This window comes from Vigna angularis, chromosome 1, assembly GCF_016808095.1.
Source record: "Vigna angularis cultivar LongXiaoDou No.4 chromosome 1, ASM1680809v1, whole genome shotgun sequence".
Taxonomy (NCBI): Eukaryota; Viridiplantae; Streptophyta; class Magnoliopsida; order Fabales; family Fabaceae; genus Vigna; species Vigna angularis.
The window spans coordinates 61,395,698-61,539,876 of record NC_068970.1 but is presented as its reverse complement, the minus strand read 5'-3'; the positions used below and the strand labels follow the sequence as shown (position 1 = coordinate 61,539,876).

The window sequence follows — 144,179 nt, the reverse complement described above, 5'->3', positions numbered from 1 at the left end:
TAAAATCTGATAAGATGACCGTAAATTTATATAAAAAAGGGGTAAGAGGTGATATAATAGGAAAATACTTTTTTTTTTTTACATTAAAGGCACCACTTACAATCTATTTTTAGATATATTGTTGCCATGAAAACATTAGTTTTTATATTTATAATAAAAAGCAACTAAAAGATAAAATAATAGATATAAAAATATGTAAAATTTTGTTGAGTGTAATAATAATCCTAATCCTAATAATAAAAATAAAGTAAAAAAAAAAATGTACTCTCTCCCTACTATAAATATATGGATGCACTGCTATGAAACTCCAATATGTGGTTGTCGTGTTGTTCAGTGCCTTCAATTTCCTCTTTCAAAGCTACAAGTGCACACTCAAAAAAAATACATAGACAAAACAGCACAAGAGAAAGAGAAGAAGAAGAAACTAAATTCGTTATTACTATTGTTTAAGTTGTTTCGCTAAGCATTTTCTGTGTTTCTGGAGTTGATTCATAGGTTCAATTCTTCCACAAATTTCGCTCCTATGTCTTCTGATCTCTACTCTTACGACACCACTTTCCACACACATTCAAACTCAGACTTTCTCTCCTCTGATGGAGTTGGAGACCTTCCTTTTCTCTCTGACTCTTTTCCTTTCTTCCCCAATTCTCCCTCTAACGTAGCTCAGGACAATTCCAATTCCAATTCCAATTCTCTCCCTTCTCTAGACCCTTTTTCCCCATCTTTTTTCTCTTTCTCCCCTCCAAGTTCCCACTTGGAAAGTCTCAGCCTTTACCATGCCAACCGCGTCCAGCCGCTGTCAAATGGCCAAAACTTGGCGAACGAGTTTGCAACTTTCTCAGCTTTTGATGCCTCTGAAGTGAAGACTGAGGAAGCCCAATTGGGTGTTGACTGTGTCTACGCTCAACAACTCCTTCCTCACAGTTACAGTGGTGCTGAAAATTTTTCCAGGTACATGCACAGAAGCTTCAGCAGCAACTCCTTTGAAGCAAAACCAGGTTTTCTGTCACAACCTTACACTGATACTCTTGTGGACTCTCCCAAATTTCAAAGGCATGATTTGAGCTCCCCTGAAGACACTCTCTTCACCGGACAAATGAGAAGGGTTTGTAGCACCGGAGATTTGCAGGTAAAAACAACAACGCCAAGATTTTGTTCTCTTTGACAAATTCTATTCTTAACAAAACCATGACATAGCTGCCTTTACTTTCTTCTTATCAAATTTATTTCGTTTTTTCCATTAAAGTTGGTTTGATTCGAGTTTATTTATTTATTTGCAGAACATGAAGGAAAATCGCATGTCTCCAACGGAGGCACCGTTGTTGGAGGAATCCAACTTCAAAGTAGGGCGTTACAGTGCGGAAGAGAGGAAAGAAAGAATCTCGAAATACAGAGCCAAGAGAACCCAGAGGAATTTCAACAAGACAATTAAGGTGGGGAAACAGTAACAGACACCATTTTGTTTTTTAACGATGTGTTTGTTATTTTACACAAATAATGTCAACTTGCTTTATACAAACCATTGTTCTTTAGTGAAAAGTTTGTGAAATGAAATTGCAGAGAGAATAAGGCATATTGTTGATACCACTGTAGTTCATAAAATGTTTAACATAATACAGAAACAAATTTTGATTTCTGCAAACGACAAAAGTAAGTTTGTAACTGTTTCGACAATGCTACAACGCATGAAATGACTGCGTAATACTGCTTTGTTGCCATTAGACATGCTTGATTAAGATAGTAGTAGAAGGAGAAAAGGAAAGGTCTGAATTAATGCATCAGTTTTTTGTTTTTATTTTGTGGTGACAGTATGCATGCCGAAAGACTCTAGCAGATAATCGACCACGCATACGTGGCAGATTCGCCCGCAACGACGAAGCCATCGACAATCCCAAGGCTTCATGTTCAACACGAGACGAAGATGATGTTGGTTTCTGGGTAAATATATTGTAGTATTTTTTGTTGTTTTCTCCACTTTTAACTTTAAATGGTGACATTTTCCTTATTATCATGTAACTTCTCCAAAAATTTACGTATATATAAGTTAAATTTCAATTTATATGAGAAAATAAACTCATTCTACCTCTTAATTTTCTTTTCTTTTGTAGAAACTGGATCTAGTTAATTAAGATATTAGTATTAATTACAATGACATTACGAAACACTATTGATTGTACTTTAAATGAAGCTGATAATTCATGTTTTTATGGAGTAGATTGAAGAATTACGATTGCATGAAGAACAAGACGATGTAACAGTGGGAGCAGAACAATATTTGGGAAGGTATGGAGCAACTCAGTTTCAGTATGGTGGCTTTTGAGATATAGAAGAGTGAAGAGACATTTTTATGGAAGAGCCTTTAGGAAAGTTCAGGCTTGTTGTAATATTATTAATTGCAGATGACTTTTTTTTTTGGTCTTTTTTATATTTAATTAAATAAAATTTATGAATAAGTCAGTGTTCATGGAATCTAAGATGTTCCATAGGACAAACATGAAATTGGGTTGTTGGACAAGGGTGCTGGTTAGTTTAGTTGTAGTTGCACACTTGCACTACTATATATATTTTTTTATTCCAAGTTATGATTTACCAATTGATTAGAGTAAATGTGTACATATAAAACAAATCTTATTCCATAGTCATGCATGAACTATTTTAAATAAAAATGATAATGCTTTTATTCATTAAGCCAATAAATAGTCTAATATTATGATTATTGAAATATAGAATTTGATTTACTTATAATTAAGTTATTTTTATTATCTAAATAGTTTGTATGGATAAAATAATTAAAATATATTATTTTGATTTTCTTTTTATAACAATTTACATTTTAAGTTAAATTTAGAACTTAAGTTGAGTTAGTTCACTTTTTATTCGAAAAGATTCGTGTCAACTTTTTGCTAGACTGATTCTACTGAATCTTCGATCAAGTCGATTTTGTTTGACCTTCAGTGGGGTCAGTTTGACTCGATATTCATCTGGAAAAAGGTCGGCTCAATCTTCAATAAGGATTGTCTCGGCTTAACTTTCGATCGAGACCAATTCAACTCAACTTTTGGTCTAGACTAACTTGACTCAATCTTCGATCCAAACTGTCTCGATTCAACCTTCGATCCAAGCCAACTCAACTCGACCTTCGATTCAAACTTATGCTAAATCGACTTAACCTTTAGTTTATGTCGAATTTACTCAAGCTTCAATTTATGCCATATCAACAAAAACTCACAAGACTCAACATTCAACTTAGGTTGAATTTCGACTCAAATCCATTCTACTTGACTATTGGTCTAAGCTCAACCTTTGACTTTGATCGAAGATTAAGTCAAGTCAGTTTGAGTTCATAGTTGAGCCAATCAACTTAAGTTAATTGTCGAGATGACTTGATCTAAATGAGTTTCAATTCTCTTCTTTTTTTTAATAAATTTCAAATTTTTATTATTTTAGTTATTTGGAGTAATTTTTTAAAATTCTGCAATTTTTTTAATTTAGTCATTTTACTTAAAAAAAATTTAAATCTCCAAATAAATGAATTATTATTTTAAATTGCTTCGTCCAAACACAGTATAAAAGTAACAGTAATTTTTTAAAAAGACGACATTATAATATTTTAATAATAAAAAAATTAACTATAAATAATTTTTTATTAATTTATATTCATTTTATATAATTCATCACTACTATTACACATTTTTTTTAAGTTCTCGCACAACCTCTTTTAAACATTAAAGTGGAAAAATCTATATATATATACACTTAAGCATCTCACTCATCTCTTGCTCTTAATTTATTATTTGGAAATCAAAATTTATTAATTACTTTGTACATACGTTTGCACCAACTTCTCTCCAAATATTCAAAAAGAAAAAAATATGAAAAAATGATTTTTTTTATAAATTAAAATTATAGTTTATACCGAATTTGATTTAGATAATCTCTCTTGTAGAATTAATTTCTGTAGATCCTTTCTTTAAATTTATATATTACATTAATTTTAATTTCTTAAAATTATATAAATTTGTCCAGTATTATGGCTCCATCAATGTACACTCTAAACCCCAAATACCTCCCCTGTTAGAAGTGACTTTCTACCAAAGATGACTTTTTAGCAAAATTATTATGGTTTGCAATTTTCTCTCTCAAAAGGCACCATTATCACAAAAAGTTAGTAGTACAACTTCATTCATTAATTGACTCAGTATCCACCCTTTATTTATTCTTCTATATCAATACTTATAGATATTAAATTTTATTAATTTAACCATTATTTTGAGAGCTCATTTTAAATGGATTAAATATACAAAATTGGATATAACTTAAAAATAATTGATATTTATCAATTAATTCATTTCATTGTATAATTAATTTACAAGATTTAAATATTTTTTGTTATAAGATAACAGAATAAAAACTTTTTAATTTATCCAAGAGTTTTAAATATGATCAATAACGGTTCAATTTTTAAAATTCCTAATTTAAAGTAAGTATATCTCCATCTTATTTATATCTTATAATCATTTCTCACCTTATGTAGAAATATTATCTATAATTATATAAAGAGAGAATAAATTATTTTAAAATTACATTTTGTAGCTTATTTTACCCGTGTAACTATTATTATTACTTTTCTTGTACATTCTTATTTACACTTTTTAAAACACTTATATCCTCCAACCTTATCACAGATATCATAGTTTATTATTTATTATGTAAATACCATGTTTTTATTTCTTTTTAAATATAGAAGCGACTCTTCTTCACCAGTAGATAACGAAAATGTTTTTTTTACACAAAATACACCAGTTGACAACTCACTTGTTGTAGGAGTTATTTTACCGTGAATATATTTATATAAAATTTGTGGATGTTAAAATAATAATACCTAGTAGATAAATAAAAAAATATGTGTGTCACTTATCAGTTATTTTATCGTGAATATCTTTATATAAAAAGGCTATTTAATTTATCGAGTATTATATATATATATATATATATATATATAATAGTAAAATGTTGTGATATATATATATATATATATATATATATATATATATTAATTGATTTTTTTAAATATATAATTTATATAAAATGATTATATATATATATATATATATTAATTGATTTTTTAAAATATATAATTTATATAAAATGATTATATATATATATATATATATATAATAGTAAAATGTTGTGATATATATATATATATATATATATATATATATATATATATATATGAGAGATGTTTTTTAATAAAATAAAAAGTTAAAATTATAAATTGTGTAGAATATATAATTTAGAATCTTAATTATTTAATTATTTATTTTTAAATATTATTATCTCTTTTAAAAAATTCTTTTAAATTATCTATTTTGTGTATAAGAGGATATCAGTGATGATGACGAGTTAAGAATAAATTGTGACCAATCAAATTAAAAAAATTTCTTTCTTTTGATCTTAATTCTCCTTTTTCTTATTTTACTTGGATGTGTGATTGTTACGAGTGAGAATATAGCCAAATAGACATTTTGGAACTCTATCTTATGTAATATTATATCATGATTGAAATTACAGTTTACTGATTAGTTTAATAAACCTTATCTTACATAATATTGTATAATTTTTTTATATTATAGTCATTGAGGATATTACAAATATTCTTATGATATAAATAGTTAATATATTGAGACATTACATTACCATCTATGGGACAAATTTATAAAATTGGGAATTAAATTCTTAGTCGGACGGAAACATAAACTATAAATTTTGGCCATACATAGATAACTAAAATTTTAAATTACTTAATCGTCCCTTTGATCATTCAAATTTTATTATCATTATATATATAGTTGTTTCACTAATTCAATTTACCAATTTTGTAAAGTGGAATTCAATCTTCCAATTAAACATCAGTCAAACAAATTCCAAATATAAAAGGTTACTAATTAAGATTATTTTATGTTTTGGCACTTTAGTGCTGTCAAATCTTGCTCTAAATGATCATTTAGCACACAACAAACTCAAGTGTGGAGTGGAAGACAAATGTCATTTAGGTTCTGCTTAAGTTCATAAGCAATCTCTCTTTAAGAAAGCGCGATTCCGACATTAAAATTTTCTTCATGGGAGGTCAGAATAAAAATAGCCCTAGCTACAAGGACTGGGTTGCTTATGATTAATATTTTTTTTTATGCTTAATTAAGTAGTGAAATTGTTTTATCAATAATAACACAGTATTATCAATTAAGTCCATCAACTAATGATTTTTTTTTTAGTTTAGTTAATTGTTTTCGATTTGAATTATATCCAACCATGTAAAATATTAATTTATAAAAGGGTCACTGATGAAATACCTATGTTATTATATGATATAAAAATATAAAAGATGATGATAATAGTAGTATACTAGTAGTGTAATAGTAAGGCAAATATAACTCCCTCTTGCTTCTTTTTGTATATATATATTATATTTAGTAAAAGGTAGATTCAGTTATAGTTTTTGCAAGAAGCAGATATTTGTTAATTAATTGAATTGAAAGATATAATAAAGGGATCTCTTTGTCCCTTTTCTTGTGTTTTGAATTTAAAAGAAGCATAAAGAGTTGCATACTTTTGTTGATGAGAGCATAAAGGCAAAAATTGATTGCCAACTAAAAAATGGCTGAATTATTGTGCCAATATTAATGCATTAATTATATTATACAATCAAAGGCTGGCATAAAGTAGGTAACATGTGTTGAGCTGCCATTTTAGCAGCAATACTCAAAAACATGGACAACATAGACATGTATGTGAAGAATAGAAGATAACTCTTACATGTACAGATGCCGACACAGTACCACTTTATATTGAAAATTAGAAAAGAGGAACAACACAGTGAGAAGATGCATGCTCTGCTTTCATATATATATATTCTCTTCCTAAAAGAATGGCATTTCATTGTAACAGTGCCAGAGCAAAAGAGATGCTTCTCATTGTAAAGGGTGCCATGATATTGATTACATGGAAACCCTAATATTGCATATCGTTCAAAATTAAAAAGGTTAAAAACAGGAACCAAAGGAAACAAAAAGCATCTAATGTATAAGACATCGTTAAAAAGAACAAAGACTGAAGAAAGACCGCATCTGCACAATCTGAGAGAGTTAAATAATGATAAACTATGTAGCTTCCTATTATGATAAGAAAGTGATGGGAGATAGAGGGAGACAATGCCCTTAATGGGCAGAGCAGGAAGAGAAAATGGTAATAAAAATTTATAATGTTAAGCACCGAAATGATGCTGAACAGCCACTTTTGACCAGCACCACTTGAACAGCCTATCATTGCAATGCTATAGATTATAAGAAGATGATTAGGGTGTGTTGTTGGTTCGCTTAGGCTAACCCTATTGGAATTTTATTCCTAGGGATGCTTGGAAAAGTTGTCCAGTGGCTCTTTGTTTAGTCCAAGAAAAGTGTCGTGATTGGTACATGGAAGGTTCCAGTGATCGATCCATGTCCTTTGGAATATTTTGATTAGCAATGAAACGAAAAACGCAGTGGGAGTGCAAGAACATAGTGGAGATGAAAAGTTTTATAGTAATATATATATGTGATCTGGCAGACAAGAAAAAAGGCACTGTTATTGACGATGGAACTTTTGTCTGGGGTAAGACTGGAAAAACTGAAAAGTTAAGCTGAGAACAGAACAGAACCCTCTGAATTGGCTTCAGTGGAGAATCCAGCGCTGGTCAATTTGATCATCATCATCAAAGTCTGCGTTAATACTATACTATCTCAAAAGGACATTGCTCACTTCATCTATTCTACCAACAAAACTTTAAATCATTTTTTTACCCTTTTTATTCTCACTTTATTACAATTTCACTTTTATATTAATTTCATGAATTTTTTTGACCCTCACATGACAAACAATTCTAAATTACCCATTCTTATATAAGGACAAATAACTTTGATGTGTGTTATTAACGAATTCGACCGAGTGAGCCAGTAGTTTTTTTCAGGTATTGTTGATCCGGTTGGTACCTTGTGATCGAGTTTCCAATTATAATAAAAGAAAAGTTCATTTTTAAAGATTCTTCGATTTTTAAGTTATTAAAAAAAAATAGTGAGTAATAATTATAAGATAATTATATTTTTTTGTGTGGTGTTTATAGTTTTTTTAAACCTATGAATAACAAATAATATTATTAATAAGTTCTATTATTGTAAATGGATTTTTTAATCAAGTATAAAATTATATATCTCTTATATATTATCTTTTTCTTAGTTAAGGATAATTAATATATTGGTTTAAATTCTCCTTGATTGTCTGTTGGGACAAATGTACGTGAAAAATCTCAATTTAATATCTTTAGTTATATTTTATTTTAGTTCAAATAATGTTTAAACTGAAGCAATTTAATTTCTTCTCAAATTAAAATCAAATTTAATTTTTATATAAATGTTATAATGATATTTTACATCACACTTATGCTAACCGTAACACATCACAGTGTCACGTTATACTGTCTTTGTCATGTGACAGAATCCTCATTTGATATGTGATAATTTTTTTAAAATATAATATAAAAATATAAAAAAAATAATTAAAAAAACACAAACTAATACCTAATACATGAAATATTGTCATTAGTATTGTTTTAAATTTTATCACATTTTAAAAAATAAAAATCCAATTCAAACCAATTAAAATCTATGGCAAAATTTTGAACAAAGTAACAATTAAGAATTTAAACCTTAATATATATCATATAAATCTTTGAGTTAAATATGTTTTTAGTCTCTCAACTATCAAGCGAATTTGTTTTTAGTCTCTCTTTAAGGTAAGGTACATTTTAGTCCTCAACCTTAATTTTTGGTCCTCCAAAACTAATATCGTTAAAAACCAGCTGATGTGGCTAACGTTTGTGCACGTGTGTTCACAGCTCTGCTTCCTATCTCTTGCCACATTGGTATTTTTTAATGCAAAGTGAGAATATTGGTTTATTAGGTTGATTGGTAAAGTTTGCTTGAAAGTGTATTGGATGGGAAAGGGCGAAAATGTATTGCTCGCAAGTGTATTGCATTTTCGAACTTAGCTTTCCAATGGGTGTACCCAATGCGAATGGGTTGTAACTCTCTTCCGGTTCTTCTGCAATGGGAAAGGGCGAAGAAGAACGGCAGCCTCTGCCTCCGTCCGAGGATCCTCCGAGGAATGCGGAGTGTCGGTGCCGCTGTTCTCGGATTCAGACGTTTTTCGGCGCCAGATGCATCATCATATTGGTCCTATCGGTCGCGTTGTTCCTATCTACAACGTTTTGGTTGACCCCTTTTATGAGCCTCGCAGATCGGAGGAGCCTGCATGGAGGTTCCAGATTCAAAGGTGGGGTCTTGTGGCTGGCGGCATTGTTTCATGGGGTTAGATCTGTTTCTACTTTTGGCTTAGGGGGAAATGAGGTTTTAGGTTTTTTGATTTGGGAGCATGTTGGAGAAATGTGGATGAAAGGAGTTTAATTTTTAGCTTTGGGTTAGATTTTATCAGTGAAGGTGTGGAAAAATGACAAGGGGTTTGTACAGTTTAACTAGTTTTATGGTCTTATAGGTTTCAACAAGATGATCTACCATGGAAGAACGAAAAAATGATGATCTCGTCTTCGCTCTTTACCCTTCACAATACACTTAACTTTACCAATCAACCTAATAAACCAATATTCTCACTTTGCATTAAAAATACCAACGTGGCAAGAGATAGGAAGCACAACTGTGAACACACGTGCACATACGTTAGTCACATCAGCTGATTTTTAACGGTGTTAGTTTTGGAGGACCAAAAATTAAGGTTTCCTTAAAGAAGAGAACTAAAATGTAACTTACTTTGAAAGAGGGACTAAAAACAAATTCGCTTGATAGTTGAGGGACTAAAAACATATTTAACCCCAAATCTTTTATTTGGATACTAGCTTTTGAGCCTTTTAAGTAAGTTAAAAATATGAATATAATAATATTGTGAATGTTATATTGAAAATGAAATACTGTAACATATAAATAATTTAAATTATAGAAATAAAAAAGAAAAAACACAAAAAATTAACTATAAAAATATAATTCTTTATTTTACTATTTATTATATTTATATATTGTTTGAATTAAAATATAATTAATAATTCAATACTTATTTTATTTAAGTTATATATGTAAGTTAAATTTGTAATAAATGTGTGATAGATGGATATACTATGCTTGTAGTTAACATGAACTTTTGATAAATAAATAAAGTGGATAGTTGGAATTGGATTCCTCTCCCACTTGCAAAACCACAACCCACATCCTACTCAAATTTTAAAATTTTGAGTTTCTGTGAATTGTAAGTCGTTTAATTTATAGTTCATTTAATTATCAAGTTAAATATGTTCTATTTGCAGGCTTTTTCTAAATATGTTTTACAATTTAGTATAAAAACACAACACTTTAAGTTGTGTAAATTAAAAGATGAAAACTCAAAGTTATATATGAATCTCAGGTACTTTTGATGTTGTTGAATGATGATGATACAATAACTTATAGTTTTAACTAAATGTATTATTTTTTAAGATTTTATGAAGTGTCTTAAAAATATTAGAGAATTTGATAATTAATTATTATAAATATTTTGATATTACATACTATTTTGGATAGAATTTTTTAGGTGGATTTTTTTATTTTTCATTGAAATTAAAAAAATATAAAAATTCAACTCTGGAAAATCTCATACTTCACGTCAAAAACACTCCAAATATGTTAAGAACAGTAAATATAATAGTACATATAATGTAGACAAATATTTTTCATATAGCTTAACGTACATCATATTATCATTTTGGATAAATAGCATTTTAGTATACAAATTATAGATAAAATTTAAAAATGGATAAATTTTACATTTTCAAAATAATATTTTCATTCGCAGTTACTAAAATGAATTTAAATTCAAAAAAGGTCAAAATTCTTTTAAAAAAAGTATCTAATTATTAATATGTTGTCGATTTAAATGAAGCACTGTTTAATTTGTTACAAAGATGAACTTATATATTTTAAATTTTCTAGTTTTATTTATTACGAACGAAAAAAAAAACAATATTTGAAAGAGAAATTCAACAAAAGCAGTAAATATTAATATCAGAAGTGAATACAAAAATTGAATTTAAAGTTTGTCTGTGTGCTGAACTCTGGAAAGTGATAGTTTAGAAGCCAATTGGTGTACATGTGTTACAAAACATATATTCTCCCTCTTACTTATGATTGGAAAACTGGTATTTTTGTACATCAATCATCTTACGTACAGTACCAATTTTTTAATGTTATCCAATGTTCTCTTTCTCTCTTTTGTCCTAATCAAGTTGTTTCAACTTTGAAAGGTAAAAATAGTTTAGGTATAATAATAAACGTGTAAAATGAATGAATTAAATGTATTTTGTATTTATAATAACTTTTTTAATGAACCTTTGATTAAATGACTGTAATTAGTGTTCAACTTATTTATAACATTATTATTTTTTAAAAAAATTATTACATAAAAAATTTGACATTGGTCACTTTACCCTTTTGAATTGGAAAAATGATAATGAAGGAAGGTTGAGCACTAATTGTTGGTGTTGAACATGCTTGGGTTGTAATGAGTGGTTTTTATTGTTATGGAATGAGATTCAATTACAAATTAATTTTGCATTAAGGCAAAGGTTAAAGCATAGAGAATGTCCCAAAAAAAAAGTAGTCAAATGCTAAATCTCCCTAACCCTAGCTCTTCACAAGATTCCTTTACCAACGTCTAAAGTATTCACAAAACGCAACCTTCAACTATACTTTCCTTTCAAAACCTATAACCTACGTGTTCCAGACCTCTCATTAAATATTTTTTTACACTTAATTTCACTTTTAATTTTCTTTTTTATTTCTGTACCATTTTATCATTCAACACTCTTACATAAGATGGTTTAAATACACTTTACTCCTTTCACTCTCTAAAACGTCTTTTAAAAACAATCCTAACTTAACACAAATTTAAAAAAAGACAATTTCTTATATAAATAATGATTCATATAAATTTCACGGACTTGAAATATAAATACTATTTACTTTTTCAATTATATGTATAACTTTTAATTTACTAAAACTAACTCATTTTGATCTATCATTAATTATCTTATTAAAAAAGTATTAAGACGTCTGTTAAAGTTTGTTATGACGTGAATCTTAACAATTAACATAACCGATAAAAGAAGAGCTGACCGGTTAAGATTTTTTTGTTGCATTTCGTGCGCTCACTAGTACAAAAACAGCTTATAACGTCGAATATTTTAGGCCTTTCACGTCGAATTCGAGACCGACGTCATATTGGGAGATATTAAATTGACGTTGAATTTAATCAATATTAGACGTTAATCATTTTTTTTGTTTTTTTAATTAATTGTGATCTTTTTTTACAATTTTACGAGACCTGAAATGCAAAAAAACAACAAATTTCAGTTTTTGGTATTTTATAAAGCATGAACTATGAACGTGTAGTATCAACAACAAATAACAATAACCAACAACAAACAAGTTCAATCAAACAACAACAAACAAGTTCAATCAAACAACAATAAACAAGTTCAACGAAAAAAACAACAAACAAATTCAACAATAGATGGATTCGTCGGAATAAAGTGTCGTCACCAGTGAGAGAGAAAGCAGAATGTGCCTATGAAGGAAAACACGAAAATAATCAGTCAAAACAAACGAAAATCATACATAAAGTAGTTAATTAACATGCAATGTATCAAATGAAAGAAAAATTACATGTGATGGTCGTCAAAGTTCGTTCGAGAAAAGTTTGAGAAGAGAAGAGGGTGTCGCACACTAAGATAAAATGAATGAATTTTCAATCTCCCACTCAAATCTTTATTGAATTCACCAACCATTTGACATTTGGGACATCCTACGTTTTATATCCTTTTACGTCGAATTACAATTATAAACGACGTCTAATAATTGCATTTAATGTTGACTATTCACTAGTTAGACATTAGACGCATGACGTTATAGGCTATTTTTGCACCAGTGATTGTCTATTTAAAATATACTCATTTTAGTATATTAATTTCTTTTAATATATTTTAAAATATTAAAATCACTATTTTAAAGTCACATTAACGAAATAACACAAAAACACTTAATAAAATATTCAAATTTATAATTGACACTATTATCACTTTCATAGACACCATTTATTATTTTGTTATCAATTAAATTGAATGGAATGAATATTATTAACGGATTGGAATTGTTTAATTTTGCATTCATTGGAAAACTATATCTGCAATTAATACAATCAAAATTACTCATTCACAAAACTACAAGGATGTAAGATGCTATCAATTTGATTCTTACTAAAAAAGAGGGAAATGGGCAAAAACATGCTAATTGATCCCTGAATATTGTAATTTGGTGGCATTGAAATTACACCTTAATAACAACTAGCTATACAAAATAGCTATACTCATACATTTTACAATTCATATATGGAATAAGATGTTTATTTATTTAATAATAAATTGAAAGTCACACAATGACCTGATTAATCTTATATTTATTTATTAAAAAAAGTGTTTCTCAAGGTATAAAAATTAAAGCAATTTTCACAATATATGCAAAAGTTAATTTTTCTTAACAGATATTTTTTTTATGCACAGTCTCTGACCACTAGTTTAAAAAATAAAATTATTTATCCACCGTCTATATTGATTGAACAAATAGGTGACAGTGACACATTAGTGATGTTTAACTGCGGCTGTGGACCAACTTTTCTCACTACAACTTCATCAATTTGAATGCAACACAAAAATAAAAGTAAATCCTTAATTTTTATATATTTTCATGTGCCACTGATACAGAATTTTGTGCAGTTGTACTAGTTGGTAATCGGGGAATATATTATAGTACGATATTGTCATTATTCTATTGCACTTATGATCCTTCAAGATAACTTAGATAATAAAATATATATACATACTTTTAAGTGATGAAAAAGGTAATAAATGTTACTTAAGTGCATATTTTAACAATCCAATAAATTAGCATTATATATTTAATAAAAAAACGTATATAAACATAAGTATATAAGATCTATAATTTCATTATAAAATATAAGTTAAATTTTTAAAATATAAACTAATCTTTTTTATCAATTAAGAAAGATTCCTCTTACAAAGTCTATTTTTAAAGTAATGTTCTAATTATATAAAGAAAATCCTATCAAAGATCATAATACATTTTCATAAATTACAAATGTTTCGGTTGAATTGGTCCGAGGGTCGGTCGTCCTTCCTTGCTCTACTCTCTTTTGATCTTCAATCCTCTCCGAGAACGCGATCCACTACAATGAGTTGTTGACATGCAGAAGATACTCTGATACTCAAGTCAGATATGTTTCATAAAGATGTCTATATTTTATTAGGATAGAAAAATGTCACTGTACCTGGACATCAGTTGTCTACTTATAAGGCTTGTCATAGCCACGTTCATTGATTAACCTTTAGTGCAATATATTTTAGGTAATCAAACCCAATAATTAATCATTAATGCCGTATATTTGTAGAGCGTAAGGCAATATGACCTATTAGTACTTGGTTAATGACAATCAATTCCGATCGATATACTTCATATAGTACATAAGCCCCCCAAGTCCGAGCAAGCTCTTTATTAAGAGAGGTGCGTAGAGATTATTATGAGCTTTAAAAGAGGTCGCTCACGTTGTATTTAGGGAGTTTATATTCGATACTTTAAGTCTTCATTGCTCTATGTACCGAGCGGCGAACTCTAGGAGTTCTCTTTGGATTTGTTCCTTAGACTGAACATAATGCTAAGAGTCTCTTTGAATCTTTTGCCTCTGATTTTCACTCCAAAAAATATGCTTTTAAATAAAGTAAACGCTTCAATATTTATTTTTATAATGAAAAGGAATTGGAACCTGACAAAGTTGAACCTGTTGAGTAGTTGACTGATAAGAGTTCTTTTTCGAACTTCCTGCGTTGAGCGGGGATTTCTGAAGCCATTTTTCTGACTTCCCCCGAGCGGCTTGAGGCAGAAGTCATTTTTCTGACTTCCTGCGTTGAGCGGGGATTTCTAAAGCCATTTTTCTGACTTCCCCCGAACGGCTTGAGGCATGAGTCATTTTTCTGACTTCCTGCGTTGAGCGGGGATTTCTGAAGCCATTCTTCTGACTTCCCCCGAGTGGTCATGAGGCAGGAGTCATTTTTCTGACTTCCTGCGTTGAGCGAGGATTTCTAAAGCTATTTTTCCGACTTCCCCCGAGCGATCCCGAGGCAAGAGTCATTTTTCTGACTTCTTGCGTTGAGTGGGGATTTCTGAAGCCATTTTTCTAACTCCCCCCGAGCGGTCCTGAGGCAGGAGTCATTTTCTGACTTCCTGCGTTGAGCGGGGATTTCTAAAGCCATTTTTCTGACTTTCCCTGAGCGGTCCTGAGGCAGGAGTTATTTTTCTGACTTCCTGCGTTGAGCGGAGATTTCTGAAGTCATTTTTCTGACTTCCCCCGAGCGGCCATTATAACCTGACCAAGTTGAGGTCTGAACCTTCCTGCACATAATATTTTATAATTTAAAATTAAGAGTCGTTAGAACCTGACAAGGTTGAACGCAACTCTAAACCATCATGTGCATAATATTTTATAATTTAAAATTAAGAATCGGTAGAACCTAACAAGGTTGAACGCAACTCTAAATCATCCTGTGCATAATATCTTATAATCTAAAATTAAGAAACAAGGTTGAACACAGTTCTGAACCATCCTGTGCGAAATATTTTATAATTTTTATAATTTAAAATTAAGAGTGGTTAGAACCTGACAAGGTTGAACGCAACTCTGAACCATCATGTGCATAATATTTTATAATTTAAAATTAAGAGTCGTTAGAATCTGACAAGGTTGAACGCAGTTTTGAACCATCCTGTGCATAATATTTTATAATTTAAAATTAAGAGTTGGTAGAAACTGATAAGGTTGAACGCAGCTCGTAACCATTTGTGCATAATATTTTATAGGGTTAAATATGTTTTTGGTCCCTAAACTTTTAGTGAAAATTGGAATTAGTCCCTCTTCAAAACTTTGGCCTAATTTAGTCCCAAACTTTAGAAATGTGTGAATTTAGTCCTTTTAACTAAATTTTGTTAGGTTTATTTGATGTTTCAAGTGCGTTTCATGATAGTATTTGAGTTGTTTATACCGTTTGACACATTTTTGCTTCAATGTTAACTGAGAAATGCATTCGAAACATCAAATAAAGTTAATAAAATTTGGTTAAAAGGACTAAATTCACACATTTTTAAAGTTTGGGGACTAAATTAGTCCAAAGTTTTGAAGAGGGACTAATTCCAATTTTCACTGAAAAAGTTAAGGGATCAAAAACATATTTAACCCTGTTTTATAATTTAAAATTAAGAGTGGGTAGAACTTGACAAGGTTGAACGCAACTCTGAACCATCCTGTGCATAATATTTTATAATTTTTATAATTTAAAATTAAGAGTGGTTAGAACCTGACAAGGTTAAATGCAATTCTGAACTATCTTGTGCATAATATTTTATAATTTAAAATTAAAAGTTGGTAGAACCTGATAAGGTTGAACGCAGCTCTGAACCATCCTGTGCATAATATTTTATAATTTAAGATTAAGAGTTGGTAGAACCTAACAAGGTTGAAAGCAACTGTGAACCATCTGTGCGTAATATTTCATAATTTAAAATTAAGAGTTCGGTAGAACCTGAACAAGTTAAACGCATTTTTGAACCTTCTTGGAGGATATTTTTACTCACAAAAATATGAGTTAAATAAAATAAAAATTATAATTTATAAATTATAATAAAAAGTATTGGAATCTCACAAGGTTGTATGTAGGGTTGAACGTTCCTGAAATTTCTCAAAACAAAAGACATGCCTTTAAAAATTATTATGAAATTTTTTACTCTTGTTGCAAAACCTGGTGTTGATCCGAAGTAGCGATGTCGAGACCGAGCGCGCGTCTGGTTATTCCTTGCTTCATGGGGATGCCGCTCGGCCCCACGGTGGACACCAAAATGTTTCGGTTGAATTGGTCCAAGGGTCGGTCGTTCTTCCTTGCTCTGCTCTCTTTTGATCTTCAATCCTCTGCGAGAACGCGATCCACTACAATAAGTTGTTGACCTGCAGAAGACACTCCGACGCTCAAGTCAAATATGTTTCATAAATAGATCTATATTTTATTAGGATAGAAAAAGGTCATTGTAGGTGGACATCAGTTGTCTACTTATCAGGGCTTGTGACAGCCACGTCCATTGATTGATTAACCATTAGTGCAATATATTTTAGGTAATCAAACCCATAATTAATCATTAATGTCCTATATTTGTAGAACAATCTGACCTATTAGTACATGCACAATCAATTCTGATCAGTATACTTGATATAGTACAACAAACAAATAAAAACTCATCTTAAGCTACTTTGAGTTACATGATAAGAGAATTACATATAGTTCAAACCAGTATACTAACTCAAAAATGAAGAAAAAAAATTAATTTATTATATTTTGAATTTTAATCGATCGGATGTGTAGAACTCTATGTAAAGATCTATACAATTTCTGATATTTTAACATAGAATAAGGTTAAAGATCTAAAGAAAATGTAAATAAAAATTTTTAGTAAAAAGTTTTAGAGATACAATATTTTTTATAAAATAAAATCCAGTTAATAAAATTTATATTTATAATATAAGGATTTTAAATAATAAAATAATGACATTTTAAAAGTCGCCACTATTATTTACTATTCTCTTTTTATTTGAATAATTTTTTTCATTTAAATTAGTTAATCTAATGTGTTTTAATCAAATATAATTTTTTATTTATTTTCTAAAATTATTATTTTTAGTTATTAATTTAAATTACTGTTTCAATAAATTTCTTTTTTATGATTTTTATTATGTGAAGTTTTCATATCGTTAGTTACTTTAATTTGCAATGTTGACTTTATTTTTTAATTTGAACTGCATAAAAAAATTAACATGTAATTTAATAAATATTAAATATAACATAATAATTAATTTTTTTTTATAAAACTAAGAGTACATAATAATACAAAATAATAAAAAAGTATATTAAAATATAAAGAAATAGTAATAAAATAAAAGTAAATAACTTACAAACTATAAATTAGTTAAAATAATTCGTAACATAAATTTTAAAATAATCTACTTCGAGTACTTAATTATATATTTTTGTGTTGGTTAAAGTAATTTATAAACTGGGTAAATAAATTAGTAATTAGTTTGTTAGTTTCACTAAACACATTTTTAAAATATTTTAAAATTTAACAATAGAATAAATCCAACTCTCAATACTAGAGGGTATTTATACCACTTTGAGTTGAAAACAAAGATGCTTATATTTATGGTCTATTATAAATTTCCATGTTCACTTCTGAAAAAGCATATGAAAAGTAAATATTGAATATTTAATGTAATCTTAAACAAATACGTCTATTTTTCCTTAGTTTTCCTTTCTTTATAGATATACCTGTGGGGGTTTTTTAAATAGGTCCAAAACAGTTAAGTATATAAATAGATTTTCTATAAACAAAGTTCTATTATCATAGCTTAAAAAAAGATGAAATTTATTATTTACTTTTAAAGGTGGCTAAATAAGTAGATTCTCAATAAACAAAGTTCTATGGTCATAGCTTAAACAATGAAATGTAAAATGATCCACTTTTAAAAGTAAGAAAATGAGTTATTGTGATTTGATTTTGGCCAATACTATAACACACGCGCAAGAAATAAACAACTAAAAATTATTTACGGATTTTTCTATATGTGTAAGTATTTAATAGATATCTTGAATATATATTTTTTTATATTTTACATTTTAATTTTAAATAAAATAATTTAAAAATAAATTTTTAAAATATAAATTAGTTTAAAAATAATAATTTTAAAATATAATTCAAATAAAATTAAACTTTAAAATATTAATATAAATAAATTTAATTTTTCAAAAAAAATTCTTGTATCAAAATATAGTTTTTTTAAAAAAAAAATTCAATGTCATGTATTTAAATAAAAAAACAAATATATAAAATTAAATTCTAAGTCATCGAGTGATATTAAAAAAAATAGGACAACGCAAATTTATTCATCAATTGAGCTATAGCTTTGGAGCTTATGTGACTCAAACAATTGTTTCAGGAACTAAAATTTAGGAAAGTAATGATAATTAGGTTGTTATACATATTGCTTCAAACTTAATATTTCGTAAAAGGACGAAACATACTAGAGTTATTTTACACTTTATCAAACAAAACATCACAGAAAAAAATATACGAGCTTTACTAATTCTCATGATAAACTAGTACATATAGAAGTCCTGAGGGTAACAGAGTATTATGGATATGTGAGAATCTTAAAAATATAGTAAATGATTAATTATATTGATTTTATTTTTACATTGAGTTAATATATGAATATTTATAATTACTTTTTTCTTAATGAAATACTTCTATTATGGTCTAAACAAACGTCATCTCAATTTCTCTCTTGTTAACATAGATAAGAGCTTTACGGTGAACAGTGGAATATATGCACTATGACTTCTTCAAAGCATCAAATGATTTCTATGCATATATTTTTGACGAAAAAGGCAATCAATATTACATATAGCAAGGCTGAAAATCCTGCGTATTTGATTATATTGATATAGTACTTTAAAAGACGACACATTGTTAGTCGTTTATATAGAGCAGGTGCAGCATTTAGGGTCCGCCATATCTTCTTTTAAATAAGAAGTGTCTCTTGGCTGGATCTTTTGGCTTGCTCTTGATCTGTCCTTGGCCTTTGTTACGCCCAGTACTGCACGGCGAATAAAGTTAACATATCAAGGTTCTTAAGATCTTAAAAAGACTTCCTAGAGCTCCAGATAAATTTACACACAGCAGCATACTATATTGTTTCAGGCAAACAAAGGGTAACCTACCTGTATTCCATATAAACCATCCCTTTTGCGCCTGACATTGCACTCATGGATCCATGAGAACGGCGAGCATTGTGAAGAGCTATTTCATCTGAATCTTCTTCCAGTTGTTCTAATCCAACTGCATCATCACCAGCACTCAAAACCTGATAATAGATGCAGATTAGTTATTTTCCAATCAACAACTTAATTCTAAGTAAAAAGGGAATCAAGACAAAAACCTTTCCAAGAAGCGCCAATTGATCCTCAATATGATAATAGCTCAAACTAGGTCCTTCATCAGCAGGAGGCAAGCTTGTAATTACCTGTCAAGTATCATCGAATAAGCATATATAGATTGAAATATTGACAATGAAGTTATGGAGGCTGACAAATTACAAATTATCAAGATTGGCATCGGGACAGATGTGGCAATAAGTTCACTAAATGATTCAGTTCAAGGCAATTATGAGAGATTTGGAAAGAGAAGATAGGGAGATGACAATGTATTTAGACTGAGATCGAGTCTAAATATGAGTCAGTTTTTTCTATATTATGTGTTTCTAGAGTACTTCATGTGCACAAAAACCAAGGCAATATAGGAAGGACAATATACACCACATGAAAGCTTAGAATCATACACAAGTGCTTTAATGCTTGACAACTGCTTTATAGTAAATTTTAAGGACACGAGATTTTTGTAGCGAAAGAACATCACAGCAAAGGAGCAACCGGTTGAAATTGTATTAATAAATCGTTCTAACTTTTTCCAATACAGCAAACCACCCATCCCATCGAACACAAAATTTAAATACAGAAGAACAAACGGTGTCTCAAGGAAAAATAACTATAAATGCAGCATGGAGTTAACCTAAAATACCTTAAAACTGTAACCCTGATCAATTAAAAATTGTTGCCTCTTAGTTGAGTAATACATCTCCTGCAAACACAAGCACACCAAAGCACATTACACCATAAATATCCAGTATAATAGTTCAAGTCTTACTTTTCAATGAATGCAGGACTCGATGAATGAATAATGACTTGGCATAGGAAATATGAATACCTGGGTATCAGTTGAGACAAGGGAATAAAAAAAGGCATTATACTCCTCCTTACCCCCAGCCATCCTATCCTGGAGCTTTCCCTGGCATTTAATTCATTATTTTGAATGTCAGACAACCCCATAAGCACAAGCACCATGACAGACACTAAAAAATCATGCAGTAGAGAATTTGCAATTTCCACAACCACTCAGTCATCATTTGAACTTTAAAGTTCAATATGTAGGGCTGGTAAACAGACATCAATGAGATATCATACTTAAAGACGCAGCTCAGAAACAATAATATATGTTGAAACATTTGGAAACTGACCTTTGCCCTAAGAATACGACCAAGACGCTGGGCTTCTTGTCTCCTTGAACCAGCATGTGAAGAGATCTGAATTATCACATTTGCTTCAGGAATATCGATTGAGTTATCACCCACCTGAGAACATAAGAAAGCATGCGAGGATTAGAATACCAACTATCCCATTCTTTAAGACGTTAATTGGGAATATCATACAATTTTAATAATATCAACAGGAACTAGGGGAAGCAGCATAGCAGACAGCAATATAACGTACTAGCTCTGCGTATTGCAAAATGCTATGTAACCCAACAAAAAGCATACACCCATTCAAATGTTTATATTCATGGATCAAGATGCCAAACCAATATATTATTTGACATATTGAATAATAGTAAAACAAATAAGCCACAAAATAAAAGTAAGGAACACGTACCTTCGAAAGAAATATGGTATTTACATCTTTGCTAGTTTTGAATGCTTGTAAAATTTTTGTCCTCTCTACATGGCTATACACAAGGCATATCAAATATAAGGTTCAAAAACAGCCGAACCCTAATTACAGCTTCCAATAAAAATAAATAAATGTATGTCCTTAGCACCTTGTAGCACCATAGATCATTGGTTTGCGGAGCTTCATGGCATACTCGGTGAGAGCAAACAGATTATCAGCAAAGACTATAATTTTATCACCACGTGCCCTTTCATGGTAATTTATGAGAAACTCACACGCTCGGAACTTATTAGGATTCATCACATAAAGTGCCTGTAGATGTAAAGATCATCAATCAAGATAGTGCATTCAAGCAAGTAAACTAAGAATAAATTGAGTAAAATTTGTCATGAAAATATCTTTCAGCTCAAATAATAAAAATTCAAAACCACTTTCATAGAACATGCACTCTAGTGAAGAAATAATCCAAAATTTCTGCATAACCTTTATTACATAATCACCCATAAATTTAATATTGCAAAGATCTACAGTGTTTCAAGTGGACTTGCCTGCCTCTTCTTGGAGTTCTCTTTCTTCAAATACTCGGCAAAAAACTCTTTTGTCATTGGACACCATACTTCAGCACACTGTACATTTGCAATGAATCCACCTTTTACTAGATCTAACCAATTTGCCTCATACAGCTTGGGACCAATCAGGAAGTTCAGATCTGTAATCCTTTCGTCCTCTCTGACAAGTGTAGCTGCAATTTCAACAGTCATGACCTCTCTTTTAGTAGAAAAAGTTATGTTCATGATCAAAGCAATCACAAAACAATGCAAAACAGCATACCTGTGAGCCCAAGTTTACAGTGAGATTTAGTGATACTAATGACTTTTCGAAACATATGGGCAGGAACCACATGCACCTGTTAATCATGTCAAGATATAATGCATAAGGGACAATCCCCATCAGGCAAGGAGTATATAACCTTGAAGTTGCGTAACTACCTCATCCATGAGCAGCAATCCCCATTCTCTGTTTCGTATTTCTTCAATGATCTTTTCAGATTCTTCAGACCGTTTACCACCAAAAGCAACCATATTATATGTTGTCACGACAACTCCAGCATTACCACGGAATCTCTCTTTGCTATCAGATGTGAATCGACATATGTTTTCTTCTCGGATAGTTGACCAAAGTTTAAATTGAAAAGCCCATTGATCTACGGAAACAGCATTTGTTGCCAAACAAAGGCAGCTCTTTTTTATACGGCAAGCTGCAGAAACACCAACTAAGGACTTTCCAGCTCCACAAGGTAGAACTATTATACCAGACCTTGCTCTGCCTGGAGTGGTACACGATAAATTGCACTCAGAAATAATTTATGTTTCAATGTACAATTACTCATACCATACATTAATGTTCTGAAGTCACTAAGAAAGGTTGACAATTAACTATGCAAGAGATAAGTTACTCTAATTCTTATCTTTAACATGATCTTTTAAATGTAATTTATGCTACCAGCACATCAAGTACCCTAGTCATTAAAAGAGAAAAAACAGTAGCCATCCCGTTTCTAATGGCTTCCAAGTGAAAAAGAATCATTGACCAAATGTTGCAGTCTTCTAAAACATGATCTGAAGTCTACATATTTTCTTCGACTAAAACTTCAACTTTCCTTAACACCACACTGGTTTTAAAATGAAGTTGAAAATTATAGTCTAGAAAATATGAAAACCTAGAATGGTATTTTTAGATGTCCATACAAATAATCCAAGTAAATTTGACTAAATTAAAAATAATAGCTGATGGCCATTCTTAAATTTAGCATGGGAAAAGTGAACAGTTCGTGACATGTGTCCTTGCAAATGTTGTCAACCTTCTTACCATTTCCAAACATTTTACTGAGACTCTTCTCTTGATAAGGCCGTGGTTGTGCTTGAGGCTTTAGTTCCATGTCAAGGTCTGGGTTCACCTGCAACAATGAAAGAGTTATATCCCATGAGTCACACACAAAGTTTAAACTCCATGACGAAAATTTTAAAAGATTTTAACACGTCAGTAAATATATTCATTATAATCCTCAATGGTTTTTAGCCAAACTGCTACCACAGGTATATAAAGCATTACTCACCGTATCGTTTCTGAAGTCATACTCCTCCAACATGGGATAATTTAATGCATTTGGCAAGCAACGTTGCTTTACATTTTCAACCTGTATATAAATCAGAGAAAATTTTAATAGAACAGTTTGATACAAAACAAATCCAGTTACACTATTTTTCTGACTTATAATAGCAATCTAGTCTTATTCCTGGAAGTAGCTGTCATATCTTTCCACAAATTTAAATTTTCTTAGAGGCTTCTTGTAGTGAAACTAATGGAATGTTTTGGCACTTCTGTTAAAGTATTGGACACTTCTACAATACAAACCATGCACTACTAACTGCAATAAGAATTAACAGTTATCACTGGCAACAAAAAGCACTCCAAACAGTGCCAGAGCTAAATCTAAAGTAATAAGGTAGCACTAAAAAGTACGTATATCTAGTTCTAATTGTAATATATGTATTTATTCATTTTATATTTTCTTAAACATCCATTTTCTTTCTCTGAAATGTGTACGACCTCAGCTGGCATCAATCTTCCAAAAATAACGAATCATTGATACACTTTTGAGGTCTGCCTCGGGAATATAATGTTAAATCTAAATAGCATGGATATGTAAAAAAGACACATTTTGTTTAATTTTTGAAACACAAGACACAGATGTGATACAGGATGAACAAGGAAATATGAAAATTTTCAAAAATCACAGAACATAGCATAGCTATAATACATGAAAAATTAATCTAAACTAAACATAAAATAAAATTCATAATCTCAAGATATTGATTCGTTAAACATATAAAAATGCTTAAGTTTATCTAAATGTTATGGTATTCCAATTCGTATCGATACAGAAGTTTAAAAATGAAAGTAAAAACTATAAAATGCAGCTAGACAAAGTTTCGTTGCAGTGTCTGAAATAAAAATATAATTGACATCAGTCCAACAAAAAAGGTACTATTAAGAGGTTTTGTACTTCTGAACATAAAAGAAAAAACAAACAGATCCAGAGCAACAGTGTTAAGAAAAATCCTGCAATCTTGTCCAAAAGCTCAAAGCTATACTACCTGAGAAGGATCAATTTCAAATGAATGTGTTTCTTTCTCTTCTGCAGCCGCTGCCACTTCTGCTTCGTTTAGCAATTCATCATGAGTACCTTCAATTTCACCTGCTGCTTTGCTTATTGTAAATCCATCTCCATTTACATTCTGGTAAAAAAAAACAGAAATTTGGGAAAGGTTAGCAATTGGAATGGACAAAGCAAGAACACAATAATACTGGTAATGTCAGAAAAAGCAATTCACGGACAAAATTATAATTTTCACAAAAATCTACAAAAAGAAGAAAAGACGTATGAGCAACCAATTCAATGTGACAACCAGTATCAAAATTAGAACCAGACAGTAAAAAGAAGGTCAATCCAATTGTGCCTCACTAATACATGGAAATATTGAATGTAGTAACAGGCAGAGTAAAAAATCAGCCAAGAATATGGGAATATATAAGGATCATGCACCGGGAACACACATATTTATGTACCCATCACCAAGGTTAATAATGTAAGGAACAATCCAATTATATTTATCATGATATTAAACAACAAGGTCAACCAAAGCCACCCCAAACAAGCTCTAGCCCCCACACACAAAGAAAAAAAGAATGTACCACAAACCTCTGAAATAATCCTTGCTCGAGATATAGTGTCATCCTTGAGCAATGTCTTCAATACCTGCCAAATATGGTACGATGGACCACATGAGATCTTACCACTTACAAGAGGAACTCAAAAATATGGCAGAAAAAAATGAAAGCATCATGCTTATACCTCTGGAAATGGAGATTCAATAAAGTAGCGATTCTTCTTGAGCACAAGTTTCACCTTGCCATAATTTGCAGTAGAATCATGTATAAATTTAATCATCTCTTTGGGAAGCTTGGTCTTGGATAACTTGTTCAAAACACTTATAACTGTTTCAGTTTCCAGACCAACAGAAACAGCCGCATACAGCGAGTGTGGAGTAAGGTTATACTCGTGCATAGACTCCGGCCTATTATCGATCAAAAACCCACATATCAAACACGTAAGTGCTGCTGTTCCGTCAACTGAATATGACATTAAACTTGAATTTCTCCTTCTCATACTAACAATTTTTACCTGCAAACAGGCTCAGCGATGGCGATGAGAAAATCATAAGCTTGCTTGTACAAAGGCGAGAAAGTCTCGAGGAATATGCGGCCATTGCCGCAAGCCCACAGAGGGCGATTGGTGTGATCCTGTTTCAGCTCTAATTTGCTAAAATCCTTGGTTTTCCCTTCTGTTTCAGACGCAGACCTCGATTTAATATCACATAACAATCCCAAAAAAACGCTCAGGCACTAACCCTACGGATAAGTAACTCTTTTAAACATAAATTAACATTACCGTCGTCGTCGTATGCATCATCGCCGCCATATACATCGTCATCTTCAACAAATCCTTTTCGAGGATCATCCTGCTGCAAAGAGCGTTAGGAACGCGAAATTTAACACAAACAGAAAAAAAAAATCGAAGATGAACTAACGAATTTAGAAGAGCCCTTGAACTTTTTGAACGGAGGTTTTCCTCCTTTTTCACCTGTGAATTTCAAACTAGAAGAGATTATTATTATTACATATATTTGATCTCATATGGATTATAAAATTTGTATGAATGGTGAAGTACCGTATCCCATTATTCCGATGGATTGTGTTAGGGTATGCAATTATTGTTTGGTTGTTCTTTGTTAAAAGGTTTTCTTTCTGTGAAACACTGCAATGATCGAGAACGAGAATGAAAGAGAACCGAATCTGCTTATTTCACATCAATTGCTTCGTTACCGCTAATAAAAACAGCGATGGAGAAGACGGTGCAGGTCTCGTGCTCCCCAACAGTTTTGGGCCGGCCCAAAACTTCAGTTAGTTACTTGTCTCACTTCTAAACAGTTCTGTGTAACCAACCAATTTCACTCGTTCGAATAGTTTGATTCACTTTATATACTACTAGCTTAAACATAGACTATATATAGACTATAGCCTGTTCAAATCTTTTAAATATTTATAAATTATTTAAATTTTAAAAATAGTAATTAAAAAATTAAATTTGGAAAAATAAAATGTATACATAATTATAAATATAACTATAGATAAAACAAATTTTAGTTATTAAAATAAAAAATATTATAAATAATGTTATGTAAATAATTTTTTATTATGATTAATTATTTAAATTTAAAAAATTAGTTAATAAAATGAAAAAAAAAACTTTTATTGAGTAATTATTTCAATTTTAAAAAATTATTATTAAAATGATAAAAATGAAAAAAGTTTTTTATTATGAATAATTATTTAAATTTAAAAAATAGTAATTAAAAGGGTAAAATTGAAAAAACAAAAAAGAAAAAAAAAAGTGTATCTTCTATATATAATTATAGATAATATAGTATTTCTATAAATATGTTTATTCACCATTTAAAAATTAAAATTTACTCAATTTAAAAAAAACTACAAATATAATTGAAGTAAGCAGTTATCGTGGACAATAACTTATATTCTCATGGGAATATATCATATCCTCGTCCTCTTTTTGAGATTAAAAAAAGGACTAAAATGTAATTCTCAACTTATTACATTTTAGATAATTTATATATGATTTAGAGTAAGAATATTACAAATTTTGCTTACCAGGCCATAATTTTCATGGATGTTCCTTCTATATTTTCTATTTTTTGTTAGTACATATTGAGCTTGGATATACTTGCAATGCATTTTTTTTTCAAAAAGAAAAGGCTTAATTCATTGAAAAAACCAATCTTGAAAAGAAAGCTCAAATCTTAAAAGACACTAAAAAGATGCGAGAAAAGAGAAGAAAAAAAAGTGGAAGAAAATCAAATAACGCCACGAGGATTCAAAATGACGTGGTTGCAAGAGGATTGCTTTCCATCATGAAGAAAGGTGTGCTCATAACTCAAAAGAGCATACATCTGACTCACCATAATTTCTAGCAATAACCATATGATGTCAGATCATAACATTCAAAATATATGCTCGTGGGTTCTTTCCAAATCTTCTTATTTTACGTTTTAATTATAATTTGGACAAAAAAATCTTTTGACCGTTGTCCTTAGCGAGTGTTTCTTTTTCTTATTTAAATTTAAGATTCTATTGCCTTTAACAATTTCAAGATATTTTAAATTTTCCTATTCAAATTTAACACTCATATGAATAAGTTATTAAAAATAATATCAAGCATAGGTTAAAAAATAAACAATTAGTAATTTAATTTTTATATTTAAGCATAAATCTAGATTGAAGTTTGGTCTAGACAACTCTGATCAAAAGTCAACCTAAGAAAGACTCTGACTGAAGGTTGGGCAACATTAACCGAAAGTTAATCAAAGTTACTATTATTGAAGTTTGGCTACATCGGACATTGTTGAAGGTAGTTCATGTCAGCCTTAGCCGAAGATTGACTGCATCGGCTCCAACTAAAGGTTGATCCTAATCTTTCCTATACAAAGGTTAATTGTAATTAGGTTTGGACAAAGGTTAAGCCTGAGTCGGTCCATTGAAAGTTGACCTAAGTCGGTCCATTGAAAGTTGACCTGAGTCTATCCTAAATAAAGGTCACTCGAGTCTATCCCAAATAAAGGTTACTCGAGTCTACTCCAAACAAGGTTGGTCCAAGATGGTCCTAAACAAGTTCAAGTCGAGTTCGTCTTAATAGAAAGTTAGCACGAGTCGATTCCGAATGGAGGTCAACCTGAGACGACCTCGAATGAAGGAAGAGTCAAGTCAATCTCGATTGAAGGTCGACTCGAGTCATCAACGAACACAAATCAAGCCTAGTCGACCTTAGACGAATGTCAAGTCAAGTAAATTTCAATTAAAAGTGGGTTTGAGTCACGTCTAACCTAAAGTTGAGTTGAGTTCAAGCTATAACATGTCCAAAGTTAAATCCAGTCAACGCAATTCTAAGTTGAGCCAAGTTAACCTAAACCCAAAGGAAATTAAGTTTCAAGTTAAGTCAAACACTCCCAACCCATATTAACTTAAGTCAATTTTAAATTAACACAAATCAACTTAAATGCAAAATGAGACAAACATATATCTAATGGACATAATTGTTAAATATATTAGATATTTTAAAAAACTTGATTTAAATAATAAAGTATACTCAGTATAGATTTAATTAAATTTAAATTAAATTGAAAAAAAAATCAAATATATATTATCTAATTAAAATGAATATATATTTTTGATCCAACCTATTTTATTGGATTTAAATTAAATCTAAACAGAACCCAACTCATATTAAGCGTTCTTACATCACTTATATCACAGTTGAGAATGTAATATTCCAATATCAAAATTATGGATGATACTTTTTTATTCTTAGACTAATTATGTGTTCGTATTGAATGATTTATTTACGGTTAAAAGACAAATATAAGAGTGACCATTATGTTCGATAATTGCAACAACTTGGAGGTGAGTAAGAGCAATGAGGCAGTGACTCTCTTAACTGGTCTCTCCTTGCATGAAATAAAATAATGGCTTCTGGAATAGGTTCCCACTGCAACCAGTTTCCCTACAACCAGAACCAATTTTTCTAATTTCCCTTCCAGAATTAGCTCCTCCTAAAACCAGAACCGGTTTCCAGTTCTTTGGGTGACTACATTGTCGGTGGCAAGTGGATTTTCGGCTTAGTCGCCGTCGCAACAGTAGCCGTCGTCACCGGTGACAATGGGTGAGGTGCAGCACAGTCCGGTGGTAGGTCCAAGGCTGGCGCCAACTTACTCAGTGGTGAATGCCATTTTAGAGAAGAAGTAGGATGGGTCGGGACCGCGGTGCGACCACACGTTGGCGGCGGCCGGAGAGGAGGGGACGTAGGGGTACATTGGATCGAGGTGGAGTTTGTTCCGCGGTGCCACTGAGCTTGAAGGGAATTCTGCGGCCTCAGGGACTCCTTCATCCGCTGGTCATGGAGGCCATGGTTCTAATTAACCTTGTTCTGGATACTTCATTCATCTTGGACACAATATAATGCAATAAATGAGTTGAAATCTATGAAATTTTTGTAGCCACATTGATGTTTTATTAATTGTTTCCTTTATTTTTTTCAGTTAAATTGGAAGTTTATAGTTAATTTTAAAACGTTTTTTTTTTAAATTGGAAGTTATTTCATCAACATACTTTTTTTAAATTAATTTAAACTAATCCACAAAATCATTTTTATTAATAATATTATATATATATATATATATATATATATATATATATATATATATATATATATATATATAAACCTCTTAAAACGTACTAAATTAGAATAATATATGAAATTATTTTTATCAACTGAAATTTAGTATATTTTAAAATGTTACCTAAACAACTCTATAATAATAATAATATTAAATATTTTAATTTTAACTAAGGGCAAAATATATCTTAAAAAATAGAAAAAAAAAACGCCCCCTGAAGATATTTTATCCACGTTTTTTGTTCGTTGTTTTAATAGTGATTTAACTTGTTTTTTAGTTTCTGAATTTTTTGAGCATTGTTTTATTTTAATTTAAGTAAATGAGCATTAAAATAGTTTACATAAAAGAAGAAAACTGTGTGAATCAGTACCCAAAAAAAAATGCAGAAAAGGATATAACATCAAGGTATTTATACATACGAAAAATTAATTTTATGACTTTTTTTAATTAAATATGAAACCTTTTTTTTTCTTTTACGTTCTTTTTTTCTTTTTAGACAGAGAAAGAAAAGATAATTTGTCTTTTTGTGTTATACGTCATATTTAACCCATTTTAATACACTTTTTACAGTTAAATATATTCTAATATATTTACTAATTAGGTTAGATACATTATTTTCATTTAAATGTAAGTAATTAATATTAGCATTAATGTAATGCACTATTCACATTAATCAATTATTAAAGGATTAAATATATTTTTGGTGTGTTAACTTTCAGCGAAAATTAGAATTAGTTCCTTTTCAAAATTTTGAACTAATTTAGTCTACAAACTTTAGAAATGTGTGAATTTAGTCCTTTTAACCAAATTTTGTTAACTTTATTTGATGTTTCAAACACATTTCTTAGTGAACATTGAAGCAAAAAATGTGTCAAACGGTGTAAACAACTCAAATGCTATCATGAAACGCACTTGAAACATCAAATAAACCTAACAAAATTTAGTTAAAAAGACTAAATTCATACGTTTTGAAAGTTTAGGACTAAATTAGGCCAAAGTTTTATATTTAAGCCATTATTAAAGTTGCAAAATTCTACAATCCTGAAAGTTCAAAATAGGCTAAATTACGTTTTGACCAACGTATGATGAATTACCGTGACAACTTTTTTGTGTGTTATTATACGTAAGATCAAATTATGTTACAATTTTATAAAAACTATTATTAAAATAAAATTTAAAGAATCCATTAACAGTATAAAAAGTTTTTATATATAATTTTTTATTGCAGGTTCAGTCTAATCCAACCCATAATTTTTCTTAGAAATATTTTATACTACCAATGCCTAATCATTAAATTCAAATATAAATGTTAAATATGAGAGATAAAAAAAAGTGCAGGATGAAAGAATTTGATTTAAGAAAATATAAATAAATTTTGATTATTTTCTTTTGTTTAATGATATTATTTTATTTTATATTAAGTTCTAAGAAAAGGTTACTTTTAAGAAGAATATTATTTTTAAATGGAGTTTGTTTTAGATGGAATTACTAAAATTAAATTACATTAGTTAACTTCTTTAATTAACATACACGTTATTTTAGTTTTTGAATAGTTGAACTCGGACAAGTCTCATACTAACACACGGAAATTAAAATGATTGGACAACTTTCTGTACTATTATTAATTATAAATTAAATTAAAAACATAAAAATCAAATGTAAACTAATTCTATCAGCGCAGAGTGTCTCTTGAATAATTTGTATAATATCATCGTCAAAAGATGCAAATTAATTAATAGAAGAATAGTCATCCTTTATTTGACTATTGTTTATCCAATAATTATACGCGTTGATTTAGATATTTAGTTAACTAAGTTTATAAATATTAATTGTTTAAAAGGGAGCTTACTATTAGTCACTTCCAAAATACAGTTAAGTTGTATTGTTTTTTAATAATCTCTTAACACATCCAATAATTATACGTAGAAAGAGGTTTGATGGATTCATAATCGCTGTGAAGATTAAAGTAATCATATTTATTAAGTTTGTATTATCAGGAATAGAAACATACAATATCGGGTGGATGATCCTCATTTTCCATGATGGAGCCACATATTCTTTATTTATCTCATCTTTATCGATAAAGAACCACGGGTCATAAAACGAAAGAAAATCAAATCTGGGCGTTTGATTAGTTGAAAGAAGAGGAAGTGAACGGTTGAGATGCGAGGAGGAATGACGAAAGCTAACAAAGGGGTAAGTGGGGGGAATTTTCAATTTTTCCGTGCAATTCTTTTCTCGTACACGTAAACCTGCTCGGCACTTGCGCACACACACCAACACATCATCGTGTCAAATACCAACGAAAGCAATCACTCGCGCAGTTTCTTCTTCTTCTTCTTCTTCTTTTTTCTTTCTCGTCTTCTGTTGCTGAATTTCGATTTCTCAATTCTCAATCTCAAGGTTCCATTCTCGCTCGCCACTCCTATCTTTCTGCTGATTTCGGACTCATTACTTGCTCATATCCCCTCCTTTTCCATGCTTATCAGCTCAGCTATTGGATACTATGTCGTTTTTAATTTTTGTTTGCTGTAACTGATTTATCGTGTTTTCCCCTTTTCTTTATATTCTGTTGATACTTGATGACTGCTTCAAAATGAATTCGTTGAACTTTCTCCTGAGATTTATCTGTTTATCTGTTTCGCTTTTCTATCAATCTCTGTTTTCAAGTTTCAAATCAATCGCGGCCAGTTCTGATCGTTTTCCTCAGTATTTACTTTCTATTTAAAATTCGGTAATAGGTCTTGATGAATTTGATTGCGTTTCGGAGAGTTAGGTATAATTAGTCTCTTTCGCTGAGGTAGAGTGATTTCCACGCACGATCGTGAATTTGCGATAACTGAATGGGTTGCTGACTCTCGTGATTGCTTGCGTGTGTGGATTAGTGAGAAGTCCTGTTCTTATGATAATTAACTATGTGGAGGGATTGTACATGCATATGGTGATGAAGTTGAATTATCCACCCTGTGTGTATGTGTGTGGTTTTAAATGTAGAATCATGGTCTTTGTATTAATTAATCATCTGAAGGGGTTTTGCATGTATAAGGTGAAATGATGCACTCAGTAGCTATAATTACTTTTGGATGCTGGAGATAAGGCGTGATGGGCGGTTGCTGCTGCTGTTGTTCTTCTAAGGAGACTGTGTTGAGCGCTCCACCTGCCTACTATTATGTCAGTGTGCTTTTCATAATTGAATTTTGTGCTTTTACTTTATTTTATTTTTAGCTTTTGCCTAACTTTGCTTTTCTGAGGAGGGTTTGATTTATTGTTGCGGGACATGCATCGATTTCACTGTTTTGTGGTTGGAAAATTTTCCACTTATATTCAGTGCTTTATTTCTCTTTAACAAAACCGAAAAGGAGGGAAAGACATAGATTGTGTGATAGACAGATTTGGCACGGAAGATGCTTGTAACTTGGTTTGCCACCTACTGAGGGAAGGCTTAAGAATGTTCTCAATGAAGTCTATTCGTGTAAGAAAGGAAACTGATAATAAGTGAAGTTGATCAACATACAGTCTTCCGTTTATTATAAAGAAACATATAATTGATCCCCCAGTGATAGCTGAATGCCATCAGTTTCGTCTTTTGGGGAACTAACTGATATGATGTCACTTTGAGGACCCAATTTAGTGTCATAATAACCTTTATAGACTACTATGATGCGATCATAAAGGAAGGATGAATCATTCAACTTATTAACGCAACGCCTAATTCTTAGAGGACCAAAATGAACATTTTTGCTCATGATAAAAAATGTCAATCATATAAGGTGCAGCTTTTTAATGCTTTGTCAATGAGATTTTGAAGGCTGTTTCAAGTAACTGAGTTTATGATTGCTTTCCGTTGTTTACTATCTATGATTGTGATCTCAAAATGTTATAAAATTGCTTCATTTTCTGCATTTTCTTCTCAGCAGTATCCAAGAGCACCAGAGGAGCATGTTCCTCTATCATCTCACCAGGGTGCCGCTTCTTCTTTCTCTGGGCGACTCTTGGTTGATACTAATCTAGATACGTCATCTCCTGATACTTATAGACCTCCTCCTGCTCCTATCCCTTTCAATGTTACGTTTGGTACCACTCAAACTCCACCTGCAGCTCAAGAAATTCGTAGTGACAAGCATAATGCACCCTTGCTTTCTACAGATTCTAGTGCAATTCAAGAACCAGTATCTGGAGACAATCATGGGACCCCAGTTAAGATGGAAGAGCTGAAGGAATCAGAATGCAAAGTTCAGGCTGATCTAGAGATAGATTCTGCTAAGGGTTCTGAAATTGAACTTGCAAAGCCTGGAAAACCTGTAATTTTAGTAGAAGAGGAGGATACATGCCCAATTTGTTTAGAAGGTGATGTTCTCTTAGCTCCTTTTTTAAAAATATTTCTAGCTGATGGTATTAATCAGGTAATTTATTATGTGACAGTTATTATGTTTACTGATGACGGATGTATATCCTGTTATCCTAGCAGAATATGATGCAGAGAATCCAAAACTCGCAACAAATTGTGACCATCATTTTCACCTTGCATGCATTCTGGAATGGATGGAAAGAAGTGAAACTTGCCCTGTGTGCGATCAGGTTTCTCCCAATAATTCTCAATCTCTCTTCTATCTTCACATCATTTCGAATATGTCCTAATGAATATGATACTTTGTACAATTCTGTCTTTTTCTAATGCAGGATTTGGTTTTCAACCCTCCCATTGAATAATACATGTCAACTTAGGAGTTCAAATATAGTGTGTGTGAGAAGCGAGATTACAAAGTCATGACTTTAATATGGTAGCAACCTGAATTGATGGCTGTATTTGGATTGTTTCGTTTTCTTTGTTTTCTGGATTATTCCATTTTTTACTCACTGTCCCCTGCGTTGCAGCATACAGGAAATTGAAGGAAATATTCTCTCTTTCATAGTTTTATGAATTAGCATGTTTCAAAGTGATATCTGGATGTTACATCCGAAAACAGCAGCCAATATGATTTCTCTTGTTGATTGTAAAACTTTTGTTACATTGTCAAAGAATGGTAGGATGTTCTCTCTCTTTGATCTTTTATAAAGGTGGGAATACTAGTTCTTCGTTTGAGGTGTTACTTCACATTGTATATTTTAGGCTTAAATAAGTTCCTGGTCTTTTTGGATTGTTTTTAATACTCAATCTTTTGTTCAAGTGTTATATATTGCTTGAGTCATTTCTACTCTCAACGTCTATGTTAGTTATTCCATGTATTAGTGTTGAATAACTCTATTACCCCCATTAACATGATACGTGATCCGTGATCATATGATGCAAAATATACTCTCTTTTTTATGATAAAAATACTGAAGGATACAATTTTTTTTTTAAGAATAATTGAAAGTAGTTTTAGTGTGTTGACTTGGTTATAAATGTGCTGTCATGATATTACAGGTGTTGCCAACATTTTGGTCTTACGCAATGACCAGTTATTACATTGACACGGAAAGAAAAAATTATAAGAGCTCTGACCAACAATGAAAAAAATATTGAATACTCAAAAATATAAAATGTTGTAGGGTATTTAATTGAAAAAGAAAATTAAATTTATTTAAGCCTAAATATAAATAAATATTTAATTTAAGGATTTAAATAAAAAGCTTATAGGATATTCAACAAAAATCAATTATATATTAGGCGTATGAAACTTCTTTTAAATCTATATTTAATATTGAGATCTATTATTACGAGAACGTATTCATAGGATTATGCATATATAATAGATTGAAAGGACAAAAGAAATCATACTCTTATGATTGAGTTCATTATTTAAGAGAATAATGAGAGGAAAACTAGTTTTCTCATTGAACCGAATAATTGAAAGTAGTATACTCAATATAATTAAATTTTTTGTACGCATTATAAGTTTGGTATAAGAATGTATTAAGATATATCCAAGGTGACACATTTAATGACTAGTTTTGGTAGTTTTTGAATATATAAAATTCAAGTGGTTAAGTCTTGTTAAATTATTATAATGGCTTAATTGCTTGGTTTCCAAATTCAGTGGATAGTGTTTAGTTGATATCCGCTTTTAAAAATGTCTTTGTGTTCTCATGTAATATAATTGCTCATGTAATATAATTGCATCAGTCAAGTCTCTTTCGTTAAGTTAACAGAAACAGAGTTAACTTGATGGTGATTTAGTAAAAAAAGTTTGCCACTTTTTTTTCTCTCCTTTGATCGTTTCACACCATAATGATAAATCTTGAGAGTCAAAATTTGTCTGCCAAGTGGTGACAACAACCTAATAACTACGTGTTTATAAAATTTTCAATTTCAATTTTAATTTGTGGCCAATTTGAATTTACTTTATTATTATTTTGAGGAAAAAAAAGAAAGCACAAAGAATAAAAAATTCTAACATTCTCATAAATAACATTACAAAATGAAAATTAAACACGAAATTTAATTTATATAAAGTATATGGTAAAATTATATCATTAGAAGAGACAAATTTAGTATAAAAAAATATACATTGGATGTAGAAGTCATTGTCTTCTATATATGCTTATTTTAATTTAAAAACAATATATTTAAAGCATAAAATTAAAAATTAATGACGATAAAATAAATTCACTTTATATATTTATATATATATATATATATATAGGTATAGATTTATAATATATATCTAATTAAAATAATATAACATTGAGATATTTTAAATTTGAATCTCTATTATTATTTACTTATGAAAACACATTTATTACTGTTCAAGTTTTTTATAATAATTAAAAATAATAAAATTATTATTATTATTAATATCAAATTAAATATACATAATTTCTATAATTTTATTGTAAATAGTTGTTATAACACATATATGAATTTATATGTTTTTTTAATAGATTAACTAAAACAATGGAATACTTTAGTCGTATAATGACTAATAAAAAATCATAAAATATTAAAGAATAAGAAGAAATTATATATATATATATATATGGGGTTTGCTAACGCGCGTACGCCTGTTTTTCAGTTGGTACGTTTTAGCAATGTGTACCGGGTTTTAGTAGACAAAAATATCCTTATATATCATGGATTCTAAGTTTTAAGGTTAAGGGTATTTTAATAATTTTCATTCTCAAAACTAAAAAAAAAAAAAGAAACTCCCAATCCCTTACTCACCTCTCTCTTTCCTCTCAACCTTTCTCTTTCATCTTTTTCACTCCAATCTTTTCTCTGTCATCCCTACTGTAGTTCCAATTGAAAAAATAAGAAACATTTGCCTTTAAACAATTTATCTTTGTAAAGAGTTGAGTCATTGACATATTCACCTTCAGGCAAAGGTTCATTCAAGATCTCTTCAATTTCACCATCTTCACTAACCTCTCTAATTTCATCATATGCTGAATCATCATCTCTAAAAAACTCCTCCAGGCCAATTACCAATTCTTTTGGATGTCATTATGCTTGTGAAAATTAGATAAAATTATATACGACAAAAATTATAAAATGAAAACTCATTATAAAGTCATTTTTTGTAAGAAATTGTTTAACAATGAGTGTTTCTGATTTTTTCAAGGCCAATTACCAATTCCTTTGATGTCATTATGCTTGTGAAAATTAGATAAAATTAGATAAGACAAAAATCATAAAATAAAAACTCATTATAAAATCATTTTTTGTAAGAAATTGTTTAACAACGAGTATTTCTATTTTTTTTCAGGTCAATTACCAATTCCTTTATGCTTGTGAAAATTGGATAAAATTAGATAAGACAAAAATTATAAGATGAAAACTCATTATAAAATCATTTTTTTGTAAGATTGTTTAACGGCAAGTGTTTTTGATTTTTTCAATTGGGGCTACAGTAGGGATGACAGAGAAAAGATTGGAGTGAGAAAGATGAAAGAGAAAAGGTTGAGAGAAATTTTTGATTTTTTCAATTGGGGCTACAGTAGCGATGACAGAGAAAAGGTTGGAGTGAAAAAGATAAAAAAGAAAGGGTTGAGAGGAATGAGAAAGGTCACTAAGGGTTTGAGGGTTTTTTTTTTTTTTTTTAGTTTTGAGAATGAAAATTATTAAAATATCCTTAACCTTAAAACTTAGAATCCATGATATATAAGGATATTTTTGTCTACTAAAACCCGGTACACATTGCTAAAACGTACCAACTGAAAAACAGGCGTACGCGCGTTAGCAAACCCCTATATATATATATATATATATATATATATATATATATATATATATATATATATATATATATATATATATATATATATATATATATATATACTATGATACAAAGAAATATATATTATTAATTATTTATTTTTAGTGAAAACCTTTGTGGTGTATTTGTATTATTAAATTTTTTTAAAAACTCAATATTTTAATACAAGTTTATTAAAATAAAAATATTTCTTTAAAAGTTAAATGAAGTGATTACAAAATTATAGTCTAAAATATTAAAAAATAAAAAACAAATGAAAAAGTTTCAAGAAAATTAATAGGTGTCTGTATTTTCAGTAAAAAGAAATAGTTATTCTAAAAAGTTACTTTGTAAAAAAAAAACAAAGTAGGAAGTCCTATTATATATTTGTATAAGTATTTATTATTATTATTTTTTCACTTTGTACGAAAATAAAGGTAGACAAAGTGCAAGGATTTGTCATGACATAAAAGATCATTTTTTTTTTGTTACATTTTCACGTGCATAGTCAAACGAGCATAGGAGAGAAAAAAAAAATGCAGTCTTCTTTACCACGTCATAACGGAATTAATTCTATTTTTGCCAATTATACCATATGAGGACGTAATTAAGACATTTTTAAAAGCGAGTACCAACTAGACACTAACCCTAAATTTGGAGACCAATTAAGCAATTAAGTCTATTATAATCTTTTTCTTCATTTCTACCTCTGATGAGGTAAAACATTTGTTCATATGAATTTTAAAGTTCTTATTTATAGTTATTGGATCAAATGCAAACTAATAAAGGAGATAATAGTTTATTCTCGATTTTGTGTTTTGTTTGAATGGTGAAATTTTAAGTTATAATTACTCAAAATAAGAATAATTGTCGAATAAATTGTTGCTTCTAGTGTATCAAAATAATGTTGTTTGGATAAAGAAATTCATTTTTTAGGTTTTTGCGATTTTCTAACACGGGATTCAATTGACCCATGTCGACAACAATGGAGAAATTGCACATACTAAGGAATTAAGATCTTATTACTGATCCAAACATATATTTAGACACTTCCATCCAATTTAAGGATTATTGATAAAGGATACTTGAAGATATAACTCCAACACTTGATATTGTTATAAACTCATTTATGAAATCTCTTATCCAACTTAAACACCATGATCAAAATAGGTGTATGGGATTAGACATATGTCTAATTAACTTTAACAATAATGAAAAATTGATGGTGTAATCTCCTAATAAGGCAACCCTTTATGGTTTGCCTTTATATCTTGCTTTCTATTCATTTTATTAATGAAACGTTTCAATTATTATGTGGGTTGATAAAGTTTCTAAAATACTTTATTTAATGTTTTTCTTAAACTATCATTTATTGTGTATTATTCTTAACTTCGAAAAACTAGTTCGTGAGTGAACTAATAATAATGTATTAAGACTAATATGTGAGTAGACTAATGATAAAACATTAAGATTAGAATATGAGTGACTATTGACTTGATAATTTTTAGTATTGGTAATGAATAGTCCCATTTGAGTGTCTAATTTCTTAGTATATACTAAGACTAGTATCATATATAAAAATCACTTAAGTGAGGATTTATTTAAGAGTGAATTTAGCCAAATTTCATTATAAAAGATAAACTTGAAATTGTAAAGTTTTGTCACGAACATATATTCAAATTTCAAATAACTAATTAAATTTGATGTACCATATTCAATTCAAACTACAATCACAAATTTAATTCTAAGAAAAAAAACTACTTAATCTTTCATTCAATTCATGATGTACCATATTCAATTCAAACTACAATCACAAATTTAATTCTAAGAAAAAAAACTACTTAATCTTTCATTCAATTCATGATGTGATTAAAAGAGTTACACTAAATAAATAACATATTAAAAACACTTAAATATGAACATTCAAAAGCATAGAGAACTAAATTTCAACCAATTGAGTCAAGAATCACACCAGAAAAATAACCTAAAAAATTAAAAAGCCAAATAAGATAAAAAAAAGTAGAAAATTAAATTGCATAATTCGAAAGTAAGAAAAGAAAGAAGAAGAATGAATGATTGAATGTAGAAAAAATAAACTAAGATTAATCTATTTAAGATTATGAAAAAGTTGCATAAATTTAAAGTGCTATATCAAATTTTATAAAGAACTAGAGAATATAGAAAAAAGTGAAAATCTTAAGAACAAAAGAACGATTATATATATATATATATATATATATATATATATATATATATATATATATATATATATATTCAAACAATTTCAAAATCCTATAAGACAATTTTAGAAATAAAAATAAAATATATCAAATTAAATCTTAATAAATGCATAATTATAATTAATAAGAATAATATCATAAATTTTCCAAAACATCTTAACACCCCTCAAGCTAGTGAATAAGTGATCATCATTTCCATATTGGATATAATTGTTTCAAAATTACTTTTGTTCATTCCTTTTGTAAGTATATTACTAGTTATCTTTAAAAATAAACATAGCGTGCAAATCAAGTCATTGTCAAGCTTCTCTTTAGTAAAATATTTATCATTTTCAATATGTATAGTTTAATCATGATGTACTAAATTATGAGCTATGCTGATTACAAATTTGTTATCACAATATAGATTCATAGTTCCATCCCATTTTATCTTCAAGTTTTTCAGTATAATTTTTAGCCATAATAACTCACATATCCCTTGATTCATTGTTTTTGAAATTCTGCTTCAGCATTAAACTTGACTACCATACTTTGCTTTTACTCTTCCAAGTTACCGAGTTTTCCATAAGCAAAGTGAAATAACCAGTAGTTGATCTTCTATCAACAATTGATTTTGCATAATCAACATCGGTATATGGTTCAAGACTGACAATCTTGTTTCTTCTAAACAAATTTCTCTTTCTCAGTGTTTCTTTCAAATATCGGGTAATTCTAAGAGCAACTTGTATGAGTTTTCTTTGCTTGATGCATAAACTAACTTACAATAAAAATAATATCAGGTCTAGTATAAGATAAATAAATAAGTTTTCACTTTTTACACTTGGATCAACTGGTATTCTTACTAGTTTGGAGGTCATTTTATCTATTTCTTTCACCAAACTAGTAATATACTTTTGTTGGATATAAAAATTCCTTTATTGGATTGAAAAACTTCAACTCCTAAAAATTACGATAATATATATATATATATATATATATATATATACGAAAGTAATATTTTACTTTTAATAAAATAAGAGACAATTTTATATATTTATTTTGAAATACAACATCATATATGAAAAATGAAAGCAAAATAATGAATTTGTATTTTTTTAAAACTCAATAGGCAAGGGACAGTGGCTCCCATGATGCTACATCCTATTAAAGATATCTCCTTCAATGTCAAACTTTTTCAAAGGCTAAAATAAAAAAAAAAATCTTAAATGGTATTTTATGTGTGACTTTTTTTCATATGAAAAAAAACAATATATTATAAAATATATATTGATATTAAGAATTAATACTAAAATTTCAATATTCAATTTAATGAGTCAATAAGTAATAGATCTGTCTCGTTTATAATAAATACTTAGTCTAACTCAACCAAACAAATAATAAATTATATTGAGACTCTCTTATACACAACAAATAATAAAGATAAAATATCTTCGGAGGTCCCTATTTATGCGGATTTGTATCAATTGGGTCCTCGTATTTTTAAAGTTCTCAATTGGGTCTCTATTTTGGTAAAATTGACTCAATAAAGCCCTTGTCGTTAATTGTTGTGGACGGCGTTAACTTTCTTGTGAGGTGGCATGTTGAGCTAGCATTGAATAAATACGTGGCAGAGTAAGAGGTGATTATGTGGATTTATTTTAAGAGTAGATTTATTTTAAGTTTTAAATATAATATTTGTTGCCTCTCTCACTCTCTTCCTTGCCATGGATTCCAGTACCCCCAAAGTTTTTTTCTTTCTTCTTCTCCTTTGCTCTTCCAGTCGCCGGATAATTTCTTCGTCAAACTCACAGTGGTCGTGATCGGATAAAATAAAATAAAAAAGAAAAGGAGAAAGATGAAGATGGGTAACTATAACATGACCGGTCCCCTCCTCTCACTGTCGTCGCTATGACCGCCCCCTTGCAGAAATGTAGAGTGCATCATACAAAAAAACAGTTATTTGATCAGCATCTAAAATTAAAAATAAAATAAAACCCAAATTCATTTAGTGAAGGTGGTAAAACAAAAACATGCTCAAAATTAAATAGAGAAAAAGAATGCAACGAAGTCAGCATCGAAATTGAATGCAGAGAAACTCAATCCAGTAGATGATCAAAATCCAAATATGGCAAAGAAACCCTATGGGAAAGTAAAAGGCTGAATCGCTCGATAGATTGGAAAGTTGAGGCGAAGAAAAAATCAGATCATAATCATTCATTCCAAATCAAAGAAATGAGTACAACCCAGCCTTCTCGAGGGTTTTGCGGTGGGTGGTGGCCATGGAGACGCTGTCGAGGACGACGTCGACGGCGACGCTTCTGCTCGTTGAGAGGAATTTTCTTAAATTTTATAATCCCCTGCACTCTGAACCACGCTTAGACTGCTCGTACCGCCAGAATTCGACGTCGTTTCCAGTGCCGGTGATTCGGTTTCAATGATGGATCTCCAACCAGAACCGAAAATCGCTTGAACACCGAGAGTGGCAACGTTCTTTGGTGTCGGAATACTGGCAAGGAAGGATTTCACCGAGGAGGTTTGCGGAGGACAGTGACCTTTTCTTTCTTCTCTCCCGTTCTTCTTCTTCTTCGTCGTCGTCGTCGTCGAGGAGTTCGGTAGGGTTTGGAGAGGGATGATTGGGGGCGTGAATTGCACGACGTGTTTGGGTTGTGGTTCTGGGATTTGAGGCTTAGGTTTAGGGTTGGCGGTTTCACTGGAAGTGGCGAGGGAAGGTTTTTTGGGCGGAGAAAGAGATTGAAAGAGAGAAGAAGACGATGATTTGGGTTGAGAAAGAGATTGAAAAAGAGAAGACGACGATTTTGGTTGTGGAAGAGATTGAAAGAGCGACGATTTAGGTTGAGGAAGAGAGGAAAACAACGTCGTCGTTTTGGGTGGGGTTGGTTGTTGTTCTTCCATTACAACAACGACAAGGAACATCTGATTTTCTTAAATTTTATAATTTAAAATTTTATAAATATCCACGTAGTAACAACATCTGTGCCACGTTACACATAAAAGATACCTCAGCATGCCACCTCGCAAGAAAGTTAACGCCATCCACAACAATTAACGGCAAGGGCTTTATTGAGTCAATTTTACCAAAACAGGGACCCAATTGAGAACTTTGAGAATACGAGGACCCAATTGATACGAATCCATAGAAATAAGGACCTCCGAAGACATTTTACCAATAATAAATTATATTGAAACTCTCTTATACACGTAACATGAATCAAGCACGTTTAAATATTCAACTCAATATGTATTTAAATTAATTATATTTAATCAAATTTAATAAATAATGAATCTGATTCATTTAATTTAATATAATAAATAAGACTTAATACCAATTTTGGTCCCAACTTTTGTCAGCTTTATTCAAAATGGTCCTAATTTTTTTTCTGTTCAATGTTGTCCTAAAGAATGTAATTTATGTTCAATTTATTCCTTTTTGTAGATGGCGTTTAAACGTTAACGACACACTGTCCAACTGTGCAATAAGTGAATGCCATGTCATTTAACTGCTGATTGTCTTGCCACGTGGCAACCCCTTTCCCACCCAAAAAATTAGGGTTTTTGAATGAAAGGGGGAAATGCTTCCTTACGCCTCTGCCACTAGAGGAAAACCGGAGCTTGCGATGGTCCAATTGACCATAGTGGGTCTGTCGGAGTTTCGCAGAAACGAGAGCAAACTCCTTTCTCGCGGCGCAGTGAGGGTTGTAGCGGCGGCGCCTCCGCGAAGGTTCAATCTCCGACGTAGTCGCGATGTGAGAAGCCCACCGTTCTCAGGCGGTTTCGCGACAATAAGACTCGCGATTGAGGGTTTCAATTTGGGGGTTTTTGTTATGTTATTTGGTTTTTGTACATTAGAATATATGATTTTCGTTTCAAAATTGATTTGTGGAATTTTTGGTTCTTCTCTATTTTGCGAGTGGTTAGGGATTTTGTTCTTCCCTGCAGATTTGAGTTTTGGCTTTTTCGAAGTGGGGAATGAGGGTTCAGATTGGGAATGTTAGGATTTCTGAACTTGGAATGAGGGTTATTCTTATTGGGGACGAGGGTTCTTCTCTGTTTTTCCATGAATTTGTTTTTTTTCGTTTTGAGTTCATTTGATTCGCAATAATGGGTTTCGTGGTGGTTGTTGTTTGATGCACGGGTGGCGCCAATGAAGGTACTGGTAGGTGGCCATGGGTGGTGTTTTTGGGTGGTTGCTGAACGGAGAAGATGATGGAGGTGCGAAGATGGTGGTTGCCCGTGACCGTGGCGGCGACGGTTAGGGTTAGGTGGTGGCTAGGGTTTCTGTGTAGGGGAAATTAGGGTTTCTGGAGGTAGGAGATGATGATGATGTGTCAAGGGTGATGTGTCATTTATTGCATAGCTGGACAGTGCACCGTTAACGATTTAAACGCCGTCTGCAAAAAGGACTAAATTGAACCTAAAGTACATTCTTTAGGACAACATTGAACAAAAAAAAAAAAGGACAATTTTGAATAAAACTGACAAAAATTGGGATCAAAATTGGTATTAAGCCAATAAATAATAAGTCTGACTCAACCATAGAAATAATGAGTCAACCCACATAAAAATTTTAAAAAAAATCTTAAATGGTATTTTATGTGTGACTTTTTTCATATGAAAAAAAAACAATAAATTATAAAATATATGTTGATATTAAAAATTAATATTAAAATTTCAATACTCAATTCAATAACTTAATAAGTAATAAATCTGACTCATTATAATAAATACTTAGTCTGGACTCAACCAAATAAATAATGAATTATACTAAGACTTTATGCTACAAGTAATATGAATCAAACACATCTAAATATTCAACTCAATGTGTATTTAAATTAATTAATATTTAATCAAATCTAATAAATAATGAATCTGATCATTTAATTCAATATAATAAATAATAAGTCTGACTCAACCATACAAATAATGAGTCAGATTAAGACTCTAACTCACGTTAAATTAATAAATATTTATCAAAACATACTCGACTATAATATAATTTTAATGGGAATTATTCGAATAAACTTAACTCGATTCTGGTATAATTTTAGTGGGTTGGACTCAGATAAACCCAACTCGACTCTGACATAATTTTAGTAGACTGGACTCATCTTAATGGGTTGGGTTCAGATAAACCCAACTCGACTCTGACATAATTTTAGCAGACTGGACTCATCTTAATGGGTTGGGTTAAGATAAACCCAACTCGACTCTAACATAATTTTAGTAGACTGGACTCGGAGCCTCCACAAAATTCACAAACCCTAGATATATTAATGTTAGCATTTGTGATAGATGTGTTATTTTATATACAAGTTTCTCCAAGATTTCAAAGAGGAGGAAGGTAAGGCAAACACTCTGAGATAAGAGGGGCCTTTTATTTCTCTATTTTGCCCCTTGGTCATTGTCATCAGCTTCTCAAAGCTCCGTCCTTCTATGGTGGGTTTCTTCTGCAGCTTCTCCAGTTTTTTACCACTGATCAATGCTCCATATTCTCAGGTTTCAGGTTTCATCTTTGATCTTGTCTCTCGCGTTTGCCTTTCATATGATTATGGGATGCCCTCAACAGCCAGCCAAAGACTTGATCACCAGGTGAATCCGTCAACCAGAAATGGTTACACCCATTCTCATATTTTTCCTGATTTTGTGCGTCCAGATCAACTTATAACCAGTTTCTGTAATTGCTCTCTCTTAACAAGCTTATACTTATGTTAATTGTAGTCTGGTTGTGTGATCAAAGCTTAGAAGATGGCAACCTAGGATCGTTTTTGTGTATTTTCCATACCTTTGATTGTTAGCCTTGAGATATCAAGCATTGAAGTAGGGAATCGAAGTTCATGGAAGAATGGTCAACATTCTCAAATGGGCCTTCTTTAGATTCCCTTGGAGTTGAAACAGCTGGTGAATTTCCTGGAAATGGTTGTTGTCCTGGAGATGGCCATGTTGATAATGGTGCTCCTCATGGTAAACTTACACAAAAATGCCTGTTCTATCAACTTTACCCTCTTTATCTGAAGGATAATTGTTCCCAAGCTGGTGCTCGGCCTTTGCTGGTTTTGGTTGATGGACAACAGCTCGATTTGTATAAACTCTTCTCCCTTGTGAAGGAAAGGGGTGGATATGCTGAGGTGTCGAAAAATGGATTGTGGGGTTCCGTGACCAAGGGATTGGGTTTGAACCTTGAAGTTTACTCGCCAGTGAAATTAGTGTACGATAAGTATCTGAATGATTTTGAAAGGTGGCTGAAGAAAATTTTTGAAGAGAAGATTTTAAAAAATGGGAATAATGGGTGTGATTGGGGTTTGGAGTGGTTGCCATTGGATATAGAGAAAGAGTTCAAAGGCCTGTTATGTCTAAATCCAAAGAAGAAAGCCGATGATGAACTTTTCAAGTCAAAATCAAATAAAAAAAAGAAAAACACTGATTTGGTTAACCACAAGAATGGTAATAATCTATTGGACACCAAAGATCAAAATAATAAATCCGAGGATGTCCAACACATTGAAGGTGACGATAATGAAAAATCCAGTAATGGAATTAAGGACAATCCTGCAACCTTGGGTGCAGAATGTGCTGACAAGGAATGTAACCTTCTCAAACGCAAGCGGGATGCATTCTCCGGCATGCTAAACTGGATGAAGAATATTGCAAAACATCCTCTTGATCCTTTAACTCGACCGATACCAAAACCATCAAAGTGGAAGGAGCATAAAGGCCGGGGCTTTTTTGGTCAATTTCTTAAGGCAAGAGAGGTTCTGTCACTAAGAAATCATGAACCAAACAGTGGATTGTCTTCTTTGCAGGTATAAACTTCAATGCTCAATATTAGCTTATCCATAGAATTTTTGCTTGTCATTTCATATCCTGAAGCATATCAGCATCCTTTGCTTGAATGTGTGATTATCATTTTATTTTATCTGTTAGGCATTACAGCATGCTTAGTTCTTCCAAGGTAATAATTATTTGATCTCATTGCATTAGTTTGTTTCCTATATTAACTGTGCATACCCACCAAATCTTAGCTTGCAAGTGAAGTTGCATAAACTCCTTACAAACTCGACTCACAACCTCATTAGAGTCGATCTAGTCATATTGATAATTTTAGAAAATCTGTAAATGATGTATATGCATGAACTTAATACTTCTGATCATTTTTATCAGAATCTTGTGATTCGCAAATCAAATTTTACAATTAGATACATTTTGGCTATCTATCTATTTGTATCTCAAGAAAGATCTTAATTGATTTTGTATCTTCCGAAACATGAACGAATATATGTAATTTCGTATCACCCATATGATTCACACAATTCAACTATTTTTATGCTTTTAATTTTTCAACAATTCTTATGAAAAGAAATAAACATTCATGTGAGCTGAAATTTTTAAATGATTAACTTTTTTTCAGTTTTAATCAAGTCAGAAAAAAGATTGTGTTATGAAGTTTCCTTAAAGAACTTTAATTGCGTTATTGAGTTTGCTCCAAAGAGAGTAAGCTTTAGCATTATGGAAAGCATGCTTTCATTTCATGTGATCCAGTTATCATGATTTCAGATCATGACATAGATCTTTTTTCTCATATGGTTGTATACACCAGCCACTTTTCAATTCTTACAATGCTGTCGACCATGTGCTATAAGAACTTGCCGTTAATGATGTGGAAGTCGATTTCACACATTACCCATATCCACAACTTTGAATCAAATCTGTTTTACAAGCTTAGTTTTCCCATATGCAAGCTTACTTTTAATCAAGTATAAATGGGTAAACCTATATTATTTTTTAACCCATTTAACTTTACAGACACTAATGCTGTTAAATGGTGGCACAATGACTGCCATGGAGGAATGGCATGCTGGATTTTTTGCCAACTGCCATAGGCGGTTTTTTACATACAGAGTTCACATTACAATAAAAGGGATATTTTCTTAATAAATTACAAATAATGAAGGAAGGCTGGGTTAATCATTGACCTTCTATATAGATGGCATTTTGAATTTCTTGATTAAAGTTTGTTTCTTCTGACTATTTTACTTTTGTGAGCCTCTTGCTCTGAATGTGCCTATTGTGTTATGCGTTAATACTTGCTATGTTTTATCTACTGGTATCATTCTTTGGGTTAATAGATGTTAGGTTGCAGCCTTCAAATCTGTTTATTTCTTGTATGATGCTGATTTTAATTTGTTGATGGGTTATTTTGTTTAAATGTTTAATAACTTACAGACAGGTTGTAAGCTATTGATACTTTGATGATTTGGTTAAATTACTAGTTACAGTCTACTGTCAAATAAACTGGTTATAAATGTATAGCAGGCGTTATGAAATGTCATACCTATCTCATATACAATCATTCTATATTTTGTCCTTTTTTACGTGCTTGTGGTCTCATCTCATGTTCATCATAATAAACTCAGTTCGGTTTCTTTCATTTTTTCTCTCTCTTGTTATCCCTTTAAAGTGTGACATTCAGTACCATAGAATGTAACTTGTCATATAGTAGTACAATAATATTTCTTTTTGAGCTTGGTAGGTAATTTGCAGTCAAAAGTAAGTTTCAACACCTTTTTCTATTTGAATCACCCAGTTTGTACCCTATGTGTGATAACTTTTAACAATTTTTCCATCATCATTTTATAATATTGATTCTAGATAATCTAACCTGAAAGAAGAAACCCTTAGATTCCAATGTCTATCTCCAAAGCTCGTGTTTAGAGTTAACCTCTTCCCTTGATTCCTTAACCAAAACTTCATTTTCAAAAAACATGCATTTAGATTTAACCTTTTGTGCATCCCGAGAAAGCACATTCAATACTAGATTAAACATACAAGGACTCAAGGTTGAATCATGATATGAATCTATACTCAGCAGGAAGTCCTTAGTGGCTTTAAGAATGCCCCATTAAAAGTTACCCTATCCCATAATAATTCATAGTCAGTAAACACCTTTCTTTCCCAAAACCTTCTCCAGTACTTCTCTTGACACTTTGATGTATACCTTTCCCAAGTTACTAAAAACTGTATGTAATGTGTCTTCATTTGCTTCAGTATATTTCCATCCATCTTGTAGAAGATGAATAACTTCTATAGTAGGCCATCATAGTGGGTTCTGGGGGTTCTCTAAGTAAGGAGCTGGTTCTTCTCAGAATTGGATACTAAGTTTCTGTTCTTCTAATTTCTATTTTCGTCTTGTAAGAAGCCCAGCTTCAAGTCCATCTCGACCATAAATTGTACTGAGGATTTTCCTTTGATTTCCTTGTTCTCAATACAAATACTTCTATTTTCTTTATTTTTGTTGTGGGTTTCTATCAATGACTCTTTAAGTTTTATCCCTTTATGGTAAATACAATTCTGAATATCTCCTTTATTCTTATATATAGGAAAGAAAGTCCTCCTCCTCCACTCATGTGACATTTTCTTTGATCTCAAAATCTCGCTCAAGTCAAATGATATTATGCTCTCCTTGTTAAATATTTTTCTGCTCCATTTTATTATTATTATTATTTTTCTTTTCTTTAACTATTCTTTTTAGTATTTATACTTCTTTTTAGTTATTATTTTTTAGTATTATACTGCCACCCTTTTCAATTCTGTTTCCTTGGTTATACTTAATTATTTTATTTATGTTTCTATTTTTAATTATTCTCTATTCTGTTTATTTCTGGTTTTGAACTCTATTTTCTTTGATTACCCTTTATTCTGTTGATTCTGTATTCCTTTTTTACTTTTTTTTTGTTTAATATTTAATTATCCTTTTTAATATTTGTACTACCACCTAATTTTTTTAATTATTTTGTACTTCTTTTCTCTCCCCGTTTGAATAGACTTTTCTACAGCGGATGTTTGCACTTATATATCTTTAATTTTTCTGCCATGGCTTTTGCTATAAGGTTGCGCCACACCACCATTTGTTCATCTATATACATGATGTATGATACAACATAATGGCATTTGATCCATGTGACTGACATTTCCTAGTGAGATCCCATCTAATTCTTATAATTTCTCATAACATCAATCTTAAACTCTTCAAGCAATCACTCTAATTTATATTACTTAGGTATTAAATTAGTAACACATGCTTCTGCTAGAAGACAAGATCTTAGTGAGAAATTCCTTTTCAGGCTATGTGGAAATAGTATGCTCAATTAATTATACGTTTTGCAGAAACAGAAGATACAACCTGCCATGTTCGAGGATCATGTTGCCCTTGATTGCCGTGCTACAGGAAAATCGAGATGCAGTGAAAGGCTGCCTTCGTCTGTTAAATCTCGGTCATGCTCTTGCTGCAATCCATGTTCTCACAATGGAAATACATTGGCAGGTTCACATAATAAGGTGGCAGAAGAAAATTGTCCTCATGAGAAAACAACTGAAACTAAAGATGTATTGACTGCAAAGGCAATGGATGAATCATCTGGGGAAGAGTCTATTAAAAAGCAAGTATCTGTAGGTCCTCGTTTTCAAGCTGAAATCCCTGAATGGACTGGTGTAGCTTCTGATAGTGACTCTAAATGGCTGGGAACACGACTATGGTCTTTGAAACATGACACAGAACCTGCTACTGAAACAGATCTTGGAAGGGGAAGACAAGAGAAGTGTAGCTGCGATTATCCAGGTTCTGTTGTGTGTGTTAGATTACATATAGCTGAAAATAGGATGAAATTGAAGCTTGAATTGGGCTCTGAATTTTACCATTGGGGATTTGATCGAATGGGTGAGGAAGTTTCACTTCAATGGACAACTGTAGAAGAAAAGAGATTTAAGGATATCATGAGATCAAATGTTCCCTCTAAAATTAAATATTTTTGGAACAATGGATTCAAATACTTTCCAAACAAGACAAGAAGACACTTGGTGAGCTATTACTTCAATGTGTTTATCATTCAACTAAGAACCTATCAGAACCGGGTGACCCCTGAGAATATTGACAGCGATGATGAAGTAGAGTTTGGCTGTTTGAGCAAAGGTTTTGGAATGGAAGCTATCGAGGGTCTTGGTGATGATGATTTTGTGGAGTGTTCTCTGAGCGAGCAGTACATTAATTTTGATTAGACAAGATTAGTGTAGTGGCTCGAGAAAGTTTTTTTTCCTGAGTCAGACTTGTATGAGACAAACTTGTATAAAACTCTTCCTCCATGATCACTGGTGAATGCATTTCTCATACTAGCAATTTTTTTGTACACTATAGGGAGGTAGATTGAGAGAAAAGAACCAGATTGTGGAGTTTTTAGTTTTGGAACTTGGAAGCAAATCCGGACATGTGTTCGAGTCATTTTTTCTACTCATAATGAAGAACTTGCTGAGACCGATATTAATCTTGTTGGAGATGATTGTATTTGTTGGTTGGAATACCAGTTTAACATGATGCTTCTGGGAGGCTGCACTGTTAATGCTGTAAACTCAGTTTTGTTTAGCCAGAGGTAGTGTTTTCAATGTTATATTTCGCGTCATTATTTTGTAAATTGAAATTATATTTTTTATTTGAGACATTTTTTTCTAATGGAACAACCTTTTGTTTGAAGTATGGGTGAATGTGAATTTATTTTTCTCTAATTTTCCTTATAATTTACACAAAATGTTAGAAAACTAAGGGGACTTTTTCTTTTTTTTCCTTAGGACTAAAAATAGGTGGCTACATGATTTTGTGTTTGATTGCTTTTGGCTATTCATTGTGCATTTTTGGTTTGTATTTCGTGGTCTTGTTTCCTTGTTTTGTTGTCTCGTTAGAACAAGTGAGTCTTTTCTTTTCAAAAGAAATAGAACTACCTCCATAATGACTTTCTCCTTTTATGGATTAGACAAAATCATGTTTTTCGCCTTCTCTTAAATAATTATTCTTATGAACTACAATTTATATTTTTAATATGAAATGTAATTTGTCTCAATTCATGTTATTATTAGTCCTAGCAAATATTGAAAAAAATTAAAAGTGTATAAAAAAATAGGTTTAATACATGATTTGTTCCCTACTTTTAGGGGTTTGGTTCAAAGTAATCCTACCTTTTAAAAAAGTTCGACCCTTGTTAAAAACTGGTCCTTTCCGCTCACGCCGTTAAAAGCATAACTCTGCAAATGTCACTGTGGCATCTCATAAGCACGTCCACGTGGCACACGTTAATAGGTGGACTTAAATGATTTTTTAATTTAAAAAAAATATCTCTGCCACGTCATCATCGCCATCTCCATACAAACCCTAATTTCTCTCCAAGAAACCCTAGCCGTCGCACCATCCAGCGCCGTCACCGCCATCCTCACCGGCAGTCGTCCTCTCCAACGCATCACACGCCACCACCAAAGCTATGCGACGAGAACGTGAGAAACCCTAGGTCTTCACGGTTTGCTTGCAGGTCTGATTGTGGTTGCAGGTGGAGGCAAGCAGCGGCGCGATTGGTGGTGGAGAAGAGTGGCGATTCGCGATCTGGCGATTTGGCTGGTGGTTAGTGGTGGACGATTCTATGGTGGAGATTGGACGGCAGTACTGCTGGCGCGACGACGATTTGCCTGGTGCGAGGGTGAAAACGGTGAAGATTGGTGCTCGCGGCATAGCAAGGGATTGTGTTGGGTGGTGGCGCGAGAACGAAGGTGAGATGCGAAGGTGATGGAGGTGCAACAGAAGGGAGAAGACGCTTTGGTGGTGGCGCGTGATGTGTTGGAAAGGACGGTTGCCGGCGAAGATAGCAGTGACGGCGCTGGATGGTGCGGCGGCTAGGGTTTCTTGAAGAGAAATTAGGGTTTGTTTGGAGATGGTGATGACGACGTGTCATTTGCACCTAACATTTTTTAATGAAATATGAGATCTTACTGAACTTTTTTAAAAAGTATATTACTTTGAAACAAACCACTAAAAGTAGGGATCAAATGATGTATTAAACCAAAAAAATATTAGTTAAAATTATAAATTAAATGCATATAAATTGATAGCTATTTAAATAAAATCTTGAATATATATATATATATATATATATATATATATATATATATAAATATTTTCAAAAGTTTAATTAATTAATTAATATTTTAAATCTAATTAAAATAATTATTAACTACGAATTACTTTATTATAATTATATTTGTAAGTATTAATGTTTCTTTCATCTTTGAAATAAATAATATAAAATATTAATTTTTTAAACTATTTTTTATTTTATTTTTATTTTTTAATTTTTAATGAACTTTGAATGTTCTGAATAATATTTTAATTTTTAAGAAATTTCATTTTAGTTTAAATCATTTTAATATTTAATTCAACTGTATTTATTATTATTATTTTCATATATCAAACAATTGAAGAAAGGAAAGAAGAAAACTTTGTATTTATACTTAAGTGTTAAGAAATTAAGAGAGAGAATTTTTTTTAAACTTCACTAATGAACACTAAAAAATATCCAAAAATATGCCATTATAAAGAATCTGGTTAAAATGACGTTATAATTCATTCTAAACTAAAGATAGTCAAAATGTTAAATTAACTTAATTAGTTAAGAAAAACAAATTAATATTAAAAAAATAACACTTTACAAAGTTATAATAAAAAAATTATAAAACTATAATAATATTTTTTTATGAATGATATGTTTTTTCTATTTTTTTTTAATAGAACACAGTGACACGCCGTGCATATTTTTTTTCTAGATTATGAAAAAAAAATTATAATCATAGCTAACTAATAATCCTTTCTCACTTATATATTTACTGGTGTAGGTACTTTTTCTTTACCTTTTATTATTTTTAATTTGTATTAATATGAATATATGGTCAACAAAATTGTCAGAAAACTTCAAATAAAGCTCAAAAGTGTCATGAATGTTGTCATTCATGCACACAATAAAGTAGGCACCTACCTCATAAGCACATTGAAAGGATATCTCTATAATGTTGTCATTGATTTATAATTTTTTTAATAAGGTTTAATTATTAGTTTTTATAGTTGTGCAAGTTATATTATCTTGATCTTTATGCTTAAGAATGAGTACATTCAGGTAATATACATATCATCTTAATTCTTCTTTTTTAACCATACTATTTTAAATTTTAGGTCAGGTATAAAAAAGTTTAAAAATATATTTTTAAGGGTGGAGATTTGAAAAATAAAATTGATTGAATTATATAGTTTAAACCAGTAATTTATCAAAATATAAAATCAATACGGTGTTTTTTTTTGTTTTTCTTCACATTACTTTCAAATAACTCAAACTTTCAGTTTTTTTTTGTTTGTTTGTTTGGGTTTGAGCCTTTTTTTATTTGTGGAACATGAAGTAAACAGTTTCAGCCTTTCTTCTTGTATGTGTACCTTTGATTCCACAGAGCTTCGCAGCAGCAGAATCGCACAAACAACAAGAGTCAAACGCAGAGAGAAACAATGTCTTCTCCTAGCAAACGCAGGGACATGGACCTGATGAAACTGTCTGTTATATTTTCAAAGTTTTTATTTTTATTTCTTTTAATTTCAGAAACTGTTCTTTTTGCATAAATTTCTTGTCTTTTTCCATTTGGGGTGTGTTTGATTGACATGGATCAGGTCATCAGGATGATGAGGGACTACAAGGTGGAGATGATCAACGATGGCATGCAAGAATTCTTTGTGGAATTCCACGGACCTAAAGATAGTAAATTTTTGCATCCTTTGCGTTGTTATTTTACTTTTTATTTTTTATTTTGTTGTTCAGTTCCTCCTCTGATTATTGAGATTATCTTTTTTTTTTTGGCCCAACTTTGTCTCCATTGAAATTGAAATTTCTTCCTTCACCGACTGTCTTTGAATTCAATGTGAAGTGTTTGGATCAGCAGTCAATAGCTTAGACTAATGTGGTTGATTCATTGTTTGGCTATTTTATTCAATGAGGATTAATTGCACTAGGATCTATGTTTAACTTCAAAGGTGGAAGTGAATTGTTGTTTTTTTTTTCTCTGTTTTTTTTTTTTTCACTTTAATGGGAATCATGTGCAGGTCTGTATGAGGTTGGTGTGTGGAAGGTAAGGGTGGAGCTACCTGATGCTTATCCTTATAAGTCTCCATCTATTGGCTTTGTCAATAAAATTTTTCATCCTAATGTTGATGAATTGTAAGTTGTTCCACTGCAACCATAACTTCATTAAATCATAGTTTATATCTTATTTAAGCAGCACCACTGAACTCAATGGAAAGTCTATTGGCTGTTGCACAAACACATTGCAAAACTCAGTAGCTAATTTATACAGTTTCCTCTAATGCTTAGGTCTGGTTCTGTATGCTTAGATGTTATTAACCAGACTTGGAGTCCCATGTTTGGTAAGCAATGTTTCAAGAATTTTATTATATGCATACTTGCTATGCATTTGATTCTGCCTTGCTTTGTTACTGCCACTACTTAAAATTTGGTGATTTTCCTTATTTCTTTTCAGACCTTGTTAATGTGTTTGAGGTGTTTCTTCCTCAACTTCTTCTGTATCCCAATGCATCAGATCCATTAAATGGTGATGCTGCTGCCTTGATGATCCGAGATCATGCTACATATGAACAAAGAGTCAAAGGTGGTAATCCTTTCTGTTGTATAAATCTGTAATGCTTCTGTCATGCGTAGGTAATTCATGTTAATAGTAAGAGGGTTCCTGCATTATTGTTAACAATAACTACAGGCATCTTTATTTTTATCGAATTTGAATTGGAGTGAAAAATCATTAAGTGGTTAATAGTTATTAATAAAAAGCTTTGAAGATTCAAGTTTGTACAAAAGAATCTGTCATTTTTTGCACAAACTGATATTGAACACAAATCCTTACCACAACAATTGCAAATGTTTAGTAATATCATTATTAAGTACAACAATTGAAATCTCCTTTTGTGCCAAAGGATTTGTTCGATTTAAAGCACAAGTGTCAATGCTCCCCAACAGTTTTAGAATATGTTCTCACTTGCCAATGAGCATTCCAGCAGCTAGTCACTTATCTTTAATATGCTAATCAAAGCTTGCAGTTTGGAAGCTTTGGCATCATTCTTTCTTTTTGCTTCTAGGGAATTTGAACATCTTAGTATCATTACCTGCTTGCATCCTATTCTGATATTTGCTTTGGCATTGATCAATCCTACTCTGTAATGATAATAAAAAGTGTATATTGAGTGTGTAAAAGAAGAGTTTTTGAATTCCAATACTCAAATGGTAATATAGGCCTCATGATTTCATGGTATAATGTTGAATAGTTTGCTTGTAACTGAGCTAATATAAAGTATTTAACATACTCGACCATTTTCAAGCTGAGTTACTGATCAAAGCAAGTACTTTCCAATTTACTGTCATACAACTTCTATTATTGTTTGTATCAATTGAATCTTAGATCCTATATCTCCGGCCAGGTTTGGTATAGCGAGAAATAATTGCTTATTATAATAAATATTCTGAAAAAAAATTACAAAAATGGTGATTATTTCCTTATAAAATGTTGAACCAATGTTTTTGTTTTGTCATTCTTTTAAACTTTACTTTCTAATTTGGTATGTCAAATTGGTATACCATTTGTTTTGTCATCCTTGGCATTTTTTGATCATTGAAGAAAATCGCACTTATGTGAGTATCTAGATATTGTATCATGGTCACAGAAATCTAGATATTCCAGTGTATTTAATTCTATGATTTCATGTGAGACAGTAGTTTAAAGACTGACAAGGGAAACATTTTAATGTCTACCATATGTGAATATGTTATTATATTCTAAGCAAGTGCTTTTGTTTACAATTTTCATTTTTTGAGGCAATGAACAGAATATTGTGAGAAATATGCGAAGCCAGAAGACATTGGAGCTGCAGAGGAGAAAGATTCTAGCGAGGATGAGCTGAGTGAAGATGGTTATGCCTCTAGTGATGATGATGGCATTGTCGGGCAACCAGATCCTTAGATTTTTACATATAATGCCTGTCTTATTTGATTGTACATGATATCATATGATTTTATATCGAGTCCAAGAATAGGTTAAAGAGACAAAGTTCTTATGGTTGAAGGAAAACTACACACCTTTCTATCTGTTCCATGGTGGTTGTGTGTAAATTGGTTTATGATTTAGGTGTTTAAGGTATTCAGTTATGTGACTAGAAAATTCAATTTCTGAAGTTTAAGCTGCTTCTGCTATGAATGCATCTATTGCTTCTGAGATCTTGAACTTTGTTTCTTAATATTTAAGGATGTTCCAAGATCGAAAATAGAGGGACAGTATAAAAAATTCTATAAAAAAAAATGTATATATACATATCTAAACTAACATGTAAATTCGTCAATATATTCCCAAAGAAATACATTTTTCCACTTAAGACTTACTTAGATATTTGAACGTTACAATTTGTCTCAAAGTAATTGATATTTATATTTTTACATGCAAGCTGCATTCAAGCAATAATTTCAAACAATTTTGTGTTACAAAGAATAATAATTAACAATTATCGTTGCAATCCTACCAATGAATGTTTGGTATTTTAATTTGGAATTTGAAGAATCTCAATTTAGACTTTGATTTCAAATAAATGCTTAGAATAATGACATGAATTCTGCATTCAAATATGTATGCACTACATTTAATTCTGTTTCAATCCATATTAATATTAAAATATACACCAACAGCTATCTACATGCTTACGCTAGTTAAAATTGATTTAAATTTGTCATTTATTGACTTTGAAGTCACCCTGATATCTGTTCCAATTTTAAGGAAATACCAAATAAGCTATATGAAAAATAAATCATTTAGGTAATAAATAAAGAGTAATATAATGTGATAAAGTTCAAGTATGAAATTTATTTTTCTTTCAATTTAATCTCCACTCCTCATTTTTCCTTTGGAAATTTTTTTATTATATATTTTTCATTTTCTTAATATATATATATATATATATATATATATAATAATAAAATATCTTTTTACTTTTTGCTTTCATTTTTTCATTTATCTATATAAAAGTTAATTTTATTTCATTCCTTCTTAATTTAATCAATTCATGTCTCCCTCTAGTTATTATTATGTCCGCTACTTTCCATTTACTTCATGTTGGTATTTATTTTTATACACATGTCAAGCACGTAAAGTAATAGTTAATCAAAATTAAGCATATAATAACAGCTGGCCCTTATAGCTCAGTGGTAGAGCGTCAGTCTTGTAAACTGAAGGTCCGTAGTTCGATCCTGCGTGAGGGCAGTTTTTATATATATATTTTTCTTGGTTTTGTTTTCAAATATGTTTTGAATCCTCACTAAAGAATAATTTGTGACAATACATACAATCTTAATATATTTATTTGTTTATTAGATACTAGAAAAAATATATTTTACAATCATTCAAAATTATAATACCAAAAATATGATAGTATATGAAATAAATTATGATTTTTGAAATTAAAAAAATGTAAAATGTTAAAAGTAAATTATTTGTTGAAAAAATAAAATATAGCTATCTTTTTATTTCAAATAAGACATGTATTACTTGATTAAATTACGTATCCAAAAAACTTTACTATCTTAATTTGAATAATTATTTATTATATTATTAAATTAATTAATATTTAATTTTTTTGCATTAAATTAATCCTAGTTAAGTAGAGTTAAGAACCGAAACACAACGATTAGAAAATGTAATAGATTTAAAATTAATAAATATTTCTGCATAACTAAAAACAGATTATATTTGAGAGAATAAATTTATATTTATACTTAATAACAATAGGGACTAATCAAAGACCACAATGTTAATAATAAGCAAGATATCATATGTAGCAAACGCTGCATCAGAACTGTTGAAAAAAAGACAGACTATAGAGTAAATTACACAACACATTGTGAAATTTGTTGAGATCGTGCAGGTGATAAAAAGTGAAATGCTGAGAAACTCCTTCTACTGGCAGAAGCTGCTTATTGATGGCTCAAGCTAAGACTTTTACAACACAAACACAACTAATCAAGTGTGGCATTAGTGCAACGCAACAGTGGGAAAAGGAAAATTAGTTTGCAAAAGTATCTCCAGAAGGGTAATTAACCAAGTGTTGGAAGTTATATCGATTACAAATAACACCAATTTAAACTACTTATACAAGTGAGTGCAAACCTCGTCTTATAAACCAATTTTATGGTGTTGAGTTAGAGTTAAGTCCACTTCTTAACACCGAGTGGAGATGCAATCTAAAGATGTGAGGTGGAGATGCAATCTAAAGATGTGAAGAAAAAACCAAGTGAATAAGGAGGAATAATTCTTAAATGAAATTGTATCTCGTATTAGACTTTTAAAATATGCTGTAGAAAGTACGATGAAAGAGTATACAGAAGTAGTTTTATTCTAAAAATCTAGTGTATGATTCTAGAGTTTGCTTACAAGATGCAGAATAAAGTTTATGCGGAAGCTCGAATTTGGACATTTGCAATTAGTCTAGTGAGTTTGCTTAATGTTTCACGAGCAGATATGGTATCTGGATGATCTTCACCACAGATTGAAGTCCTGATGAAAACAGCCTTCCTGATTAGATCATCCCCTATGTCAAATTGTGCACCTCTGAGCATTAGCTTGCCCCTGGTCTCAAGCACAGTGGCTCTACACAGAGCCAACTCTTGCCAAAGGCAAGGATTCAACTGAGCATTAGTCTGGATGGACCTCCAGCACAGTGATTTGTCGAACCACTTGTCAACTGGGGTAACCAATGCTTGGTCTGCAGCCTCCAATGCATTGGTGCAAAGGTGCAGAAGCTCTAGAGCAGCACTGCATCTGGAGTAGGTAATGAAAGTGTGAATTGCAAGAGGCAGAAGCACCTTTTTAACAAGACATAACAGCTCTGAAACCTCTACTTCAACAGCCGCAGGATTGTGACCAAATGCAAATAGCAGAAAACATGCAGCCCATAAATGCTCTATGCTTTCAGATATTGACCCTTGATTCATAACAGCCTGAACCATTGCTTGTGCAGACCCGGTAACTTCTCTCTTCCGAGCATATAGTTTGATCATTTCATTGAAATGTATATGTCCTTGCTTAGTACTACTCCTTGCAATATTGAATCTTAGCAGCAGAGAACATGCTTCTAGTTCTGATTTTTTGGTGTGTGAGGATGTGAACCCACATGTTAAGGATTGCAGTAATTTTCTCCAGAAACAAGTCCCCTTTTGCTTTTCTGGTATCTTCTGAGCAGCAAGTGCCAATAAGGAAACTGAAACTGCACAAGGTGCAAACCATCCGCTTACCAGTACCATTCTGGTTGCCAAGCTCCTCGCGCCGTCTGCATGATCAAATATTGAGAAACAAACATCAAGGAGTTGCAGGAGGAAAGTGTTCTGCCGGAATGAGTGAGCTTTTTTATTACACCAAGACATGTCCTTCAAGGGCATTCTGTTTATGGTATCTAAGAGCCTGCTTGGTGTTATAGGTAACTCAGACAAAATTCCACTGACAATGGCCAGGCCTAAAGTCAACCTTCCAAGCTTTTCCTCAATTGTTCTAAGAGCATCAACCTCTGCAACTGGATACTCCTTGCCACTTCCCAGCATTAGAGACATTGCCTCAACTCCAGACAAGTATGAAAGCTTCAGAGGTTCCAAGTTCATCACACGAGGAAGGCAAGTTGATATAATTACATGGGTCTCTCCACCAAAACGAGGGAGAAGATCCATCACAAGTTTGTGATCCCACCAATCCTTTTCGCTTTCCAAATTATCAATGATCACAAGATATGGAATGTTTCGCATTAGCTCTTTGCGAATTCCAGAAACAGCGGCTTCTTCCTGTTCTTCAAATCCTTTTATCCTAGTTTTCTCCAAACTATTCTCAACACTCGCATCAACTTCTAAAAAGGACCTGAGGTTAAGATAGTTTTGCCTAATATACCTGCTCTCCCCTCCTATCCATAGCACCATCTTGTATCTCTGGTGAAACCTGTAAGCAAACTCAAGAATAAGTTCTGTTTTACCAATTCCTGAATCTCCTGATATGCAGGCAATGCCTTTCCCATATAATATCCTCATTCCTTTTTTCCGCCTAGTATACTTTCCACCTCGTTTGAGCCTTGATCGCCTGTGAGAAAACTCAATGTTTTGCATTTCAATCTCTTTTTCTGACTCCTTCCACAGAACTGGTGTTTTTTCCTCCCTGCTTCCATTTCCCACATGCCTTTCCTCTTGCACATTACTCTTGCTGCGACAAATAGTCAAATGCCTTCTTTTGGGTCTGGCCTTAAGATCAATATAGTCTTGCCTTGAATCTCCAGTAACATCCCCAAAAAGCATAAACTCCAGTTGAGAAAGCTCTTTCTTCCTACCAATGAAGTTCTCATTCCGAGTGAAAGGTAACTCCTCTTCTTTCACTTTCTCCCTCCATTTTGTTAAATGCTCAGCAGCACTTCTTCTTCCTAACTTCATTGCTAATAATGTGACAGTCCTAAGTATGCAATCTCTCCAGTTTCCATCCTGAGCTTCCAGCTTCCGTTCTTCAACACGTGAGAGGCCATGAACAACATCTTTCCACTCCTGCTCCAACCCTCCATACAAAAGCCAAAGCTCCCCTCCATGTTTTTCCCACAGCTCACCCCTCTTCTCAATTATATCCCTCACAAGACAATCAGCTGGACTCAGATCAAAATATATAGGGACCAAGTTCTTCTTGCCAGAGAAAAATTGCAGTTCCTCAATTGTGTACGGATTCTTGAAAGACTTCCTTGTTATAATTACTATCCCATAAGAAGCCACGTTCATAGCTTTTTCTGCAATGCTTAGCTTACAAGAGTTCCTATATCCAGCTCTATCTGATACAAAACAACTTATGCCTTGAATTTCCAACTCGACACGCAGCCAATTGGCAAATCTTATTAGAGGAGGTTTACGACCATGTAATCCTATATAGACATCACAACTCTTTAATCTATAAGAAGAAACTGATCTAGAACCTGCTGTTGAAGATATTCTTTTGTTTCTGCCTTTCTTACTTCTCTTGTCTTTCTGTCCAGAATAATTATCATCATAGGGATGGAAGTGACCTGACACAGTGCAACTAGAGATGCCCACTGAGGAAGATATGCGGTCAAGTTTCTGTAAATCACCTGCATTACAGCCCGCTGGAGATGCAGCCACTTCAGAGAAGGTGCATCCAACATTCACTAGAGACATCGGTTCTGGAATCCCTGAACTGCTACTGGGGGCAGCAACATCTAGATGAATTCTGTCACTGGGAGCATCGGGTTGCAAAGACTCTGATAATTGGCACGATGATGATCTTGGAGAGAAAAATGGTGACTGATTAGCTGAAAAAAAAGCTGAAGATGAGGATGACATGTTCCTTAAACTTGGTGTTGTCAAGGGTCCAACTGTGGTGGAGCTCTCTTCTTGGATATCCATCCTTGATGTTACAGATGGTTTGTGAATGTTTTCCGATTATGGAAGACACCATGTCCCGTGCACATAAAAATTGTTGGAAGATGAACTGTGAAGTTTGAGGAAAAGAGTTAATCAGTCAGAAGCTGCATTCTAAATTTACAATCATTCAGTGTTCCAATATTGCAGAAAAAAGCAAAAATGAATGTTCTGCACTGTATGCTTCTGGTGCTACAAAGCAGAAATTAGTAATATAAAAGAACAAAGTAAAGAAAGGGTGAAGGGCAGACAAAGTCCGAGACTTTTAAGAAAAAGTTAACCGTCCCACCATCATCTATGTTACACTTCTATAGATCTCAAAATTTCCAAAAAGGAAAAAAAAAAGATAAATTGGTCAAATCACAAACAGTAATTACCAGTGGTAGGAAGCATGATGGTCAACCTAAAAAGAATATTTACTTTACAAAAATGATGTTGACCCTGAACAGGTAAGGAAAAGTAGCACCAATTTGGGACATTTATTGCTGTTGTTACACATACAATAGGATCCAAAATCAGAAATGCAAAAACTCAACTCACTTGAAGAAAACTCATAATTCGTTGTTTAGTAATTCACCAACCAAATTTAAAAACAAGGGAAGGAAGAATCATTGAGAAGAAAAATAAATTAAAACACAACGACATCCAGCTATCAAAATAATTAATTGACAAAACTACATTCATGTGGTTCAGATCTGAATACTTACTAGGCAGAGAAACTGAAACACCGTGTCATACATTCACTGTTTCCCTTCCAAACCAACCAATCTCTTTTCTCTGCAAAGGTCAACAAAACGATCCAAGCATTCAAATTTCCAAGCACTGTAGGAGTAAGAAGATAAAACTGAAGCAAACTTACGATAATTAAAACACACATCATTACAAGAGAAGCCAAAAAAAGGAAGAAAACATATAGCTGAGTAATTGGTAATGAGTGAAGTGAGAAAGAAACTATGGTGTCAGACTCAGACACCCATTTGAGAAAGAGATGAAAAGGAGATAAACTGAAAGAAATGAAGGCAAAAAGCGGCAACTTTATCAGCAGGTATTGATGGGTGCAGAAACTGCGGCTAAGTCCTTACAAGGAGTGTTATCTTTGGATGTGGGTTGTGTGACAGTGGTTTGACTTGTGAATCTTTGGCTACAGTAGCGTTTTTATTGAGCCTGCAAGGTTCAGAATGGGGTGTCAAGAGTGAAGAATGCTATGGATCTGACTTGGGTGTGGTGGAATCGAAGTAGGCTCCACGCCCATTTATACTACTGTTAAATCTTGCAGATGCCTACTATGATTTCGGCATTTGGATTCGCATTTTTTAAGCTCTTCTTGGTTTTGGTTTGTTCTTTTTTATATATATATATATATATATTTGTGTTTTTCGGTGGATGCTTTTAAAGTTAGCTTTGATTAAGATAATCCAGAACAAACGTGGTCTTTTGTACTTTGCTGGGTTTTGTGACGTGTTGAAATTCTAACTTAAGGAATCGTTTTATGGTTGATTCTTAAATCCCTCAATTCAGAATGGAAAGTATCACAAGAGATTGGTAGTGAAATTTGTGACGGAGACTGAAGTTACATTCTTCCCTCACTGATCTTACACCATACCCAATTCATCTTGTGATGCATTGCATCTCCATTTTTTTTTTTCTTCTTAAAAGAAACCTTTTAATGATAATATAAATCAAGGTTGTCTTTTCACGCGTACTATGTTGTTAATAGGATTCAAGATAAGGTTTTCCCCCATTTTCTTTTCTTTAAAGTTGTCATAAAACATACATTATATACATGTATGTATATGGGTTATGAAATTTGTCACCACAATTTTACAGTTACATAATTTTCTCGATAGTCTTATATATTGTATACAAAATCCATCATATTATTAGAATTTTATATTAGATAAAAATGAAAAAATAAAATATTATATAAAATTAAAAATTCATTAATTCGTTATTTTAAAATATTAGATAAAAAATTATGTCAAATTCTAGTTAAACTCAATACATATATATTGTATCTTTTCAGTGGAGTTTTGTTCAATTTTTGTTCAATTTGACAAAAATTATAAGGTTTTTGTTTAACATAGACAAAAGTTAAAAACACACTATAAAATGTTATAAATATAAAAATATAGTAAACAATTTTAATTTTCTGTACTTATTGTCTATTTCTATAGGAATATCATGATAAATATTTAACATTATAAATAAAGTTATCATCTTTTTGAAAAGGTTAAAAGAAAACTACTTAATATGTTCTAACACTACAAGAATGATTGAAATTACCGACGGTCATAATTCGTCGGTAATGTATAAAATCCGTCGGTAATTAGCATTTACCGACGGCTTACCGACGGCCAAAATACCGTCGGTAAAAACGTTGTCGGTAAACTTTACCGACGGATTTTTGGCCGTCGGTAATTACCGAAGGCTTTTGGCCGTCGGTAAATCCGTCGGTAAATGTCGCGACCTGGTTCATCTTCTTCCTCTTCCTTCGTCGCTGTGTAAATTTTTTTTCCATTTCCACGAACTCCACCACCAAAACGGCATCACGCGAGTAACAAACTAGTTTCCAAAGTATCAAACAACCAATTTATTTTCAATAGTTAAAATTATAATGAATCATGGAGAGTTTTTCTGCAATTCTCAGATTTGTAAGATAAATGTTTCTAATCGTTTCAATGTGGTGGAAAGAACGGTGGTAGAGGGCAGCGGTGGTGGAGAGAACGGTGGTAGAGGACAGCGGTGGTGGAGGGAAGCGGTGGTTGAGGGCAGCGGCGGGAGAGCAGCGGCGGGAGGGCAGTGACGGTGGAGAGCAACGATGATGGAGAGCAGCGGTGGAAAGCAGCGGTGGTGGAGAGCAGCGATGGTGGAGAGCAGCGGTGGTGGAGGGCAACGGTGGTGGAGGGCAGCGGCAGTGGAGGGCAGTGACGGTGGAGAGCAGTGACGGTGGAGATTTCTTTACTGATTGAAATGAGAGGAGAAATACTTCTTTTACCCACATATATTGGCACTGGATGCGAAGCTGGTTTCGAAAAATTCTGATTTTTTACCGACGGCCAAAAGCCTTCGGTAAATCCGTCGGTAATGTCATCCACGAAATAATGGGCGGGAAAAATCCCGCTCTTTTTACCGACGGCCAAAAGCCTTCGGTAAATCCGTCGGTAATGCGCATGTCACTTACCGACGGCGGAAAGCCTTCGGTAAATCCGTCGGTAATGCACATAAAAATACCGTCGGTAATTCCGTCGGAAATTAAGATATATCGACGGATATTGATCCGTCGGTAAAAATCCGTCGGTAATATTAATATTTTTTGTAGTGTAACACTTACAAGGAACTCTAGCATTTGTTTTGTTATGAGTTTCACAAGGGAAAAATTTGTTAGGTACCAGTCAATCTCTGAGTAATAATTATTCGACGTTTTAAATTTAAAAATAAATGGTTAATGTTTTGAATGTGTCATAAAAAGACAGGTCCAAACTTAAGTATTGGTCCACTACTATCTAATAATGTATCATATTTGATTATGGTCCTTTTATCTTAAAAACCTCTATTTAAAATGGTAGTAATGTTTTCTCTATGAACTTCTTTAATAAGTACTCAAAGATCTTTTTAAGAATTGAGTCATATCCTGGAAAAGTATCAACACACTGACTAAAAGGACTTTGTTAGATTGAAAATGACATCAAAATGGTAAAAATGAGTTAAGAACAGACGTGCTAACAATCATAACCCATAAAAATGAATTGTTTTTTTGGTTTGAAAATATATGTTAAATTCACATGGATACATTATAAGTGATAAAAGATAGAGATAATCAAATATAAAATATAAGAATTTTTTAAAATAAATCACACTCGTGCGTGTGTGTCTATATATATATATATATATATATATATATGACAACAAATTAAGTTGCCCTTAGCCTTTCTTTTTATTAGGTATTCCGAGTTTGGATTTTCTATGTTAATGTTCTTTTATATGCAAAATTTTAGTGTTTTCAAAATTTAAAATATGTCATTGTTCTTAATTCACTGTATTCCTCCAATACGGTTTGATAGTATTATATTCAAATCAAATATAGCTTAAAGTGTTGATATATTTCAAGTCTTCTAATTAAAATTATTAATAATTAATTTTATAAAAAAAAAAGTTGTTTTTCCTATTTATATTATCAGTTTTTTTAATTTTTTTATCTATAAATAATCAGAGATGAATAACCAAACCTCTCAATGTTTTCAATAGATGTGAAAAAAAAAATCTTACAAATTAAAGGATTCAACATGTTTATTTGTGTTTTTTAAATTAATTAAAAAATTAATTATATTATTTTACTCATTTAAAATATATGATAAGTTCAAATGTGATTTAATAAGATTTAATAATCTATTAGTTATCATGAAAAATTATAATAAAATAAAATAAACATAAAATAAACATAAAATAAAAAGATTGAAGCTGGTTTATAAAAGGGATTAGGATTCTTCTCTAGACACAAAGTTCTTTCACAGTTACACATAATGAAAGTATGAAAAAAGAAAGACAAAAAGATATATTGAGAGACAGGGGTTGGAGAATAGAAAGATTGAACAATGCATCTTATAGGATCTCTCATGGATGAAGGTCAGTATTCTATTATGATTATGTTGTGAGAATTGTAAATATTAAAATCCTATAGTTTTCTAGAATAGAATAGACTAAGAATGCAGAAAAACTACAAATTAATTTACATGTGATATTATAATATGTGTTGTTAGATTTATGATTCTCCTTATATGATGTTTTTTTCCAAATTATGTTTTACCCAAGTCAAGCCAACTATGAATTTAGGGATTTCTCAATAAAAATTTTGAATTCTGATTTAAGTTTTTTTTCCAAATTAGTAGAGTCTTAATGATGAGATTTAGGAATTTTATATTTCCCGTAATTTGATTTCAAATTGAAATGGTACGTTGCTTATGATAAAAACTAGGTCTATATTGAATGAATTGAATATGAATGCTGTTTAGCTGCATTTTTATTACGTATTAATTTATCATTGTAAATTGAAAAGTATTTTCACTTGGGACCTGAATATGTGGATTGAAAGCAATTCGAGAATTGACACTTGCTAATGTGGATTGGATGCAATAAAAGTTATGTTGGAAAAATAATTTTCTATCATGCAAATTGAAAATTGATCCAACCCAGATATGAAAATCTAAATATCTTTATTGATATGAATGGCAAATAAAAGATTTGAATTGGAAAACTATCTTCTTACCTGAATTACAATTAGTGTTTTAATTTTATTATGTAAATAATGTATCCTAATTTTATTTAAAATTAAGAAAAATGTTATGTATGATTTATAATAATTAAGGATATTTATTTATTTGAAATCAAAGATCAATTTTGTTAGTAATCACAGTAAGCAAAATTTTAAATTATTTGACTTTAAGTTATTAATATTTTTATTTCAGTTACCGATAATATGATACTAAATTGAATAATTGATTTATGAGTTAATTGAAGTTTATTATTATAAAACATTTTTAAATTGCCTAAAGGTTAATTAATTATTCTTATAATTAATGAGTATGGTTATAGTTAATTTTGTATGTAAATAAGTGATTCTAGTTTATGCATATTCTGATTATTATTAATGTAATATGATTTTTATTACTGTATATTAATAGATTTTCCAAATGAGAACATTAATATACATAGAATTATTATTTATACACTAGTGTAAAATATATTATTTATAACTATTATTTATACCAACTAGGTATAAGAAGTATGACAACTAATATAAAAAGTTGACATTTTCACAATAAATAAAAATAAAATTTATATTGATTCTAATTATAATTGATATAGAAATTGATATAAAAAAAAGTATACCTTATGATATTTTTCTAATAAATAAGAATTTTTTTTTATAATTTATCATTTGTATTTTTATATAACTTATATTTTTACAAAAACTGAATATTTTTATATTGTCAATCATTTATATTCTCACATAATCTACTATTTACATTAAAGTACACGTCACTAACCAATGTTTCATTTAAAATTGAATATGTATTCTTTATTCTCGTTAACTCAATCACAATATATTATTTAAAACAATTATATACTATACATTTTATTATATATATATATATATATATATATATATATATATATATATATATATATATATATAATTCAAATACATTTCTCATCATAAAATGAATCATAATATTATTATTTAATTATATAAAACAAAACATTTATATTAAATTATAATTATATTTTTATAAAAGTCACATTAATATAATAAATATATTTTAATTTTTAAAAATGTCGTACGGGTACAAATGCTAATGTATCACAAAAAGGGAAACTAATTTTATATAACCTAATTAGAACTATAGGAAAAAATATAAAAATATATAGTTGATGAATTTCCCTTTTATAAAATTAATGTTAATAGCACCCTCTTTTCATTATATTTTTAATTATTAAGTAAAACTTAGTATTAATCTGAAAAATAGTTCATCTTTTAATATGTTATTGAGAATTCCTACGCGCATACCAATTTCGAGAATACACCCAAAAGAATACAAGTATTGGAAAATACAAAATTAGTTATTTTTAGATACTACATGTGATATTCTATAAGAACTAATTCTGCTCCAATTAAATAGAACAACTGTAGATGATAAAATTATTTTAGATGTTTAATTAATCACATACTAAACATGTAAACTTGAAATTATTAATTAAGCTAAAGCATATTTGTGTCAATTAATCCATATAGTTGTTGGTATAAAAAAACTGTTTGGAAAGGACAAATACGAAATAGTGTATCTTATTCTTAACTCACCAAAAACAATGTTCACTTGCCACCTTTTAATTTTAGGGAAAAAATGATTTAGAAATTATATGTACTTCTTTTTTGCTGGCTGTTCGTTCTTTCCAAAAGCATCATAGATTTAAGACTTGGTTAAATCAATAAATTAATTTAAGGCTAATTTAATTGATGAATTAATGTTTATTGCATAAGTATTTGTGTACAAGTTTACAATAGAATAAGAATTCGAATTAAACTTTTTCTTTTATATAAGTTATAAGTAAAAGGTTACTAAAGTCTGGGCTTAGATCAGTATCTCAATAAATACGTATAAAAAAGTTAAATAAGATTTTTTTTCCCATGAATTAACTTTAATTTATCAATACTTCATGGAAGTTCCTTTTATTTTCTTCAAAGAATTTTAAACTTGTAAATAAATTAATTTTGATTTATATGAAAATGTACTTTATTTATACTGCATCAATAACTATTAGTTGATAAAAACTTTCAAATAAAGTGATGTGGTAATTATTTCATAAATCGCTGAAAACATTGAAAAAATAAGATGGGTAAGGAAATAAGTTAGCCCATTCAAGACCAGGTATATTTTAAATATTTTGAATAAGTGAGTTCTATAAAATATATAGTTACTTTTTGAATATGTGTATCAAAAAAATTGTCAAGATTTACTTCTGTATTTAACGGGAAACATTTCCGATAATTATTATTTATATTTTTTATTAAATAAAAAGTACACATATTTAATTGCTTGAAAATATAAAATGCATTTAATATGTGTAAAACAATTAAAAAAATTATATTACAATGTTGAATTAAAAAATTAATTAACAATGTCATTTGTTTCTTTCCCTTCAATATATACAAAGTAATTTTTAAACATAAATATGTGTGAGAAGAATTAAAAAAATAGGTGAATGATCGGAGCAGCAGAAAAGGACAGTGTGGTATTGACTTACAGCAAATTTGATTAGGGCATTTCAACATCACTCCAAAACGCTCTTTTTAAGGGATGGCGATGGGAAGCATATGCCCCCATGTGAGACCATTAACAAAACTTTGTCGTTTTAACGGCTCCCATTCAGACACATTCTGCTAACTAAAAGACAAAAATAGTTTGAATTTTAGGGCACTTCAAATTCTTAGCATCAAAAGCTGTGTCCCCACAATCTTTTATGTGTGCCAGAAAGGAAGGGCACAATTTCATCATTAATGGACCCAACACACTCAAACCAAATCATCTTCTTCACAACATCAATCATCTTCATTGCTTTTCAAAATGAAAACCAGTTTAAAATACTAATGGTACTGTCATACCAGTTCAATTATGTGCTAAATGTAGTTTATCTTTTATTTTTGTAATTACCCATTTTTCAATGTATATATACAACATTTATTAAGTATGAATATATTTATTCAATAAAATAAAATATTAAGATTGATTGATTTACATGATGATAACATAATAACATATTTTCTCAGAATTGTTTGGACATGCTTTTTCATACTTTAGTTATTATAAATAAATGCACTATTTAGTTACAGTTATTTTCTCTTAAACTTAATTCTTTTTTCATAATTTTTTATAAATCAAAACTGATTTATACATAAGTTAAACAAAATTTTAAATTTACACGTGTGTAAAAAACAATATAAAATTAATATAAATAAATAAATATGAGGAATTTTTTACAAATTAATTAATATGTAAATAAATAATTTTAATTTATGAAAATTAGAATATGATTTTATTTTTCTAAAAAACCTTACAAAGAGACTCGTCCAAAATATGATTTATATTTTATCAATCATTATAGGTTTTGAAGCTTAATAATATCATAATTTGATTTGGACGTTGACCAAACAATGTTGGGGTCAAAGATATGATGGGACATGTTTGTTGGGAGTGTTTCATACATTGAGTCAACATACTTTTTGTGTTAATGGCCATACAATGAAATATGTTCATAAAGAATTGAGTTAATGAGGAAAAGAAGAACTATTGAAAAAGCCAAGAAAAACCATTTCACATCTTTTGTGACACATAAGCGCGAATCACTGCTGAATTCAGGTTATGAAACTAAAAAAGTTAGTCTTAAAACTTTTTTCGTCAACAGGTGAAAGTAACACAAGTAAAGGGAACATAGGGAACATAATTAATGTTTTATAGAGATAAAACCCCTGTTTTTTAATGAAGATGTCGAAATAAATATGGACACTTACTTATGTTTTGGGCCTTATACAACATGTAGTTTTTCTTGTTGGAGTTTGTGTTTTAACACATCTACATTGTGATAAAATTAAATTACTGTTATATAGCATTTCTTTCTTTGGATGGACTCAAAAACAAAACCTTATTTTAAGAAATTTATAAGTATTACCACTTATATCAATTATCAAGAAACAACTGTTAATATAACACACTAGTTTATATTAGAAAATCAAATTCAAATAAATTATGTTTAATTTTTACTAAATAACTTTGCTTAATTCTTAACGCAATCATTTTATATTTTGCTTTGAACTTTTGTGTCATTGAATTATTTTAAATCTGCCCAAGCATTTTAAAAAGAGAAAGTCTCGTTATTTTTGTTTGACAGTGCATTTTCAGGATTTGTTTTTATTTATTTTATCATCTCAGAAAGAAAAACTTTGAAAATTATTATTTTTTAATATAATCTATAATTCTGTTCTATACCAGTCATGGAGTTCCTCGGATTTTTTTTTTCCTTCTTTTCCCTTTTATTGCAATGCATGTTGCAAAGCTGAGGACTATTGGGCTATTATGATACATATTGGGCCATTTCTTCCTGAACCCACCTTTTCTCTTCATGCATCCCCTAACTTTAAAATTCCACTTTTGCCCTTATGAAATATTATTAAAATAAAGAAGAATTATAAGAAGATGTATAACTTTGTTTTATGACTTTCGTAGTTCTCCAATAAGGTGTGGCGGTTGGGAGTGTTTAGTGTTTGGGTTTTTTAAATTTAAATTCAGATTTGATAATTCAAAATGCATTATCAAATCTGAAAGTATATATATCGGATTCAGCAATCTAGAAATTTGAAGTTGAAATTTTATTTTAAAAAACTCATGCAAGAAGGTATCACATGTATTTTGAAAATCTTGTTCTAAAAATTTTAATTTAAAAGGTTCAAACCAAAATTATTTTTATATGTTTCAAAAACCCATTCTATAAATCTTATTGTAAAAGTTTTTTTATGAAAATAATGCTATAAATTTTTTGAAAAACTTATTTTGAAAGATTTCCAGAACAAGTAATTTTAAAAGTTATTTTTACAAAAATAAAATAAAATAATAGTTTTGAGAATTAAGTTTTTTATTATCGGCATTTTAATATAGAGCTTAAAGTTGCAGGAAGAAAAAACCCGGTTTCAAAGTACCACCACGAGGTTAATCTTAATAAAGCTTATTAATGGACAACAAGAAATGAAAAAAACAAAACTAAATGCCAATGACTTAACACGTAAACATCAATTATGCACACGTATTATTTAATATATTTAATCATTTAAAGATAATTTTATTAATATACAAACAAACAAACACAAGAGAAAGTTATTTTTCCTGAAAATAAAGTACAAAAAAAGTATGCGACAGAACTCAAAATAAATAAAAATATATTTTTTAGTTAGATAAATAAAATAAAAATATTACTTTTGGTCAAAACTGTCTACTGTTTCCTTCTATAAAAAAATAATATTATTTGTTAAAATTATGTAAATATTTTTATTTACAATTTAATAATCTTGTTTACAAAATATTAGTTTTTGTTTTTTTTTCTAATTTGCATGTTTAAAAAAACGCAGCACCAACAATATGTTCACAAGAATAAATAGTATGGATATAAAATAATAATAAAATTCTGAATGAAATTCAGTTTAACATTGCGAACAAAACGGAAGCAAGTTACGTTATTCACAATGATTAAATTTAAATTTACAAAAAGTTTCGAAAAAAACTCACAATAACAACTGTATATTACTATTATAATTAGAATAACAACAGCATATCAACCGTTTCACAAGCTCATTAAGTTAATACAATATACAATATCAATACAAGTTTGAAAAAAATAATAATACAACAGCATACTATTAATTAACATTATTAAGGAAATCAGCATACTATTTAATTTAAGAGAAAAACAAACAACACTGTTAAAAATTATTTTACTAGTAAAAAAATGGTAACCAATGAAAGCGAAGCAACACCAATTAACATTATAATGTAAATAAATCAATACTTTACTTCTTCTCAGTGCTTATCCATCGAGTATATATTCTAATTACATTTGATACGATTAAGTTTTCAATTAATTAATTAAATTCGAATATAAATAATAAATAATTACTTGAATATCTTCCGTTCTCTATTTATTCTTGTTCCATCGATCTTGTTTCTTCGTCGTTCATTGCACTTTCATCGCAGAACTGGTGAGGTGAAGCTCAAACATCATCGTTTCTGCAATTGAGCCATATTTATTTATTTATTTATTTATTTTTATTTAGTCAAGATATTTCGTATCAGTTTATCCAATCACTTTACGTGGTTTTGTTATTTTTGTTTTTGAATTCTGATGTCCATAATTCAAAATCACCCCTTCTTATCCCCATCCGCTTATAAGAACGAGAAATCACGGTGATCTAGGGTTTAAAAGGGTTGTCTTTTTTGTTTTTGTTTTTGTGGAAATTCATAACTCTCAATTAGGGGTTCGCGATAAATGGCACGGTTGGTTCTGCCATCGAAGAGATTGTCTCTTTCGAGGAACACTCTACTGGGTTTGATCTCCCCTGCTCCTGTGATTATCCATACATACACCTTTTAACTTTGTTTTTTGTTCTGATTCTACGTATCCGTCACCACCATGCCTCCATGTGCAATTCTTGTTTCTGGAATAACGAAAATCTTTCAGAGAAATGGATTTTTGGTCGTAGGAACTTGTGTTGTTTCTCCTGTCGTATTATTATTATTATTATTATTATTATTATTATTATTTTTAACTCAATATAGAAGACTCTTTGTTATACGTATGGCAGTTGTTACGCAAACATGTTTTTTTTTTCGTGTGTGCTTTGTTTATTTTCTACACTTGTTCACTTTTTTCATTACTCCAATCCCTGAATGACATGATGTCTTTTTTAGCCTGCATTTTTGAAAGTTGGATTTGATGTTGAGAAGTTTCTGAACTCGAGTTATAGCTTCCAGTGTACCTGCACCTATCAAATGCTAAGTGAATATAAATAATTATATCTTATTACAAATGGGTTAAACAAATTAAGTCATGTTAGTTTTTTAAGAAGTTATGTCAAAATTAAAATACTTTTAATTTTGACTATACACGAAGGTTGTCTTATCTGATTTTGCTCTTACTGTTCTTCTTAATGACTTTCTTACTTGATAAATTCTCCCTGTATGGAGATTTCTTGTCTGTGTTTTATTTTTAAAAAAATTTCAATTGAGAATAACATGTTGAATGTTGCAATATTGCTTACTCCTCTGTGGATTATGATGATTATTACTACCTTCTTTGCAGCTTCAGCTTAATTGCGGTGTTGGTTATTTTCAGAATACAGCAAAAAGGAGCATCCGTTACAAGCATTGCGTTGCTTCGGAGGTTTCTTTCCTTCTTTTTGCAGCTCCATACACTATGAAAAGTATCTTTAAAAAAAAATAATGCTCTCATTTAATGTTTCACGTGAATGTAATACTGTTGACATGGATTTTGCAGGTTAATTTCCAAAAGAAGTATTCCCCATTATATACTTCATTACCAGTAAGTTTAATTTGTGTTGGAACTTCCTTCTTTTGTAGTTTATTTAGTTACATTTTTAAAGATGTTTGGTTTTACCGTATGTCTATGGATTCTTTCGGACTCAACGTTGATGTACAATCTGCTTATTTGGTTACCTGATCTTGTTTGTTCTTATTCTGTTTCAGAGGGTCAAGCAAGTAAGTAAGAGGCTAATTTGTGCTGTTGCCACAGAGGATTTACCAAAGCAAGTTGAAGAATCTAATATGGAGACACCAAAGGAAATATTCTTAAAGGATTATAAGAGGCCTGATTACTACTTTGACAATGTAAGTTTACAGGAGTTTTCATTCATGTTGTTGCTACTTTTAAAATTTTATTGATTCCTTTGTTCATGTGTTGCATGTAACTATTACAGGTGGATCTAGAATTTTCCTTGGGAGAGGAGAAGACAATAGTTAGTTCTAAAATATCTGTGTATCCTCGCATTGAAGGTAGATAATTATGTTTCCTTGTGACAAACTTGTATCTTGTTGAATCTACCGAGTTATACTGTCCAAGTAATTTACCAGTTTTCATATTTATTTAACTCACTTCTAATTGCTCTATTTTGTGCACCAGGTTCTTCCCCCCCTCTAGTTTTAGATGGACAAGATGTATCTTTAGTTTCAGTTCAGCTGAATGGAAAGGCTTTGAAGGTATATGTTGTGTGTGTGTGTGTACACAATCACCTGCTGACTTTCAATGCCATCTTGCAAGTTTTTCAGACACTGAAATTCATATGATTACAACTGATTTTAATTTTGTGTAATGAACGTCACATTTATGCTTCCTTGTTAAAACCTTAGTTGTTTTTCACTTTCGGAAAAACTTTATATTTGTGCTTCCTAGTCAAAACCATAGTTTTTACTTTCTGAAACATTTTGTATTGCTAGTTATGGGTTGGGTTTAGATTGTTGTGTTACTCTTGTAACTTTGTTAATAATTCTATTACATTCATCTGTAGGAGGAAGATTATCATTTGGATGCACGGCATCTCACAATCCTATCACCTCCTAGTGGTAAATATGATCTTGAAATTGTCACTGAGATCTGTCCACAGAAAAATACATCATTAGAGGTTAATGAAAATTCTCCTTGTTGTATGGTTTATTTCTTTATTTCATTGCTATTTTTCCTCTTTTATCACCATAATTTGGGGCTTGAGGGGAGGAAGCTGTGTTGACTATGAATTTGATTTCCTGTAGGGACTTTACAAATCATCTGGGAATTTCTGTACTCAATGTGAGGCTGAAGGTTTCCGTAAAATTACATTTTATCAGGTTGTCATCTTAAGGCAATCAATATGATAAACTGTTTGTATATTAACTCATAAAATTAAGTTTTTCACATGGAACTAATGGATTCTACCTTCCAACAGGATCGACCTGACATAATGGCAAAATATACCGTTCGAATTGAGGCTGATAAATCGCTGTATCCAGTGTTGTTGTCTAATGGAAACCTGGTTGAGCATGGTGACCTAGAGGTAATGTTATCTTGTAATGCATAGCTGTGGAGGCTATCTAGACTGTTAGTATACTGTTTATGGACAATATTTATGCTACACGGCAGGGCGGGAGGCATTACACTGTTTGGGTGGACCCCTTCAAGAAACCTTGTTACCTGTTTGCCTTGGTTGCCGGACAATTAGAGAGCAGAGATGACATATTTACTACCCGTTCAGGGCGGAATGTGGTCCTTAGGATATGGACACCTAAAGAAGATGTCCCTAAGACTGCACATGCTATGTATGCTCTGAAAGCAGCTATGAAGTGGGATGAAGATGTATGTCCTTGTTTAGTTTTAAATCATTTAATCAGATGGTCTACTTATGGTCACAATATACATAGTTTGGAATACTGAAGAATTTTTCTGTCTTGTCATATGCTTTCTGAACAGGTTTTTGGACTTGAATATGACCTGGATCTCTTCAATGTTGTTGCTGTCCCAGATTTTAACATGTAATTTCCATCTACCAGTTTTTAAGATTTCAATGATGTGACCCTGCCTACATTGTATATTATGAGATAAGATGAGATAGCATGAAATGTTAGAGTGCAGAAAAGTAATATGGTATACTTGTTTTGTGTTGGACAGGGGAGCAATGGAGAACAAGAGCTTGAATGTTAGACCCCTTCTTGTCAGCTTTTCTTTGTTGGTCATCTGTGTTCTCTTCTGACATTTACATAATTTTTTTTTTCTTATTATCAGATTTTCAATTCAAAGCTTGTATTGGCCTCTCCAGAGACTGCTACTGATGCAGATTATGCTGCAATATTGGGGGTTATTGGACATGAGGTTTGTAACTATTAGATATTATAATTTTTGAAGAGTTACTTTTCCAAATATAATTTTCTTGATGGTGTCCAGAGCTTATTTCTTAATTGTGACTAGGGCTTATTTCTAAAACTATTAGATATTATAATTTTTGAAGAGTTACTTTTCTAAAACTAATTTTATTAATTGTGTGCATAGTTTATCTTGTAATTGTGACTATAGAATATTTCTTAATTATGACTAGAGCTTATCTGCTGTCTATTTTGCAGTATTTCCACAACTGGACTGGCAACAGGTGGTGTTATCCACTATAGATCTTGTTATCCTTTCTTGTTATTTTTATGCTCTTTTTATTCCCATTCATAGAATATCCCAAAACTTTTTCCTGCTAAGTTCTATTTCAATTTATTGTAATCCTGGGTTTTTTCAGCACATTTGTCTATTATATGTTTATTTCTTTTCATTGCCATGGGTGTGTAACACTTGAATTAAGCATTTCATTTAATAATATCAGAGTGACTTGTCGAGACTGGTTCCAGCTTAGCCTGAAAGAAGGTCTCACTGTTTTTCGGGATCAGGCAAGCCTCCATTCCCCAGTTTCCCATGTTTCGATTTAGACAATGCAATGCTTTTCTTCTGTTGGATTTTTTTTTTCAATGCAATGTATTGATAATTGGCAGGAATTTTCATCTGATATGGGAAGTCGAACTGTAAAGCGAATTGCTGATGTTTCTAATCTTAGAAATTACCAGTTTCCACAGGTTACTTTTTCCTTTTGTGTATGATTATTTCTGAGTTCTACAGCGACGTTTTTCTGACTGTTCCTCTCATTTTATCTATATAATTTATCTTATTTACTATTCTTTTAATGTTAAATACCATGATGTCAGGTGTAGTATTCTGATATTTTTAACTAATTTTTCAGGATGCCGGTCCCATGGCCCATCCAGTGCGACCACATTCTTATATCAAGGTTAGAATATGGAAATCATTTCCCCTCATCTTTTGTCTCCAAAAATATATTTTGCCGTCATTCCCCTTACTATACGTGCTTTTAAGTATGTGTTCATATTTTTTTTTCTCTATGTTGACAGATGGACAACTTCTACACAGGCATGCCATATTTTCAGAACTTAAATAATTGAGACAATATCGTATTTGAAAATTTTACTATATTATGTAATAATTTGTTGTGCTCTACTGATTTATCTATCATTTTGCCAACACATGTGGACTAATTTCTGATGTGGCCCTATTGTCTATGTCAAAATATAGTTACGGTATGTTTCAGATTCTTTGGTTGACACTTTTTGTCTCTATTTTTTTTTTCTTATTAAGCTATTGAATTGTTTATAATGGTGTCGTTCTTTTCTGCAGGTCTATGAAAAGGTTTGACCATAATCACTACAGTTTTTAGTCCCTCTACATCCTTCTGTGTGGCATTTTGTTCTTATGATCCTATGTAACAGGGGGCTGAAGTTGTCAGAATGTACAAAACCTTATTAGGAAGTCAAGGGTTCCGAAAAGTAAGAATGTTTATCTAATGCCTATATCAACCGTGTTACCTGCTATGTCTTAATTTAAAGTTCAACTCTTACAAACTCCGCATATTTCAGGGCATGGATCTTTATTTCAAGAGACATGATGGTCATGCTGTAACATGTGAAGATTTTTTCTCTGCCATGCGGGATGCAAATGATGCTGATTTTGCAAATTTCTCGTTATGGTGTGTATTTATGGCATCATTTTTTCCTCACTGCTATCTTATACTAGTTTGTATTAACTTACGAGCAAATGTTCAGGTATTCTCAAGCTGGGACCCCTGTTGTCAAAGTAAGCACTTCTTATAATTCAGAAGCACATACTTTTTCTTTGAAGATTAGGTACACAAACAAAACTTCAACTTTTGGTTTCTCCTTTTTGATTGAGTGATTTAAAGGTATACCAGCCTTGGATTTTATTTGTGGTTGTCTTTAGTATGTTTGATGAGGACATTTTTGCAGCCAAGAGATACCACCTACTCCAGGACAAGCGGTTAAGGAACCCATGTTCATTCCTGTTGCAGTGGGTTTGCTTGATTCCACCGGCAAGGACATTCCTCTTTCAAATCTTTATCACAACGGGACTCTGCAATCTGTTTCAAACAATGTTCAACCAGTCTGCACTACAGTCCTTAGAGTCACCAAGGTTATTTATAACTTCTGTCTCGTGTTTATTTGAACTTTGTAAGTCATTTTTTAAAACCAGACCTGCACGAAACTAGTTTAGACACTGGTCCAAGGATTAATGATTTAACAGTGGTAGAATCAGTATTAATTAAATAGTCATTGAAATAATATTAAATGAGTACAAGAAATTTGTAACAACAAAATCTAAATAAAACATCATTATGCAGTCTTAAGATTCAAAGTATATATAAAACTCCAAATGAAATATATCATGATAGTTAAGTTTAAATTTTAATAAAATACATCAATGGCCAGTTATAATAACCCAGTTTACATGTAGAATACAAAATAAAATGACAGATTAATATAAATGAGTAAAAGTAAATTAATTTTATAAAATTGATATAGTAATTTATACCTAGTTGTAATCTTCTTCAAAACATATATTAAATTAAAAATTGAAAGAAAATTAAATGCGTTTTTCTTTATGTTTAAAACATATGATATTAAATTAAAAATCATCTCAAAAACGTTCGAACTTGTTCTCAGAACTGGTTGGCTGGTTCTCAAAATCATCCGTATTTTTCTGAGTTCATGGACTGGTTACCTGGCTGGTTTCCAATCACACTGGCCAAACTGTGGTTTTAAGGTAACTATACCTGTCAGGCAGGTTTTTGACATATACTCTGTAGCAGGTGGATAATATACAATTGCAATTGCCACCCTTCTTCTCTTTCCTCTCTTCAAGGGAAATAAGTACTGTTTGAAGGTGACTTCATTGGTTATTACAATCTTGAACTTCTTTAAGGCTGAGGAAGTTCTAATGATTTGCATTATTCTTAATTTTACACCTGTCAGAATCTTTTTAATTTCAGAATATGTAGGTTTATTCCGTCCAGAACTGAAATATTAAAGCAATTTTCAGTGGAGTTTCCCTGGAAATCCTACCCATTGCAAACTGTTTTAGGATGGGAATGTTGGGGATGGAAGTTGTGGCTTGGTTTACGTCACCGGAAATATTTTCTACTTTATAGTCTTTGATGGACTCCACATTTTTCAAAATTTTCTGTATCTATATTATCAGTTTTTTTTGCTACCCTGAAAAGGCTTATGAAAATATATTTCAAGCTAACAATTTTTTCCCAAAAGTGAGTCAAATCAGTCAATGAGTCCAAGCACTGACCTTTTTCCTCTTTTAATGAACAAATTCATTTGTCCAGTCATCTCCTCCTCATGCCAAATTGTAGCGTTCTCATCGTTCTTCCATTCTTTAAAATTTACAAATGTTTTTATCCTGCGTTTTCTCCACTGAAGTTTTCTGGATCCATTACCTTGTTTGGTTAAATTATGAACATATAGTTATTATGACAACAGATATACTACAAAGTAAAAGGGTCATTTGTTTCATTACATAGTACGTGCATACATGTTAAATAACTGGGTTGAAGAAAAATGGTTCTGAAATTGTAATAATGACATATCTACCTAATATTGCATAACTTATGTCCCAGTAGCCGTAGGTTTTTGTTGAAATGCGGAGCATGGGTAAGCTTTTTGATATTCGTGACTAACTGATAATTTTATTTGTATCTGGTGTAGAAAGAGGAAGAATTTATATTCACTGATATATTTGAGAAGCCTGTTCCTTCTTTGTTAAGGGGATACAGTGCTCCTGTTCGTCTGGAATCTGATCTCACTGAGAGCGACCTGTTTTTCCTGCTAGCTAATGATTCTGATGAATTCAACCGGTTTGTCTCCTCTGAAGTTGCAATTTATTCTTTTTTATTTGATAGCTCGATGGGAATTTGTTAAATGGCTGATTCAAATGATTCAGTTGGGAGGCTGGACAAGTTTTGGCACGGAAGTTGATGCTTAACTTGGTGGATGATTTTCAACATAACAAACCATTGGTTTTGAATCCCAACTTTGTTGTTGGGTTCAAACGTATTCTATGTGACTCAAGTCTGGACAAAGTATGCTTAGCACAATATTTTCTTTGTAATATTCTTTGTTGATTGGTTTTTGTCATATTATTTCACTAATTGAACTTTATGCTCTTTTATCATCTAGGAATTTGTGGCAAAGGCAATAACTCTGCCCGGGGTAGGAGAAATAATGGACATGATGGAGGTTGCAGATCCAGATGCTGTTCATGCTGTTCGTACTTTCATCAGGAAACAGCTAGCCAGTGAACTGAGATCAGAGTTCCACACAACAGTATGACTTGCTGTCTGAAGCAGTCTAGAATTTTAAAATATTTTTCTTCATTCTACGAATCTCCCCAATAACAGCTATGGTTATTTACCTTTTTACAGGTATTATATAATAGGAGCTCAGAAGATTATGTCTTTGATCACCCAAACTTGGCCAGGCGTGCTCTGAAGAATATTGCTCTTGGTATACATTTCTCTTGCTAGATACTAGTTTACAGTTACATGGATGATTGCAGCAAGATCATTTTCTTTTTTGTAGCTTATCTTGGATGCCTCGAGGAACAAGAATTCACCGAGCTTGCAATTCAAGAGTACAAAACTGCCACTAACATGACTGAACAATTCGCCGCTTTGGTTGCCATAGCCCAGACACCCGGTAAAACCCGTGATGATTTTCTAGCTGATTTTTACGGAAAGTGGAAGCATGATTTCTTGGTAAATATCTCGATCGTTATGACTATTTTTGGAATTAAGTTTTTGTTTTCTCCATTCGTTGGCTATCTCCTATGTGTGTTATAAACCTTAACGTCCTATTTGATGGTGAGGCTGGATTAAACTTAAGATGCTAACGATTTTCATACCAACCATTATTTGCGAAAGGCATAGTGCTTTCTTCATTAACATCTGTTTTTACCTATCTACTATACAATCTCTCAAGTTATATATGTGCATATGTCTCTCAAGTTGCTTACCTTTCCAGGTGGTGAACAAATGGTTTGCTCTGCAATCATCGTCTGATATTCCTGGTAATGTCGAGAATGTGCGGAAACTGCTAGACCACCCAGCATTTGACCTGCGCAATCCCAACAAAGTGTACTCTCTCATTGGAGGTTTCTGTGGGTCTCCGGTGAACTTTCACGCGAAGGATGGATCAGGCTACAAGTTTTTGGGAGAAATTGTGCTGCTACTAGACAAGCTAAATCCTCAGGTCATTTCACATTATCCTTCTTTTTAAGTTACATATTAGTTCGTTTGTGTGTATTATTGCTTCATGATCCTTATGTTGTATTTGACAATTTATTGGTTTGGAGGAATGCAGGTTGCCTCAAGAATGGTGTCAGCCTTCTCAAGATGGAAGCGTTATGACGAAAGCAGACAAAGTCTTGCGAAGGTAATAAACTTTTATTATTTTTTCACATTAGCTCTCATTTTCTCTTTTTATTGAATTGTCGCTGTATTAGCTTTGGTGAAAAAATATGGTGTTTTTCAGGCTCAATTGGAGAAGATCGTGTCTAGTAATGGACTGTCGGAGAATGTGTATGAGATAGCCTCGAAAAGCTTAGCTGTTTGAGTGTGACTGACACGAAGAAAACAGCCAAGCTATCTTTTAGACGGTTATGGTGTATTTGTGGCGAAAGCAATTGTTACAACGATCTCTATCCTGTGCAAGCTTTGGCGCAACAACGGGTGCTTCTCTTTTTGCATGCACCTCTTAACTTGGGATGACCTCTCTTTTTGCATGCACCTCTTAACTTGGGATGACCTCTAATATCGATTTTCATAGGACTTTAGTGCTTTACGCCATAATAAAAAGTGAACTAATTGATCTTGGTACTTAAAAACGATTGTTTGGATATGATTATACCGTCTTTTTACTTTTTGATTATATTGATAATTTTATTAGAAAATATTGGTGCGACTGATTGTGTGTTACTTGTTTCTTCAAACTATTTTAAAAACGGAAGTCTGAAAAAAAACTGCATTTTGCATTATTTTTTTACCAATGTACGACTGCAATAACACCATTTGCACCTTCCTTCTAACCTGATCCTATATTTTAGACCTAATTTGAGTACATAGGATGTACCACAAACATTTATAAAAGATAGATGCTTGGTTTGTGTACATAAGTGTATTAGTTAGCCGTATACGTTGTCGCATTCTGATATCTGTAATCGACTTTAACTGTGAGAAAGTCAAAACAGTTAGTTTTTTTAACATCTACATCTCCATCTAAGTATCTTCTCTCCATAAATAAGACTGGTGGCTGAAAGCAAATTACGACATTTGTCGCCATTACTGGCATACATTTAGAGAAATTGTCATTCTTGAAGTTTTACTCACTCTCATAAAATTTGACAAAACTATCAAGTCAGATGAGAACTGAAATTTGATAGCTAATAATTGAAATTTGTTGAACTAGCTTATTATATTAGTAAAATTACCAAGTAGCTGATAAAATAAAATAGTAAAATAGTATGTTAATGTCAACTTTTATATAATTTGAATTTATTGCTGAATATATATCTTGGAAGTATTTATAATTCTAGCTCTAATGAATTTCATTTTTTTTAATTTTTACAGTCAAAGATAAAATAGAATAAAAAGTATTGTATGCTTAGGTGGATATCATACTTTCATACGGATAGATACTTCGTATGAATATCATAGTTACCCCAAAAAGATACTTTTATTGTATTAGTCAATATAATAATTGTAATATAAAATTACCATAAAACTAATTATTATCTATCATTATCAATTTTAACAATTTCTATCTTATATTTAAAATTTACTTATTTTAGTGAAAATAAAAAATTAATATAATTAAAGGTAATAAAAAATACAGAGTTAGAATCTAGTGTTTTCAAAAAATATTATTTAATATCTTTATATGAACCTTGTATATCAACCATTCCTGGTAAGTTTAAACAAATTTGTCAGCTACTAAATAAAGATATAAATGTTATGCTAAATATAGCTTTAAAGACAACTTTTGAATAAGTATGGAGAAAATGATAAGATTGAAAATTGTTAAAATTGTGAGAAGATAGTGACACTTATACAGTATTTAATAGAGCTAGTTTGGTCATATTAAACAATTTAGTATTTTCCTATGTTACAAATTGTGTTTATATTACTATTTATACAATTTATTTATTTTATATAAAATTTTTTACATATATCTTCGAGTTAGATGAGTTTGTATTACTTCTAGAATTTGCCCGTATTAAAATTGGTATTTCTAAAAAAAATCAATATTTTTAATATTCTACCCTTAATAAATACTTAGACTAGGATAATTAAATATCAATATGGTTAATTGGAGAATAATAAATTTATCGTTAGCACCAAATTTCATTAATTAACACATAATACGTTATGTAAATGGTCATTCTTTCACTCAATCCTATAAATTAACTAGTTTACACACTACTAAAAAAAAGCTAATGAGCTTAATCCAAACAATTATTTGAAGAAATTTACTTTGTGAAACACTTTCAAGAATGTTGTTCTGCATTAATATTATACAGAAGAATAACTGCTTTGTAATCTTAATTAAGCGTAATTAAAAATTTGAGACTATATTTTCGGCTTCTTAATTGTATAATAAATTAGCTAGGAAAGGTTTATGGTTGTATTGTATGAAAATGGTATCTGTAATTGTTTGTTTGTTTGGATTTGTATAAGTCAAAGAAAAAAGGTGGGGTCATAAAGAAAATTAAGTAGCACAATGATAAATTTGATATCTGTCCAATGATGAAAAAGGTGTCCCCATTTATCTAACAAGATTGCTATCTAAACTTAGATTAATTATAGCCTCAAAAAGTCTTCAGTTTAATTGTTATTTCAGTTGCCCTAAGACACAAGCAAAAGGGAAAAGAATCTATCTATGACTTTTATTATTATTCCTACCCCACTCTTTTCAACCTTTCTTCCTCATATCATACCAACAACTACTACCAACACCAATTCAACATTTTCCTTTGCAATCAAAATTTAATTAATTAATTAATTACATTTAGACTATAATCACATGCTAGCAAAATGACAATCACCATGTTTCATGGCATCAAAACATGACAACCTAGGCAACATAGCCCTTCACAATTTTCTTCTTATAGTGTATTGTCTTATAATCCAATTATAGGAACTAATAATTTACCCGGAATAGGATGAAAAAGGAAGGTAAAATACTTTCATTTCCTTTAACTATTTCTTTTTCTTCTAAGAAAAGACAAAAGAAAAGAAAAAGAGTAGTGATGGATAAATGTAGGAGTATTTTATTCTCATTCTTAAAATAAATATTTATCCCTATTATAATTGAGAATTGAGAATGAGTATATTTGTATCCATGTTCATAGTCGTGTATTCAATATTTCAAATATTAATTAAATACTTTTCTTTTATAAAATAAAAATTACAAGAAATAAAATATAATATTATAAATGTTTATTATCAAAATTATATGAAGAAAAATATAATTATATAATATCTAATAAGAGTATCAAATATTAGTGTGATATAAAGATCATATAATTATAAAAAATAAATAAAACTGATTAAAATTGTGTCTTAAAATAATTTACACAAACTAATAATAATAAAAAATTAATATAAGTTTGATAAATTACTTAATAAATCATAAATAATTTAGTAATTTAAAATAAAAATATAAAAATAAAAACTAGTATTGACATGAGAATGGTAGAAGTGTTGAAGTGGTTTAATCTGATTCATATAAGTTGACTTACAACTAATTAAACTAAAAATGAGTCTGTTTAACTAATTTCTTTTTATGAATCAAAATTTTTATGATCATGCTAAATTCATTACACCTTGGTGATTTAATAAGTTGACTCACTTAAATATATTTTATTATTTCTTTATATTTTATATATTTATTGGACTACCATCAAACTAAATAGACTTGACCTACTTTTCTTTTACAACAATATAATCAAATTGTTTATTTATTTTACTAAATACTATTATAAATTTATTAATTAAAAGTTATAATATTAACTTATATAATTTAACAAACAAATAAATTAAATATTTAAACAGTTTAAATATAGGGCATACCTGATCAGACTGTCCACTACAAAAATTAAAATGTAAATAAATTTTTTATAATGTTTATGATTAAATATATATTTATATTTACATAATTTAAACAACTTTTTAACATAGGGCATACCTGATCCCTTTTAACTAATACAAGTGCTAACAAACACTTTATTTTCACTAAAATAATTAAGATGCAAAATAAATTAATTATATCTTTAATAAGCCTATTTCCTAACTAATATAAACTCACCCATCATACTAATTTTCCAAAGATATTAAAAGAGTTTTTACTTAAATGTAGATAACAAATATGTACATGAATCAAATACAAATAAATCAAATACAAAATATAATCAATGGAGAAATATTAAAATGGTTAAATTAAAATTTGATGAGATCTTCTTTCACTATGAGATAATTTATAAATTATATGATTGGTTATAATTACGCTAATTTATCTTTTTTTAGTGTTTGATTGTGGTTTATCTACCTACAATGATTGTGTGTTATATATGAGTAGAAGATAGTGTAGATAGAAGGGATGTGAAACAATGAAAGATTATTAATTGTATGTTAGTGAATATTTGTTGTATAGATAAATTATTTTTGTATTTTATAGATCTTATGTGTTAAAGTACTGAAAATGTAGGATTTTTTGTTTCCAAAACAATAATATCTACACTTAAACGCAGATGTTTTCAGTATCCTCTAATCAATTCCCTAATTGCAAAAAGTATAATGTTTTGTTAAAAATAAATTGTACCTATCCGATCCAATAAACATGCTAAAGAATGAGATCGAACAAGATTCAATAACTCTCATTATCTTGGGTTAGTCCCAAAATATATCTATTAAAGAAATATTCCTATATTAACGGTAATCGTAACCAATTTTGTCAATTTGATATTATTGTTATTATTTATGATAAGATATCATGTCATTATTATTAGCTATTTGAAGTAAGTGTTTATTTTACTCATTTTTTATGTCACTTTATCCATTTTATAACATAAACTCAAAACCTAAAAATCTTATAAATACATATAATATTATGTAGAGAATACTCAATCATTCTCATACGCATTCACAATATCTGAATTGTGTTACTGAATTAGAGAGTCTTTTAAAGATAAATATTCTTTCGTGTTTCAATCCTCAGGAACATACATCAAAAACTTCAAAACCACTAAGATCTTGCAACATGTCAAAAGATCCATGTTTAGGATCCCATAAAAACAAAAATTGATTAAGAAAATTATTTATAGTGATGCTTAAAATAAATATATTTTAAAAAAATATTTTTTTGCAAAAGATACATATTTTAAATTATTCAAATAATTTTATTTTCATTATAATTTTTTAATTAGACTCCTTGTTCACAGGGAGAAATTCTATTTCTGAAGAGTTGAATTCTTAACAATAAATAGTATCACATAATTTTGTTATAAGAAAGTTGAACTCTTGATGAAATTTATTTTGAAAAAGAAAAAATCTAAAATGAAGTGAAGAACATGTAGACATAGGGTAATAATTAAAAAGCTTAGGATTACTTTTGGGAGGCCAAAAACAAAAGCAATCACATGTCATAGCTTTGCCTTTTCGTTACAAACCTAGTAGTGACCACACTGTTTCTCAACCAAATTTCTAAGTACTTTTATCATTTCACTTTATTTACTTATATAATTCGAACATTTTTGTTTTGGATAAGCTCTAATTTTTTCTTTTTATACATCAAATAAATTGATTATTTAAGTTTTCAATTATCAATGTGAGTTTAATATTTAATATTCATAAATATGACACGTTAGAGATCTGAATTTTCTTCCCGTTGGTTTTGTCAAACATAAAGATGAAAATTAAAAAGAAAATAAATAAAAAATCATTACTCGTGGCAACACAAGAGTGGAGTGAAAAGACCACAGTTATAGAAATTATCCTTTTAGCTAAAAACCCAGTTTCCAAAACGGGGGAGTTGTTTCATGCTTTGTATTTTCCAAGCATGTTAGTTCAACCACACACCCAAATTTCAACCTCGTAGACAACTCAAATTCACATAAAATACCTTTTTTCATGCATTTCCTAAAGACAAAACACCAACATATTCACAGCTAAAATATTTCTTATCATTTCAAAATATCAACTTTTCTTAACACTTGTATAACCCATATTAACTTAAGAAAATTAAAGAATTTGTCTCCTAGATAAACTAATTTATTATGCTCTACTCTATCTAACTTCAACCCAACTATTTCTAATGAAAAATACTCTTATATCGGTATCAAAATAGCCACCGAAAACTTGACCACATATTTCTGATGAGAGAATTAAAGAAAGACTAAAAGGGTACGCTAATGATGATATAAAAAAGGCTTAACGAAGAAAAAGAGAATGAAAAGATTTGAGTTAGGATCATAAAGATGTTTAGGGCCTGAATTTGAGGGAGAATAATTAATAATATTATCCCATCGTGAAATGAGTGATAAATAAATAAATAAAAAATGGAGATTGAACATTCGTGCAAGTAATTTGAAAGTGGTGGCTGGGCTGGTAAAAGAGGGAAAAGGGAGAAGAAGATTGGGCCCACATGAGCTATGGTGGTCCCACATTGGTAAGCTGGGCCCACAGAGGTGAGTGGGATGGTGCTGCGCACGAAACCAAAGTCATCCAGAAAATGGGTGTGCACACGTGCACTCCCGCTAACGTAAACAACCACTCCTCTCTCTCTCTCTCTCCATCAACAACACCAATTATTTATTTATATTTAACAAATAATAAAATCAGTTTCTACAATTAGTGATACTTTTGAATTACTTATTGAATTTATTTGCATGTATAAAGTTATATAAGAAAATGCGAAGGGTAGTTTGGTAAAAAAGAAAAAAAAGCATAAATAAAAAAGCAAGAACTGGGTCTTCGTTAATCACATGAGGAGTAAGTCATTGCCGTGTTTGACCTCAACTCATAACAGCGTTGTACTCATACACGACACAAATACACGCCAACGCAACTCACGCCTCAACACAACACCACACCACAACACATAAACTCAGATTTGATTCTCCACTATCATATCATAACCCCTTCGTCTCTGATGCTTCCAACGCCCTTCTTTTCTCACCCCAACATTTTTCTCATCGCTCACAGACAGACATGAGAGGGATTCATGCGACTGATGCTAACAACACTTTCGACACTATTAACGCTGCTGCTTTTGCCATAGCCTCTGCTTCCCACAACCGCCTTTCTCAACCTCCTACCCAGGTATTCCCATCTTTCTCTTTTTTTTTCACACTTCTTTCGCTTTCGATCATTTTCATTCTTTTTGCCATACCCTTCTGCTTCTCTGGGCTCCTTTTTCTTCAGTTTTGCTATGGCTTCGGTTTTTTGTTCAACGGCAAGCTGTTTGGATGAGTGTATTTTATAACTGATTGATCTTTTTTCCGAAAGAAGAGATCTTTTTTTTTTCCTTTCCCCTTGTGCACGAGCAAATAAAGTAGCAAACTTTTCGTTTTCGAGAGAATAAGGTCGTGCAGAAGAAAAAATAATAATAATTGAACAATGTTAGGATTTTCCTGTGCTTGGTCTTTGCCTTCTGTAATACCAAAGCGTGTGAAGTTGGAACTCCTCGGTTTTTCTCACTGTGAATGCTTTTGGTTGATATCAGTCGTTTTCTTGACGAGTTAGTACTGATACTTTGGAATAGTTTTTGTTTTGTTTTTAATTGTGGAAGTCTTCTATATGGAAGCGGAGTTTTTTACTTGCACAGTTTAGAGAAATGAAAAAAAAAAATAACAAAATAAGTTATGAATTGAAAATTCAGTATGATTGTTTGGCTTTCTCATTTTCTTTGGTATTTTTCAATAACGGGATTAATGAACACCGAAATTATTTGGGAGGATCGAAATCCTGTCACTTTTATTTACTGAATAAATTTCCAATTGATGGTGTTTGCCCTGATTTATACGTATGAGAGTTGTTTGATTCCTTACGTTTAATTGAGCTATTTTTGGTTGCAGAAGAAAGGATGGGGAAGCTGGTTGAGCAAAATTGGGTGTTTTGGATATCAAAGAAACAGAAAGCGCATTGGACATGCGATCCTTGTTCCAGAAACAGCCACCAATGGAGCTGATCCTGCCGGAGCTGTCAGTTCAACACAAGCAGCAAGCATAACACTCCCCTTCGCCGCCCCTCCGTCATCTCCGGTATCTTTCTTTCAATCAGAACCTCCCTCAACCGCACACTCACCGGTTGGTAAAATCTCCCACACTTGTATCTCTGCCAGCATGTACTCTCCTGGTGGTCCTGCTTCGATCTTTGCCATTGGCCCTTTTGCTCATGAAACCCAATTAGTATCACCACCTGTTTTCTCGGCTTCATCCACCGCTCCTTTCACCCCACCTCCCGAATCTGTCCACTTGACCACCCCTTCTTCGCCGGAGGTTCCATTTGCTCAGCTTCTTGACCCCAACAACAGGAATTCCGACACCTTTCACCGCTTCCAAATATCTCACTACGACTTCCAGTCCTATCAGTTTCACCCCGGAAGTCCAGTTGGTCAACTCATATCACCCAGATCCGCCATCTCTGCCTCCGGCGCCTCATCGCCGCTCCCTGACTCTGAAATTAATGCCACTCTCTCCCATATTCTTGATTTCCAAAGACCAGACCCTCCCAAGCTTCTCGGCATTGATAAACTTTCTGCTTATGAAAACAGGAAGTCAAACCAAGGTTCCGGCTCGCTCACCCCTGATGCTGCAAGGTCCACAGCTCAACCCGGTTTTCTTTCAAATCATTGGGTTTCTGAGATCAAAATGTCCCCACGTCCAAGCAACAATCGGGTTAATGAGATCAGTATAAATCATAGAGTTTCATTTGATATATCTGCCCAGAAAGTCTTGGAATCTCTGGAAAACAACCCAGCAGCATCGGCGTGGACTAAGGTCATGTCGAAATTGAAAAACGATTCTCCAACAGCAGCAGACAAAGAAGATAATTTTGGAGAAACCGGGTCCAACGAGAAACAAGTCCTTGCTGAAACTCACAGTGATCAACCGCTGGAAACTAATTTGAGTGGAGATGATGCAAGAGTTCACGAGAAGGATCAGTCTTTAACTTGTGCTAAAGAATTCAATTTTGATAAAGCAGATGGAGGGGATTCTCTTGCTCCCAATATAGTTGCTGACTGGTGGGCTAATGAGAAAGTTGCAGGGAAGGAGAGAGGGGCCACCAAAGATTGGTCCTTTTTCCCAATGATTCAACCTGGTGTCAGCTAACCATTAAAGACTCACACAATGATTCACGAATTTGGCATTGGTTTTTGATTTTGTGCCATGATATGCTTGACAGAACCCAACAGCACACACACATGCTAGATTGAATCATAGTAAATTAAGATTTGCAAGTCTAACACAGTGATGGGGTTCTTTTTTGAATCCAATGGCCCCGAAAAAAATAATGGTAGTTTGCTTAAATATGTGTTGTAGTTTTTACCAAGTTTGTGTTAGAAATAGCTGTACATTTTAAGCATATGTACCCTTTACGATTATATATATGTAATATAGTTGACTGATGATCATGATTGTTGGATTGTATGAATACACCAAACTTGAAACATTGGTCCAAGGTTAAAATTCGTGCGTGGGAATTCAATCTTCTAGTTCACTGGAACCTTGAAAAGTGGATGTTCATGAGAGACTTTTCACTTTCCAACGTCGACAAATGTTGGTAACATTTGTATTGTTATTAGATTTCAGACAGATTGTAAAAATTCAGCATAGTTAAATACAGGATTAACTCTGATCTAACTGATTAAAATTGGAAGATGGATTCCCTCATTTGGACTATGATGTTCTTAAGTAAAAGACACGTTTCCTAAAATAAACAGAATCTTTGTTTGGTTTCCTTCAAAACTGAGACTTGTATATTTTTCTCTCGAATGGACTAATTGTTAAATTTATTAACTTCATTGGACCTCAAGAGAATTTATTTCCCACAATAGATCACTTCACTCTGTTCGTGTAGGGAATTCCTTTTCCTGAGAGACGAATTTTGATGAAGAAATTTATTTGTGTTGTGCATTTTGCTGCAACTAGAACTCGGCTTCATGGGAGACCAATTCTAAGTAGCTGTTTTCTTTTAAGAAATTAAATAATTTTAAGAAAATGTTTCTTTATTAAATTTTTAATTGTATATTGATTTATTAAAAAAATTTATTATAAATTTGAAATTTCGATGTAACATTGAAATTAAAAAATATATTTAATTTAATATTTATAAATATGTTAGGAGTAAAAGGTTCGAAGAATAAAAATAATAAATAAGATAATTTGAATATATTTTATTTCTGGTAATCGGAAAATTATGATAATAATATTATTGAAATTATGGGTGTTTTTTTGTAAAATTAAATTTGAGAGATGTATATTTATTTGACTAAAATAATTTATCTAAAAAAATTTGGTGTAATAAATTAGAAAAATAAAATTAAATAATGATATGATTGTAGGTGAAATTATTTGAAAAGAAATCCGATGTAAAGTTAAGAAATTAAGAATATGATTATGTAAAACATTTTAGAAAGAAATAAAAAAGCACTTGACATAATTATAAATGGAATTACATAGATGGATTATAATATTTGTATGTATCTTCTAAAACTTCTTTCATCAGTATAGATTAGGATTTAAGGTTGTCATATTCTTCTATAAGAATTGGTGGGCGTAGATATATTGTTTGGATGAACAATCCGATGTTGTGCCAAGTGTGACAACGTTGATTTTTTTTTCAACGGTTTATTATTTGTGCAACATTATTATTGGATTTGATTTCAACTATATTGGGTGATGATTTTCCTTTTTAGAGGTTTTTCGAAATAAATTATTGTTAGTGAACGCATGAAAAAGTGTGTTTATGGAAGATGACGTAGGAATTAGATTTATAAGAGAAAATATTCCTTCAGTAGACCTTGCAAAGATAACATTCAATTATTCTCTTAATAGAGAATTGAGACTTACAAATGGTCATTTCTAAGATGTCATAGTCCGATGCTATTTGAGTTGCATGATACATAATGACTCCTTGTTCATTCATTTTAGGTCTTCGAAAGTATAATTTATTGACAAATGTGTTGGTTTCAACTTGTAGAGTAATGCACACTTTTTCTTTAAGGAGGTTAATATATGGAGTTGTATGGGATGCAAATGAGTTTCGGACTTTCACACTAGAACTGCACACCATCTTCACATTTTGTGATTTCCCCACTTACAAATAAGGTTACGAGGGAAGAATTTGATTAGTTGTCATCCTTGTTGATGCCAAAGTACTTCATGCTAAAGTTCTCCATGTGTTGATGTTTAGAGAGAAAAGGGAATGGTAGGGTTATTTGCCAAAGTAACAATATGGTAGTTTATGGTTGAAATGTGTTGTATGATGTTGGTATGTATACAGTAAGTTTTGTTGTGTTTATGAGGTTGGTTTCTTTAACCTGTTTGACACTCTTACTTTATGAAAGTGAGAAGGGCATGTGAAATTATTGACACTTGTACTAAGGTAGACCACATCTCCTAATACACATAACAGTGAGAGATGACATTTGTTTGGCATGCTTACTCGATAAATTTATGACGTCTTATTTAGGTGATAAAGTGAAAATGAAATTACTGAATACTAAGGGATACCATCTCCCAAAACATTAGAATTGTCTTTTCAACCTTGTTGTCATGCTCCCTGCAGTAATGCTCAAAAGAACTCATGTATTCACCACCATTATTTGCTCTAACACATTTCAATAACTTATTTGTTTCTCTTTCAACACTTGTAAGGAGATTGAAAAATGGTTAGAGCATGATGGTAGCCCAAAACAATTTTTATGCATGGGTGAGGAAGAAAAAGGAAAAAGTGAGAGTTGGTTTAGAAGTAGAGTAAAAGAACACATGACAACTTCATAGTGGAAAGGATTTTAGGTGGACCTATGACATATGACAGTGTGTGATTAGGAAGGATTTTAAGAAGGTTTGAAGAGAGAAAATATAGGTGCGAGAATGTGAAATGTGTTGGACTATTGGCTCCTAAAAAAATGTGTATAAAAATAAAAACAAAATGGGCCTAATAATAAAAATAAAAGTAAGGTGTAAAAAGAAAAGTATGGATGATGTAGATATTAAAATGATTTGGGTCAAAACAAAAATATTAAAAAAAACATTTTTCATCCCTTTTATTTACTATTTTTTTTAAATAAATTTTATTCATCCGGATGAAATTGGATGTTGACAATGATGATAAATAGATTGACCTATCCATTGTCTAACCACTTTAATAGTCTTTCTATTCATCTTCTTCCAATCTTCCTCATATTTATCTATTCATTTAACACCTTGTTCCTCGATAGGATCATAAAGGTTTTTACAAAATAACAAATCTTCCATGCGAAATTTTCACGTTGAATAATTAGTGGGATTCAATTTAATCATGTTCCAACACTATCAATATCTTTCATCTTTAGAGCACAAACCAAAGCTCCTAAGTGAAACTACGATACTAATTGTTGGAAAGATAACAAAAATAACAAATGAAAGCAAAATCCAGATCAATTCTTTCTATATAAAAAATATGCAAAACAATAGATACACAAAATGTAAAAGAGATAAACTAATATACACCAAAACTTTTTAACATGGAAAATTCTCAGTATGAAGAAAAAATATCCACAGGAGCTGGTCCAGTAAAATCTTTCACTAAAGATAATTAATGGGTATACCATAAGTTTTCTTGAAGCTTCCAAAGATAAACAACAACAAAAAAATATTACTCTCACCAATAAGATTGATAACAACACAAGAAAACCTCAATAAGTATTTAACTAAACAACATAGGAACCTCAATATATGAGATGTGACAAGTTAGTTTCTCTGCACAGGCTTGCACATAATAGACTAATTACTCTCTTCTTCTTCACTCCTTGATAACTTTTTTTCTTTTCTCATCAAAGACACTCACAACTTTTATTTCTATGTCTCGTACTCTCTCCCATCCTAAAAATCTTATGAAAAAGTTGCCTAATTTTAAATTATATAATGGGATGGCAACCCATAATTAAATATATTTTTTTTTCAATTAAGTCAAAGTGAGTCTAGGTGAACCATGTGACATAAATAACTTCTAACAAACTATTGGGATAATGGATTTTAAAACTAAGTTTAAGATGTTTTTAATTGAAATACCAAAATTATAATGAGATTGGTGTTAAAAAAAATTGTTTGTACCATACCCAGTAGTCTCACATTGTTTAGAATCAAGGTCAAGCATAGTTTAAACACTTTTTTCTTTATCCATCTTTTGAGATGTCTTTTAAAAATAAAACTGTGACAAATAAGACTCCAAAATAAACAATATTTGGATATATAGTGATAAGCCTTCCACTAAGGATGACCAATCATTCTCCTTATGCCTCTACCGATAATACTTTTTTACTTTTTGAAATACCTTTCAAGGATAAAACTGTGATGAAATTTCAATCTCTAAATCGAACAATATCTTTCAATCTCTAAATCGAACAATATCTTGTATATAGTAATTGATTATAACATTATCACTCAAGTAACTTTACATCATAATAAGAGTTATATTAATTTGAATTTAAAGTTGTATATGCCTTGTTTTAAACTGGATTTGGTTTGATTGTACACAAAATTAAAATCAAATACACTCCCATTTAGGTTCATTTGAATTGTGAAGGGAGTATAACGAGAAACAGTAAAAGGCCCAGCACATTCTTCCTCATAGGTCTAAGTGAGCAACTTCAGGTCCAGTTCAGACAAAACTTACCTTTTTCCTAGATGTTTCCATCTTCTAGTTCTGGTACATCTTTTATCTTTTTGAAAATCACAAATACATTTTTATATTTAAAAGGTCAATCCTAGACTGAGCAAAGTATCGATACTTTTTTTTACAGAAGCAAGGTATCAAAACAGAACATTATATTAAACGTGTCTTTTTATTAGTTTTGTATACATTAAAAAAACATTTCTTCACTAAGGACCCAGTTGCTTTCAAACATAAATAACATATCTAGAAATTAAACTGACTAACCAATATTGGAAACAAGGTTGATCTTTTGTTTCTGTATCTTCTTACTAATCTCCGAGCCATAAGGTCGTAAAAATTCGATCTGCTGACTAAAACTAGTTTCATGGAAAATCTTTAAACATTATATTTATTAGTTTATCAATAATGTTAGGTGGTCAAATAGTCAAACAAACTCTCCTTCCTAAGGGCACCAAATTTGACCCAGCCGTTGAAATTTAAAAAAACGTGCAACAATGGCCAGTAGTAGAGTAGAAAGATCCTGGCCGCAGTTCTCTGAATATATTACCTTTATTATAGTCTCTCGTCAAAATCCAAACGGTCCATGTTGGGCGGCGAAAGATAGTAATAATATAATGTTTTCATCTAAAAAGAAAGTGTAAGAAAAACACGTTGGCAATGATGCAATGCAATTATGCAAATCTAGAAGAGTGGACAATCTTTGATTGACCCACCCCGAGACTTTTGGGCATTTCTCCTTCTAGAGTCCCACCCGATCCTATACTTAAGCCACACCAAAAGCCACCATTTCTCTTGTGTCAACCATCACAATATATATATAACCCCTCATTTCTCTCCATCTACCAAACATCCTCGTTCCATTTCCTAACTCCAATAACACCACAAACTCCTCTTCTCTTCTTCTCTCTTTCATTCTACGTTATTCGCATCAAAACAACAGCAACAAAAATGCCACCTTTTGCAGGTTCTGAACCAGCTGGCTTCCCCAAGCCCGATTCCAACATAGTTTCCATCGACGTCGGAGGCCAACTCTTCCAAACCACCAAACAGACACTAACCTCGGCTGGTCCCAAAACCTTCTTCTCCAGAATTGCGGAGTCTTCAGGAATCTACGCGCCCTTCATAGACAGAGACCCGGAAATCTTTTCGCTCCTTCTCTCTCTCCTCCGCACCGGAAACCTTCCCTCAAAGGCCAAAGCTTTCGATCTCCAAGACCTAATTATTGAGTCCAAATTCTACGGCATCGAAAGCCTCCTCATCAATTCCCTCTCTAACCCTTCTCAATTGGAACCCTTCAACCTCCAAAAATCCCTCCTATTGCCCCTCAACGGCCGCGACTCCCCCTCCGCCCTCGCCGCCGACGCAGCCTGCGGTGCCCTCCACGTCGCGCACGGCAGCAAGATCACCTCCTTCGACTGGTCCCTCCGCCGCAAGGCCACCGTCCTCACCCACTTCACAGCCGTCGACTCCCTCCTGGCGCTCTCACCAACACTGGTTGCCGCCGGCGCCAACGACTTCTCCGGCCTCCAGATCCTGGACCTCGAGAACGGCCGCGTCAAGGAAACCCTAAACTGGGAAAACGTCACCAAATCCGGGTCCACCGTCCAAGCCATCGGATCCTCCTCGGAAAACATGTTCGTCAGCTTCGAATCCTCGCGCCGAAACTCCAATTCCATAATGGTTTACGATTTGCATTCTCTAACCCCCGTCACCGAGATCGGTCACAACGAAATCTTCGGCGCAGACATCGATTCGGCAATTCCCGCGACGAAGTTGCAGTGGATTGAGGGTTACAATCTGTTGATGGCCTCTGGGTCCCACAGCGGTCCCTCCGGCGTTTCCGGTAACATACGGTTGTGGGATGTTCGATCCGGAAACGTTGTGTGGGAAATTTCTGAGAAGGTGGATTGTTTCGCTGACGTGGCGGTTTGCGATCCGTTGTCGGTAATTTTTAAGGTTGGGGTGAATTCGGGCGAAGCTTCTTACGTGGACATGCGGAATTTGAGCACCGAGAGCGCGTGGGTTTGTCTTGGGGATAAAAGAAAGGTTACGAACAGTGGGAAAAAGGAAGGGATTGGGTCGAAAATCGAAACGCAGGGGAATCAAGTGTTTTGCACCAAGGGTGGTGACGTGGAGCTCTGGTCTGAGGTTATCATGGGTGGTGGTGGCAATGGTGGAAGGATATTCAAGAAGAACTTGATGGGTAGAATGAGGGACATGGGTGGTGCAAAGATCACAAATTTGGCCTTTGGAGGAAGCACCATGTTCTTGACCAGAAAGGATCAACAATGTGTTGAGGTCTGGCAGAGTTCTTCCAGGGAATTTTGATGCTCAATCCACTTTCTTTCTATTCTTTTCTTTCTTCAATATTCAATTTAGTCTAGTTACATTCAAAAGAGAAGAGAAAGATTTTTTTTTTTTTTTAATTTGTTGGTGAAAAAATGTTGTAAATAAACCCTGCCTTGTACATTCTTCATGTTTGGTGAGATGCCTACCACCTACCAATTTGACAAATTCTGTCAATTATTTCTTTGTTTGTTTGACATTTCTTTTTTTGTAAAGTATTCAAGATTGGTTTAGTGAGCGACATATATCAATAGAGCTGTCTGTCTACGATGATTGATTCATGTACCTTACTTTTGATATTCGCTAATTCTTTGTGGTCAAAGTTTTTGTTTAGGAAACTATCAATTCCAAGATAGTTTGGTCATACATTTTAGAGTGTGTATTTCAAAATATATAAAAATTATATTTTTAGTTTAGAATGTATATATATATTTTAGAATGTATAATCTTTTATGAAATGCAAGCTAAAATTAAGGAACTACAGAAAGAAATGGCCTTGTACACATAAAATGAGGGAATTGGGTCTTTTCACTTCAAGACCCATGTCCAAATATTGGTTAATACTATTCTATAAAAACGAAAATTGCATATATTTAAAAAATATGTATATATATTAGAAATAGTAATTGATTTTTATCGAATAGACTGAAATTATATCTTTTAGTGGAATTTACGTGAACTATAAAATATATGCTGAAAAAAATTGTGTATAGTTATATGACTTCAAATCTTGCACCAAAAAAACACTAATAATTAGTTCATTGTTTCGTGTATTATTAGATTTTCGGAGAAAAAAGAGAAGGTATAAAAATCCTTGTCGCGAAATTAAGTATTTAGAATATGTGGGAGATGATTTGGGGGAGATGATTTGAATGGATTTGAGTGGATTTGAGGGTAATATTTTTGTTGTTTTTTTGAGTGGATTTGTGGTTAATTGAGAGTGGATTTGGAAGTAAAGTTTGTGAGAATTAGTGTAGGATTTGATTGATGTGATAGATTTTAAAAATTAGTTTAATTGGTAGAAAATGAAGATTACAAAATTGCCCCTACTTATAAAAGTATTATAAAATGTTATTTTGTAATGTTATATTTAATTGTAAAAATGTTTATAAAGAGAAAAAAATTATGAATAATTATTAAAATTAATGTATAAAAATTTTAAAAATTAAATTGTAGTAAAATGAATGTATTTTAAAATGTATAATTAAATTGTAATATAATTTAGTACGAAGTGATATAAATTTATTTGTCACGCATGTAAGAATGATTAATATTAATCAAATTTTAATTATTAGTTATAAATGTAATATTTAGAAGGTTTATACAATTTTAGTTACTATTTCATCTATTTTGTTTAATTTGGTTTTATTTATTATTTTTTATTCAAAAAGTTCTGATTTTCATCAATTTTAGTTAATTTAGTTTTTTTAACAAAGTTTAAATTGTTAACAAAAAAAATAATAATGTTGTTATAGTTCATAATTTTTTTAATTTAAAAATGTTATTCACGTATGAAGTCTATGTGATAGTGTTTCTGATAGTATTTTTCGTTAACCATTCAAATGTCTTTATAAAAAAGGATTAAAGTGACCAAAATTAATAAAAATTAAGACTGTATTAAATTCTTAAAAACATAGGATCAAATTGAATAAAATAGACAAAAAATAAAGACAAATATTATATTTAAATCAATATTTTAACAAGTAAATTTAATAATTATTTTAATTTTTCTTATTAAAGATATTAATTAACAATTAAAACTTAAAACCTATTCACACTTTACTTTTAATATATACATATATATTTATAATTGAAAAAAATTAAAATAAAAAATTAAAAGAAAATATATCAATCAATCTACTAATGTGGGACAAGTTAGAATTTTCAGTTAATTTTTTTTATAACGAGTCAATTATGCATGATCAAAACAATCATACTGTGCTACTTTATAATTTCTAAATATATTTGTCTCCTTATTAAGAGACCATCAAAATATGAATGGGTAATACATAATAAATATTCTGTAACCAGTTACAATATTCTGTAACTGATTACGCCTTCAAACATAAATGTCCACTGTAACCAGTTATGGCTCCCTGTAATCGGATACGCGCATGGACAATCGTAACCGGTTACGCTGTCTTGTAACCGAGTACTCCATGCAAGCTGATACCCTCTTCTTCTTCCAGCAAGCTACAGTCGTGATCAATCTAACTTCTTCAACCACTCCTTTCACGTTCGGTCACCTTCATCCACTCTGTCATCATCATCAACAACGTTCTTGGTCCTCCGCCGACGCCGACACCCACGACGTAGTGGGGCTGCTGCTGCATGTAGGGCTTCATGGATTCCTTTTCTGGCGAAGCACACAGTTCATGATGATGGACAGAGTTTGCCTTTACCCTACACACAAACGTCTTCCTCCTCCTCTCCACCTCCCTCTCCATCTCCATCAACCTCTACTTAGATTTGCAGTCGTCCATGGCCACCACCACCACATGTCCTCCAACAAACAAACCTTCATCCTGCACAAATCTCCCTCATCTCCCTCTTCTCATCCTCCCTTTCACGCTGGACCCATCCATAGCCTCAGTAATGACGACGTCAATGCACCATTGGAACTAGATTCTGCATGATTTCGTCGACCATAACAGGAAGCTGTAACCGGTTACGTTCACGTGTAACCGATTACACCAGGGCGTGCAAATCTTCGAAAACGTGTAACCGGTTACGATGTTTGTAACTGAATACAGATTCCGCTTTCGGACTCCGTCTTCGTCGTCAACCACGTCCTTCGTCGGCGATTCACCACTGTCTTCTTCTTCATCACCATGACCAACTTCAACCTGAAACAACCACACCAATTTTTTATATTATGTTTACTATGCATGGGAATAACGTTTTCATGATATGCATATTTTATTGTAACCCTGGCTGAATACTTTGCTGGAAATTTCCAATTCGTTTAGGGCAAAGTGGTCTTTTTATTCAAAATCATCGCAAATCTTCTCAAATTAGCGGGATGGTGATAACGTATGAATCTCGCAAATCCTCGCTTTTCCGTCCGCGCAAATCGTCCCAACCGAACGTTAATTTCTTCACAAATCAGTCTTCGCAATTCACCGTGAATAGTACTATCCACGCATACGAACACAGCGTTAGAGATGAAACATTATAGAAGTTTTAAGGAGCAAATATAAAAATTGAAGTTCGTTGAAACACTATCTAGTATTCAATTTTGTTTTAAATATTTATAGACATGTATTATGTAAAACAATATATAATTGAATTCAAAATAAAATAAGTGTCTCTTCTTAAATTTAGAATTTACTTATATGACCTATCAATTTTGCATGTTACTAAGAGCTTTCTTAATTTTACAAAAAAATGATATCTATATTCATACTGTCTTAGAACTCTGCCAAAATAAAATAAGTTATGTCATGTAATATTTTTTGGTAAACGGTAATTAATAATAATCTAGAAATAACTGAAACCTATAAAAACCAGAAAAAAATGGAAATAAGATAAAAAAAATCAAAACTATAAAAAAAAACACGGGAACAACAGAAAATGAATACTGGTTGGTATGTATCATAATGTTTAAAAATCTCAATCTTTTATATAGTGTTTAAGTTTTGTCTCGTTGAGAAAGATTGATAAATAACTTTTGGTTACAAATTAATTATAAAGAAAATAAATAAACTGATTTCTTCATAAATATTATCATGTGTGACTTCTAAAATTACAATGGAAAATTATAAAGAAAGAATATTAAAATCAGGGATACTAAAAAAATGTATTTAACGAAAACTATTATCCTATCTACAAAGTAATTTCGCGTCCGAATGCAGACATTTGAATAAATATACTAAGTAGTAAACAATGTAATATATGAAGTATAAATATTTTTAACATCTAATGCATCTACACATTATGGATTAATTTCAAAACTTTTAATAAACTACATAATTTTATATTAGTTTATTCAGGCGCTCAATTATTTAAACTTATTGGTTTAAAACTTTTTCTTGATTGTAGTATACATCAGAAAAAAAATACTTTTTATTCCTTTCGTATCATTTATTTCTAATATATTCAAAATCAGAGAACAGTAAATGATGCAAAAAAAAAAAGTGCATATTAAAATTATATGGAAAAGCTGTAAGGATTTAGAAATATATATTTTTATGAGAAATAGGTTAAGGAGGGATGGTTAGGCGTTACTTATCAAAAGTGATTTGGGCTTTTATTTTATTGAATTTTGGGCTCAGAATGATGAAACAAAACCCGAGAATGGGAGTAGGTTTAATAAAATAAGGGTGCCAATAGAAAGGGTAAGAATAAGAGAATGTTGGTTGTTTTACTCTTCACCTCCATTCATTTCATCATGTACTTCCATTTTTTTTTTTAATTTCCAAACTCTTCTTGCAATTCAAAAACCCCTACACCTCATCTTTTGTGTTTTACTGAATTTTGAAATTTGATGAAATAATTAAAAGTGTAGTGAAACAACAGATAATATTTGTATGTAACATTTACATTGACTTTTATAAGAAGTTGCTGTAAATTTTTGCGTCATGCTTAATACTTTTTCTGTACACCGAAATGAATTGTTAAATGCTTGTACGAGATTGACATTAAATACTACACTTTTAGATTTGACGAAACAATTTTATTTTTTACCTTTCTTATATAATGATTTTAATTATCTTTTTGGGACAAAATGTGTAATCATCTGAAAAGGGATTCATAAGAAATATATTATATTTTGAGTAATCATTGAGAATTTGAGTAAGAAAGATGTTACATTTATTTTATTTTGTTTTTCTTGAAAATTAAGGCAATTTAAGTGTTAATTTAATCACCGTTAACTCTTTATATGTAATGGAGTTGAATGCTGAAAATTTAATTACTAAAGTAAAGAATAGACTCAATTAAATCTTTCTAATTTAAAACTATTTTCACTAAAATAAGGAAGAAATCAAGCCAATAATTTCTTTTCTGAAACTAATATAATTGACTATAAGTTCTTTTAACTGGCATGAGATATCACTTTAACAATAAGTTTACAACTTGAGTAAAAGACCTTTTTTTAATAGTTATAAGGTGACTTAATGGTAAAATTGTAAGGTATAATGAGAGAGGTTATATGTTCAATTTTCCTACTAACACTTCTAAGTTATAAGGTTGACTTTGGTGGCTTTAGAAGAAAGGGTGAGAGATGTTGTAGACCCAACTCTCTTCACTAACAAAATACTAACAACTAACGTTTGTTGATCAAACAAAAATAAAAATCTTCTTTATTCAATAGAGATGAAATGATAAAAGAAAATGTATTTTTTATCACCTTTATTATTAATAAAATTTCATATTTTATTCATAAAATTAAATTTGATTATTCTAATATCTCTACCGAATCATAAATTATATCCTTTTAGGAAAGGTATTTTGTTGATGTCATGATAATTGAGTTTTGTTACTTGTAATAACCCATAATACATTTAACCTAAAAGATAAAAATAATATATATTTAAAACGATATTAACTTTCATTCATTTTAGTAATTTGAGGATAAGGTAAAATTTATTATTGTGAATTTGACAATCATCTCAATATAATTTTTAACTAACTCTTTATAGAAAGTTAGTCGATATATAATTTTTTTTATTTAATTTGGAATGTTAATTTGGTTATACGCTACATAAAGAAACAAATGAACTAAAAAAATAGGTGAGTTGATATTAATGAGTTAGGAAAACATCTATCCTCATGTGTTCACTTGTAACTGTGTGGCATAGAAAGAATGAATAATCAATCTCAATTTAGGTGAAACATCTTTTACGAGGTCTAGGTCTTGCTAGCATGATACACAATACTTGTGCAACAGAGGACGATAGTTAAAATAAAATAATAATATTTTGATAACATTTTTTTGACAACATTTTAATACTATCTACTTGTCATTTTGTGATTGATCCAAAATTACTCCACAATTAATAATAATAATCATAAACATAAACATAAATTAATCACAGAATGACACGTAGATGGTATTAAAATATTGTCAAAATATTATTATCTGTTAAAATATGGACTAATTAAAGGTGAACTTTGCAATTGTCTTAAATTTACTTACATAAAATTAAAACATTTTTCAATCCTTCTTTGAAAAGGGTGTGCACATGCAAAAATGATACGGCCTTGAACTTAACTGAGATATTGAAAGAATGAGACCTCTAAAATAAAAATAGTTAAAAAGTAGAAGTAGAATTTTATAAAGTATCTCAATTATTTTATTTAAAAAGTTGAATTATAAATAGAAAAAATAAGCATTTGTTTAAAATGCATGTGTTTATTTTGAGTCGTTTTTTAATAATTAAAAATCTGGGAGCATTAATTTGATTAAAAAGAATGGTAAAGTGCATAGAGTGTAGTAGCTATGGAGAGTGGAGACCAATGCATGTGGCTTTCATCTCTGCTTTTCTTTGCTGTCTAAAGCCTCCACCAAAGTCGTGTATGGGTCCGTAAGACATTAATCGAATTGTGCTCTTGTAATTTCTGGGTCCAACTATCCAATATAATAATAATAATAATAATAATAATAATAAATCCGAAGTTGTTGGGAATTACTGTATGAGTAGTGAAAACATTAAGTATAACAAGAATAATGTAACATGATTGTTCCTTATTCTTTCATTGTCAAATGTCGTGGACTTTTAAAGAGAGGTAAAAAATAACTAAACAAAATTCAAACGCTCTTCAAAACTGAAACGACAATTTCTGGGCATCTCTCACCCTCTAACTGTTCCCATCACTGTACTTTAATGCATTATCCATTGTCAAACTTAAATGGTTAGGTTTGGTTACTGTATTATGAAAAATTTTAAAACCTAATATACAAAGTTTTTGTGTCTGAGAAAATAATGTGGGCATGCAGCAAACACCGTCCTAAAATACAAGGTAGTAGTTTGGTTGGGTGGGCCCAGATTGTGAAAACTCTCAATCTGGTCCATAACAACCTAAACACCATTATTTTGGCCTTCCCATTAATGCTACATTGCTATTCAGCGCAAAGAATTTATTACTAAATGTAGTGATTTTTATTCACAATTACAAACAGGGCATTCAATGCATAGCCACTTATAACCATTTTATCGGCAACCGTTGCTGTATATTTAATTTTTCCAGCTTCTTAATTCTCACAAAACTCCATAATCCCTGTCTACGTCTTCCTAGTACAATAAACTTCTGATTTAACCCCATACAACAACCAAAATAACTTGTTAACTTTATTTTATTCACTTTTAAGCTTACAAATAAGCTCATAGCTTCATCTATTCCATTTGCAATTTCTTTTTTTCATTATACCAATTTAAAGATTGTAACCTATTTTTTATTATTAGAAATTATATTTGATAATCACATGTAAATTAATTATATGTTATAACACCAGCGTAAAATAAGGCTTCAACGTCTCGCATTCAATATTAGAAAATAAACGTTAAAAATGATTGGTAACATTCTTATAAATAGGTGTTCAATTTAGACATCAAAATTTATTCTTTTTCGACTCATGCTCATTAGATGTCGAAATTCTCAATTTTCGACGTCATATTGGGTAATTTTCACAAAAAACTTTGACGCTAAGGTGAAAATGTATTCATGTATGACGTCAAATGCCTTAGTTTCATACATCAAAAAGTTATAAGACGTTAGAATATTACTTTTTAGACGTTATATATTAGTGAATTCATAAAAAATTTGGGCAGGAGCTTGAAAATCCATTTACTTTATCTTTACTTTATACCCTCTTCTATGCTCAAACCCTTCTTGGACGAAGCTTTTGACAACCAACGTATGTAATCTTTCTTTCATTTATACAAATGTAAATGCACGTTGATTAACTACTTTAGGTATGATTTTCTTTCCTTTTGACTAATTGGTTTTGTGCACAAGTACTCTTTGAAGCATAGGCGTGTTCTCCTTTCTTCCTCACTGATGACAACACTTTATTTCGGTGAACCCACCTAAAACAAGGTTAATTTTCAATTTTAAGAAGGTTGAACTTGTTGGTATAATTGATATTGATTTTGTTGAACTTGTTTGTTGTTCATACGAAGTATACATCCAAACTTATGATAAAATTGAGAGTATATTTAAAACAACTCCAAATGACTTGAAATATGTTCAAAGCACCAAAATATCATTAAAAGCCCCCACAAAAAAGTTTTAGACCAAAATTCAAAGTCTAAATATGTAAAATATTTTTGCAAAGTTTGGAAAAAATAAAATAAATTAACGAAAAATAAAAAATAGTCTTTTTTGAAAATCTAGAAGGAACAATTGGCTCTACATAATTGAAAAGTTTTTTCTACCCCAAATACATCTATAATACTACCAAATCGATCAACCAAAGCAAAAATTATGGTCATTTAAAAAACTGTCGCAATTGATTTTTTAAATAGTTTTAAACTTCACACAAACCCAAAATTAGGACTCCTCGATCTTTTCCCCCTAAAATTAGGGTTCTAAGGAATCATAAAAAGAAATTACAACCAAAAAGTTTCACTATAGCTATCAAAACCAAAAATCACAAGCTAATAATCAATATACACTATTATTAACTATAATATCATTAACTTGTGATAACTTTTATTTATAGTTCATATAAATTGTGAATGTTTTGGATATATAAAATGCTAAAATTGTCCTACATTCACTAGTTTTTTGCTTTTCAAGTTTGATAAAGTTGTAAAAATGGATAACAGTTTATTACAAAAAACAAAGTTGATTAATGTCGCAAAATGACAACAAAAGACGTTGAATGACATCGAAATATTCGACATTATTCAACAATTTGTTTTGCTTTTAATGTCAATTAATATCTCCCGCTATGACATTGGTATTTTTCTAAACGTTAAAAAATATCATACGCTCAAAACCCTTTCTTCTTGTACTAGTGTAAGTGTATAATTTGATTTCAATAACATTATACTTTTAAGATAAGACATTTCATATCTAATAATCCAAACAAGATAATCCAAAGTATATTTTAAATACACTATCCACTCTACCTTTAGCTTTCTTACAATAAGAACAAACATAATTAAAATGATGGAAAAGTATTATATTTCATTATTAATTTAAATTGATCTTAATTTTTTTAATCACTCGACTTAATTTAATAGTAGTATTTTTTTTCTTGTAAAATGAATGTTAATAAAATAAATTAGAACTGTACACAAATTAAATTATTTTAAAAATATATTTATTCTTTAAATACATGTATCTTTATGAAATGTTATCAACAAATGAAATTTAAATATTATTTTGAGTTTTATATATTAATCACTTTATAATTAATTAATCTTAAATTTTAATTAATATTTAGTTTTATAACAATTAACTCAATAATATTTTTGATTTGTAACTTATTACATTTTGTAATTAATTTAAATAATTCCCTATTACATCAATAAAATCTATTATAAAAATTTTCATTCTTTGTAGTTAATTTCCCTTAATATAAAGAATATCACTTCTCGCTCTCTTTCTCCCTCCTTTTCTTATCTTTTCATTCCCACCACGGTTTACTGAATATGCATTATGAAAAAAAACATGGATATATATATATATATATATATATATATATATATATATATATATATATATATATATATATATATATATTTGTAGAAAGTAATTGTGGGAGACTAAATACCTTTGATATGACAAAAATGCATAAGAAGTGTTAGCTGAAAATGAATATAAATAATGGGTTGAGATGGATGAGGACATAGGAATATGTTAAATCTCTCACTATTATTTTCCTTACTTGTTAGCTTTATAAATTTATACATTTCTAGGTGGCAAATATAAATCCCTATTATTTTAGATTTTAAATGACGTTGGAAAAAATATATATGTCAAGCATTTTTAGTGGAGTAAAAAAAGTAACAACTTAGTTTGACCTGTGTATTTAAATGAAATTTAAACCCATAAATTTGATTTCAATATTTCGATTAGATTTCATTCAATTTTCAATTCACATTTATAATTAATAATGTTCGAGAATAAAAATAATATATTAATACTTATATATATAAACACGTTTAATTTTTATTAATAAAAAATTTACAACATAAATTAATATAATAAATATAACAAAATCACATACATTTAAATTGTTATTTTTTTTTATCAAACCTTAAACTCATGATAATTGAATTAAAATTAAAATTTTAAAAATATTAATATTATCACAAGAGAGGTATAAGATAAATAAGTTACAATTAAAACTTAATTACAAAAAAAGTAAAGAAATTTCATTTTATATTTGTTTAAAAACGATAAGTTAAAAAAAACATTTAGAAATTTTGATGAATGAATTTTTGAATAAACCGATGCGACAGATCTATATACAGGAAAGGAAGATCGGTAGCAATGAAGGGTTAATGAAATACAATAACGTTCAGTCAAATCAGTTTAAAAAGAAGTTGAATATAAAACACAATTTTCAAAATGGTTTTAGATACCATGTGTTTTAAAAAATTAAAAGTGTCATAAGGTATTTTTTTAGTTAAACATATTTTTGTCTGTTAGTGATTTTTTTTAAAATTTGATTTAATTTAACCTTTTAACTTAAAAAAATATATAAATTTAGCTTTTTCAACTAAAATTTATTAAGTTTATTTACGTTTGTCATCTAAAATTGAAGCAGAAATATGTAAATCACCATAAACAATTTAAATGTTTTTATCAAATACATTTAAAATATTAAATAAGTTTAACAAATTTTGATTAAAACGACTAAATTTATCAATTTTTAAAGTTAAAAAATTCAATTGAACCAAAATTTCAAAAGAAAACTAATTACAAATTATCTTCTTAAACAAGTAGTTGTGGTTGTTAGTTTATTGGGTTGAGGTAGTATGAAGTTTTTAGTTGTGATAAAACTTTGTAAGAAAAAAGGGGTTGTTGGAATAAGAAGGAAGGACACATTGCCTGAAGTTCCACAAAGATGAAGATACAGTGTGAAAATTTTATTTCGAATATTAGTAGACCATGTAAATTGTTATTCTTAAGGTATCTTAGAAATATTTTGAATGTTTGATAAGGAGTTAAGGTTGTACTTATATTTATTGTGGTTTTCTTTACCCATGAATTTTCAATGATTTTCTTTGATATTGCAGGAGGAGATGTCCATCATGTGGTAATCCTATACATTTTGGTATTCTTTTTTATCTGTTTTCTGTTTTATATAAATGTTGAAATAATCTTATTTTTTCTTTTCAATATATTTGTTGTTAAAAAAAAGTTATCTAATAAATAATGTAATATAATTATAAATTAAATTTGGCATCATATCTATTTTCAAATTTAATGTTGAGTCTCCTTTTTCTATCTGCTACCTTGCAATCTAGATTACTTCTACCGTCTTTTTTTCTTTCTTATGCGCTAAAAACCGCACTATTCCTTCTACTTTTTTCTCGTCTCTATTAAAAGATATATTATTTTTGTTGCTTACTCTTTTTTACTTTGCCCTCAAAATCGTCATTGTAATTTCATATTCTGTTTCTCGTCACTATGTTTTCTCCACACTTTGTCAATGATTTTCAAGCGGAATACAATTTTCAATAATTATTTGTCACTTGCATTGATGTATTAGTTGATAAAGAAATAATAAGATAAATTTAAGTTGTTATACAACTATATTATATATTATGATTAGATAAATGGAAGATTGATATCATATTAATTATTTTCATAATACATATGTTAACCGTCTTTTGGTGAATAGAAACATTTGTATATTTTTGGTTCGTATGTCGGAAATAAGGCGACATAATGCTTAACCAACTTGAGTCCAATGACCCTTCGCTTCCATACATGTCAGCTTCGGTCTGGGGGTTGTGGTTCGTGTGTCAGCTTGCAATATTAGTCACGAGGAGTGGATCATTTAGCATGTCTTCTTAGTTTCCAAATACACTCATCACTGGTTTGCTTACTCAAGCGAACCTCACAAAAGCATTACCGCCATGTTGTTCCTCTCTTTTCCGTTTTTTTTTTCTATTTTCTTTTTTAGAATTTAGGTGAAGTGAAAGTTGGAATTGAAGGTGAAAAGTTAGTGGTAAGGTTGAAAAGAAGAACGTCGGGTGTTATGATGGGGAGATGGCGTAAAGATGCGAGACATTGATGGTTTGGAAGATGAATTTATGATGTGTTAGCCAAAGGTCGCCCGAGTGTCGATCGTAGGATACTTTGAGTCATTCTTAATCAAGTAGGTCAAGATCAAAGGTCAATTAAGACAGTCAAGGTCCAATGTTAGTCGGATTGACCAAGGTCGAATGTCAATCGAGCTAGATTAAGTCGCAAATTGGCTCGAATCGGTCTAAATCGATAGTCAGTCTGAGTTGGTCCGTGGGATTGAGTCAATCTCGACCGAAGGTAGACTTATGTCGACCCTAGTTGAAGGTTGGCCCTATTTATCCTTGGTTGACTGGATCAAGATTGAAATATCGGTTTGAGTAATTCCAGATTGAGGGTTGACTTGAGTCGTACCTCTGGAGGGTCTGCCAGAGTCATCCCCGGTTAAGGGTCAACCCAAGTCATTCCAGACCAATAAGTGCACTCAAGTCAGTAAGCTCCAATGGCCTTAATATTGAGTGTTGGTTTTCACCGTTGAATGCTTTAAAATTAGAAAGCTTCAGGGGATTGCCAACATTGAGTGCTAGTTTGTGACATTGAGCGCTCCCTTGATCGTGAGTCTCTATGCATACTAGCGCTGACTGTGCCCTAGTATCGCTAAGCGCCAACCTGTATTGTGTTATGATTTGGTGTTTTTCAACATATATGCTTTTTGTGATCTTTTGATTTATATCATGTCATTATTGGTGTGATTCGAGATTGAAATGGTACGATTGATGGTGATGTGGGGACTCTCGAGAAAGGAAATCCTATTTGATGTAATTAAGTAATGTGTGCATTAATGTAAGAAGTTAGTACTAAAGGTTTATCCTGTACTCTAGAAACCATTCAGACTCATAAAATGTGTTATGTGGTGAGAGTGGCTTAGTCCAAGAGCTTTACCTTGGTCAAAGGAAGTGAAATGACTAACCTTGTGTGTGGTTGTAGGGTGAAACCCATTGACCGCTCTATAGAGCAATAAAGGCCACTACACGTGCAAACACCAACAAGAATCATGCATCAATACTTGTATCCAGATAATTGAGCCCATAATTGTCTATTTGTGAATGATTATATGACATTGTGTGATGTGGTGTGTTTGAATTGTTGAATTAAAATTTTATTATATATATATATATATATATATATATATATATATATATATATATATATATATATATATATATATGTATGATTTGGTAATTTATGTAACTTCTTAAAGTGTACTAAATTTTAGTTAACAACAAAATTTCTATTTATAAAAAAAGACATATTTTAAACACAGAAGTATTTTAATAATTTTTATTTTAATTTAAAATATAAAAAAATTTGAAATTATTCAAATTTTGTTAACCTTACAACTTAAAATTCATAATATACGAGAATATTTTTTTTAACTAAAATTTAATACACTTTAAAAATTTATATAAGTTAACAAATATATATATATATATATATAATTTTTTTTTACAAATTAATTTATTTTTCTATCTCTTGTTTGTTTGTCTATGTGGTTTTGTTTTTTTCTTTTATCATCATTATCTTATTTGGTATAAGCAAAGGATGATGAAGGTTAGAAAAATCTCTAGAGAATAAGAAACCAACTATTGGAGTTATGGATGTTTTAGAAATATAAATGGTTACTTTCTATATAGGCTTTTGTTAGTTTAATGTAATTATATAAATATCATATTTCTTATGTCCTTAGAGAATTGTATTAATATTATTTATAATTTAGATTATCTATTTTTAATATTATTATGAAATAACTTATTTTATTAATTTTATGTTACTTAAATGAGATATTATATATTAAATTTGTGTGATTATAATTAATTTAGTTAAAAATATATTATTTACAACAAGAAGTTTAAATTTCACTTATATTAAAAAAAGTAGATATCTACAATGCATAAAGCGTTTATTTGTTCAACTAAATTTAAATATAACAAGCACTCTTTTAAAAATCAAAGTTCAAAAGACATGTGCCCAGAGTTAACGGAATATAGCATTCCATGGTAATAGATGTGCTTTTTGGGGCAAATAAATGTTTCTGTCGGTATCTTAATTTCAACACAATCACGTGAGACCAAGGAAACTAAAATTTTAGACTCTGTAAAGGCGAAAAATAATGGATTATGACACATGAAATATTTAATTTTTTTAAGTAAAAAATATCATCCTTTTAATATCTTTAAAAAATAAAATAAAAATTCAATCATTTAACCACACTAATTCAGTATCCATAATATTTTTTAACAAAAAAAAAGCCCACATATACTTCATGACAACTGGTACAATCTTCCACATTTTTGTTAACCCAAAATAATGCATTAATAGTTTTCTCAACCAATATTATTCACTTTTATTTCCTTCATTAAATGCTAGAATTAAAGGCTAAGCAACACTTTATAGAATTAGTGGGTGAGAACTTTCCTTCAAGAAAGACTATCAATTTATTAATTTATTTTGGTATAAACAATAGTAACATATTGTTTGAATCTAATATGTGGACTACATGTTTTGATGTCTATGCAAGTGTGATGTTGATTTATTTTTCAAATTAAAATATCAATTTTCCTTTTTCCTTAACTAGTAGGATTTTTTTTTAAAGAGTATTCCTTTTTTATAAAACTTATTTGTAATTATCTTTGTACTAACTATATGTTTTACTAAAATAATTTAAATTATTTCAGTAAAAAAATAATAAATGTTACAAATTCTCTCTTTTTCTCTCTTATAGAAAATGAAAATTGACGAATTTAATTTTAAAAATTAAAACCCTCATCACTATTATTATCTATCCGTGCATTAATTATTTAAAGGTAATTTAAAAATTATTACAATTACAAATAAATATATCGTTATTGGTTAAATTAATTAAGTTTGTTAATACATGTGAATTAATTGTCGCGATGTGTTATATTTATGGATTATTAGGTGATATGATTATTATTATTATTATTTAAAATTATGGTGCTTTTAGCTAATAGCATGAATTAAAAACGTGTGATTAATAATTAAATCGTTGAAATTAACATCATAATTAGTTGTGAAGGTCCATACTTATTAATTGTAAAGAACTTTGTTGCCAATATAATAGAAATGTTTTTAATGCATCTTAAGTTTACTGTTAGAATTATTAATATTTTTTAGGATTTTGTGAGACTCACAAGATTTATATTGGTTGTGCTTTTTTTTCATAAAAAGTTTATTTAAAAAATCAAACAAAATGTAAAAGATTATAGTAACAATTGTATTTTTTATATATTTATGTTACCCAAATAGAATAGTTAACACTATTATAGTGAGTTAAACATTGTTTTGTGAGTCGCAGGTAATGTTTAATAAACTTATTAAAGATTCTACAACGAATATACGTCAAACGTAAAAGTTTATTTGTTTTCTTTTTTTCTAAATTCTTTATATGTTGAAATTATAAAAGTTATTATTATTCTTGAGCATTCTCATGAAGTTAGTTTTAGACATATTTAGTTGGAGAATGATTGCGTTGTGTTATATAAGGTTTTTTTTCTTTCTGTTTCTTAATTTGTTGTTTGGTCTCTTAGAGGAAAATAAAGAATAAGTTTGAAAATATGTAAAAGAATTTAAATAATTGTTCAGTTAATTTGACTTCATTATCATTAGAAAATAAAATTCATTATAAATAATACATTATTATATTATTTATATAATTGCTTATGATTTTTTCCGTAAACTTTATCTTCAGAGTCTTTAGCTTTATTTTTAAGAAAGTTTGCTTTGTGCATACATTTGTTAAGTTGCCTATTATTTTTTTTTCTATTTTTTAATAAATATTTTTAATGTAATGTCAAATTGTATGTTTTGATATGTCAGCTAACTAAAATGCCCTCGTAAACAATAATATCTAAAATAGAATTTATAATAAAAACGTTAGTATGAATGCATTGTTATTTGTTTTTTAAATGGAAAAACGTTTACATTAAGGATTATATTTAAAAATAGAGATATAGTTTGGCTTCTTTCTTCTACCATTAGCAAGTAATGAGCATGTGCTATAAAGAAATTTGTGCTCATTTTATTTATAGATCGAAAGAGAGGGGGAGGGCCCTGCTTGTACAAAAATTAAATAAAAAAATAAAAACAATAAAAATTCTTAATAAAATCAAATTGTTAACTAATATCTTATATCAGTTTAACTGTTTTTTCTTTCATAATAATTATAATAGCTAATCCGTTAATCATCAGATAAGAAAATAGTGTATGGTAAGACATAAGAAGGTGTGTAATAGAAATAATTTGATCTAATAATTAAATAAGAAGGTGTGTAATAGTAATAATTAAATACTCACATATTTCTCAATTTTCACAACATTCCCGCATTCCTTTCTATTTGTCTTGATTTTGAAAATATATATTTTTTATTTCTCTTGTTTAGAATTTTAATAAGACATTTTAGGTTTCTTTTGTATTAAACTTCAGAGATATGGATAAAAGAGAAAACTATAGAATAAAAAAATGATTATATTTATTGATTCGTGCAAAATAACATTAAAAGATGCATAAAAAAGATACAGAGAAACATTTTTTTTGTGGAAGTTGTATAAGATTATTCAAGACTTAAATCTAAAACTCTTGTGGTGATGTGCTGTTATAATATATGTCCTCTCACACAACCAAGAGTAGCATGGTAAAAATAGGCTTGACCTAATTTTTGAAAGTTTCATAGAACAGGTCAAACTAAACTAAAAAAATTGTAACCTAAAATAGACCGAACATTGTTCTGAAATCCGTTAAAAAGAAAGGTATAACTAATACTTCGATCCTATCTCACTTTACTTTTTTTTAAAATTAATTTAAAAGCATCACACCTCAACCAACCACAGTAATAAATTGATACTTTGATTGCTATAGATAACTGATCTTATTTGCAATAAATTTTTTTTCAATAATTATTATTTGTGATTTATCTTCCATAAGACGAGGGATGTAATCTACACTAACATTTTCTTAATAATCACCGTATAGAAATGTACTCTGACATCAATTGTTATATCGGTTAAACCCATAAACTCATGCATTGAATTTTATAAAATAATAATACTTACATTTTAAAATAAATAAAGTAATACCATTTTAGTATATATCATAAGTCATTCTATCCTTTTGAGAACTGTACTCAAGAGACCGAGTCCAGTTTTTTTACGTAATTTATTGTACTATGCTCTAGAATGTTTTCAAAATACATTATCTTTTCTATATTAAAGTAAAGAAGGTTTTTAATATACTTGAAAACATAAAAAATCCATATACATCAATGTCTTTTAAAAACACAATGGAGGGTAGCAAAAAAAGCTTAACATGACCTGCATATTACAGCACCGTGACGAAGGAGCAGAGATGCATTCAAACTTCCCTAAGAGTATATATATTGATGATCTTGTCAAACATTCAAGAGGATTAATGTAACATAAAGAAAGAGAGGTGTTATAACGTAATATTTTTAAACAATAAAAAAGTGAGAATAACAAAAACAAGGATTGTTCGTGTAATTTCTCAAATGTAGAAGGATAGAAAGTGTAGTTTATTCCAATATGTAGACACTGTTTTGGTATATATTGGAGCATAGATAGGAAATATATGAAAAGGGAAAAAATGAAGAAAAATAATAGAGATAATAAGTGATATATATGAGAAAAAGAAAAACTAAATTTAAAGTGAGTAGTTTTGTTAATTTGTTAGATTGTTAGGGAAAATGATATAAAAGCGTATTAAAAAAAGAAAAGTTAATAAAAAAAAAAGAAAAAATCCATAAAAAGAATCCTATAGGAGTAGTGAAAAAAGGAAAAGAAAAAAAGAAGTGTGTTAAGTGTTAATAAACTCAACGACCTCGGTGGGCATTAATGAGGGTGGATTGAGAAGGCAATGGAGTCTACTGGTGAGGGAAGAAAATGAAGGATGAGCCATTGAAAAGATCAACTACAGCCAGCATCTCCACTCCTTATTAATTGTCCCACTTTCAACTTCACTACTATAAAACACTTTTTTCTCTCCTTCTCCTTTCCCTCACACACAAACCTCTCTCTCATCTTCTTCTTCTTCATCCCTCACACCCATTGTTCTTCATATTGCATGGAACACAGTTTCTGACTATCCCTCACTTCACTACACACCTTGCCTTTGCTTACATTGAACTCGTATATACATACACATGCATGCATTTCAAGGGTCTCTGGTGAAAGAGGGTGAGAATAGAAGAATAGAAGAATAGAATAAAGGTAGTTTTTTTATTTTTTGGGAGGAGGGTCCCTCGTTCACATGGAGGCATCAACGGCTTTAATGTTCCTATCTGCAATAGCGGCCTATTTAATATGGTTCACCTTCGTAACTCGCTCCCTCAAAGGTCCACGTGTCTGGCCCCTATTAGGCAGCCTCCCCGGTCTCATCCAACATGCCAACCGCATGCATGACTGGATTGCTGACAACCTACGCGCCTGCGGCGGCACCTACCAAACCTGCATCTGCGCCCTCCCCTTCCTCGCACGCAAACAGTGCCTCGTCACTGTCACCTGCGACCCCAAGAACCTCGAGCACATCCTCAAGCTCCGCTTCGACAACTATCCCAAGGGCCCCACCTGGCAGTCAGCCTTCCATGATTTGCTCGGTCAGGGCATCTTCAACTCCGACGGTGACACCTGGCTCTTTCAGCGCAAAACAGCGGCGCTCGAATTCACCACGCGCACCCTGCGCCAGGCCATGGCGCGTTGGGTCAACCGAGCCATTAAGCACAGGTTCTGTCCCATCCTGGCCGCGGCTCAGCAAGAGAACAAATCGGTGGATCTCCAAGACCTCTTGCTTCGCCTCACTTTCGACAACATATGCGGCTTGGCTTTCGGGCAGGACCCTCAGACTCTGGCCGTTGGGCTCCCTGACAACGCTTTCGCTATTTCCTTTGACAGCGCCACCGAAGCCACTTTACAACGCTTCATTCTGCCGGAGATTCTTTGGAAGCTCAAGCGATGGCTCCGCCTCGGCATGGAAGTGAGCCTTAGCCGAAGCCTCAAACACATCGACCAGTATCTCTCCAGCATCATCAAGAACCGTAAACTCGAACTCGTCAACGGCACTGGCTCCCACCACGACGACCTCTTGTCTCGTTTCATGAGGAAAAAGGAAATCTACTCGGACGAGTTCCTCCAGCAGGTGGCACTCAACTTCATCCTGGCCGGACGCGATACGTCATCGGTGGCCCTCAGCTGGTTCTTCTGGCTCTGTATCAAGAATCCGCACGTGGAGGAAAACATCCTTCGAGAACTCTGCACTGTTCTGCTCTCCACTCGTGGAGAAGATATCTCAACCTGGCTGGAAGAACCTCTCGTGTTCGACGAGGTAGACCGTCTCGTCTATCTCAAAGCTGCCTTGTCCGAGACCCTGCGACTTTACCCTTCCGTCCCTGAAGACTCCAAACATGTGGTTGAGGACGATGTTCTCCCCAACGGAACTTTCGTTCCGGCGGGGTCCTCCGTGACGTATTCGATTTACTCCGTTGGGAGGATGAAGTTCGTATGGGGAGAGGATTGCCTCGAGTTCAAGCCAGAGCGGTGGCTCTCTCCCGAAGGAGACAGAATTCAGGTTCAAGACTCTTATAAGTTTGTTTCCTTCAATGCGGGACCGAGGCTTTGTTTGGGGAAGGACCTGGCTTACTTGCAGATGAAGTCCATCGCGGCGGCGGTGCTGCTCCGCCACCGCCTCGCAGTCGCGGCGGGCCACCGCGTGGAGCAGAAGATGTCGCTCACGCTCTTCATGAAGTACGGTCTGAAGGTGAACGTGTGCCCTAGGGATCTGAAACCGGTGCTGGAAAAGATAAAAAAGACTGAGGGTGTCGATGTCGGTCAAAAGTGACTTTGATTTGCTTAATTAAACAGATATATACATCATCAGTTTAAATAAAGCAATAATTACCCTTTATAATATAAGAATTTTATATTATTATCATTATTATTACTACTTAATATCGAATGATGATGTGTCGTTTCGTTTCATTTGTGTTGATTAGCTTAATTTACCCTTTCTGTTATATAGATAGAATTTCCCTTTCCTCATAAGCTTCATTTCTCATTTCATCTTGTACGATTTTGATAAAAAAAAGTTAATGCTGCGCTGCCTAAACCCATGTTAATTTGCTCTGTAATTTACGGTACTATAATCTGTTCGTAAATATTAAAGGTTTTTCGGTGATACCAATGTACTTTTTGCTTACCTTTGATCGTAGCGTACTTGCGTAATTAAAGACTTATGTAGTCTTTGTCACGATATATAGTTCGTAACTGCACATTTCTAGAACTGGGATGTCTGGATTTGTGGCGATGCTTGCTTGTGATGCATATACTGTTTTTTCAACTACAAAACAGACAAAGTTATAGGATTGCACGTGAGTTGGTATACTAAGGTTTGGTGTAAAGCAGAAAAACGGTGCACTTTAGTTGCATTTAATTACAATTTTTGCTTAGATTTTGTTCTTGTTTGTATCCCTCGAATGTAAAGTCCCAAAACCAAAAATCTAATATACATTATACATACATATCACAATTATAATAAATATAAACATGTTTAATAAACCAAAAATAGAGCAAGTAATTATAAATACCTAAATTTTACAAACCCATAATATATCCACATACACAATATTTAAATTCTTTAAATCAAGAATTCTCCTTTAGTACTAATTCAAAGCACTACAATAACATGTTGCTCTCACAATCACAAATCTATCTATTGATCTCCCTGTCGCCTCCACTTAAGGCTCCATAAATAGATTAAATTAGATTAGAAAACTTTTGAAAGACATGTCTTCTCTCATAATTTAACTATCTCTTAGTTAAATAATCATTTTTCATTTATTATATGCAATGAAATCTTGGACAACCCACTTCATGATATACAAATTGAGTTAATAATCAATATCATTATGTACATTTACCTACACAGTTATATAAATTTAGTCCACAGAAAATGTTATAACACGTTATATTAAAGCGATATTTCTTAGAAAAGAAAATTAGTTAATCAGTCTCATTTATCACCCAAATGTTTATATTTTTTACGTTCTTTTGATACTTTAGTGACATTGTTATAAAAAGGATAAATTTTCAGTATTTATTTCTCACTAGAACTACTACTTATATGCTTGAACATAGAGCAACTACTTGGTCAAATAACAATATTAAATATCATTGTTTGAATGCTGTTTAAGAGACAAATCCATCACTTCAACGAGATGTGCATAAGAATATAATTCAAAAAAGTTAGTCAATTAAAAAAAATTAAACATGTCAATTCAACCCAATATCATATTAAATTTAGTTCTAACACCAAAAAAAAAAATCTAATTGGTTTAAATTGTCTACTTCTACTCAAACCTAATATTAAAGATTATAATTGAACATTAATAGACAACCAAATTAATCAATTGTCAATCCAAAAGAAAATAATCACTTGAACTAAATTGATATTCTTCCTATTATATAATACTTTATTAACTCGAAACCAAAATAATAACTATTATCTCTAATTATATAATTTAAAAAATTGCTGAAAGCAAATCAAGTTAATTAAATTACAGTAATTCATTTTAACTTGAAATTACTTATTTTTAAGTAATTTTAAAAAAGAGGAAATTGTAAAAGATATCCTAAGTTTTTTCTTAAAAAATTTGATTAAAAAAAATAAAATACATCATTAAAAATCTATATCGACATAAATTTATCTTTTTACATCAAATGATACATGTGGCAACAAATCATAAATGCAAACAAAAGAAAAACACGACTTGAGAACCTGGGGGAAAAGATTTACTCAAACGAAAAGTATGACATTATAAGTTTTATCTGATTTTTATCACCTTCTAAATAATGGTTTCGAAAGAGAAAAGAAATGATAACCTAATTTCTCAAAAACTTTAAGATAAATAGATTTTTAAATTTAGAAAAAGATTTTCTTGAAATAAAAAATAATTGTATTGTGTTATATAAATAACCTCATAACTTAAAATAATTAAAATATTTATTCTTTATTTATTTTAAACTTTCTGGTTCATATTTATAAAAATATGTCATTACATCAATATAAACATATTTTTCATCAAATTTGTTTATGATTTAGTTTCCGAATTAAATATAATTCAAATAAAATTATTAATTTGACATTATCAATTAGTTAATAATTACTTATTTAAATTGAAACTTGATGAATTGCCTTTAGTTTGTTTTTGGATTTTTCTCAATTTAATTTTATTCAGCACTTAAAGAATGTACTGGGTTGAATAAGATGCATGAGTAGTATAAAATGTTGACACGTGTTCAGTTTATTAATGAAAAGAAAAAATATTGACTCAGTTAAAGATATAGACAACTTTAGAAATTTAGTTTTTAACCTTTTGAATTCATTCATTTTAATTTTTACAAAAAGTATTACTAAATGTTTATGTTCTTTTAGAGAAATATTTTTAGTTTAATCATGTTCGTATTTTATTTTATTTTTATGGAAAAGCAATGAATGAAACCGATTCAAATTGATACTAATACTATTTGTTTAGTTCGTATTGGCTAAAAATAAAATAAAAACTACAACCAATAAATTCAATTTAGTTATAATATGTTATTTCAAACATATGTGTACGCCTACGATAAATGTTACTTCAAACAATGGTGTTTTTTTTTTCAAATACGAGAATGAGTATTTCTAGTTGGAAATGTTAATGTTTGGAAATAAATGATTGTCAACTTTGTGCATAATGATAAAGATGAGTTACCGTTATCTTTAGCAGCATTCCACTTATGTTGTACTTATCCCTTGTTTGCATCACAGCATGGAAGGAGCAAACATGGATATTTGCAGAAAGACATTGATCTCTCTTTGTTTATATATATATATAAAATAAAAGAATATGTTGAATGTGGATATGATCCGTCATATCTTCACATAATTCATTACTTAATATTTTATTCATTATTTATGTTTTAATAATCATAATGATAAATGTATTAAAATATACTAAAATAATAAATAAAAAAAATGAAAATTTTAATAATTAAAAGATAATCTCAATTTCTTACACATTTTAACTTTCATTTAATCTAAACAATAATTTTCATTTTCTCTTTGTAATCTTCCACTTTCCACCTGATCCAAACAATTCGGGAGTCTTCCTAAATGTGTTTCTTTCAATAAATTTGTGTATGTTTAAACTACGGAATGGAAATTTGAGAAGAGAAAAAAAAATATTGTGAGTATGTCAAGTTTTTAAAATATTTTTCAGGTCATCCATATCATAACATTATTAGTAGCGTCATATTTTTGTATCGGTATCGATAAAAGAAAATATTGTAAAAGCAAATTCTTTAAAGAATATATTATATATTAATATTTCAAAAAATTTGAGAGCATATATAAATGTAAATTTCTAAAACAAGTACGGTGTCATGATTCTCCTCAACTCCTAAAATGTTCCACCATGTTCGCGTATCACTATCATCAATTAATATTTTTAATATTTTCTCATAGTATGTTACAAATATTAAATAAAAATGAAGCTTATATTTTTCTTAATTTGGAACGTATTTATCCAACTTGTACATATTCTGAACACCAAACTAAGTATGAAATCAAGTTTTAATATTAAATAATCCATTTGCCTTGTTACAATTAAAAAAAACTATAATCTTTGATTTTATTAACTATTTTATGATTTTATTTTTTGTAAATTGTTATTTGTTAAGGATTTATTATACTATTTTATTTATTTGCTCTAAACTCGATTTCACATTAACAGATTCTTAGTTGTAAGAATTGGTTGAGAAACTGTTGATGAAAATTGAGAGCAGAAAAGCTTCCTTGGTGAAATTAGGGTTTTGTTTAGCTGAAATTAGGTGGTGTGGTGCATGAGCTCATTTGAAAAGAAATGCAATGGACGTGTTCCTATAACATGAACATGGTTGATGTCATTGAGATGAGTTGTTCAAAGAAGATATTGTGAAGCAAATCAACACAGTGTTTGTTATCTTCAGAAAGCATAAATAAATCTTACCCTAACTAGATGGTTTAGGTTACCATAACTGCTCACAAGCCCTAAAAATCTCAGAAAGTGATTCAACACTTTGATATACTTGGATCATATACACTGTATCTATCACATTTCCAATAATGGAATATATATATATATATATATATATATATATATATATATATATATATATATATATATATTATAAACGTAATTAAGATATTGTCAAATGGTGTCATTTTGATGTGTTAATGTTATATATATATTTTTTAATTTTTTCTAACTTGCAAGGTTTTTTCACAAGAGTAAATAAATTATAGGATTTGATGCTTTTGGTTTCCAAGACTCTTAACTAAATTTGTGTTTGTGATTATGTATTAGCGAATTCTAAGGCTACAAAACATTATGTATGTTTTTTCGTGAAGAAAATGTGATGTCGCTTCATAATTTGATAAGAGTGTAAAGCAATTTTATCTAAAACTAAACCAATCTAATGAAAGAAGGATTAATTAAATATTATATGAAAGTACAAATACTTATTGGTTAAAGAAAATTAAGGGTTTTCAAATGTAACTTTTTTTTTCTCACATTTAAGTAATATTGTTTTTTTTAAAAAAAGAAAACAATCTTGTAAGACTAGATGACTCGATATTTTTTCATTATTTTTCCTTTTTCTTTCTTCTTTTTTCTTATGATTTCTCACACCCCTCTCTCTCTCTCTCTCTTATGAAATTTATTTCTTACTTTTTTTTTGCCATGAAAAATATCCTATTAACGAAAAGGTAACTGAATATGGAGATTTATATCTTATAAAAATTTGATTTGAAGTGATTTTCTTTCTAAAACTTTTCTACTTAATCATTTGATTTTATTAATAAATATTCCAAAGCTTTATATATGTTTTGTTAATAGAAAAATGTTATTTTCTTAACCAATGATATTCCCTTAGATTTTTAGACGTTTGCTATTTTTTTAACAAATTTTTTGCTATTACATGAAACACGAAAAATTGTCAATAGGAAAAATTATTTGAATTTGATTCTAAATTACGAAGTGCTGTTAATACCATAAATGATTGGTTTTATATTTTGAATTTTTTGAATTGGATTATTAATGAATGTGTTTTCATTTATTTTAAACAATTTATTGTTTAGATGGTTAATTTGAGTGATACTTTTTATTCCCATAATAAATTTGATAATTTCACTTAGCGGATGAAAATTCCCTCAACTAATTTCAACGTCAAAACAATAAAATAATTTTTTACTCAGAGAATTACGTCTAATTTAAAAAAAAAATTGTTTTGTTTTGAAATGTATGTTTGATTTGAGTTATATGATTTGAAATTATTATAAACGTTTGTGCATATTTATTTAAACACGAGTGTTGAAATGACTTCAACCATTTCATTATTATATTGTGAAATGATGATACATATTTGGAATGTGGTGTCGAGTTCATTTGTTGTTTGAAATTATCTTTCTTTTACTTTTAGCTCACATAAACGAAGATAGTAGATAAAAAATTGAGGAAGAGTTCTTGTATCAATGTTACACATGCTTAATTGTATGATTATGGATAAAGTTTTAAAATTTAGTAAGATACACTTAATATAAATATATTAAATTGTCTCTCTTTAGTAAGATACACTTAATATAAATATATTAAATATAATATAGATATCACGTCTTAAAAAAATTATCACTTCAATTTTGGTCACCAAAAAAATTTATAAATGAAAATACTAATGGTATTCTATAATTCGTTTACAAACAAAGAAAATTTTACAAAACCATTTTAAAGAAATTGCATATCGTAGAAGATAAATAGAGCTAACAAAATACTTAGATTTACATGGTTTATTGCTCTTTCAAATGTCAGTTCATATAGGTTTCAAATATCTTGAAATGATTTATAGCTTTCGATGACCGTGAAACTGATACTTGTAAATATTAATTTTGCATGCTCATTTTCTCTCTATAAATTAATAAAGATAATACATAAAAAAATAAAGGAATCAGGTTGATAAAATTAAAAATTATTTTTAAAACATATAAAATATTTAAATATTAATAAAAAAATTATATTTATGACAATAAAGTATTATACTATAGTTAATAAAACGTAATTATAATTACAATGAAAAAATTACACCTATTAAAAAGATTAAAATGAAAAAAATTTGTATGAGTTTGATGTTTGACATTTATGCACCCAAAAGTTGATGGTATTGATTCTAGTTCATCTTACTTCCCAACTAGCCACTATAAAATACGGCATTTATTACGTCTAATCATCTCCACAAATTGCATCACAAGCTCTGCATTTATATAGACCATCCAAGCCATTTTCAAACCAAATAAATAAAATACTATATTCCTCATATAAATATTTTATTTATTTATTTACTATTTGTAATCTGTGTATTATGAAACGTGTACACAAGTAATTAAAAAAGGAATAATCAGAAGAATCAACTATAATATAAATTGATGTTGTTTTGATTTCATTATGAGATTTTATGTTTAATTACTTTATATTTTAAATTTTATTTTTTTTATTCTAGTATTGGTTAGATTTAAACTTCATTTTTTAAAAACAATTAAATGTGTTCGGTAATCTTATTTTAATTATAAAAGAAACAGTTTGTTAAGTGGTCCATAGCCTTCATGGATTTTGGTGGTTGTGATTTAGTGAAAATATTTAACTGCAGACTAACTGTGTCTACTAATTTTAGTGCAGATTCTTGTAGATACATCTTATATGCACATTTTTACTTGGTACAATAATACTTTTGAAAACATTTTTTTACATTTTAATATTGTTTATTTATCATTTTGTTATTGGTTCAGGTTAGTGTTTATGATTATTATGATTGATTGTGAAGTAATTTTGGATCAATCACAGAATGACAGATAAATAATGTTAAAATATTGTTAAAAAAATATTGTCAAAATATCATTATCCTTCTACTTATTACCACACATTAATTACAAAGAGGTGTTCTTTTGGAACATGTTTCAAAAACATTAATTTTTATGATAAAATAAAAAAATGAAACAAACTTCTTCATTTCATTTTCTTTTAATTTTTTTTCTGATCAAAAAGTATTTTTTAGCACAAAATAATTCATTAAAACATGTCACCCAATACAAGTGAACAGTCAAAATGATCAAACCCTCACCAACATATATTGCACAACTATTGTTGTTTTACAAAGAATATGAATTTAATAATATTATTGTTGCTGTATCATGCTGTTAATTAGAATTTCATCTTAATAAATTGTTTGATACATTTATTTTTTTCTTTTAAGCTCTTCAACATTCAATATTGTATTGTTAAAAGGAAAAACTAAATGGTATATAATTGTTTTCCGTGAAACAGCTTAGACGTGGTTGTTGGATCTTCTCACTAACACAAAACCATTGGAGTGTTTCATCCTACACCTCCAACATCTCATCTTGCACCTTTTAAAATTCCATTTTTAACTTTCTGATATCCTACACCTCCAACTTTTTTACAAATTTCATTTTTAACTTTCTTATTTTTCTTACTAAAAACATTTTAATAAATATTTTTTTTATTTTCTTCTCTTTCTTATTAAAAACACTCTACACCACCTTAATAATGATTCTAATTTAATTTAAAATTTAAATATTATTTAATATAATTTTATATTTTAATAATTATTAAAATATAACTTATATTATAATAACAGCTATATTAAAAAAATAAAAATAAAATAATAAAAATAAAAAATAAAATAATAATAATAATAATAATAATAATAATATAAAACTTCACTTAATATATTCAAATATATTAAATTATATTAAAATATTAAAATAAATTAAACAATTATTAAATTGTAAATAAATAAAAAAAAATTCAAAAACTTGTTATCGAAAATCAGTTTTGTTTTTTATTTAAAATTTAATCAATATTTAATTTAATTAAAAATTATAGCATTATTTATTATATTTTTATATTTTAATAATTATAAAATAAAATTTATATTTTTATAATAGTTTTATTAAAAAATAAAAATAATAACAACGAAAATAAGAGTAAAAATAATGAAAATAAAAATAATATTAAAAATCACATTTAATATATTAAATTATATTAAAATATTAAATTAAATTAAATAATTATTAAAATTTAAATAAAAATCAAAAATTTAGAAAAATTTATTTATCGGATATCCATGTCCGATCATAAATTTATCGGATCTCTACGACTAATATATGTTTCTAAAATTTTGTTTTTTATTTAAATTTTAATAATTATTTAATTTAATTTAATATTTTGATATAATTTAATATATTTAAAATTTTGTTTTTTATTTAAATTTTAATAATTATTTAATTTAATTTAATATTTTGATATAATTTAATATATTTAAATATATTAAATGTGATTTTTAATATTATTTTTATTTCATGGTTACTCTTATTTTTATTTTTTGATAAAACTATTATAAAAATATAAATCATATTTTAATAGTTATTAAATAATAAAAATATAAAATAATATTATAATTTTTAATTAAATTAAATTTTGATTAAATTTTAAGTAAAAAACAAAACTGATTTTGGTATCTGATAAACAAATTTATAAATTTTTTGTTTTTATTTAAAATTTAATAATTATTTAACTTATTTTAATATAATTTAATATATTTGAATATATTAAATTAAATTTATACTATTTTTTTTTAATATTACTATTATTATAATATAAATCATATTTTAATAATTATTAAAATATAAAATTATATTAAATAATACCTAAATTTTAAATTAAATTATATTATTATTAAGGTGGTGTAGAATGCCTTATTAAAAAAAATAAAATAAAATGTTATTTATTAAAGTTTCTTTAATAGGAAAGAAATGAAAATAAAAAGATATTTATTAAATTAGGAATAAAACTTTTTAAAAAGTTGAAGGTGCAGGATGTCATAAGGTTAAAAATGAAATTTTTGAAGGTGCAGAATGAGATGTTGAAGGTGTAGGATGAAACACTCAAACCAGTGTTACAAAAATTGAGTTGGGCCTCCAAGGCTATTCAACCATCTCTTTCTCTTCATATCCTCCTTTACTTTCCAACTATTATTATTATTATTATTACTTCTATTAATATTTTTGCTTTTTAACTTATTTTAAATATTTAATAATAATAACATTAATAATAATAAACATAAACATAACCATAACTATAACTATAACCATAATCATAACGATAACTATAACCATAATCATAATAATAGCAATAACCATAACTATAACAATATTTAGTTTAATATAATATTTTAATTAATATATATTAATATTTTAATACTTTAAAATATTATTTATTAAACTATAACAAGTAAAAGACGTTTATTTTTTTTTTTAAAAAAGTAAAAGAGTTATAAAAATGAATGTTAGATTTAGAAATTCGTTAGAAGTTTTATTGAATTTTGATATATAGTGATTTTTTAATTGAATTTTGAAATTTAATTAAAAATTCAACAAATTTTAAAATTTTGTAATTTTTTTAATCGAATTTTGATGACTATTTAATCGAATTTTAAAATTTAATTAGTTATGATATAAGATGATTTCTAATTGGATTTCAAAATCCATTAACTTTGTTTATGGGTTTGACCTTCAATTTGTTTTCTAAGTTTTCAAAATGCAACAAAATCAAACTACACAAACTTATACATATGAAGAAGATAAACACGACCACTAGCAGGACCACCAACAAAATTCAACCAACAGGAACACGAAGAGTAATAGGAGATCATGAGGACCACAACAATCAAGAACAACGTAGGAAACCAGAAAATGAAGGAACTTAACTTAAGGGTGCAGGAGTTCCATAAATATATAAATGAAGAATTAAATTATATTTTTTTTTTCATTTCATGAAGGATAAAATGATATATTTGGAGGTGTATGAAGAAGTGTTAGAGATGCAGAGATGGAGAAGCAACACGTACTTAAATACCAAACTAAATTAATTCAATTAGCCATTAATCACCCAATTTTGTCTAGAAAAATATATAATGTTTTGGTGGCACTTTCTTCAGGTCCATAATTTCTCCATGCACCCATAATTAAAAAAAAATTATAATGTCTTTAATTCCTTTATTATTTTTTAATTTGAGCTTTCATGAGTATTAAATGAACATTGTAGTTTATATGATTTAGAAAACAAAGTTATGTTTTTAAAACGGTTCATGATTATAAGGTTGATAACTCCATAAAATACTATCTGAAAAACGTGCACATTTTACCATATATTCTGAAATAGTTGTTGGTCTAGATAATTTATTTTATTTTATTATTGATTATATGATCCAGAAAGTAAATGTGAATGGCAAAAAAAAAAAGCATGTTATTCAAAAATCATGTCAAACTCGAAAGTAGGAGAGTCCAAATATATAAGTTACTACAAATTTGGAAGTTGTATGGAAGGTGAAGAAGGTTACCAACTCAGTAAGTTTTAAATACTTTATTTAGATAAGAAGATTTAAATTTAGTAAGTTTTAATTTTTTTTTTAATTTAAACATGGTATTTTTAATTATCATCAGATTAAAAAAATTATTTAAATATAAAATAATTGTTACAAATTAAAAGTATCAATATTGTCAATATTATGTAGATCACTTTGATTGATGTTTTTTTTTCAAAGTTTTTGAAGTTTTTATTTTATTTTATATTTATAACTTTTTTTTCTTAATTTATGTTAAACAAAATTATTTTTAAGTTATAAAATGTTAAGTTAGTCAAATCTAATTAAGATAACAACGAGATTACTCATTTAAGTTTAGGTTAAATTTTTTTTTATTAGTGTTAAGTCAAGTCGAGTTGGTCTAGGTCTAATTTGAGTCCAGTAAGTCAAGCCAAGTTGGTCGAACCTAGGCCAAGTAATGTTGGTCTGATGCAAAATCAAGTTGAACTTAGACCGAGCTGAGATGGCTTGAACCTTGGTTAAGCCAAGTCGTTTTGGACCCTAGTTGAGCCAAGTTGGGTCGAGTCCATATTTTAGTTGAGTTGAGAAAAGTCCATATTCCTTTAGGTTCAGGTCAACCCACTTAGTTGGATTGATGAAGACTAGGTAGGGCCTAACTCAATGAATATTAGGTTTGGGTCAAGTTGAGACTGTTTGAGCCTAGGTCGAGTCGATTTGGCCCAAGTGAGCTGAATCTAGCAAAGTCGGTCTAGGTCAAGGTCGAGATGAGTCGATGAAAGCATAAGTCGAGCGAAGTTAGTCCTAGATTAATCAAGTTAAGCCACATCTAGTGTAGTAAGGAAGGATCCACTTTCATCTAAGTTGGGGAAGATCCACATTAGTCGAGTTGAATTATGCCTAAGAATCCTAAATTGATCTAGACTAGGTCAATCCTAACTTGATGAAGACCAAGTCAAGTTGGGTTGAGTCGAGACTGTCGGAGTCTAGGTTGAAATAAGTCAACCTAGGCACATTCTAGTTAAGTCGACCCAAGCCGAGGTTGGGTTGAGTTGAGGTGGATTAATAATATCTAAGGTTAACAAAGTTGGATTAGACTCAGGTGGGTCCTATTCCAATCAAGACCAGGTCGGGCCTAACCTATTTTAACACCAAGTCAAGTCAAGTTTAGGTCAAATTGAATTGGTCTTTGTCCAAGTTGAACCAAGTTTGTCTCATCATAAATCGAGCTGAGTTAAGCCTAGATTAAGTTGAGTTGGTATGGACTAATGTCATTTGAGGTTAATAAAGTTGGGCTAAACTCAAGTGGGACCTATTCCAATCAAGACTAGGTCAGGCCTAACCTATTTAAGACCAAGTCAAATTGAGTCTAGGTCAAATTGAGTTAGTCTTTGCCCATGTTGAACCAAGTTTGTTTTATCATAAATCGGGCTGAATCGACCTAGGTAGAAGTCGAGTCGAGTTGACTTAAGCTCCATCGAGTCATCTTGGTTCGAACGAGGCAAGTTGACTCAAGTCCAAGTCAAACCAAGTCTAGTTTACGATGAATTTAGGTTAAGTTGGACCAATGTGGACCAAGAGAAATATGGTTAGTGTATCAGGGGGTGCCGGGCGCCGTACAAAGGACGCCTATGAGAAAGGCCGTCCGCCCGGTTCGGCGCCCACGCCACATCCGGAGGGATAAATGCTCGACCACCCAAGTAGGTACGGATTGAACCTAGACTCCGTATAAACTCTCCTACACCAGCAAGTGCCGGGCGTCGTGCGTAAGGACGCCCACGAATAAGGCCGTCCGCCCGTCTCGGTGCCTACGTCGCCCAAATGGGCAGAACCTCTATTTGTAAGAGAAACTTTGAAGAACTCACTTGGAATTCCGTCATCACGGGATAGCCCCGCACTCTCTACACTCACAAAAAGTGTTCTACAGGAAAATGCTGAGAGACGAAACGTCTGGTACCAGGAAGTGCCGGACGACCGCATGGAGGATCGTCCGCCCAATTTAGTGCCCGAGTGATCCACAGGTAAGGCGGACGCCCGCATCACTTGGGCGGATGCCCAGGAAGTGCCGGACGACCGCGTGGAGGATCGTCCGCCCAATCTAGTGCCCGAGTCATCCATAGGTAAGGCGGACGCCCGTATCACTCGGGCGGACGCCCAAATCACACTGACCGGCCAAATCGCTAATCGTTGTGGCTCAAGTAAATTAACCTGGTTTAGAGGTAAGTAGAAATTAGAAGCTATTGGGCTGTTGGGCCGTGATTAACTTTTCACTAATCCCAAGCCCATAGCGAAAACTATAAATACAGGTTCACGGTGAGTGGTAGAGAGGTGACATTGAATACACATTTATAGCTATTCCCTGAGAAAAGCCATTGCTCTGAAACTGACTTTGGCATCGGAGAATCTTTTGTAGGTCTCCACCCCTCCGGATCAAGAGGAAAGTCAAAGCTTGAGAAGAAGATCCGCCGCCGAGACAAGATCGCAGGAGAACTTGAAGGTTTGGAACAGCACAGCCCTACACATCCGAAACATTTGGCGCCCACCGTGGGGTCGTGTGATTTCAAAAACCCAATGGTGACCACGAGAAACATGAGCATGGACGACCCCGTTGAGATGATTCGCGTATTGCAGCAGAAAATGGACGAGATGCAGCAGCGCCACGAGGACGAGATGGCGACCGTAAAGGCCGACTGCGAAGCCCGGATAGCCCGGGAGGTTGGACGGATAGACGGGGGGGAGCGAGTAAAGGATAAAGGAAAGGAGGTGGCGGGAGAACGCCCGCCCCCAGATACTGAGTGTGATAGGACTTGGAGGCCCACCGGATCTGAAGCAGAAGGAAGCAAGGCTAAATCGGTGCATGCGGAGAGCGCTGCCGAGGACGGGCGGATGGTAGTCAAGTCGGAGCCGTCATCCGCCTTATTGCTTCCATTCACCCAGAACATAATGAATGTCCAAATCTCGGAGCAATTTGTGGCTCCGCAGTTCAAAATGTATAACGGGACAACGGATCCTGCGTCCCATATCCAGACGTTCTCGAACGCAATGGCGTTCCGAACGGGCAACGAAGCCATTTGGTGCCGAGCGTTCTCGCTCTCATTGGAGGACGAGGCATTGGAATGGTTTAATACCCTCCCCCCTAACTCAATAGAAAACTTTACCGGGTTAAAGCAGTTATTTATTAAACAATTCGCGGCCAGCAGTACCCAAGACTTGACCGTATTCGAATTAATGACCCTCAAGCAGGGGAAGGATGAAGCGCTGCGGACGTTTATGGACAGGTATCAGAAGACCGTCCGGCGCGTGAAAAGCCTGACGCCAGAGCTCGCCCTTCACTATATCCTGCCGGCTCTAAAGCCGGGGCCGTTTAAGGATAGCGTCTGCAGGCGAGCGCCCAAAACAATGGAGGAGCTGAGGGAACGAGCGGCAGATGAGATAAGGGTGAAGGAGATGAAGCTCTCCTACAAAAAAGAAAATCAAGAAGCCAGGGAACCAAGGACGGATGGTAATAAGCCCGGCTCGTCGACGGGAAAAACGTCTGGTCCTAGGCCCAGAGAGCAGAGAAAGGGACCTCGCTTCCCACAGTATACACTTCTAAACGCCTCGAGGGAGAAAATTCTCCGAGAGGCCCTGAATGCAGAATCGATACCGGAGCAGGAAGGAAACCCAACTCCGAAGAATGCTGATTGGAGCAAGCACTGTGCATACCATAAAAATACAGGTCATACCACCGAGGAGTGTTGGACCCTCAGGGATAAAATAGAGGAGCTCATCCGGGCAGGAAAGCTTAAGAAATACGTCCGTGATGAGCGCCCGCCCCAATCAACCGATCGGCCTGCTCAGAGGTCGGCGTACCGAAAAGATAAGCCGAGGAGCACGAGGGTGGAGCGACCACGTTCAGAGAGGCGGCCGAACCGAAGTCGAAGCCGCAGCCGGGAACGCCCCTTGAGAGGACATATCAACACTATTTCTGGAGGATTCGCGGGAGGAGGATCGTCCTCCTCCGCCCGTAAACGCCATGTTCGAGCCCTCCAGTCCGTGCATTTAGTAGACAAGCCACGCCGCTCCATGCCGCCCATCACCTTTTCGGATGAAGATTTTCACGCCCCTGATCCTGACCAGGACGACCCAATGGTCATAACGGCAGAGATAGCGCGGTACGGAATCAGCAAAGTTCTAGTTGACCAGGGAAGTTCGGTCAACATCCTCTACTGGAAGACTTTCCTGCAGATGGATATCTCAGAGGACCTCATCGTTCCTTATGATGGGCAGATAATAGGCTTTGCAGGAGAAAGGGTAGACACTAGGGGGTACGTGGAGTTGAGAACAAGGTTGGGAACTGGACGTTCTAGCGAAGAGAAGAGGGTCCGGTATCTGCTGATAGAGGCTAACACGTCGTACAACGTACTGCTCGGAAGGCCGTGCCTGAACGCGTTTGGGGCAATCGTCTCTACCCCTCACCTCACGATGAAGTACCCCTCCGGAAAGGGAACTGTCTGCACGGTCCGGGCGGACCAGAAGACGGCCCGGGAATGCTACGCGGCGGGGTTGAAGCTGCACGTTCGACCAGTAAAGAGGCGGACGGCCGGCTCTGAGGTGGCCATGGCAGACCTCGACCCAAGGACGAATACCGAGGACCGTCTGGAGCCTATTGGAGAAACCCAACCTATCTTGATAGGAAGGGAGCCCGCTCAGACCACCCTCATCGCCAGGGAGCTGAACCCTGAGGTAGAAAGGGAGCTGAGGGCACTCCTATGGAAGAACCGGGATCTATTTGCGTGGACGGCAGCTGACATGCCGGGCATCCATCCCGCAGTGATGTGCCATAAGCTCTCGCTTTTCCAAAACGCCCGCCCAGTCGCCCAGAAAAAGCGAAGAATGGGCGAGGAGAAACGACAAGCTGTGGAGGAGGAAGTAGGGAAGCTGAAGAAAGCTGGTTTCGTTCGGGAAGTCACGTACACCACGTGGCTAGCTAACGTGGTTATGGTGAAAAAGGCTAGTGGAAAATGGCGCATGTGCACTGACTACACGGACCTGAACAAAGCCTTCCCGAAAGATTCGCACCCCCTACCCAGTATAGACGCCCTGGTGGACGGCGCTTCTGGGCATCGAGTATTAAGCTTTTTGGATGCATATTCCAGATACAACCAGATACCCATGTATGGGCCGGACGTCGAGAAAACGACATTCATAACGGAGAAGTCCAACTTCTGTTATGAGGTCATGCCATTCGGCCTGAAGAATGTCGGTGCGACGTACCAGCGCTTAATGGACAGGATTTTCCAGGAACAGATAGGCCGCGGCATGGACGTATATGTGGACGACATGGTAGTCCGGTCCGCGGATGGAGATGGACACCTTAGAGACCTTGAGGAGGTGTTTCGGCAAGTGAGGAAGTTCGGCATGCGCCTAAACCCCGCCAAATGTACATTTGGGGTAGCTGCCGGAAAGTTCTTGGGTTTCATGTTGACATCCAGGGGGATCGAGGCCAACCCGGACAAGTGTGAAGCGATACTACAAATGCAAAGTCCGACCACCCTTAAGGAAATCCAAAGACTGGTCGGACGCCTCACCGCTTTGTCCCGCTTTATCCCCAACCTGGCGGCTAGGATGAGGCCGGTCCTGCGAAAATTGAAAAAAGGGGCCGGCCCGCCCTGGGACGACGAGTGCGAACGAGCGTTTCAGGACGTAAAAACCATCCTTGTTAACCCACCGGTCATGAACCGCCCGGTCCCAGGAGGAGATCTGCATATTTTCCTGGGAGTGTCAGAGACGACCATCAGTGCCGTGCTAATGCAAGAATGGCCTCAGCCGAGGTTAATTTATTTTGTGAGTCGCACGCTCCTAGACGCCGAAACGCGATACCAACGGGTAGAGAAGGTGACCTTAGCTTTGTTGCACGCCTCCCGAAGGCTTCGCCCTTACTTCCAAAGCCATCAAGTGATAGTCAGAACCGATTTCCCTATCTCCAAGATCCTCAGGAAGCCGGATTTAGCCGGACGGATGGTGGCCTGGGCCGTGGAGCTCTCAGAGTTCGGTTTACGGTATGAGCCGAGAGGATCGATCAAAGGACAACACTTAGCAGATTTCGCGGCCGAGTTACCACCATCCGGCCAGGACGAGTGGAGCTTGTATGTGGATGGAGCGTCCGGTCGATCGATCAGCGGGGCCGGCATCGTGCTCGAGGGCCCCAACGGATTCTTGCTGGAACATTCCTTGATCTTCAAGTTCAAGGTATCTAACAATCAGGCCGAGTATGAGGCCCTGGTGGCCGGCCTCGAGCTGGCGAAAGACATGGGAGCAAGAAGAATCACCTGCCGGACGGACTCAGAGCTGGTGGTGGGTCAAATGAATGGCAACTTCCAAGTTCGAGAGGAGCGTTTATTGCGATATTTCCAACGAGCAACGGACCTCGCAAAGGCGTTCGATAAAGTGGACATACAGCACATTCCCAGGGAACAAAACACGAGGGCGGACGTACTGTCTAAGCTTAGTTCGGGAAAAGAAAAGGGACAGTTAACTACTGTCGTGCGGCAGGTTCTACTTCAGCCTTCAGTAGAGTGTTCGGCGGTATCCGACAGGGGAAAGGATTGGCGAACAGAAATCAGAGAAATCATGACTCGCCAAGATGAAGGGCGGACGGTGGGACCGAGCGAAGCCAAGAAGGTCGCCCGGTATCTTGTGGTGGGGGACGACCTATATCGCAGAGGATTCTCCTCCCCTCTCCTTAAATGCTTGGGAGAGGCAGAGGCCCATTACGTTATGGACGAGCTCCATAATGGTATTTGCGGCCGTCACACAGGTTGGCGAACGCTAAAAGCCCGGCTACTGAGAGCCGGATATTACTGGCCTACTATGGAAGCGGACACAAAGGCGTTCGTCCAAAGATGCGTTCGCTGCCAAGAGCACTCCAACGACTCCCACCTACCGCCGCACGCCCTCCACTCAATGTTATCCCCGTGGCCGTTCGCCCAATGGGGTATGGACATCGTAGGACCGTTCCCGGTAGGACAGGCACAGAAGAAATTCCTCCTGGTAGCGGTGGATTACTTTACCAAATGGGTAGAGGCCGAACCACTGGCAACCATCACGGCCGCCCAAGTTCAGAAGTTCTGCTGGAAATTGATATGTCGCTTCAGCCTCCCTCGATCGATCATCACAGATAACGGCCGGCAGTTTATTGACAAGAAACTGGCCGAATTCTTCAAAGGACTGGGGATTAAGCACGTCACCAGCTCTGTAGAACACCCCCAGACGAACGGACAAGCGGAAGCAATGAATAAGGCCATAGTCTCGGAGCTTAAGCGACGCTTGGGAGAAAAGAAGGGAGCGTGGGTGAACGAGTTACCCGAGGTCCTATGGGCGTACAGATGCACGCCTCATGGAACCACAGGCGAAACCCCTTTCAACCTAACTTATGGTACTGACGCCATGTTACCGGTAGAACTGGGGGAACCCTCCCTAAGGAGGCAAGTCGAAGACCTGAACCTCAACGACCAAGAGCTGAGAATCGAGTTGGATTCCCTAGATGAACGACGAGACCAGGCGGCATTGAGGGCCGAAGCATGCAAGCGCATGGTTGAAAGAAAATACAACTCCAAGGTCCGGCCAAGAAGCTTCCAGGAGGGGGATCTGGTGTGGAGAAAAGCGGGCGACGCCCGCCGAAACCCAGCACATGGGAAGTTTACGGCCAAGTGGGAAGGGTCATTCCGTATAGTGGAGACCCTAGGAAATAGGGCCTACAGGCTGGAACGCATGGACGGACATCCCATCCCCAACACTTGGAACGCCACGCATTTAAAGTTTTACTTCAGTTAATTTCCATGACTTGGTGTAATGTGCCCCCACGATTAATGAATCAAGATATCCATTTTCTCCTATGAAGCTAATTTCATTTTGTAGATATCTAATCAAGGAAGAGTGTTCCAACGAGAACAACTCTCAGCTTGGCCGGGCGAGAAAGCGAAGGACCGTCCGTCCCAGTAAGACCAAGCTGGTCAAAGAGTGTTCCAACGAGAACAACTCTCAGCTTGACCGAGCAAGAAAGCGAAGGACCGTCCGTCCCAGTAAGACCAAGCTGGACAAAGAGTGTTCCAACGAGAACAACTCTCAGCTTGGCCGGGCAAGAAAGCGAAGGACCGTCCGTCCCAGTAAGACCAAGCTGGTCAAAGAGTGTTCCAACGAGAACAACTCTCAGCTTGGCCGGGCAAGAAAGCGAAGGACCGTCCGTCCCAGTAAGACCAAGCTGGACAAAGAGTGTTCCAACGAGAACAACTCTCAGCTTGGCCGGGCAAGAAAGCGAAGGACCGTCCGTCCCAGTAAGACCAAGCTGGTCAAAGAGTGTTCCAACGAGAACAACTCTCAGCTTGGCCGGGCAAGAAAGCGAAGGACCGTCCGTCCCAGTAAGACCAAGCTGGTCAAAGAGTGTTCCAACGAGAACAACTCTCAGCTTGGCCGGGCGAGAAAGCGAAGGACCGTCCATCCCAGTAAGACCAAGTTGGTCAAAAAGTGTTCCAACGAGAACAACTCTCAGCTTGGTCGGGCAAGGAAACTAGGGACCGACCGTCCCATACCACTTCCAATTCGTTTGAGTAATGGAGCGAAAAGCTAAAAACCCAAAAGCTAAAGCGTTAACGTCCGCCCGGGAAAAGAAAGGGCAATCCCCACCCCGGCCGGACCATTATTAAAACTTGGTAAGAGTAAAGGCGCATGAAAAGAGACATGCAAAATGAGAAAACATAACTGTGTATTAATCATTCGCGCTAAAAGGCGCCCAGATTTACAAAAAGACCGCCCGGCCAACATCTGGGCGATTCGAGACGTTGGACGGACGGCCAAAGGATACACATCAAAAAATCAAAAGAAAAGGAAATTCTAATTGTTTCCCCCGGCGGCGGCCTCCACAGTCGGCTCGTTTTCCTCGGCGGCATTCAGATCCACGAGGACGCCGTCGAAAACGTCCTTCTCTATATCCACGCCAAGAGAAAACGGATCCTGGACGCCCGCCAGAAGAGTTACTTGACGAAGGGCTTTGTTGAAGCCTTCCTCATGTTCAAACAAGATGCTCGACTCCAACTCAGCAATTTGCTCCTTGGCCTTAGTAACTTCAAGAGTGAGCTCCTCGTTAGCCTTGGCACGACCCGATTCGGCCTCCTTTAGGCGGGCTACCTCCGCCTTCAGTTGGCGACCTTCCTCCGCCAAGCGCTCCTGTTCGGCCCGGGCGGCTGCCAAACCTTCGGCGGCCTCCCTCCTGGTCTTCTCTAGATCGGCTTCCAGCTGCTCGATCTTCTTGTCATATTCATCTTGGTTAAGGACCATCTCTTCCAAGGTTTGCTGAAGGGAGGTCGAGTTTTCTTCTCTATATCGAGTTCGGCACGAACCTGGGCCACTCCGGGACGGTCAGCGAACTCCCTAAGATACCAGGCCAAGGCGGACGTCTGGGTAGACATCTCCAGCATAGCATTAGTCAGCTCCAACTCAGAAAGAGGCTCGATAAGCGCCCGTTGGGAGGAGCTCATGTGAAACTTAGCCCGGTCGCTCATGCTAAAGGCGGGGCTAAAAATGCCGCCCGGTAGAGGGATGGCCGGGGCCTTCCCCCGATCTTTCTCCTTGTCTTTGCCCTTCCGGGCCTTCTTCGAAGCTGAACGAGACGACGAGCCCTCCTTGTCTCTACGCCCCTCCGCAGCGGGATCTTTCCTCTTGCGTTTCAGGGGATCAGCAGAAACAGTGGCCGCCTCAGACAATGGGTCCACTTGGACGGGCGCCAATTCTGGTTGAGGATTGGGAGGCGACACTTTGATGTTGGAACCCCCAGTCTTGTCAGTAGGGGGGACTCCTACCTTAGGAGTTACGCGAACAGTCGTCTGGCGGCCGCCCGAAGGAGGAGGACGGGGCACATTCGGAACACTAGTCGGCCGGGCGGTCGACGAGCTAGCCCCGGACTTCTTCCTGATGGCGAAGAAGTTGGATTTGCGGGGGCCCGGGGTCGTCATTAGTTCTGCAGAAAACAAGAAAATTCAGAAAAATTAACGTCAGTATGCGAAAAACAAACACACCCAATGTGACATGACCATACCGAACGCCTTTGGTCCACAATCCTCGAGACTAAGGCATTCGACCAAGTGACGGGCGGAGATCCGGCGGGGGAGGGTGTTAATGGTGCGCACAGCCTCTAGGTCGGGTGCTGTCAAGGCCCCTATAGAAGTCGCCCTTATTTGTCGAGGATCTCTCGTCCAATAGAATGGGAACATCGGCCTCCCTTCACCATCAGAAAATTCGTGGAGGCCGGCTTTGTCAACGATTATTTTAAAGTAATGTTGTTTAAAATTTTTAAAGGAATCAGAGAAGGGACGGAAAAGGGTCATGCCCCGCACCGACGTAAAAGATACCCAACCGCCAAAACGAGAAGGGCGGACTTCGAAATAATAAAAGAAGACCGGGATGGTGGGAGTGACACCTACTACTAAACACATCGCCAAAAACGCCTGTACGGCCGCCCATGAATTGGGGTGCAGCTGCGTGGGAGCCACATTAACTTCCCGAAGAACGGCCGCTTGAAACTTAGTAAAAGGCACCCGGAGAAAAAGATGGGTGAAGAAGGTCACGTACATGAAGAAGAAATCATACGGACTGGACCGTCCATCATGAAAAACCCTTTCATTTAACAAAGTCACCCCGGCACGAATTAACTTCGAGTCTTCCACATCCCGGACAATATGGGTATGGCGGACCCGCCATTCTAACTCCTTGCGGAAAGCATAGCAGGAAGCATATCGGCTAGGAACGGGGGGAGCCAACTCAGACACCACCGCCCCTTGACCTTCCGGCTCGAAGGGGGACCCGACTACACGAACACCGCCTTTGAGCAGGAATAGAGGCACGCCGTGGAAAATTCGGTCGTTCGTCGAGATCGGTGACTCAGGGTCCGCCCCGGAAGACCCAACTGCCTCCTCCAAAAAATGAGAAGAAACTGAGCTAAGAGAATCGCTGCTGTCGCCCCGCGCCGACCCCTCCCAGACTCCGCCCGACGACCCAGAACCTGACTCAATGGATACAGATGCCATTTATTACCTGAGGGAAAAAGAATTTTGAACTCTTGAGTAATGCAGATAAGTGAAAATGACCTCGTCTAATCCGCTATTTATAGGAAAAAGTTAGTAACCGTTGGGTGTATCCTGGCCATCTAGATTTAGCACGACCAACGCTCTGGATTTGGCGACGCTTCACCTCCCGTCAATGGGAACGCGCCACGTGTTTTCCCGCCTAAAATCCAAACTCAAAAAGCCCACTGGATAAAGCCCAATTGCGGGTTCCTGACCCAACGCGCGCCGTATCCAAAATCCTACGTTCACTATGTGCACTAGGACTTGGGGGGCTTGTGTACCAGGGGGTGCCGGGCGCCGTACAAAGGACGCCCATGAGAAAGGTCGTCCGCCCGGTTCGGCGCCCACGCCACATCCGGAGGGATAAATGCTCGACCACCCAAGTAGGTACGGATTGAACCTAGACTCCGTATAAACTCTCCTACACCAGCAAGTGTCGGGCGTCGTGCGTAAGGACGCCCACGAATAAGGTCGTCCACCCGTCTCGGTGCCTACGTCGCCCAAATGGGCAGAACCTCTATTTGTAAGAGAAACTTTGAAGAACTCACTTGGAATTCCGTCATCACGGGATAGCCCCGCACTCTCTACACTCACAAAAAGTGTTCTACAGGAAAATGCTGAGAGACGAAACGTCTGGTACCAGGAAGTGCCGGACGACCGCATGGAGGATCGTCCGCCCAATTTAGTGCCCGAGTGATCCACAGGTAAGGCGGACGCCCGCATCACTTGGGCGGATGCCCAGGAAGTGCCGGACGACCGCGTGGAGGATTGTCCGCCCAATCTAGTGCCCGAGTCATCCATAGGTAAGGCGGACGCCCGTATCACTCGGGCGGACGCCCATATCACACTGACCGGCCAAATCGCTAATCGTTGTGGCTCAAGTAAATTAACCTGGTTTAGAGGTAAGTAGAAATTAGAAGCTATTGGGCTGTTGGGCCGTGATTAACTTTTCACTAATCCCAAGCCCATAGCGAAAACTATAAATACAGGTTCACGGTGAGTGGTAGAGAGGTGACATTGAATACATATTTATAGCTATTCCCTGAGAAAAGCCATTGCTCTGAAACTGACTTTGGCATCGGAGAATCTTTTGTAGGTCTCCACCCCTCCGGATCAAGAGGAAAGTCAAAGCTTGAGAAGAAGATCCGCCGCCGAGACAAGATCGTAGGAGAACTTGAAGGTTTGGAACAGCACAGCCCTACACATCCGAAACAGTTAGGTTTGACCAAATCGAGTAAAATAAGATCAAGTTTGCCCAAGTTGAGTTAGGTCGAGACATTTGGTCAGGATCATGTCAAAATAAGTTTGATCGAATCTATATCAGGTTGAGCAAAGTCTACCCAAGCTATGGACGAATCCAAAAGTTCAAGAAAGGAAGTCAAAAGGAAATAACAATTAATAAAAAATAAATCATAATACATAAATACATGATACTTCGTATTTAAGTTATGCACGTTGTTCCTTCATGTCATAAAATTTATTAGTGATAAAATTTGTATCAAACTTCTCAACAATCATTCTCTCAATGTAGGTAAAAAATCAACTAAAAATTCATCTTTCATCTTGTTTCTTAGTCTATTTTTCACAATCTTCATAACTGAACAAGATCTCCTAGTTGTAGCAAGTTGAAACAAGGTCAAATATTTCATAATTTTGACCAATCTTTAACAAAACTCAATTTTTTTTATAGATTTCTCATTTTAGAATGAAATGGAACATCAAGGTCATGATGTTAAGCTTGTACTCTTAGATGCACTTTTTTAGTTTTGTATAATCACTCGAATAAAATTTCATTGTCAATTCACAAATTTTCTCTACATTGAATGATATCTAAAGCCCTTTTGGATCTAAAGTTGCACTGAAAGTAAGTAACTCCACCATATTATCACAAAATCTATTATTAAGCTCCTGTAATTAGTATCAAGTGTAGCAATAACAAATTAATACAATAATAATGTTCAACTATAATGTTATCAACATTTTTTCAAGCTCGACCTCTTTTAGGAATATATAATGTAGTCATTTCAAGAATATATGACTTTTAGAATAAGAAAAGTTTTAAATTCTTACTTTTTTTATGTGATTTTTTTTTTTAAATTAAGTAATCCGATTACTCTGATAAAATTCTATAATTTCATTTTCTTTCCAAATTTGTTACCAAACAACATATTTTATTATAAAGCAATACTTTTTTTTTTGGTATTATTTTTCCTCTTAATATGTCTTATCCAAACACAAGGTTGCCCTTTTTTTTTATTCTTTTTACATGTTATTCTACTATGTTATTAACTTAAAATACTAAATTGGAAAGCAATTAAGAGGTTGAGAGAAAAGGAAAAGTAAATACAAAAAAACAGAGGGAACTTATTCATTAAAAGGCTATCTCCATTTACAACGTCTTCATTTATTCTTTCTCTTTTTGTTTAATTCCATGTTATTCAATACTATGAATAGGTAAATTTGTATTCATTAGGACTAAATATGATCACTAAACTTTTGTATATAATTTGATTATATTTATATGTAGTTTTATATTTTTCTTTTTCATAGATGATGTTTAATCTTTATGATTATTGATTATTATTGTAGTATCCAAAAAATAATAACAATTTATACAATTGGACCTTGATCCCCAAGATTAATGATATATCATCACTTGGTTTAACTACTCTCTAGGTTTATTGACCTTACCGAGTTCGTATTACTACAATCACATATGTTTTCTTTTGTCCATGTATTATCATATAATCATTATAGAAGGATAAAACCAACCAAACATAAAACAAGAAAAAACAAGTATAATGCACAAAAAAACATAAAGTAAGGGAATTAATTTTTTTTTATGTTGAAGTCCAAATTTGTGTGTGATTTATGTAAATTAATGAACTAAATGGTTTATTAATTGGCTTGTAATTTGTGATGCATTAACTGAATTGGTTGATAACTTATATGTGTGTGTTTCTAAAATTGTGAAATGTGATATGGGCTTTATGATGATTTGTTTGAGTATAATATGAAATCTTGAAGTGTAATGTTATCAAATTGGTTTAGTGACGCTAATTGAAGATGTTTTGAGTAAAAATACACTTATTCAAGAATTGAAGAAGCAAAAATTTCCTCAATGCCAAAACATTAACAAAATTGAGTACTCAACGTCTTGGAGCTAAGATATTCCTCGACGAAGTTGCG

General features: G+C 32.0%; 10 protein-coding genes and 1 non-coding gene across 24 annotated transcripts; 9 read left to right on the top strand and 2 right to left on the bottom strand.

Annotated features, from left to right (window-relative positions):
- Positions 1-310: 310 nt before the first annotated feature.
- Positions 311-2,642, top strand: LOC108347173 (zinc finger protein HD1). The gene is made up of 4 exons (XM_017586327.2): positions 311-1,129; positions 1,281-1,433; positions 1,810-1,938; positions 2,216-2,642. The coding sequence occupies exons 1-4, from the start codon at positions 524-526 to the stop codon at positions 2,318-2,320; spliced, it is 993 nt and encodes a 330-aa protein (XP_017441816.1). The 5' UTR covers positions 311-523; the 3' UTR covers positions 2,321-2,642.
- Positions 2,643-19,638: 16,996 nt separating this feature from the next.
- Positions 19,639-26,803, bottom strand: LOC108347556 (general transcription and DNA repair factor IIH helicase subunit XPB1). 2 transcript variants are annotated; one of them, XM_017586872.2, is made up of 20 exons: positions 26,595-26,803; positions 26,455-26,507; positions 26,316-26,388; positions 26,049-26,208; positions 25,719-25,941; positions 25,566-25,622; positions 24,961-25,101; positions 23,919-23,999; positions 23,672-23,759; positions 22,792-23,129; positions 22,634-22,709; positions 22,351-22,544; positions 21,951-22,114; positions 21,785-21,857; positions 21,373-21,486; positions 21,063-21,143; positions 20,877-20,936; positions 20,239-20,322; positions 20,021-20,163; positions 19,639-19,896 (listed from the first exon to the last, which is right to left on the bottom strand). In XM_017586872.2, the coding sequence occupies exons 1-20, from the start codon at positions 26,602-26,604 to the stop codon at positions 19,800-19,802; spliced, it is 2,310 nt and encodes a 769-aa protein (XP_017442361.1). In that variant the 5' UTR covers positions 26,605-26,803; the 3' UTR covers positions 19,639-19,799. The 2 variants fall into 2 exon arrangements, with proteins under 2 accessions (XP_017442361.1, XP_017442362.1); XM_017586873.2 differs by having other exon boundaries at positions 26,316-26,385.
- A 5,601-nt stretch (positions 26,804-32,404) lies between these two features.
- On the top strand, positions 32,405-35,261 carry LOC108347746 (probable E3 ubiquitin-protein ligase RHB1A). 6 transcript variants are annotated; one of them, XR_001833918.2, is made up of 6 exons: positions 32,405-32,574; positions 33,218-33,342; positions 34,086-34,518; positions 34,640-34,749; positions 34,852-34,952; positions 35,047-35,261. XR_001833918.2 is itself a non-coding variant. In XM_017587181.2 (5 exons), the coding sequence occupies exons 2-5, from the start codon at positions 33,274-33,276 to the stop codon at positions 34,879-34,881; spliced, it is 642 nt and encodes a 213-aa protein (XP_017442670.1). In that variant the 5' UTR covers positions 32,406-32,574; positions 33,218-33,273; the 3' UTR covers positions 34,882-35,261. The 6 variants fall into 6 exon arrangements, 5 of the variants coding, with proteins under 5 accessions (XP_017442670.1, XP_052723743.1, XP_052723748.1 ...); XM_017587181.2 differs by having other exon boundaries at positions 32,406-32,574; positions 34,852-35,261; XM_017587182.2 differs by having other exon boundaries at positions 32,410-32,574; positions 34,089-34,518; positions 34,852-35,261.
- Positions 35,262-45,836: 10,575 nt separating this feature from the next.
- On the top strand, positions 45,837-51,891 carry LOC108347661 (AT-rich interactive domain-containing protein 2). 3 transcript variants are annotated; one of them, XM_017587052.2, is made up of 4 exons: positions 45,837-45,923; positions 46,079-46,171; positions 46,301-47,382; positions 50,744-51,891. In XM_017587052.2, exons 3-4 carry the CDS (start codon positions 46,417-46,419, stop codon positions 51,629-51,631), a joined length of 1,854 nt encoding a protein of 617 aa, XP_017442541.1. In that variant the 5' UTR covers positions 45,837-45,923; positions 46,079-46,171; positions 46,301-46,416; the 3' UTR covers positions 51,632-51,891. The 3 variants fall into 3 exon arrangements, with proteins under 3 accessions (XP_017442541.1, XP_052736554.1, XP_052736550.1); XM_052880590.1 differs by having other exon boundaries at positions 45,917-46,018; XM_052880594.1 differs by having other exon boundaries at positions 46,079-47,382.
- Positions 51,892-54,779: 2,888 nt separating this feature from the next.
- LOC108346904 (ubiquitin-conjugating enzyme E2 5) lies at positions 54,780-57,702 on the top strand. 3 transcript variants are annotated; one of them, XM_052878939.1, is made up of 6 exons: positions 54,780-54,982; positions 55,106-55,185; positions 55,527-55,641; positions 55,795-55,847; positions 55,961-56,089; positions 57,304-57,702. In XM_052878939.1, exons 1-6 carry the CDS (start codon positions 54,939-54,941, stop codon positions 57,387-57,389), a joined length of 507 nt encoding a protein of 168 aa, XP_052734899.1. In that variant the 5' UTR covers positions 54,780-54,938; the 3' UTR covers positions 57,390-57,702. The 3 variants fall into 3 exon arrangements, with proteins under 3 accessions (XP_052734899.1, XP_017441455.1, XP_052734892.1); XM_017585966.2 differs by having other exon boundaries at positions 54,783-54,982; positions 57,315-57,702; XM_052878932.1 differs by having other exon boundaries at positions 54,785-54,982; positions 55,098-55,185; positions 57,315-57,702.
- A 961-nt stretch (positions 57,703-58,663) lies between these two features.
- TRNAT-UGU (transfer RNA threonine (anticodon UGU)) lies at positions 58,664-58,735 on the top strand. Its single transcript has one exon. It is a non-coding gene; the product is annotated as a tRNA-Thr (tRNA).
- Positions 58,736-59,789: 1,054 nt separating this feature from the next.
- Positions 59,790-64,232, bottom strand: LOC108347700 (uncharacterized). 4 transcript variants are annotated; one of them, XM_017587101.2, is made up of 3 exons: positions 63,779-64,232; positions 63,627-63,696; positions 59,790-62,989 (listed from the first exon to the last, which is right to left on the bottom strand). In XM_017587101.2, exon 3 carries the CDS (start codon positions 62,902-62,904, stop codon positions 59,920-59,922), a length of 2,985 nt encoding a protein of 994 aa, XP_017442590.1. In that variant the 5' UTR covers positions 62,905-62,989; positions 63,627-63,696; positions 63,779-64,232; the 3' UTR covers positions 59,790-59,919. The 4 variants fall into 4 exon arrangements, with proteins under 4 accessions (XP_017442590.1, XP_017442592.1, XP_017442594.1 ...); XM_017587103.2 differs by having other exon boundaries at positions 63,795-64,232; XM_017587105.2 differs by having other exon boundaries at positions 63,954-64,232.
- Positions 64,233-74,368: 10,136 nt separating this feature from the next.
- Positions 74,369-83,840, top strand: LOC108347444 (puromycin-sensitive aminopeptidase). Its single transcript, XM_017586678.2, has 32 exons — positions 74,369-74,583; positions 75,319-75,399; positions 75,514-75,558; positions 75,723-75,863; positions 75,953-76,028; positions 76,156-76,232; positions 76,541-76,654; positions 76,782-76,856; positions 76,955-77,062; positions 77,149-77,361; positions 77,476-77,537; positions 77,674-77,701; positions 77,788-77,874; positions 78,123-78,148; positions 78,368-78,431; positions 78,534-78,614; positions 78,779-78,826; positions 78,948-78,966; positions 79,129-79,133; positions 79,231-79,242; positions 79,323-79,379; positions 79,470-79,579; positions 79,656-79,736; positions 79,857-80,040; positions 81,621-81,769; positions 81,856-81,994; positions 82,092-82,238; positions 82,337-82,418; positions 82,494-82,669; positions 82,935-83,162; positions 83,274-83,345; positions 83,445-83,840. Exons 1-32 carry the CDS (start codon positions 74,506-74,508, stop codon positions 83,523-83,525), a joined length of 2,946 nt encoding a protein of 981 aa, XP_017442167.1. The 5' UTR covers positions 74,369-74,505; the 3' UTR covers positions 83,526-83,840.
- Positions 83,841-89,974: 6,134 nt separating this feature from the next.
- Positions 89,975-92,648, top strand: LOC108347751 (uncharacterized). Its single transcript, XM_017587187.2, has 2 exons — positions 89,975-90,286; positions 91,042-92,648. The coding sequence occupies exons 1-2, from the start codon at positions 90,176-90,178 to the stop codon at positions 92,296-92,298; spliced, it is 1,368 nt and encodes a 455-aa protein (XP_017442676.1). The 5' UTR covers positions 89,975-90,175; the 3' UTR covers positions 92,299-92,648.
- A 4,912-nt stretch (positions 92,649-97,560) lies between these two features.
- LOC108346882 (BTB/POZ domain-containing protein At5g41330) lies at positions 97,561-99,390 on the top strand. Its single transcript, XM_017585942.2, has one exon. The coding sequence runs from the start codon at positions 97,796-97,798 to the stop codon at positions 99,173-99,175; it is 1,380 nt and encodes a 459-aa protein (XP_017441431.1). The 5' UTR covers positions 97,561-97,795; the 3' UTR covers positions 99,176-99,390.
- A 17,982-nt stretch (positions 99,391-117,372) lies between these two features.
- LOC108347015 (cytochrome P450 86A22) lies at positions 117,373-119,404 on the top strand. The gene has a single exon (XM_017586107.2). It carries the CDS (start codon positions 117,683-117,685, stop codon positions 119,264-119,266), a length of 1,584 nt encoding a protein of 527 aa, XP_017441596.1. The 5' UTR covers positions 117,373-117,682; the 3' UTR covers positions 119,267-119,404.
- Positions 119,405-144,179: the final 24,775 nt, after the last annotated feature.

What these genes read in the sequence shown, in the direction of transcription:
- LOC108347556 (XM_017586872.2), bottom strand. An exon ending in ATGACTTCAGAAACGATACG is followed by an intron (nt 23,760 to 23,918) that starts GTGAGTAATGCT and finishes TCATTGTTGCAG; the next exon opens with GTGAACCCAGACCTTGACAT. An exon ending in AATTGGCGCTTCTTGGAAAG is followed by an intron (nt 20,164 to 20,238) that starts GTTTTTGTCTTG and finishes ATCTATTATCAG; the next exon opens with GTTTTGAGTGCTGGTGATGA.
- LOC108347700 (XM_017587101.2), bottom strand. Translation starts at nt 62,904, where the DNA reads ATGGATATCCAAGAAGAGAGCTCCACCACAGTTGGACCCTTGACAACA.
- LOC108347746 (XM_052867783.1), top strand. Translation starts at nt 33,274, where the DNA reads ATGGGCGGTTGCTGCTGCTGTTGTTCTTCTAAGGAGACTGTGTTGAGC. An exon ending in CTCCACCTGCCTACTATTAT is followed by an intron (nt 33,343 to 34,088) that starts GTCAGTGTGCTT and finishes TCTTCTCAGCAG; the next exon opens with TATCCAAGAGCACCAGAGGA. An exon ending in ATGCCCAATTTGTTTAGAAG is followed by an intron (nt 34,519 to 34,639) that starts GTGATGTTCTCT and finishes TTATCCTAGCAG; the next exon opens with AATATGATGCAGAGAATCCA.
- LOC108346882 (XM_017585942.2), top strand. Translation starts at nt 97,796, where the DNA reads ATGCCACCTTTTGCAGGTTCTGAACCAGCTGGCTTCCCCAAGCCCGAT.
- LOC108346904 (XM_017585966.2), top strand. Translation starts at nt 54,939, where the DNA reads ATGTCTTCTCCTAGCAAACGCAGGGACATGGACCTGATGAAACT. An exon ending in CATCCTAATGTTGATGAATT is followed by an intron (nt 55,642 to 55,794) that starts GTAAGTTGTTCC and finishes TCTAATGCTTAG; the next exon opens with GTCTGGTTCTGTATGCTTAG. An exon ending in GACTTGGAGTCCCATGTTTG is followed by an intron (nt 55,848 to 55,960) that starts GTAAGCAATGTT and finishes ATTTCTTTTCAG; the next exon opens with ACCTTGTTAATGTGTTTGAG.
- LOC108347444 (XM_017586678.2), top strand. Translation starts at nt 74,506, where the DNA reads ATGGCACGGTTGGTTCTGCCATCGAAGAGATTGTCTCTTTCGAGGAAC. An exon ending in CATTATATACTTCATTACCA is followed by an intron (nt 75,559 to 75,722) that starts GTAAGTTTAATT and finishes ATTCTGTTTCAG; the next exon opens with AGGGTCAAGCAAGTAAGTAA. An exon ending in CAGTCCTTAGAGTCACCAAG is followed by an intron (nt 80,041 to 81,620) that starts GTTATTTATAAC and finishes TATCTGGTGTAG; the next exon opens with AAAGAGGAAGAATTTATATT.
- LOC108347015 (XM_017586107.2), top strand. Translation starts at nt 117,683, where the DNA reads ATGGAGGCATCAACGGCTTTAATGTTCCTATCTGCAATAGCGGCCTAT.
- LOC108347661 (XM_017587052.2), top strand. Translation starts at nt 46,417, where the DNA reads ATGGAAGAATGGTCAACATTCTCAAATGGGCCTTCTTTAGATTCCCTT. An exon ending in GTGGATTGTCTTCTTTGCAG is followed by an intron (nt 47,383 to 50,743) that starts GTATAAACTTCA and finishes TACGTTTTGCAG; the next exon opens with AAACAGAAGATACAACCTGC.
- LOC108347173 (XM_017586327.2), top strand. Translation starts at nt 524, where the DNA reads ATGTCTTCTGATCTCTACTCTTACGACACCACTTTCCACACACATTCA. An exon ending in GTAGCACCGGAGATTTGCAG is followed by an intron (nt 1,130 to 1,280) that starts GTAAAAACAACA and finishes ATTTATTTGCAG; the next exon opens with AACATGAAGGAAAATCGCAT. An exon ending in AAGATGATGTTGGTTTCTGG is followed by an intron (nt 1,939 to 2,215) that starts GTAAATATATTG and finishes TTTATGGAGTAG; the next exon opens with ATTGAAGAATTACGATTGCA.
- LOC108347751 (XM_017587187.2), top strand. Translation starts at nt 90,176, where the DNA reads ATGAGAGGGATTCATGCGACTGATGCTAACAACACTTTCGACACTATT. An exon ending in TTTCTCAACCTCCTACCCAG is followed by an intron (nt 90,287 to 91,041) that starts GTATTCCCATCT and finishes TTTTGGTTGCAG; the next exon opens with AAGAAAGGATGGGGAAGCTG.